General features: G+C 36.4%; 2 protein-coding genes across 2 annotated transcripts; both read right to left on the bottom strand.

Moving 5' to 3' along the window:
* Nucleotides 1-13961: 13961 nt before the first annotated feature.
* Nucleotides 13962-21816, bottom strand: LOC127526851 (spermatogenesis-associated protein 16-like). The gene is made up of 2 exons (XM_051923998.1): nucleotides 21736-21816; nucleotides 13962-15100 (listed from the first exon to the last, which is right to left on the bottom strand). Exons 1-2 carry the CDS (start codon nucleotides 21805-21807, stop codon nucleotides 14888-14890), a joined length of 285 nt encoding a protein of 94 aa, XP_051779958.1. The 5' UTR covers nucleotides 21808-21816; the 3' UTR covers nucleotides 13962-14887.
* Nucleotides 21817-38544: 16728 nt separating this feature from the next.
* LOC114645437 (spermatogenesis-associated protein 16-like) lies at nucleotides 38545-131288 on the bottom strand. Its single transcript, XM_028793292.2, has 8 exons — nucleotides 130725-131288; nucleotides 122467-122612; nucleotides 100114-100203; nucleotides 63075-63159; nucleotides 59157-59304; nucleotides 53562-53708; nucleotides 52559-52671; nucleotides 38545-38718 (listed from the first exon to the last, which is right to left on the bottom strand). Exons 1-8 carry the CDS (start codon nucleotides 131286-131288, stop codon nucleotides 38545-38547), a joined length of 1467 nt encoding a protein of 488 aa, XP_028649125.2.
* Between the last annotated feature and the right edge of the window lie 12891 nt (nucleotides 131289-144179).

The raw sequence follows: 144179 nt of genomic DNA, 5'->3' as shown, positions 1-144179 counted from the left end.
TTTTGTTCTTTTTTAATATGGTTAATTACTTGCTGTTATGTAAAATAGTTCTATTATGCATATGTAACAATTCCCATGAACATAAAAATTAGTTTGAACATCCGCATCCCCATACGCGAACAACAGAACCGCAAAGAGGCTAGCGCGTAGCACAGGCATGAGGGTTGACGAGCGAAACGAGCAGGGGGCAAAGCCCCCTACTTATTTAAAACATTACTGGTTTTGTGTGTCTGTCTGTCACATGATTAATCGTGAATCACTAAGACTAGAACTTTGGTCTTGGTCTTGGTCTTAATCAAAAGTTTGTAGTGCAATATGCGCCGGTGAAGCAAAAATGTGCCTACTGGCAACCTCTGCAAAATTATCTGGGTTCCTGTCTTTATGACGGAAAACTGCATAGAAAACTAAACAAGAAGGTGCCATGGCAGAAAGAAAAAGAAGAGCTGTGCCATCTGTTGAATGCGAAGCAACTTTCAGAAGCCGATTACATAATAGGAAGAAGAAGACGAAGAATGACAGCTCTGGCATCTGCTAATCGTCAGACAAGTGCAGCACAGCAACTTGCTGGGACTCATGAACTATAGTGGCTGGAACTTTGATCTTAGTAGGACCAGAGGTCAGCAGTTTTCCAGTTTATAATGAAATGGCTAAGTGAAATGGTGAGGGACAGCCAAGCCTGAAGGAACTTGCAGATAGCAGCTTGTAGCATGGAAAAACATGAAAAGAAACACATTGTTTTTGACTTTAAGTGATAAGATGCAGTACTGTATGTGTACCACTTAGTATTAAAAAAATTATGGTACTATTTTTTCATTGTCGAAAGATGTATAAATATTAAGTGCTGTATTTGCAGGCATTAATTAATAAAATGATTTAATCTGCACACACATTTTATGGCACCTGCTGTTTTCACTTCCAGTCACTTGAAATAAAGGCCTAAGACAGGAACTCGCCATGCAGGGGGCATGAAAACAAACCACTATGAGATGTCCTGCTGCACACCCCTGCATGTAGTCATAATTTAACGTGCCAAACATGCACTCCTTTGGGGTGTAAGTAAAGCCGCATGGCTACAAGCTGAAAGTCGAAACACATAGATAGTGGCTGGAGCAGAAATCAATAATGATAATATTAAATTTCATTTATATAGTAATTTTCCCATGCTCAAAGCCATTATGAATTAATGGCATTAATATTTGAATGATATCAGTGTTATCCCTACATGTTGAAAGTGTCATATTTTTGCATTCTATTTTAAAGTGATGAAATGTTTTAATGTTAAAAATATATATTTAGGGAAAACTCACCATCCATGTATTAATGGATTACAATGCAAAAAACCTTTAATAAATTGTCAATGCAATGCAAAAAATATAAAAAGTGTGATGAGATGTTCTGAACTTCACTTTATTGGTGTCTTGATAATTTTGTGCAACATACAAGGACAACACAGAATACAAAAGATAAATATAAGAAGATAAAACATAAAATATGATAAAATACATAAAATGGTGAAATAACGAAGAGATAATAGGATTAAAATGTCCAGGCAGACCAGTGTGCAGATATTCAGCACATAGATGCTGAGTAGGAGCTCAGACCTGACAAGTCAGATTAAGTGTTTAGGTGACGTGCCGTTTTAACTTTCACTGTACAAAAACGTTTGCTGGAGGGAAAATTTGGAACAGATGATGAATGAAGTAGATGATGCATATATTGCTCTGTGCATATTGTAGGATGCATCACTGCACTGTGTGTAATGAGCAGTTAGAGTGACTGCAAAACACATGTCGCTCTCGACGTACTTGCTAGCCTCATAGCTTGCATTAGTCTACAAAAAAATAAACTTCAGCTGGAAAACACACGGAGCATGAACAGCCTTCACTTAAGAATATTTTAGTGTTTTTGTCGATTACTGAACAGCTGTCATTGATGCTCTCTGAAATTTGTCTGACTCCTTTTCATGAAAGTTTACTGTTTGGTGGATAAACGGTTTAGAAAACAGACAGATCAGAGCCAAGGCTCCAAACCGCCAAGAGGACGGGGAAGTCCTTATTCTGACACCAGGCAATTAAGCACCAAACGCAGAGCTAATATTAAAGCACGTTAGCTATGGTGTGTCATGACTTATCACTTATCGTAGAAAGGAACAGTGAATATTTAAGAAAAGGAAATAATAAACCTGTACCCAAACTATTTAGCTTTAGATAGATAGATACATTGATGGACAGTACTTTATTTGTTCCAAGGAGGGAATTTAGCTTTTTGTAAAAAATATTATAACAGAAATAACAATAATGCCCCTCAAATATACACAAGAATTACAAAAAGAAGAAAACTTCTGACTAGCCTAGAGCAGCCACAGTGAGGCATTAAAAAGGCATATGGCTGTTGGTAGGAAGGAGCTGCAGCAGCAAATCTTGACACACTTCTGTTAAATAATCCATTCATGCTCAGTACCTACAGTGTTCTACAAACAATATTAACAGCGGCAGATGCACATATTGGGAAGGTACATACAGTGTGACTCAACCAGTTGCTAGCTGATATGGAAACAGGTAGCCAATATAAGAAGAAAACCCAAACTGAGCACATTTACAATGTCCATAATTCAGACCTGCAAGAGAAATAGTCACATATTTTGCATAATATATTTCAGCATGAATATAATATGATGCTATCAGCTCAGGCTTAAGCAAACAAATAAATAAAGTTTGTTTTGCCTTGATTTAACAATTTTCTTTGCTGATAATCTTTTTTATAATTTATCTAGCTACTCTTACCTGATCACAACTCACCAGACTGCTTCTGGTACTCCATTTGGTTGATTTCTGCAGCTATGGATCGGTCACAATGCTTGTCTGGAGCTCCCAGTACTGTGATTGGCTTTACAGACCTGACCCAGAACTGGAAGAAAGGGTTTGGATTAGACACTGATTGGGCTGAGTTTTATACAAGGCCATGTAAACAGCCTCTCCTGAGCTGTCTTATGGCCCATTTCTGCCCAACGTAAGCACTAAATTGTTTCATTCTAACACATCAATCAATATATAAATAGTAAGAAATTAAACATCAATTTGTCAGCAAAACCTGTTTCAAAATCATGTTATTAAAGACCATTTGAACCCTGTTTATATTCTGAAAATATTTTGAACTGTTTTCATGTAATGGCGATACCCTTCCATACTCTTCAATATTATCGTGTTTATATTATGCTAGGACAAACATAATTAATTTTTAGTGAACTGTTACACTATACAAGTGGAGGATGTGCAATCACTAATTTTTGATAAAGGAGAGCCCGATGAGAGTAAGCGTGTCCTTATCATATTTGATTTGATGGTATTTGTGTGGCACAGTAATTGAATTGTTAATAAATCGAAAAAGAAGAATGTCATCCATGTGTGTCTAAAGTAAACTGAAAGGCTTATCTCATGAATTCTTCACTCTTGCAGTCCTATAACCCAGCACCTCTTAAATTTTTGCATAAAGGATTATTGTGGTGGAAGTAATAATTTTTTGCAGTTTCTACATTTATGGTGGTGCTTGAGTGAGATCAAGGATGGTCTAGCAACTCAAGGAAGGTCTAGCAACTCGTGATTTAATATGAGGGGACAAGTACATATTCTTTATCTGGCTTGTTAACATTCTAGTCTTTTGTCTAATTTGTGCTGATTCAGTTACTTAAGCTGTTGCTTACCAGTGATCACTCAGATGAAAGAGATCCTGAAGTATTTGTTTCTGTTTCTCATTGTCATTTGCCCTTATTTCCATCTAATTAACGGAGAAATGTTTACAGAGTATCAATTTTCTGTCCCCATCTTTTCAGCCACGACATTGAAGTGGGCTGGAGCCTCATCAGGTACATGGCAGGAAACACCATTGGTGGGCTATTAGTCCATTGCAGAGAACACTCTTGGACACATCTTATTTGAAGTTATGAATCAAAGAAAACTGTCTAATTTTGGGTTGAGGAGAAAACCAGAGTGTCCCAAAAAAACACACGTTAACACTGGGGATTATGCCATTTTTTTATATAGAGTTACAGTACTGTGTTAGCCATTGAAACCAGAGTTTAAAACTGTGAAGTAGACAGCATAATACTCACCCTAAAAATAAGCAAATGTTGAAGAAGAGGCTTGTAAAAAGAATGTCCTATGTATTCAAAAAATAACTGTTTATAGAAGTAGATCACAAAATTCTGTGCCTTCGTGATTGTATAATGAGCAAAAAGTGTCCAACTAACTGAAATGTGTTCAATTAAAATCAAGAACAAGGCACTGAGAAAGGAGTTGAAAATGACAATTAGTAGTTTGATGGTCTTCTAGAGTTGAAACTGCAAGCCACTGTGCTGTGCTACAGGATTAATGTCTGACCCTGCAGAACAATGGATTACCAGTAATAATGACCATGTAATGGACCCTATAGAATCACTAAAATGTTGGTGGAAAATTTTAATTACTCGTGGCAATATTATATTTAGTTATTTTACTTACTTATTTACTTTTACTTTACATGTAACCCTGGAAACAGTCCCATTTCCCAGGCACTTGTGTATTGTTTATATGGCAATTGTTATTATTATTTGTTCAGTCATGGATAAATTATAAGTTGTACTTGTGAATATGTCACTATAGACTGCCATAAAGTTCAATAAATATCCAATCAGTCACTGTGGTCTATGCATTCAATATCTGTAACCATTTAACCTATTTATTCTTTTACATATATATATATATATATATATATATATATATATATATATATATATATATATATATATATATATATATATATATATATACATATACATAACATGTATATATAGGCGGCACGGTGGTGCAGTGGGTAGCGCTGCTGCCTTGCAGTAAGGAGACCTAGGTTCACTTCCCGGGTCCTCCCTGCGTGGAGTTTGCATGTTCTCCCCGTGTCTGCGTGGGTTTCCTCTGGGTGCTCCGGTTTCCTCCCACAGTCCAAAGACATGCAGGTTAGGTGCATTGGCGATTCTAAATTGTCCCTAGTGTGTGCTTGGTGTGTGGGTGTGTGTGTGTGTGTGCATGCCCTGTGGTGGGCTGGCACCCTGCCCGGGGTTTGTTCCCTACGTTGCACCCTGTGTTGGCTGAGATTGGCTCCAGCAGACGCCTGTGACCCTGTAGTTAGGATATAGCGGGTTGGATAATGGATGGATGGATATATATATATATATATATATATATATATATATATATAAATATATATATATATATATATATACTTCGCTTGTCCACCCCCCCCGGGTCGTGCTTCGTGCCAGCCAGTTTGTGGGCTGAACACACAACAAGGAGATGCGGACGGATCAGCTGCTGCCAAGCTGCATGTTCTACTTGTCACGCTGTGCGTCAATCACTTAAAAGTGTCCTATTGTCTCACTGCTTTGTCTTGTGGGTCATTAAAGTGTCTCTTGTGGGACGTTAATGTGTCTTCCGAAAAGATCACATCTCGACCCAAGTTTTTTTTATTATAATATATATATATGTATGTATTTGTATATGTATATATTTATGCATATATTTATGTATGTATATAAGTCATATGAAAACGTTTGGGAACCCCTCTCAGCCTGCATAATAATTTACTTTAAACCAAAAAGATAACAGTGGTATGTCTCATTTCCTAGGAACATCTGAGTACTGGGGTGTTTTCCGAACAAAGATTTTTAGTGAAGCAGTATTTAGTTTTATGAAATTAAATCAAATGTGAAAAACTGGCTGTGCAAAAATTTGGGTCCCCTTGTAATTTTGCTGATTTGAACGCATGTAACTGCTCAATACTGATTACTTGCAACACCAAATTAGTTGGATTAGCTCGTTAAGCCTTGAACTTCATAGTCAGGTGTGTCCAATCATGAGAAAAGGTATTTAAGGTGGTCAATTGCAAGTTATGCTTCCCTTTGACTCTCCTCTGAAGAGTGACAGCATGGAATCCTCAAAGCAACTCTCAAAAGATCTGAAAACAAAGATTGTTCAGTATCATGTGTGGGAGATGGCTGGCTGTTCATCCCGGCCAATACCCCCAGGCCGCTAGATGGAGCCCTCCCTGTAGCATGGAAGGGCCCCGAAGACCAGCAGGGAATTATGGACAATGGAGTTTTTATTCCCAACCCTGCTGGACACTGTGGGGCCCACCAGAGGACGCTGCAGGGAGGCTCAAGGACTTATACGTACCCTATAACCCAGAAGCACGTCATGATCATATGACCAGAAGGAACGACGTGTTTCTGGGTTGAAGAGAAGGACTTTTTATCTGACCCGGAAGTGATAAGAAATCACATGGACTGTAGGATGGGGAACACTTCCGGGTCAGGGAATATAAAAGGACTGTGGGAAAGCCCAGACGCTGAGCTGAGCTGGGAGGTAGGATGGTGAAGTGTCTGGGAGTGGAGGATTGTTATTGATTAGTGATTATTGTACTTGTATGTGTAGTGTGGAGTGGAGGGTGCTTTATGCACATTATTATTATAAAATAAATAATAATTATAGTTTTACCAGGTGTTTGGAGTGGTATCTGGGGGTTCAAGGGAGCTCTAGCACCCCCTACTGCTACACATGGTTTAGGGGAAGGCTACAAAAAGCTATCTCAGAGGTTTAAACTGTCAGTTTCAACTGTAAGGAATGCAATCAGGAAATGGAAGGCCACAGGCACAGTTGCTGTTAAACCCAAGTCTGGCAGGCCAAGAAAAATACAGGAGCGGCATATGCGCAGGATTGTGAGAATGGTTACAGACAACCCACAGATCACCTCCAAAGACCTGCAAAAACATCTTGCTGCAGATGGTGTGTCTGTACATCGTTCTACAATTCAGCGCAATTTGCACAAAGAACATCTGTATGGCAGGGTGATGAGAAAGAAGCCCTTTCTGCACTCACACTTATTGTATGCAAATGCTCATTTAGACAAGCCAGATTAATTTTCGAACAAAGTGCTTTGGACTGATGAGACAAAAATTGAGTTATTTGGTCATAACAAAAAGTGCTTTGCATGGCGGAAGAAGAACACTGCATTCCAAGAAAAACACCTGCTACCTACTGTCAAATTTGGTGGAGGTTTCATCATACTGTGGGGCTGTGTGGCTAGTTCAGGGACTGGGGCCCTTGTTAAAGTCGAGGGTCGGATGAATTCAACCCAATATCAACAAATCCTTCAGGATAATGTTCAACACAGTCACAAAGTTGAAGTTACACAGGGGTTGGATATTCCATCAAGACAATAACCCAAAACACAGTTCGAAATCTACAAAGGCATTCATGCAGAGGGAGAAGTACAATGTTCTGGAATGGCCATCATAGTCCCCTGACTTGAATATCATCGAAAATCTATGGGATGATTTGAAGCAGGCTGTCCATGCTCGGCAGCTGTCAAATTGAACTGGAGAGATTTTGTATGGAAGAATGGTCAGAAATACCTCCATCCAGAATCCAGACACTCCTCAAAGGCTATAGGAGGCATCTAGAGGCTGTTATATTTGCAAAAGGAGGCTCAACTACGTATTGATGTAATATCTCTGTTGGGGTGCCCAAATTTATGCACCTGTCTAATTTTGTTATGATGCATATTGCATATTTACTGTTAATGCAATAAAATTAATGTCTCTGCTGAAATACTACTGTTTCCATAAGGCATGTCATATATTAAAAGGAAGTTGCTACTTTGAAAGCTCAGCCAATGATAAACAAAAATCCAAAGAATTAAGAGGGGTTCCCAAACTTTTTCATATGACTGTATATGTATGTATATATATATATATATATATATATATATATATATATATATATATATATATATATATATATATATATAGTATATGTATATACTAGCGGGCTTTGCCCCCTGCTCGCTTCGCTAACCAACCCTTTTCCCCCCCTGCCAGCAGCTGCTTCTCCGAAACCCCTATTAAATGGTGATACAATGGGAAACTAATACATTTTTTAACTTCTCTTTGCTCAGGCAGCTGCTGGTGTGCTGCTGCTGCCCTCATGCTTGATCTGCAATTCGCTCGCCTACCCCTCCCTCCCTGCCAGTGGTAGGCACCGTTGTGAAGAGGGGGGTTGAGCGCACCCCAAGGAGACGCGGCCGCTCCTGCGAAACCCCTCTGAAATGGTGATATATTGGGAAACAAAAAACAGGTGTTTTTTTCACCTCCTCTTTGCTCGAGGAGCTGTTGGCTTGCTGCTGCTGCGTGCCGCATGATCTGCATTTCGTTAGCTTCGAATGTTTAAAAGCCTGTATAGCACCAGAATATTCAATCTCGTTTAGCTATATTTTCAGATTGTTTGCGCTAATGCGATCTTTACTCTTATTTTTTGAGACTTTTGAATGTTCCTACTTCCGTTATCTCTAACCTGCTCTGCATGTGTATCACGGGACTTGCATCTGGAGGTTGTAAGTATGACGTGACTTGTCTGTGTTGTGAGAAGTCAAAGTCTTTTTTTTATAATAGAGAGATGTATGTATACATGTATATATATATATGTGATATATATATATATATATATGTGTGTGTATATATATATATATATATATATATATATATATATATATATATATATATACACACATATATATATATACATATATATATATATACACACACATATATATATGTGTGTGTGTGTATATATATTGTGGCGGACCTGGCCGGGATGCCCCTTCAATGAGTATTGAGGGGGAGCAGCCCTGGACGGTGCAGTGCCTCCCCCTGGACGCTGGATGGCCGCTCCCCTGGGTTGGAGCGGTGCCTCAGTCTCTCGCAGGGGTTCATGGGAGATGGAGTTCTCCACAGCCCTGTTGGGGTCTGGGGTGCCCGCCAGGGGTCGCGGTATGGGTCCCTGAGCCCAGCTGGACTAATCTTCAGCCCCACCCGGGAGTGCAACCGGAAACAGGTGATCAAGCACCTAGAGCACTTCTGGGTGGGCTATAAAAGGTGCCAGCAACCACAACTCAATGGCCAGAGTCGGGTGGAAGGAAGACAAAGCTGTGGAGGAGTGGTGGTGGAAGAGAAAGAGAGAGAGAGGAGTGTTTTGGTGGTGCTTACGTACTGTACTTGGTTTTGTGTTGTGGTTGGAGGGATTACGGGGAAGACGTGCCCTCCAGCTGAAGAAAAATAAAAGTTTTTGTTTTTATATGCGCCTCTCGGCCCAGTCAGTGTCGGGTCGGGTGCAATATAGCGACTTTCTTACTATATATATATATATATATGTGTGTGAATATATATATATGTATATATCGCCCACCCCCAGGGTTTGGTTTACCGGATAAACAATTTAAAGAGATTGTTCGTTATTTTCATGGGAATTGTTACATATGCATTATTTTCACTTTAACTTTAAAACTTTTCTGAAAACAATATTTGTCCTTTATTTCCTGCCCTGGGCTTGGTTAAATCTTTCTCGCTGGATGTATAATGCTGTTTGCGTTGTGAGGGGGTGGTTGGGAGGTTGAACACACGCTAAGGAGATGTGGTCGGATCAACTGCTGTTTTGCTGCTGCTGCTGGCGAGCTGCGTGTTCTGCTTGTTGCGTTGCGCATCGATCATTTAAAAGCCTGTACAGCAGCTGTCCTTCTGTCTCACTGCCTTGTCTTGCAGGACGTCAAATTGTCTCCCAAGAAGATCACATCTTGTCTCCCTGCCAAGATTTTTTTTATAATAGAGAGATGTATACAGTATGTATATAATATATATTTCTCTATTAAAAAAGAAAATTTTGAGATGAGACTATTGCCAAGAGATGTTTTCAAGTTCCACCCTCCTCTCAACTATTTACAGTTAATGGCCATGGTCCTCTCACCTCTCATTCGTGTGATGGCTTTTTGTCAGATACAGTTCCTGCGCTCAGCTCATAAATTTTTTACTTTATTCTCACTTTAAGTTCCCAATAAAAGAACTTATTATGTCCAAATCTTGTTGAAGAATTTCATCCCGAAGGGTTATCAACAGAAGAAATGAGTAAACGTGCAATCCTAGCACCGAGAAACGAAGTCAAACGAATTAATGTGAAAATTGTCAATCAGTTACATGGCAAATTTGTTAAATGCGTATCAATAGACTATTCTGAAACAATTGGTGGTGATGGTGCGGAAGATATCACATAGAATACCTACCGGCTGAATTAGTGTTGAAAGAAGGATATATTGTAATGTTATTGCATAATTTATGTCTGAGTGATGAGCTATGCAGTAGGACAAGATTAGTTGTATTCAAAATTGGTCGACAATTCTGACATGTAAAAATATAATAGGCGACAAGAAAGGTAATGTAGTGTATCTTCCACGGATAACATTAGACACCAAAGGAGATCTTGATATGCCATTCATTTTAAAACGTTTACAGTTTCCCATTAGAATAGCTTTTGCTATGACAATTAACAATTCACAGGGACAAACATTTGAAAAACTCAGTTTATTTATTAGAGAGAAAGAAACAATATTCACTCACAGGCAGTTATACGTTGTGTTGTCACGATGTAAGTCCAAACAGAGAATCAAAATTCAATGTAATATTGACAAAAAGTAAATTAAATAGTTTTTACTGAAGTTTTACAGTAAACGTATAAGTTTAAAAAGTACTTGCGTGTTAATTTCAAAGCCAAACAGAATGAAAATGTATAATGCAACGAATATCTTTAACTCTTTCAGGGCTGATGTCGACTTTTGTCAAAAGGAGGAGTTGATGATGGTAATCAACTGTAAACTGTGACAAAACCAACCGTTATGTTTTAGTTGGACTCTCGTTGCTAGAAGGAAAGTTAGCTTCATTGGTTTGACCGAGATTTTGTGCGCTCGTGTGAGCAGCAAGGCGCAAACAAGAGCAAAAATGTCACTGACATAATGGCGAGAGATCAAAACGAATGTGTAAAGCAAAACACTCTGTGGACGAAGTTTTGCCTATTATCTCTGAACTGGACTATGACTTGTCGGACTCCAATTTTGATACAAGTGATCGAAAACAAATGTGAGGTTACAGCTTCAGCTGACTGGTCCCCAGCTAATCATGGTGATGAACAGGTTCATGTAGCTGACCCGCCTATGGCAATGTTCGCCAGGAGGACTGCCACTTAACAATGATAAGAGGTAGAAACCAGATTGTAAAGCACAGTGACCATGACCAGTGCTGCCACTGCCCCAGCCAAGCGAAGACAGCCTGGTGGCAAGCCTGCCGCACATTCTTGGCAAACTGTCAGCCACAGCATGCAGCAACAGACGTTTTATGATTATGATGATTTATATTATGTGAAACCATTGCTTTTCTGAAACTATGTTTTTTGGAAAAAATATTCAGCCCTCAAAGAGTTAATGTAACATGAAACATAATTTTCTTTCAACTTATTATGTTTTACTATTTTTACTACGGTTAATTACTTGCTGTAATGTAAAATAGTTCTGTTATGCATATGTAACAATTCCCATGAAAATAATCTGTTTAAAGTGTACAGCCATGTGAGCGGCAAATCCGCGAAATGGCTATCGCGCAGCGCTCGGCCGGGGGTTGGTGAGCAAAGCAAGCAGGGTTAGAGCCCTCTAGTGTGTGTGTGTGTGTGTGTGTGTGTGTGTGTGTATATATATATACACATACACACACACAAACATATATACATATATATAAGAGAGAGAGAGAGAGATCAATCTATTTCTTGCAAAGCATACATCATCATTTATTTGGAACTTCAAAACACCTCTGATACAGTCTCACACTGAAGATTTATTCTGAAACTAGAAGCTGCAAGAATCAGAGGTATCCTACAGGTCTGGATCTCAAGTTGTTTAACCGGCAGGAGACAAAGAGTACAGATAAGAGGAGAATGTTCCATGTGAAGCGAGGTCATCATTGGTGTTCCCCATGGATCTGTCCTTGCACCATTACTTTTTCTGATTTACATTAATGACACACATTTCAGTATAGCTAGTAAAACTGTAAAATTTGCAGTGGACACTAAAATTGGAAGAATGGCGGACACTGAGGAGGCAGCAATTGAGTGAACACTTGAAAAATGCAGCTTAGTGTAGAAAAGTGTGAACTGCTACATGAGAGTAGAAGGAATGTCAATTATAAATGCAAGATGGGAGGCACTGCTTTAAAGAAAAAGACCTCTGAAAAGGATTAAGAGGTTTATATTGACACATTTTTATCACATGAGCAATGTACAGAAGTGATTAAAACAGCAAATAAAATGTTGTTATATTGCAAAAACAGTTGAATGTAAATTAAGGGACGCTATGCTTATAGACTGCATAATGCACTAGTAAAACCATTTTTGGAATTCTGGTCACCATGCTACAAAAAACATATAGTAGCACTTGAAGCTGTGTAAAGGACAACAACCAGGTACATTCCAGTACTTAAGGACATGTCCTACTCTGACAGAGAATTAGACCTGTTTAATATTGAGCACAGGAAACTACATGGGCACCTAATCCAAGTCTTCAAATTTCTCAAGGGCAAGTAGATACAAACAAAATTCTATCAACTTACGCATAACAGTGAATGACATACTCAAGGACACCAGTACACAATAATTAGGACTGAATCTAGGAAGCACTTCTTTACTTAAAAAGTAATGGGAATCTTGAACAAGATACTGAGACATGTAGTTGAAGCAGAAACCTTGACAACCTTTAACAAATGTTTGCATACTGAGACAGCTTAGCTATTAGCTACACAACAAGCTTGATGGAGTGAATCGTCTCCTCTTGTTTGTCAAATTTCTGAAGATCTTGTGCTCTTTTATTTATGATGAAGTTACATTACTTTTCATATTTAACTATAAATTCTTGTTTTTTATTTTTATTATTATGGCATATTAGTTTGTGAGGAAAGTATTTCTTGGACTTTGCTCTGTTACATTCTTACAAAATTGTTTATTGCCAGAGATTTCTTACAAAATGAAACTAAGCTCCTAATTAAACACTTTTTTTTTAAAGAAAAAGTTTAAAAAACTGTTAAAGAATTTAGAATGCTATGACTTCTGGCACACCACAGTAACTGACCAGCTCAACCCTGTGACATTTGAATTGCCGCCTTTCATAACTTTACACTTCCAAACTTCTGCAGGCCCCCAACAACATCTGGAGCGGGAGCAGCTAAGCTAACTGCTGTGTTAATCTCTGTTGAATTTAATTGTTGGCCTGGTTGTGTATTATATGGTAAATGATTGTTTAATAGCAGTATAATATTATTATTTCTGTCATTGTTTTTTGTTGTTATGTTGTCACCGTTGTGGTGGTACCGTAAATTGAAAGTCCTTTCCACTGTGCATTTTCTGGCAATGAACCTGCTCTACAGCTCTGCAGAGTGTGCTGAACACAGTACAGCAGATCACGGGCACACAGCTCCCTGCGATCCATGACATCCACACTACATGCTGTCTCAGGAAAGTGAACTGTATCAGGCGGGACCCCAGCCACCCTGCACTGTCACTTTTCACCCCCCTCCCATCTGGGAAGCGACTAAAGTCCATTCGGACGCGCACCTCCAGTTTCAGGAACAGTTTCTACCCAACTGCAATCAGACTCATGAACAATCAGTAACCTTGTGTCACCTTCACTGCTACCTGCACATGTACTTCTATCACTGTCTTTATTTATTCCTAGGATTCTGGTTTTATTAATTTACTTATTTATATTCATTTATTTATTGTGTGTGGGTTTTTTTTGTCTATGTTCACTGTCTGCAGGGGCACATGCAAGCAAGCATTTCATTGTACATAGAACTTGTACTTGTACACATGACAATAAAGAATTGAATTGAATTGTGACATTCTAGGAGATAACGCTCCCTACTAGACACAGTCGTATTCACTGTTTTATTACTATTTTCTTCACTCTGTTAAAATTAACAAATTAATACGCATGTATATTGAAATTGTCAATATTGTGATTAATTCAATTTCAAATTTAAATTCAGTTTTTTTATTGTCTCAGGAGGAAATGTGGATGTTTGCAGAGAAACCAAGACATCACATTAAAAACACATCAGACATCAAGTCAAACATCAAATATTTTTCTTTAACATTATCACACTTTTCCTAAAGCTTAGTGAGAAGATCCCATTTTTTCAGTCCAGGGACCCTTTTTTTTTTTTGCTACGGTTGCCCACTGGGCTTCCAGAGACCAGCCCACCCATCACTACACTTCAATTAGCTCTGGTCAGGCAGAGAAGGTGCACAAAGCAGTAACTTCATTGCAGTCTTTGGTGCCTTCCATTGCTTTGATTTGTTTCACTCCATTCTGACTGAGATGAGCAGGAAAAGGAAGCCAGCGATTGGTGATATCTCATCTTCTTCCATCAATACAGGCCATGTCAAAAAAGAAGCACTGCCCAGCAAGCAGATGGATGGTGTTATGAGAATGCTGCTGACACTTTTTAGAAATGGAAGTGGGGGATCATAATTCAAGCAAACAATTTTTTCCTGCAAGTTTGTGAGACATTTCCTTGTTTCACTTTAACCTTTATCGGCAATTCTGCTGACTAATGAGTATAAAATGTTTTGATAAGGAAGACAAGATTAATTTGACAAAGTCTGATCTGAAGGGGATGTTTTGTTCGCTTTATTGAGAGCCGAGGAAGGCCTTGTAACACTGTCAACAAAAGTAATTCGAAATTTGACTGCAACAGCATCGGTAGTTCAGAAATGCCAGTTAATCCCCTAAATGATGAATGTTTGAATATTTCTTTATATCTTTCTTCACTTCTTATCTGGGGCAAGGAGTAGGAGACCGTATCTCAGAGTAAACAGGAAAGAAATCTAAATAAAAATGAAGCCAAGTTCCTAAAGTCCATTTATTTCTGCCAGCTAAGACTAATGATGTGCACGGACTTCTTGCTAAAGATGAGCCTTTGTGAGGGGACGCCTCATTAATTTGAAGACAGTCCTTTGTTGTCCTGACTGTCAGGCTGCAAGTGTATTAATGTCCTCTCTGCCGTCTTTGACACTTCTGCTGGTGTTGCCTGGTAGCTCAGAGTCAGAGGCCTGTTGTCTTTTGCTTTCTGCTGCTGCTCTTTAGACCTTTTGTTTTTTTGGGTGAAATCCTCTTCTATTTGGTAAATGAAGTCCTCAATTAATCCAACCTGGAAACAGAAAAACATACAGTAAGAAAAAAAAAAATTATTTAAAATATTTTCCACTTTGACACACACATTTCTTTTTTTTTTTAAAGTGGAACATCTGGACTCCACTGTCCTCTTGATAAGAAAAAAGAAACTTTCAATATTAAAACTTCCCTTTGGGACTTAATTACTTTTTACGTTTAGGAATATGCAGAAGCTCTTTCATTCATTTTTGAGGACCCGTGGCTAGAGGGAATTTATTGTAACAATATTCATAAATGGCAGAGAAAAACAGTGGCTTTAAAAGGAATGCATGATTAAGAAATTAATCTAAGGCAAGGTTTTCGGTTATGAAAGCATGCAGGAAGAGAACAAAGGACAGGCGTGTGCATGCAAGATGCTTGCAGAGAGAATAATGAGTATTCTACTTTCCCATGGCAAGAACTATTTTTCTATTAAATCAAAATGTACTTCTGAATAAATGTGTTTCCTTGTGAAATATCATGCACTGGGGGATTAATGTTCAGTGTAAAAATAAGCTGCATAGGAAGCGATTCCCGTATGACTTTCCATCTCTGCTTTCTGTATGATCTCTGCTTTCCCATTTTTAAATCTGTTTAAATGTTAGATATACAATATATAATGATTTAATCACCTAATGTTTAGTTTAGCATTCAAAGCTCATATGTACAAGCATTTGTGCCCACTACAAAGTTTTGAACTACATTTTGAAAGTCATGCTATTTTTATTTAATTGTCATCAGAAGTGGAGCCCTGAGCCCACAGACTGTGCTGCATTTCAACGGGAGAAGCTTGTTAGACATATCTGATTCTACTAAGGCATTTGGAAAGGTGGGCCTTACAGTGAATAAAAGCCTGAGCTGCTTATAGACTGGGTAGCAGAAAATCGTGGGCAAATGAGGGATCAAAAACCAGTCACTCTTCTATTGGCAATATATGGGGCTAGCGTCACAATATAGACAAGCAAGAAAAGTGATAAAATCTGTACAGTGGCAAGATTCTGAAAAAGATGTCTATGCCAGTACCTGGATACACACTTCATTTATATTCAAGCCTTCTTTTTCTGTGTCATGATCAAAGAGAGCTAGAGCCTGTTCTAATTTAAATGGGGGGCCGCCTGTCCTAAGCTGGAAGGCACTGCATGATGCAAACAAATTACAGTAAATCTGAATATAACTCCACATGAAAACCACATAAACAGGTTGTGACTGGTCTGGGGTGCTGAACTCTTCATTCCTACCACGTCAACTGTAATGGCCAGTGACAAATCCACCTTGAACCATCAGTGTGGACTGTCCATAACTGAAGACCAAGTAAGGAGACAACTGAGGAAGCTGCACACAGGAAAAGCTATGGGATCAGATTCAGTCAGTCCTTGAGTTCTTAAGGCTGGTGCTGACCAACTTTGTGGTGTCCTCTGTCACCTATTCAGTCTGTCCTGAAGGCTTCAGAAACTGCCACTGCCATGGAAAACATCCTGCATTGTTCCTGTTCCAAAGAAGGCAGGTAACTCTTCACCTAATGACTACAGACCAGTGGCACTTACATCTCACATCACAAACACCTTTGAGAGACTGTTCCTGGATTGTATGAGTCCTCTTGTGGTAGACTATCTGGACCCACTGCAGTTTGCACATAGGGCAAAGATTGGAGTGGAGGATGCAATTATATGTCTGCTTTATAAGGCTGATTCTCACCTGGATAAAACTGGCAGCACTGTGAGGATTATGATTTTTGATTTCTCCAGCACCTACCATCTAGCCATCCCTGTTAAGGGGTAAACTCAGAGACTTAGAGGTTGATGAGCCTGTGGAGTCCTGGATAATGGACTATCTGTCAGGCATACTGTAGTTTGTGAGACTCAAGGTCTGTGTTTCTGATATGGATGTGAACAGCACTGTGGCACCAAAAGGAACAGTCCTGTCTCCTTTTCTCTTTACTTTATACACCTCAGACTATAAACATAACATCAGGTTATGTCACTTGCAGAAATTCTCAAGATGATTCTGCACTTGTGGAGTGTATTGATAAAGGGGGATGAGAGAGACTACAGGGGTCTGGTGGAAAAGTTTATTTCTTGATGCAAAGAGAATTGTCTGCATCTTAACATCAGCCAAACCAAGGAACTGGTTATTGACTTTTGACACACCAAAGAGCCTTTATATTCGGTCACTTTTCAAGGACTCCTACAAGTACTTGGGGGTCTACATTAATAACAGGTTGGACTAATCTCAGAATACAGAGGAACTATATAAGATAGGACAGAGCAGGATCTTTTTCATTAGGAGATTATGTTCCTTTAACGTGGGAAGTGATATCTTTCACATCTTCTATAACTCTGTGATGGCCAGGGTGATTTTCTATGCTGTGGTGTATTGAACTGGTAACATCACTTCAAGAGAGGCCCACCAAATCAACAAGCTAATTAAAAGGGCAGGCTCAGTTATAGGATGGACTCTGGGAATTAAAACAAAACTCATTGCTATTATGAACAATGCTGCACATCCTCTCTCTGACACACTAACACTGAGTACTTTCAAGTACTTTTTAATTTTCCTGCTTTACAGTGATTAGTGTGTGTTCAAACCAAAGTGTGCGTGTGTATATTTATTTACTTTGCCTATTTATGTATTTATTTATTTAAAGAGCTTCTGTAAATAGCTACATTTCCTCCTAGGCACTAATAAAGATCTGTCTATCTATCTACAGTTAGGTCTATAGGTATTTGGACAGTGACACAGTTTTCATAATTTTGGTTCTGCATGCCACCACAATAGATTTGAAATAAAGCAATCATTATGTAACTGAAATGTAGTCTTTCAGGTTTAATTTAAGGGGCTTACCAAAAATATTGTATGAGCAGTTTATGACATTTTCATACACAGTCCCCCTATTTTCAGGGGCTCCAAAGTATTTGGACATTTGACTGATAAGATGTTTCATAGACAGGTGGAAGCAGGTCCCTCATTATTTCATTAACCACTAAGCAGGTAAATGGGTTGGAATTGATTCCAAGTGTGGAATTTACATTTGGAAGCGGTTACTGTGAACTCTCAACATGAGGTCCAAAAAGCTGTCCATGCAGGTAAAAACAGTTCATCATTAGGCTTAGAAAACAAAACAAACCAACCAGAGAGAGAGCAGAAACACTTCGAATAGTCAAATCAACCATTTGGTACATTCTTTAAGAGAAGGAACACACTGGTGAGCTCAGCAACTCCAGAAGGCCTGGAAAACCACAGAAGACAACTGTGCTGGATGACTGCAGAATTCTGTCCTTGGTAAAGAAACCCCTTCACAACATTTAGCCAATCCAAGAACACTATCCAGGAGGTAGACCTATCATTGCCAAAGTCTACAATCAAGTGAAAACTTTATGAAAGTAAAGATAGAGGGCTTACCACAAGGTACAAACCACTGATAAACTTCAAGCAAAGGAAGGACAAATTAGATTTTGACAGAAAACATTTTTTTAAAGCCTGTCCAGTTCTGGAACAATTTTCTTTGGACAAAGGAAATCAAGATCAATATATACCAGAATGGTGGAAAGAGAAGAGATTGGAGAAGGGAGGAAATGACTCATGATCCGAGAAATCATAATCATGAAAGATGATGGAGGCATCATGGATGACTGCAAATGGAATTCAGTCAGTAGTGTTTATTGATGTTATGACTGCTGGCAGAAGTAGTGGGACGAACTCTGAAGTGTACAGGGCTATACTGTCTGCGTAAATTCAGCAAAATGCTGAAAAACTGCTAGAATGACGTTCCACAGTACAGATGGACAATGAGTCAAAACATACTGTGAAAGCAAACCAAGTCCAATTGGACATGCAATTCACTTGGTGAAGATAAAATTGGTGGCAGTAAGTCCAAGCAGCAACTAAAGAAAGCTGCACTAAAGGCCAGGCAAAGTATCACATGATGGCCATGGGTCTCATACTTCAGGCAGTCATTGGATTTTCAACCAGATATTGAAAATGATCATTATATTTATGATTATGTTAGTCAATGTATGGAGGAATGATAAACAGAGAAGCACAACTCTAAGTGTGTTCTTTTGAAGATTTGTGGTAGAATTTTTACAATGACAATACCAGATATGGTATAGATATTTAAGATTTAGAGACACTTGCAGTTATCAGAGCTGTGGAAATTAATTAAAATTTCAAGATTTTTTGTTAGAGTATATCCATACTTACTGAAGAATTTGGATGTACCCATTAGAAAAGGAAAAAAGACTACTATTGGTTTATTACAAAGGTCTTAATTTTCTCATACTTAAAGCAAAATCATTGTAATTTGATAAACTAACTGAAGAATCATTTGGGGCCTTCTTTAATATGACAAGTCCATGTATAGGCAACAAAAAGTCATCCTTCTTTAGGAGAGGAGTGGGTAACCTCACCACACTTTCTAATACTCATCATGTATGACTTTTTGTTTGCCAGCATGGCGGAATTATCAATATCCATCTCTGGCATGGATTATGTTGTTGACTATGCCTTTCTGCTATTGAAGCTAGAACACCAGGCCTAATTAAAAAAGTGGTGTGAACAATTGATGAAAAGTAAAAAAAATAAAATAAAGTTCTAGTGCTGCACTCAAATTGATACTGTAAATCAGATCTGCCTGTTAAACGTTACTGTGTTCGTGTGAGCCCATTATACCAGAATCTCTGTCACTTCAATACTAATTTGTACCTGTTATTAATTACAATGTGCACCAAGCCAGATAAGTCCCTTAAATAAGTTCGAGTAGTGTGCACCTCTTGGCTGAGGGCATTTTATTTATGCCAGGGTGAAGGGGGGCTCCCCTATATGCTAAGAATCATAGGGACACTGCACCTTTAGCAAGATTACGGTGGTGTTCGTTCTTTACTTGAAGGGTGATCTGCTAGAGACAACTGGGACCCTGAAGTTTTTAAAGGGGCAGAATGTACAGAGGCAAGTCTGGGGGTCAGGCCCTTTTAATTTAGAATTCAGTGCCTCCAGTTTTGATAAAAATGCCCCCACAACTCAGCTATGACTTCTTTTTTGATTTACAACATCACATTTTTCCAAAGAGCTGGAAAACACAGAGCTGGGTTGAAGCAAATGGCAGCTTTCTTATGAGGTGGCAGTAACGGCCCGGAATTTTTGGAGTATTTAGATTAAAAAAGGTGTATGTTTTTGTGTTGGAACAAATTTAAACAGAATGTTGATGTCAGAGGTATGTTATCCACTCTCTGATATCATAAAGAAATCACTGGCACTGACTGCACTCAAACATGAAGTCTAGATGTTTTAGGTATAGCGAGAACTTATGCATTTTCAAGCTGTTTCAAATATTCTATACATATGGTACATATTGTAAAATTGAGGAAATGTAGCTTTTTGATTATATTTATATCCCAGAATATGAAATAGCATAAACTGACACATTATCAGCACAAACACAATATATTTTTAGAAAAGAGAGAAATCCTGTGGCATGGAAAAAGACGTGCTGTGTTAGATCATAATATGCAATTACGGTGTCACAACAAAAGATCTTACCACATAAGGAGCTTCTTATACTGTGTGCCTTTGTGCATGCAGTCAAGAGCCTATCCATCAGAACCTGGTCTACACTCAATGAAATTCTGCAGCAATTTATCAGACAAGTAAGAGAAGGCCTGTGGCATCATAAAGAAGAAGACGTCCCAGCCCAATTTTAACCCTGGATAAAAAAGTCTTAAGACTGTAACTGTATTGTGGTTTAATTTACTGTTTATTGTCATGTTTCATGGACAGCAGAATTAAACAGGTGGGATGATGTTCAGATTGAGTCGCCATACAGAACCTGTGATTGTCACTACGTGAACCTTAGCTGGAGTGTCTTCTTCACTTTATGAACACAGTATCTGAAGTGGATGGCAAAATGGGTACAACATTTGTCTCGCAGCTCCAAGGACGTTGACTTTTGGCTTGGTCATGTTCTAGTTGGAGTTTGAATGTTCACCCAATTGTTTCTGTAAAGTTTCCAAAGGTTTTCTGGATTTTGTTTTTATCCACAAGCCAAAAATACACTAGCTAGGTTAACTGAACCAGAGTCACTGTGTGTGTTTAAATTTCAGTGCACCCAGCTTTGGACTGGCATCCCAATTGGAGTTGCTCTTTACTTGTACCCAGTTTATGTAATATGTCATGAGCCTGCTAAGAAATAGATGGATACATTTGAATTGTATAGCAGAGTGGCACAATCACTAAAGGGTGTTAAATAAGGTCAGAGATTAGTTAGCCGTTAGGAAAGAGCAACAGCAGCATGAAACTAATGAAGAAAAATTCAGTTAATTCCCCACCAAAAAATAAAAGTGAACAATGCAATATTTCAGGTATTGAGCTTTGACAAGGCAACATTCATACTTATGAAAAGTGATGATTAGCATCCTTTGTAATTCGTACCAATCAATTTTCGTGATGGCAAGGCTTCTAATCATGTGAATTAAAATGGGATTACACTGTAGCCTAAATGAACACGGGCTGCATGACTTGACACTGAGTCATATTTTGATAACCATCTTTTTGACACTTTCTTGAAAAATATATATGCATACATTTTATGATAAAACCCCCCATCCTGTTATTGGGTGCATTTTTCTTTCCTAGCCTCACCTTTTGCATTTCATTCCACACACATTCTTTATCACTCAAGCTTCTTCCAAGGGTGTCTGTGATGTCTGCCATTAGCACATGCAGCTGTAGTAGGGAGATAAAAAATTATCAGCATTGGATTCATACACTGAAATGACTTCTCTAAATACACAGATTAAAACCTAATTAAAAAAGCATTTGTATGGTGATGATTTTATTACTCATTCTTTATAAAATACAGACTGTCGTCTTGTTATTTTCCCATTGTTTAAAAAGCCACGCATGTCTAAATAATAAAGATACATATATATCTATTTATTTTACAAACAAGTGATAAAATGAAAAGCTTGCCAGTCCGGAATTCAACATAATCACAAAAAAAGTATATTAATCCTTACTGTCGAACAAGAGTACTATTATCTCAGAATTACTTGTCTCCCAGAATCACTCCGATAGCAGGTTTGTTCCTTTAAATATTCTCTTCTGGTATGTGATATGGTCGCTTCCATCTGTAAGTGCAATCCAGAGCTGGCCAACTCAATAAATCAACAAGACAGCGGCTGATTATCACACCGAGCGGAGTAGTTTAAGACCTATCACAACAGACCTGCTTTGAGCTTCCTAAATCCACGGTGAAGTGTACATGAGTAGCTCTTCTTAACCCCTTCAGTGCTGGGGAAAACAGTACTCAATGGAGCGTCACTTTTTTTGTAAAAGGAAAGGGCATCATGTGACAAAATGATACTGCTTGGTGCATCTGCTATTATTTTGTGGTGGCTGGGCAGATAAACTGTATTTGGAAACACTTTGTGCACAAATCAGTGGTTCCACATAAATAGTACAAGAAGTCCAAAGGACCTGGCATATGGCATATCAAGAGCTTTACTAGCATTTGTTATTCCCTCATGAAAAAGTGAACTATTTAGGACAGTGGTCTCAAACTCCAGTCCTGGAGGGCCGCAGTGGCTGCAGGTTTCCATTCTAATCCTTTTCTTAATTAGTGTCCTGTTTTTGCTGCTAATTAACTTCTTTTGCATTCATTTTAATTGACGTGCTCTTGAAGACTCAGACCCCTAAATTGTTTCTTTTTCCTTAATTTAGCAGCCCATCAATAATGAGATACAAAATGAGCCAAAACATGACTAGCAAACCGTGTTCATCATAGAATATCTGAAAATAAAGAACGGTGAAGGTCTCAGGAATGTTGATCTACTCATGGCCCCAAAACATTTTACCAGTGCACTTAGAAAAATGAAAATCAACAACTTCAGAAATGTCTGCTATTGCACAATGAGAGCAGCAACAAGCCATGGCAACTGGTTGGAGTGAAATTGGTTGGAGTTTGACTTAGTTGGTCTTCTGTTGGCTCACTCACTTCACATTTCATTTCTGTTTGGGTGCCAGTTAAGGAAAGAAACAAAACAATTCAGAGGAACGATGAAGAAATTCAGGAGAAGAAATCTTAAAAAACAAATCAAACAAAATGAAAGAAAAAGGAGATAATTAGCTGCAAAAACAGGTCACTAATTAAGAAAAGGGTTAGAATAAAAACCTGCAGCCACTGCAGCCCTCCAGGACTGGAGTTTGAGACCATTGATTTAGGGGTTTAGGTCAGAATTAAAAACTAGTGCGGTCTGGGTAACAAACTGGTGGACAATTCATAATTTTTAGAAAGCAAAATGAATCACCCATTAAAGAAGTATCATTAAAGCACATTAAGTATGTGATATATAGTATCATGACTTATTATGTACTAAGGAAACAAACAATGAATGTTTGCAATAGGTCTACGAAACTGACAAAAATGGGAAACATGTCTCCAGAATGGTCAAGTTTAAATATTCTTAATAACTTCAGTTTTCTACTAATAAAATAAGCAGTAACAAATGCACATACTGGGAAGGCCAACCTCACACAAGTAGTCAATGGCAGGCATGGCATCTGTCAGAGTATAGCAAGATATACAATAAGGGGAACGGCTTACAAGTTTTGCACAGTTAATGAGCACACAAGACATAACAGCCACAGAAATGTTCATGCATGATTTATAATGAAGACTATAATGGGTATAATATGGTACAGTATATACAGTTAGGTACCATTGCCAACAATAAGAAAAAAACAAATAAAAGTCAAAAAAATTTAACAATAACAACAACAGCAACACAAAGATCACATAATAACAAGATGTTTCAGTCTAATCTGTAACCTAGAATAAATGGCAGATTGCACCATTCTGTTTTTCCCATTTTACTTATGGAGAGTTAGAAATTAGCTTGTTTTTTATCTTTTTTTGTATTCTCTCTTTGTTTGTCCATTACCTCATCGTAAATGATATTTACTTAACAGCCTTTAACTGAACAGGCATGCAGCCCAGGTTTTGGGTGGGTGAGCCAAACAGGGCTGGTGCATATGAAGCGGGTCTAAAGCTTCAGGGACTGTTACTGATTCTTCCTTTATAGGTGGCGGATACAGATTGTTTTGTTCTCCCTTGGTGGTTGACAGTGTAGACTAAGATGAAAAAATTTTTTTTTTGCCTTCCTGACACATCCCTGCCAAGGGGAAAAAATAAGAATGTCACAAGCTCAACTGATAAAAGAAACCAGGCATTTTCCAATGAAAATTTCCAGTAAAAAAGTAATCTCTGGAAGTGAAATGGGAAGAAGAACTCCAAAGTGTAAAATCTATAAGGTGCCATTCAACAAAATGATCTGAGCAATGAATCTCTCTACTCTTAATTGACAAATATGCTGCCTTGGTGGTTTTAGAAGGCTTGTTATTAGTCCTGGAATATTTTCTACAGAATATTGCTAGCGAAAGTTGAGGATAAGAAACTAGTCAGGCTTACCATTAAATGCAATCATGTTGAGTCAGGGGTGATTGGGGTCATTGTTGAAAACTGAAGTGATTTTTATATCAGACAACTTTCACAGTTCATGTTCATAATGGAGGTTTCCTATCTATTATGTATTTGGGATAAGAGTCTCTACTTTTTAACGAAATCTTATTTTTTATTGTTCTGTATTCAAACTAGTTATACTTTGAATACAAATGTGAGGAAGAATAGCAATTAAATGATGCAGTTTGTGCCCACCATGGACAGACTCAATAGCGAAGCCATTTCTTTCTCACCTGTCATGTATGGCTTATGTCATAGCCTAAAAAGTATCAGCAATAGGTGATAACTGAGGTTTATCTTGTGCTCAGGAGAAGCACTGTATTTTTCTTATTCAAACTGCAGTTTCTTGTTGAAAAAATTGCTAATGGGCAGCACAGTGGGATCATGGGTAGCACTGCTATCTAACAGATCCAGCATGCTGGGTTAGCTCCCACCCCTTGACCCCTTGATTTAAACAAGTTTGAGAATGATATGCCATATTGTTAGATCTACTCACTGCTTCACAACAGGGGTGTATATACGTGATGTCAGAGCTAAGAACTGGCCAACTGTGTCTGTACAACATTACTGAGGGAACAGACCCACGATAGTGCCACCAATTAAGTAACTTTAATGAAAGTGTTCAGAATGATTTCTTTTTAGGATATCAGTATTCCATCAAAAAAGATAGCATTGTCCTTTATGATTTGTTAGTCCAGGCATTATCTCATCGGGTGTACCTTTTCTGCTTAGAACCAAAAGCTTTAGGTAAATGATGTCCAAATTTTGCATTATGGACTTCAACTTATTCATTTGTTGAATTTGTGTTTACCATGGCACTGCTCTGATGGCCAGGAACATATCCCATCAGCATCAACATGCAAGTGAACAGCACCTTTTACACAATTTAGTAACAAACTGATGGGTGTAGAATATATGTGAACAAATCTGAGTAAAGAATCCCAAGAAAGTCACACTGCCAATTTCTCAGAAGAAGATGCAGTATAATTTCAAGGATGTCTCAGGCTATTTTATTTAAGTGAACCCATTGTTAAGTGATATATAAAATGTTTAGTTTCATAGTTTAATTGAAACTTGTTTCTTTTATATGGTTAAACATTATAACATACATAAAAATCATGCAGATTTTTAAATTCAAGTCAAGAAAGAAACCATTGAGACCATTTATCTAGGAAAAAAGTCCACTGCTGTGTACTTGACTGAACTTTTCATCCGCAAGTGAAGACAGCAGTCCACTTCTGAATAATGTTGAGATGTGGTAAAAATTGGGGGTGTTTTGGACAAGTTTCCTACAGTTTTCATACAGCTCAAATAATTTTGAATCTGTTGTATTTTTGCTGGAAGATATCAACATATGTCCTAGAAATTTCACATGGTGTAAGTCATTTACTTCAACCCTTAACTTTATTTTTCACATAATTTGGAAATATAAAGTTAATGCATAGCAGAGAGTCGCCAAGGCACACTGCAAAGTTCAACTAAATTTTGAACATTTAACAGGCACCTAAAACTGATGTTATTATTTGCCTTTGGTCTTATAATTCTTGTGGTGCTTTTCTTAATTGCACCCAGTTAATGGACATGGAGATACACAACTGGATGATTGCCATGTCCAAATGATAATGTTTTATTCATTTGCAAAATGGAAACTTCATCAACATGTTTAAACATATTAGTAGTTAGGATATAGGATTTGTTGCTGCTACTTAATGAGTTACCTCTAAAAATAAATGTCTATGTAAATAGTTTCAACTGATCTTGACCCAAATGGGTTACAAAACCATTACTTAAGATTTTGGGCATCTATTAATCCTGATCAAGCAAATAAAGAATGAGAGAAATTTAAGAAAACATAACACATCACTTATTGTAAATGAGAGAAAATGAAGCTAGCACATCACTGGAGTGATTGTCTAACAAAGATGAGTCCAAGAGACTGTCAGGGGTTTCAATACTAGATGCCAAAAATGCCTCAATTAGCTCCTCTACATCTAAAGTATCTCAGCTAGTTCCTTTCCAACTAAACATCAGCAACATTACCACTGAACTCTTAGATTTTTGATCTCCTTTGGTATTTGGTACACTTGATTTGCAATTGATCCCTGCAAACAATCATAGCAATGTCATTTTAGCTTTGTGCATTTGTAAATTCATTCCTTCATACCTAAAGCTTGTGATTGGTAAAGGATAAGGATAGAGATTGAGTGGTAAAAGAAAAACCTCATTCAAGGACATGGTTTCCACTTTACTAGTTCTACCTGGTACAATGTCGAACATCAATCCATAGCTACTCTACCCTCAACTGCTGAGAGTGAGCTATTCAATTTAACTCTGTTTAAGGTTCCAAATGCAAATTCCACACTTGGAATCAACTCCAGATCCAGATCTTCAGCCTGCTTAATAGTTAATGAAAGAATAAGGGACCTGTTCACGCCAGGCTATGGGACAGCTTGCCAATCATTTGTCCAAATACATTTGAGTCCCTGAAAATGGGGGGACCATGTATAAAATGGCTGTTCCTAAATGGCTCATAGGAATTAATTTTGTTAAACCTTTTGAATTAATGCTGAAAGCCTACACTTCAATCATGTAATTATTTCTTCATTTCAGATCCATTGAGTGGTAGTATATAGAGCCAAAATTATGAAAATTGTGTCACTGTCCAAATACTTATGGACCTAACTGTATATATGCTTCTCAGCCACACCTCTCATTCAATGAAGGGCAGCCTACTTTACCCTAACTGCGTTTTTTTTTAGTGGTCATAGTATTATCATCATGAAGAGGACTGACCATGTTTTTTGAGCACAGCCCTTTGTAACTAGTCTCATTACCTAAGCTACTTATGCTTTAAACAGGGGGGCCTTCCTAATGACACACCTGAAACTTTAACTGAGATGTGGCAAAAGCTCTTTTGGAAGGGGAGTCTCTTTAGATATACTGGGTGTTTTCAGTTAAACCTTTGGCCATCTGACTCAACTAACCACAATATTAATTGCCAGATCAACACATCATTCAATTACAGAAATCTTTTGGCCTTACACTGGATATCAGAGCCACAAGGTCCATTACTAACCTATTGTCAAAGGTTCACTAGTACCTGGCACATATTTCACTGTTTTATTTGAGCATGGTATCTACTACAGCCAAGTCATGGTGGTAGAGAAATCCAAATAGCAATGCACCACTCATATGTACAGTTAGGTCCATAAATATTTGCACAGAGCCATCTTTTTTCTAATTTTGGTTCTGTACATTACTACAATGAATTTTAAATGAAACAACTCAGATGCAGCTGAAGTGCAGACTTTCAGCTTTAATTCAGTGGGGTAAACAAAACGATTGCATAAAAATGTGAGGCAACTAAAGCGTTTTTTGAACACAATCCCTTCATTTCAGGGGCTCAAAAGTAATTGGACAATTGACTCAAAGGCTATTTCATGGGCAGGTGTGGGCAAGTCCGTTGCTATGTCATTATCAATTAAGCAGATAAAAGGCCTGGAGTTGATTTGAGGTGTGGTGCTTGCATGTGGAAGATTTTGCTGTGAACAGACAACATGCGGTCAAAGGAGCTCTCCTTGCAGGTGAAAGAAGCCATCCTTAAGCTGCAAAAACAGAAAAAACCCATCTGAGAAATTACTACAATATTATGAGTGGCAAAATCTACAGTTTGGTACATCCTGAGAAAGAAAGCAAGCACTGGTGAACTCAGCAACGCAAAAAGACCTGGACGTCCACGGAAGACAACAGTGGCGGATAATTGCAGAATCATTTCCATGGTGAAGAGAAATCCCTTCACAACAGCCAACCAAGTGAACAACACTCTCCAGGGGGTAGGCGTATCGATATCCAAGTTTACCATAAAGAGAAGACTGCATGAAAGTAAATACAGAGGGTGCACTGCAAGGTGCAAGCCACTCATAAGCCTCAAGAATAGAAAGGCTAGATTGGATTTTGCTAAAGAACATCTAAAACAGCTAGCACAGTTCTGGAAAAACATTATTTGGACAGGTGAAACCAAGATCAACCTCTACCAGAATGATGGCAAGAAAAAAGTATGGAGAAGGCATGGAACAGCTCATTATCCAAAGCATACCACATCATCTGTAAAACACGACGGAGGCAGTGTGATGGCTTGGGCGTGCATGGCTGCCAGTGGCACTGAGACACTAGTGTTTATTGATGATGTGACACAGGACAGAAGCAGCCGAATGAATTCTGAGGTGTTCAGAGACGTACTGTCTGCTCAAATCCAGCTAAATGCAGTCAAATTGATTGGGCGGCGTTTCATGATACAGATGGACAATGACCCAAAACATACAGCCAAAGCAACCCAGGAGTTTATTAAAACAAAGAAGTGGAAAATTCTTGAATGGCCAAGTCAGTCACCTGATCTTAACCCAATTGAGCATGCATTTCACTTGTTGAAGACTAAACTTCAGACAGAAAGGCCCACAAACAAACAGCAACTGAAAGCCGCTGCAGTAAAGGTCTGGCAGAGCATTAAAATGGAGGAAACCCAGCATCTGGTGATGTCCATGAGTTCAAGACTTCAGGCTGTCATTGCCAACAAAGGGTTTTCAACCAAGTATTAGAAATGAACATTTTATTTCCAGTTATTTCATTTGTCCAATTACTTTTGAGCCCCTGAAATGAAGGAATTGTGTTAAAAAAATGCTTTAGTTGCCTCACATTTTTATGCAATCGTTTTGTTCATCCCACTGAATTAAAGCTGAAAGTCTGCACTTCAACTGCATCGGAGTTGTTTCATTTAAAATTCATTGCGGTAATATACAGAACCAAAATTAGAAAAAAGTTGTCTCTGTCCAAATATTTATGGACCTAACTGTAGCTCTCAGATACAAATTAGGCAGAACTGTATTCTCTACTTTATGTCGACAAGCAAGAGTTCAGTCTTTAAGGGCTGTAACTTTCAGAACAACAAAAATATTCACAGTATTTACATAGAATATTTCCATACAAAAGTATATCTTAAAGTGCTTTATAAAAATAAAGGGAAAAATAGTATAAAAAATTAAAAACAGAATTAAAAGAATTCCTAATGGAGGTAAATGTAACTTAAATTAAAATTGAATTATTTTTTTGTAAATGTTCTTATTTTTAGTTAGAAAAGTGCCAATGAGCCTAAATAGACCCGTCACATACTACAATATCTACTGTAAATGAGAAGCTGTTTGATGATCTGAATGTACTCTTTTTCTGCTATGCCTGATTGTATTGCATCTATAATATTAAATATTTTTCTTCCAAATCCTTTATATTTTTTCAGTCCACTACTAAATTAATTCTGTAAATTCCCAGCAACCTCTTTCAAAAATGAACACTCTATATATCCCCTTGGGGATTAATAAAGTAAGTATCTATCTATCTATCTATCTATCTATCTATCTATCTATCTATCTATCTATCTATCTATCTATCTATCTATCTATCTATCTATCTATCTATCTATCTATCTATCTATCTATCTATCTATCTATCTATCTATCTATCGATCTAAGCTGTAGAAATGTTTGTGGAAAATATTTAAGACACTGCTGTCTTTAACATCATTTCAAGTGAAAACTGCAGCTCAGTGTAAGGAATCTTTTTTTGTAGAATATTTTTGTTATTTATATAGTGCATTTGAAATCTATGTGGTTAATGTTGAATGCTACAGTGACCCTTAGATTTAATAGCTTAAACAACTTTATGAACTGACCTGTAGTGCCTTTGTAAGTCTCTTAGCAATTAGTAAGCCGTTCTTCTGTTCACCACTAGTTTTGTCGCAATATCTCATAAATCATGTTGTATTGATCAAAGTTAATCTCCAAGCAGCCTAGTGCTAATTTATAGAAGAAAGGCAATTATAAAGTTTCATTACAATGTGTTCAAGTGTGCAGTCTTTGAAGATGTATGCATTCGTGAATAAATTAAAATGATCTTATATAATGTTAGTTTGTGTGTCTTAGCTGCTCAGATCAATTTATAGTTACTGGAAGCAGGAGACTAAACACACAAGACAGTGTAGGATGCAGATAACAAAGATACTGTATACGTGCACACACACACACGCACACACACGCACACACACACACACACTCAGCAAGTTTACAAACACCATGTGGTTTAGGGAGGTTAGGTAGAGTATTAAATGTTAAAAATGTTCTGTTTCACTTGGTTTGCCTAAGACAGCCATCGCAAACTTTACACTTAAGCCAGTGACTCTTCAGGCAAAAATGAAGTTGAGATGAAATTGAGAGAGAGATTTCTGCTACAATACAGTAGTAGTCAAAATAGAGTTTACATCTTCATCATTAATATTTATTGTAAAGACATTTCACGTGTAGCATCCTCAAAACTACTGATTTGCAATTCATTAATAATAACATGGAACTAAGTAACTCCTTTTTGCATCACTACAATTTTATCTTGCATTTTGTATCTGGTTTTGGGTCAAATTCTCAACCTGTCTTTTGTGATTTATTATTATACGCTGGATCTATGAACTGGACTGTAATCTTTTACAGTGAAATAAAGGTACAACTGAGGTAACATATGTCTTTTATTTTCCACAGTAGCTATATTCTTTAAATCCACCTGAGTGAGTAGACTGCACTAAATGAAATAAGATTCTCCTTGTTTATATGCACATAAACAAGTGATGAGGCTGGAACCTACTGTCAAACAATACATTCCATCCTATTACAGTGACATATAAACGTTTAGATATCCTGATTTCATAATCAAGACCTGGCTGACAAGCTTATCAGGTTTTGTTTTAAAAGGTTGTCTGATTCAAGGGTGTAGACCAATGGAATTGTTTTCTTTTGGTTTAATTCAAACTAGTAATGAGGCTATACCATGGTTTCTACCACTTACATTTTTTAAGAGGAATATGACATACTGAATTTTATTTCATGAATGTTACAACCAATCTCATCTTATGTTTATGGTTTTTGGATTACCTCATAGCCATACAATTCTGGAAATATAAAGTAAAATATAACTTAGTTATGATCAAGTTGATAAGGCATGTGAACCTCACCACTGTTGATTAATGTTACTCATCTGGGGGACTCGAAGCACTGTCACTTAATATGCCTCTTCTCCAGAATTAGAAATAATAATGTAGTTGCGCATTATTTAGAATGAAGATTACAGATACAGCATGGGGAACACTGTTACTTTGACTATAAATATTTTATAATTGTATAAATATATGGATTCTTAAAGTACATAACATTTTACTCGCCACTAAACTGTGGATAAAATTGCAGTGTTAAAAAACAAATCTCATAAAGTGAATAATATTTTACTTGCCACTAAACAGTGGATAAAATTGCAGTGTTAAAAAAAAATGAATCGTCACATCTTTCCAAATCAATTATAAATAACAAATTTTACAGAGGCGGCACGGTAGCGCATGTGGTAACGCTGCTGCCTTGCAGTTAGGATTCCCGGGTCCTCCCTGTGTGGAGTTTGCATGTTCTCCCCGTGTCTGCGTGGGTTTCCTCCGGTGCTCCGGTTTCCTCCCACAGTCCAAAGACATGCAGGTTAGGTGCATTGGCGATTCTAAATTGTCCCTAGTGTGTGCTCGGTGTGTGGGTGTGTGTGCCCTGCGGTGGGCTGGCGCCCTGCCTGGGGTTTGTTTCCTGCCTTGCGCCCTTGTGTTGGTTGGGATTGGCTCCAGCAGACCCCTGTCACCCTATAGTTAGGATATAGCGGGTTGGATAATGGATGGATGAAATTTTACTGAATGCATAAGCTGTGGTGCAACCAGTTGCCTTTACGACTTGTATATTTGACTAAATGGAGTCCACTTGTGGGTAATTATGTTTTTTATAGGACTTAAAAATAAACACACTTGTTTCTCTAAGGTTCTACACTCAGTCTTAACAAAAAGATCATTATAAAGAAAAGTGACTCTTTAAAGGAAATTAAGCTAAGATTGTTGGATAGCAACAATTGGAGCATAACAAAATGTCTAGGACAATAAAATGGATTAGTAGACAACAGTATGAAATATCTGCATTATAAAATTATCCTGTTGGAGTTGCAAAAAAAGAAGCAATAATAATATAATAAATAAGACAACATTTTGCGTTCCATTTAATTAAATTAATTGTTTGTGAAGTTAGCAATGCATACATTTTAAAGTAAAAAATATTAAAAGTTGATTAATACCAACTTATCTCAAAAAAAATCAATGCCACAGTTTTGCAAAACCTGTTGAGCTGAATCAGCCTAACCATTCTAAATAATTTGATTGTCAGTTAAATCGATTAAGTCATACCAACTTCAAATTTCAAGTTGTATTTATGTGTATGTGTGTGCGCAAATTTTACAGTTTTAAAAGTTACTTTTTGCAGATTGCTATAGAAAATTAAGAAAATACAATAATCATTTAATTTGAGAAGTACATTTTTAAAAGCAATATTGCATATTACAATATAGTATAAATATATAATTTAAAATAAATGATTTTATTCCTAATTTAGCAGGTCTAAAATGTGATCAGATTTTAAGGAAAAAGAAACACTTCAGTGGTTGCCAAAAATAGTTTTCTTGATAAAGTCATTTGTCAGTATATTGTTAGCAAGTAACTCATCAATACAGTATTTCTAAAACAAAACTCTGGTCAGTGTCCATTTTTAAACAGTATTTTGCCATAATATCCACTGTCGCTGTCAAGGTGGCAGGCAGTTGTATTAATTCTTGTTATTCTATTTATTAAAATTGTAGTAGTTGACATCAGTTCAACTGCAGAGGTTCAATGATTATTAAATGATCTGCTACCATGGCAAAAAAAACATGGTTTTCATGAATAATTGGAGTAATTTTGTTTTAAGTCTAGCATTTAGCCAAGACTATACATTGAAGTCTAACATATTATTCTATCAAAATGTTAATTCAACAAGTATTGTGCACTTCATTAGTTAATGATGTGCTTTTCAAGAGACAAAGCACAGATAACTTTGTAATAACAAAATTGGTGATTATATCATACAAGTATATGATATATATTACACTTCTACATTGCTGTGGTGAATGAAATAATCCATAGAACAACTTCTTAGGTACTGAATACATTTAGGTATCACGGGAAAATAAACCTGACATCATTATTTTTCCTTTAGTTTGGCCCAATTATTGTAGGAGACTCTCACATCAAGTAAAAGAAGCAACCTTGATTTTTTTGATCACCACGCTCTGTGTAATAATTGGCACAAGTGTAAAACCACCCATCTCCCTGAGAATACTATCCTCACCATGAAGTACAGTAGAGGCAGCACCATACTATGGGGATATTTCTGTATGGGAAGGCCTGAAAGAGTCTGTCTGCAAGACTCAGCAGATGATTCACACCTAGTAGTAATTTGAGCTATTAAATTTATACCACCAACACTACAGAAATGTTTCTAAAAACATGTCTATATTCAGGAATGATCCAGTCAGTAACTGCATCTCAAAAATTGAGAATATACAGATGAACTTTGCGATTCCTGGGTCCAGATATGCAAAGCTTATTCTTTCTTCTATACTATAAAATCTGTGGCCCCAAACTTCTTGACTCAATATTAGATATTTTCTATTTATCTTTATATATAATACGATACCGTGGCTGTTCGTTTGTCTGTCCAGGATTTTAAATCACCTGTAGCTCGTAAACTGTTTGACCTATTGACCTGAAATACATATACTATGTGATGTCTACTATCTGCTTTTGGGGTGATGATTGACCTCCAAGGTTATTTCTCTTTTTATTTTTATTTTATTTTATTGTAGAATCAACTCTCGGCAGCGGCCAGCAGCCGTGTGGCGCATGCGTACGGGCACTGTTCTCATCCCTACCACCTTCGCCGTCACTTCCCCTACCTCTTTATATCTTAAATCATTCTTGAGGCAGATTGAAGACTTAAGTGCCAGCTTAAGTGAAAAATTAAGGAAAATGTACTAAGTAATTGCAACACAAACACTGACTTAATCAGTTTTAATGCAAAAAGATGCAGACGAAAGAAGAGGAGAAGCGGGCCGCTAGGGTGGAGAAAAGAAGAGCTGCTCAGGAAGCAGCAAGTGCATCAACCTCTGAGCAAACGAATGCTAAACGTACAGAGAAAGAGGATGAAAACTAGGAATGCTCAAGTCAAGTTTATTCACTGCACATTTAGTGCAGTGTGCCGTTACTGGTTTACCATTTATGCAAAATCTTCAACTTCTATTATTTACTTGAACTAGAATCAGTTATGCTGTCAGTAGTCATTGTTGAACAACTATCACTTTTACAACATGTCAAATCTTTTTTTTTTTTGCTCCCGTCCATATTCAACTCTCCTGCTGTCACAAATAATATCCACTTTCAGTCGCTACCTGCAGTTTACTTGATATGTGTGAACTCTGTGATGAAGGTGTGTGTGAGACTAGTGGTGGAATAATGTAAAGGGGTTAAAGTGGACTGTATTGGCCAGTCTAGTGGTCTGAGAATTTCTTTAAAAAACAAAGAACAAATGTTTTTTCATGTATTTTGGTTAATTTTGGGGCTCCTGGAGCTCATGCAGCCTATCAGCCTGTGCAGAAACCTGGTCATGCAAAGAGGATACTTTGTGTCCCTTGGACAACACATATTGATGTGCTAGGGTACTATAGCTAGTATTTAACACTCTTGTACTATCAAAAATATTAGGTTGCAAGTAACACCTGGTGAAGTCACATATTTTACTGTATCTGTTAAGTGACCTAACTAAAATTTGATGGGCCCTAGTGCAAAAAAATAAATTAGGCCCTCTTCACATGAAATTAAATTAAATCCTATTATAAATGGCTACAGTCAGTGAGACACATCAAGCACTTGATCCGCAAAACGTCAACAGTCATAATTAAGCTTTATGGAGTTGTGGGAATAAGCATGGTAATAATAAAGCCTGGCGAAACAAGCTATATCACTGGGGACCCCCAGTCCCATGGACCCCAGAATAACGTCACCATTATACACAGTTACTTTCTCTCTCCTTCCTTCTAGCAAACAGTACAGGACTATTAGCATACAAGGCTGGCTTGTGTATCTGAAAGTAAACACTTAGAAATTCTACCATTGCCCTGTATCAAACTGTAATTTGGTTATGCTTTTAAATTCAATTTAGAGGTATATGCACATTTTGCAAAACTGAAACCCTAAATACACCAGTATTAAACCCCACTTAAGGTTGTATATGAACAGAATGACAACATAAAATGTTGTGCTAAGCAATGTGCTATTTGCTATGTCCTACATGTATATTCTTTAATAATGTACAGTTACTTAAACTAGAGGGACCTGCAGCCTTGAGAATGCATACTTGTAAAAGAACACTCATCAGTTTCACAAAGGAACAAAAGGTACATCACAGTGAAGCATAAAACGACTTATTAAAGTAAGCTTTTTTTTTACTTGATACATACAATTCTGACATTGGATACATCAGTGGTGCCCTACCACCATGTCTGCGACATGAATGAAATTGTCAGCAGTAATACCAAATGGGAAAACTGACCAGAGGTTAAACAGATTGTCAAACAGGAGCCATATAATTTTCTACACTTTGCTGTAAATCAATATAACTTTTAAAACTAAGCATATAAATTTAGAATCTCACTTTATATGATGGATAAGACAGATGCAACAGTTTAAAAAGTCCTCGCTTGCACAAGTTAGAGATTACCATCATAGCTTAAACTAATGATGAAAGAGGAGATTCAGTAAGCCACACAGCCCAATACTGACATGAAACATTACATTATTTTCACTTAGGCCCCAGTACAAAAAAAATATTTAAAGGCTAAAACACAAGCATTATGCATTACCATATGCCAAGCTGAATTGAAAGGATCAGTATTGTTGTTGCTGCTGTGAATCAGATTCCCACATGACTAGTGTTTCTAAAGGAGGCTGTATATATTAGCAACAAACAGTGCAAGGTGTGTAAAAAGTGACAAAAGAGAACATTTTACTGCTCTTTGGAAAAGGTCCAAGAGGTTTAAATATAAAAAGCTGTACATGTGCCTAAATAAAAAATGTGCACTAAAATAACAAGCAACAGGGATTACAAATATCTGACCTGTTGCCATTAAAACTGGTTGTTGACATGGACAATGTACCAGAAACAACCAACTTATAACCTGCAGCTTATACCATAATTAACTTACCTGTTTTCATTTTGACATTAAAGTGTCTTTTTCCACTGATCAGTATCAAAAAAAGCCAATTTAAATCCACTGTGATTCAATGTTGTATAGCAGTAAAATGTGAAAACATCCAAAGGGATGAATACTTTTTATAAGCTGTTCTGAAAGAACTGATCTTCTTACTGGTGCCTCCCACACCAATACCATCAATATTAGTAAAATTTAGGGGTGTGTGTGTATGAGGAAGCCAAGTGAGGCTGTCTTCATTCCAGTGGTAGAAGTGTTTGATGAGTTATAGGGAATAGCCAGGTTCCAATGTCACACATTTCCTGTGATTACAAGTATTGTTAAATGAGGAGCAGTGTGACATTCAGTAGCACATAATGGACTATCCCAGTGTCCCAAGTCCTCTGCACTTCAGACTTATTAAAACAATTTACTAACAAGCCAGTCCATGCCAAAACTACCTTGACAGTTTAATTATGTTCCAAAAATAGCTGCCTACCATGATAGCAACTTTCTACCATTAACATTTTCACATTTCATGACAACTGTGCCACAAGGATGCATTAAGACTAAGGAGTATCACTGGGAATGACCAGAAAGATTCAGACTTATTAATCATAGTTCAGTTGTTGAAAAGACAGGGTCAGATAACAGTAGTGATGTGCAACATGTCAGATTATGGAATACATTAGAAGACACAAATTAATTCAAATGGATTTGAACATATGGGGGTAATTGCACCTAGCTCTCTCTACAAAATCTCTTTTGTGGTGGAAACACACACTTGGCTTCTGAATGGGTTGTGCAGAATGTTCATGGAGCATTGGCCATTAGGCTGTGCTTGTCGTTAGTTGCAAAAACAGACAGACATGCTGAAATATACTATACACAATGGTCAGATGTTGCGAAATTCAACAATGAAAAATAATGACAGTAATAATTTCAAACGTACATAAAATGTATTAAGTCACTCTCTAATGATATCAAATAACAGCAGAAAATAAAGACAATTATGAAAGTAAGAAAATTAACTAAAATCCATCCATCCATCCATTTTCCAACCCGCTGAATCCGAACACAGGGTCACGGGGGTCTGCTGGAGCCAATCCCAGCCAACACAGGGCACAAGGCAGGAACCAATCCCGGGCAGGGTGCCAACCCACCGCAGAAATTAACTAAAATGAATCTGAATATTTTAAATGAGATTCTTACTAAAAACAACAAAGATAACCATAGTAATAGCTGAATAAAACACATTGCAGTCTGATAACTCTCGGTAGGTACTGGTGTTAGACAAAGTAGTATTTGTACATAAACAGAGTAAATTTAAAGTGAAAACATGGTCTACAGTCTTATGATTTACAGAGACAGAGGAAATCAAAGGCACATTGATGTTCAGACAGAGGGAGACAAATTCTCTTCTCATGCCAAGTACTGCAATAATGAGCAGAATACAAAGCTAAGTATGTTTGAGGTTAAATTGAAAGGTATCCACAATAATCTGAAGATTAAGAATCAGATCAGTAAGTTAAGCTGTGAGTAGCAATAAGACAATGCAACTGATGAAGAAATATTACGAGACAATCTAATAGCAGTCTATTCCTTCAGATTATCATTTTTTGAATACATCATGAACTCTTGTCAAGACTACAACAAATTTCATGTAAGTGGCCTTCTCATGGTCCAAAAATATTTTTCTGAAGGTACATTTATACATCTCTTTTGCAATACACCTTAAAAACAAAGAAGAGTGCAAACATCTTTTACTTCACCTGTTGAGCATCTTCCTGGCTGATGTCTTGTAGATAGGGAGTGCAAACAAGCTCACCTAGGACTTGATTGATCACTAGTGATTGCTCTTTTATGTCCTGAAGTTGTGAGAGATAGCTGGCATACTGAAGCTTCTCTATTATTCCAGACCCGGCACCAAATCCCACCTACATACTCACAAAAAACAAGAAACACTTTTAGTGAGCAAATGGATAACACAAATCAAAATTAAAGGAAAAAAAATTAACTAGGTGGCTTGTAAAAAAACATGCAGACGTGAACCTATTTCAGTTACATTTGTGAAATTAACAGTACACTTTCAATTAGCGTGATAAAATCAAAATGATTGAAGCAGAATTTGAAATAAGTGAGAAAAGACAAAAAAAACCCTTATAATTAAAATAAATTCAATGCATTGTATCTAGATATCATTTGTTTAATTGCCTTTGTCACCATGTGTTCATTTTTATACATACAAGTGACTTCATGCTGGGTTTATCTAACACATATTTATTTTGACACATATTTTTAGGAAGTAACTGGGCACTGCAAAAATTCTGAAGGGCTGGAAAATGGCAAATATCATCCCATTACATAAAAAGGGTGACAGTTTGGTGATGAACAATACCTTTTTCAGCATGATGGAGCACCGTGCCATAAGGCAAAAGTGATAACTAAGTGACTCGGGGAACAAAACATTGAAATTTTGAGTCCATGGCCAGGAAACTCCCCAGACCTTAATCCCATTGAGAACTTGTGGTCAATCCTCAAGAAGCAGGTAGACAAACAAAAACCCACTAATTCTGACAAACTCCAAGCACTGATTATGCAAGAATGGGCCGCCATCAGTCAGGATTTGGCCCAGAAGTTGATTGACAGCATGCCAGGGTGAATCACAGAGGTCTTGATAAAGAAGGGCCAACACTGCAAATATTGACTCTTTGCATACACTTAATGTAATTGTCAATAAAAGCCTTTGAATCTTATGAAATGCTTGTAATTTATACTTCAGTACACCATAGAAACATCTGACAAAAAGATCTAAAAACACTGAAGCAGCAAACGTTTTGAAAACCAATATTTGTGTCATTCTCAAAACCTTTGGCCATGACTGTACATTTGATTGGTACATAAACCTTCTGATCGAGTCCTTCAGCTTCCAAACCAGTAGACCCCACCACATCATAAAAAGAGAAATTTTGCTTATTGTATCATATAATGTCCATGGAAATCAGCTAAAAACATTTCTTTAGCAAAACACTTTACTGCAGTCTAATTTAATTACCAACATATATTTGCAAAAATGAATATTTTGATATGTGACATAGAATTATCTATCTATGACATAGTACATTTGAATAACTGTACATAAATTCTCACCAAAACAAAACCCGAAATTGCTCAATTTAGGAATATCTGCTGATAAAAATGAAACTTGTATTTGGAACGAGGAAATGCAAATGCTGCTACAACATTGACAGAATTATGAATTAAAACTAAAAATGGCTTGCTGTTGAGCTGATGGGTTTTGATCACATCAGAGAACTATTACTGGTTGGAAGACTGTGAAGACTTTCATTTAACTGCTCATTGGAGCGTCACAATTAATATTGCCACCAACAATCTCCTGAGGAATTTCAGAAGCAGGCTGGTCTTTTACAACATCAAGACAAATAAAAACAAAAAGAAAAATAGCTCGACAGTAAAACACTACTAAATAATTTTTCTAAGCACATGTTTGTTTCTCCTCAGTTGTTGTGGTTTGCCAGGTCTTCAAGTACTGTCAATTTTCAGTCTAAAAAATAATTTTTCAATTATTCTCGGTACATTGCAACATATTTTTATTTCTCCTCGAGCTCACTTGTGTAGTTTTTATAGCATATAGTCTCAGTGAAGTTTTATTAGACACAATGGCACATATCAAGTAGTCCTGAATTGACAATTATCATCCTCATAAGGAATTATGGTGCACAATGCCCCAGTAAAAGGATAGCTTATATCCTAGTAGGGATCAAGTGTGTTCTGTTTTAACATAAAATCCCAGAACAGCATGTGTACCATAAAAAAAATAAAGTCACATTTTGGCTACAGTCCAAGCCTATAATTTATTTCCAGAAAGCTCTTTTTATCCAAAGCAGAAGCAGTCTGTCATACCTTACTTAAATTCTGCTTTCACTGGTGCAGAGTCCTGCCTTGGACTAAATATCTTTGAACACACTGGCATCTTTTCTGATTTTGAATCATCATGAGAACTGCACTACAGATTTGCAAAGTTGTAAATTGTAACATCCTAGATTACCTTTCATTTTTGCTTGCCATGTTTCAGTCTATCAGACACTTGAACTATTTGGAAACTGATCTTCTCATTATCTTAAAAGCTTATTTTACAACACTCCTTTAATTTTGCAACTCATATGGTTTGTAATTTATTCCTGTCCTCAATTTGCATATTGCAGCAGAATCCCCTCCTTTTATTTCTCACTTACCTTTCCAATCAGCTGTTTCTGTATTTATATTATTACAGTATATAGCTTTCTCTTAAGTAAATTGATTACCATACTGCTATTGTTGTGAACATGTGCTAATCTAGTTCTGTAAACTATAATTTAATGTTTGCTTTTTAGAATATCTCCACTATTAATTTTATCTTTGGTTGAACTGCATCCTTATATGCCTGGTAAAGCAGCTAGTGGGGGGATTTTTTTGTAATGTTTATCTGTTATCTTCCCTTATGCAGAAGCCAAAAGCCAAGACAGCAGAAACAAAAGCACTGTTTTAATATTTAATATTTTCTATACTGCATTTATTGAACATTACTAACCTGAGACAATTTCTTTTTTTGTGTGTTAGAATAAAGAATATGAATCTGTTTAGCTGGGATTTTCTTTTTGCCACTGACAAATGCTAAATGATTCCTTTTATCAAAGTTGAAAATAAAATTCTATACAGCTACCTAAATTACTTGCACATGCAAAAAGAAACAGGAAATGAAAACTGAATAGCTTCTAATCAGTTGAATGAAGTCTATCCAAAGTTGTTAATGTAAGCTAATTACAAATAAAATTACACATGAATGCTACTGTAAAAAACATTCAAAGCAGAATGCAATGGAACAATCAAAGAAAATTAATGCTAAGGTTATTGAACTTCACCTATCAAGGAAAGAGTACTGAAACTACCCTAAATCTCACTAAACCAATATAAAGAAAATAGCCTCCTCCAAAAACTGCAATGATAGTGTAAGATCTACACAGATCAGGAAGGCTATCATGATGGCTGGTAATTACGGTAGATTTCTAAAATTCAGATTAGATAGATGAGGCTTTATTTCTAGTGAATAAATTAATTTTTAAATTGGCGTGTAAGTGACAAAGCTAATTTGTTAAGGCTATAGAGGTGGATCTAAATAAGAAGACTACAAAGTAGGAAGGGGGTGTGATGTAGGACAGACTGGCATTATCCATTTTGCCAGGCTGGAACACAAGTCAAGCCACCACCAGGTACTCTTCTTCTTCCCTGTTAGAGGTCGCCACAGCAGATCATCTTGTTCCATATCTTCCTGTCCTTTCTTAATGTTAGCTAAAAGAAACTCAAAGTCTCCATGATGGGTCCCCATTTCAGAATTCAGCCTCGTGCCTTATCTGGTAAGGTGATTGATCCTAGACAAAGTAACGAACCATCTGGACACCCAAGATAAAATATGGAGTCATAACTTTGAAGGACTGAACTTTTTCACCAATTGTCAGCCAAAAGGATAGGCTTATACAGTATGTACCAAACAAACCAATAGCAAGACCTCTATTCTTTACTTTAAAAACCCTTGTAAATCCAGATCTGCTATCTGCCTTAACAAGTTCAGTACACTCAACCTGGCTGTAACTTTGGCTGTCCAAAGGGCAACTGTGGTTGACTAAAAGGGTGGAAGGCTTGTCTGTATTGGAATTGGACAAGGGTGCCATTAATTAAAAGCTCCTAAGACAAAGAAAAAAAGTGTGTTGAAGATTCTTCCATGTCTGTGGAGAAAGCCTACCAGGAAAGTAATAAAACATTACTTACATAAGACCATAAGTACACCTACTTTGATTCTGAGAATGATTAATTGTAACTTAATAGATAAAAGGTAAAAGTCAGCTAATGTATTTTGATATTGATGTTTTTGTAACTGACAGGTTATAAGGTTTGTGAAGGTTAAGTTCAAGCTGTATAATACGTTTCTTCTAAAATCCAGAAAGAAAGTGCAGAACAGCCACTCGCACCCACACACATGCAGAAACTGCTGGGGGAAGGTTAACTAGTGCAGAGTAACAGTGTGTAAATGATCTCCATGGTGAAAGGAATAGAAGCTTCATAACTTGCTAAAGAACTTATCCATATTAACCACATGAATACAAAGATCAGAATTCATAAGTTATGTGCCTTTTTCTATAACACTGAAAAATAACATAGAAATGAGATAGAATTCATAAGTTATGTGTATATTTCTATTGGAGAGAAAAAGTTGACTTAGCTTTCATAATTTTATGTTGTTTGTTATTTTCTTTTGTCTATATATCTACTGCATATACACACTCACATATATCCATCTTCTATTATCATTTGTTATAAATAAATTGTATTAATTTGTTTATTTTAACTATTGTGTTTGAGTTATTTGTGAAAGTAAGTCTATCACCACACTTGGATCATAACAGAGAAACTGAAAGTGTTTAAAGTAGACTTACACTGATTTATGAACCTTGTTCATAAATTGTACAGATATTTCTGTCATCTTGGCTGAAAAGTGAACCAGAGATCCCTCACTCAACCTACATATATTTGGTGTCTTCTTAGTAGTTTTAATTAGGGCTCAGTAAGTTAACGTGTTATTATCACTTTAACACATTCATTAATTAATGCTGACAATTATTTTGAGTAGCGAAGAGAAAACAGCTTCTAAAATGGCATGTGGAGATACACCAAAGTGAATAGTCAAAGCAAAATAATCCGTGGATGACTTTTATCATATTATCGCTGAATCGGACTTTGATTTGTCGGACTTTGATTTTGATGCAAGTGATCTGGAGATGTAGATCGAAAATGACAGTGAGGTACCGGCATCAGCTGATTGGTCCCCAGCTGATCGTGGTGCTGAACACGTTCGTGTAGCTTATGCACCTATAGAAATGTTTGCCTGGGAGGACAGACACTTACGATGACAGAAAGTACAAACCATAATGTGTCTCACTGCAACTGCCACCCCCACTCACCTGTCTCACAAAGACAACCAGGCAGCCAACCCACCGTGCATTTCTGCTGGCCATCAAATCACGCACCCCTTGACCACCCAATACCCCCCCCCCTCCCCCCCCCACAGGGCAGCCACTGCTGCCGCAAACTGCAAACAGGCACTGACAGCAGGCACAACACGCAGCAACAGACTTTTTATGTTGATTTATGTGTGAAACCATTGCTTTGTGCGCTTTTCAGAAAACTGAGTTTTTTGGGAAAAATATTAGCCCTCAAAGTGTTGCTACTGAATATAGATTGTTGATGCTGTTCCCTGATAAAAGAAAATGTTTCTGCTGGTATCTGTTCAGATAAAAAAGAAAACAGATTTAGAAATGTTAACTTGCTGTTGCTTGGAAGGTGCCTGTTATAGCGTTGTGATTGTGGCTCTGAGGGTAACTTGTTTTTCTATAACAAATTAGATAAAACATTAATGACCTGGCAGCGGCAAATAGCTTTGGTTTTATATTTGATTTGATTACATTAATGTTCAAGTTGAGATTTACACGAAATGCTTAACTGCTGCTTTGTAAAGGGAATACTGCTGTTAAAAAGCACCTTATTTGTTTAAAGTGTTTGCATACCAAATACACGCAATGCACCACTTTTGAGTCCATTATTGAATTTTGCACATAACAATGTGAATGTTGTGATAATCATGCGATTAATCGCGATTAAAAATTTGAATTGCTGCCCAGCACTAGTTTTAGTTGATGACCAGCATTGCTGAAGGCGAGACATAACTTATTAAAACAGTGCTTAATACCTCTTTCCTACAGTGACACTGATCTAATCAAGGAAAGTGGTTTAAATAAACTGGTGAAGTACTGTAATATGACAGATGAAGGACAGAGCCAGACTGCTAAAACAATGCACCTTACTTAAGGGTGGAGATCTCCAAAAGAGTCAAGCTGCGTATTACACAGTTACTATAAACAGCAAATCAATAGGGGTTGTTTGGAATGCTATTATATTATTACTAGCTGGTGATGGGTGTAATAGAATAAGATGCAGAGGACAGAAAGATATGGAAAAAGATGATCCGCTGTGGCAACCCCTAACAGGAGCAGCCGAAAGAAGAAGAATGTTATGGTTTGCTGGTTAATTCAGGGTTTGTTGACTGTTTCTTTTTATTTTTTTAGTATTCTATTTCGTATTTTGTCATTTTTTCTTTAAATTCAGAGACAAGGGAATGGTGATGTTTGCGGGGCTTCCTAATTATGTAAGTGTGCAGCTATTATGGCAGTGACCTATAACCTTACTTAAAGCATAGGAGGTCATTATTAAATGATTATTAAACGAAGCTTTATGTCTGGGTCCTCTTCTTTTTAGGATCATCAAAGAATTTATTGCTAGTAAAGTGTTTACTTTTGAGACGTCTTTCTTTATCCTGGTAGGGTTTGAATGAAGCCGATCTTGGAGTTCCTGTTTTATTTCGAGTTGTTTGAGTTTGCTCTTACCCTATATTTGGTTGTTCCTTATTTTTGTAACTTGAGTAATTTCTTTTTAGCCTCTGTTGGTTGTGTATTGCTTCAGAAAATGTAGTTAAACTTAAGTTTCAAATGTTTTTCAGCCTTTAAGCAGTAAAAAGCCATAACAGCTTCATGCACCGAGCTGGTGCCTTAATTAAAGATGCCACAATAATGAGTTTTGTAATTTTATATAGCTGTCATTCATTGAATTTTGAAGACAAAGCATCTGCCTTAATTTGTTAGTCAAATTAAAATAAGATTATAAAATTACATTTAGTAAAACAAATCAAAGCTCACTTGACCACTCTGGTATTTATATATTTACTGACTGCAGACAAATGTCCACAAAAATCTACAAATTGATGTGTGTACTTTCTGACATTCCTTTAAGGTTAACAATCTGTTCCACAACATGATTTTTTTTTTCATTTCGACACATTCTAGATGAAAACATAATAGGAACACAATGTTTTATATGGACCTGGATGAATGGTTGGATTATAAATTAACAGGGTACAGCCCCTACGTCTGCATCAGAAGAATCAAAAGTAGAGTCAACTAGGGATTCAGAAACGAAATGCAGGATACCTTTATGGGCATGTGTTGAAAATGAGTAGCAGTGAGGTGATAAAACAGCTACCTAACTGGCCTGCACAGATATTGGTAGTGCCATTATTACAGCCAGGTGTTTCACTAACCATCCTTGTAGTCAAAACCACCATCTGCCTTATTCTTCTTCCATCTTGGTTTTTACAATGAACCTTTCAAAGGACCCTTTAGGTGTCTGTCCTGAGTTTCTATAGTAAACCGGGAGATATAAGGAAAAGGCAAAACAAAAGAAAATAAAAATAAACAAAGCCACTGAAACCCACACTATAGGCAAAAATCAAGGTCAATAAACAGGCAATAAATTGAAAACCAGACAAGAAAAGTAATCACATGTGAAGTCAAAATATAAAGTAAGGTTTTATCCATAGTTCAGATAAGTCTCAGTACAAAAGGCTGACTTATTATCCCGCCTGCTGATTAGTTCAAGATCAAGGCCATGGAGACCACACCCCTAGAAACTCGGGACATGACCCTGACAACTGTACACAAAATGGCTTCCAAAACAAGAAAAGGCTATACAATTTCAAATATCAACCTAAACCATGACATAACCCCTTGCCAAAGACAAGTCTTCTGGATGTGTCCATCCAGTTTCCAGGGAAATGATTATGAAACCAAGCTAGAGGGCAAGAGGCATGAAGGACATTAAACTTGACCGAGGAAAAATCCTCCAGACCATACCCCTTCCAATGCACTAGATATTCCACTGTTGAATCTCATTTTCTAGAATCCACAATATATTGTACATCATACTCCTCAGTAACATCTATAGAAATAGCTGATGGTGGTGAATCAGAGTGTAATATGGACTGTCATATACTGGTCTTAATCTAGAAATATGAGCAGTGGCTATTAAAATACGCTGGCAGACATAAACTATAAGATTCTGGACCCACCCAGTGTATAATCACATATGGGCCAATAAACTTAGGGGCTAATTTTCAAGACAATACTTTAACCTGAATATCTCTGGTTGCAAGCCACACTCTTTGTCCTACTTTCAAAATCTGTGACTTTTTGCACTTCTTGTCTTGTTAGCCTTGCTTTCCTTAGATTCCTGCGAACAACATCCCATTTGGTATGAAGGGTATCAAAATAAACCTTAACACATGGAACGGTACATGGAGAGGACAGTGATTCAAACAACCAGAGACTGTATCCATACTGGCATTCAAACCAAGACATCTTTAAAGATGACCGAAGCAGGGCATTTCTTGAAAATTCTTCTATGGGCAACATATCAGCCCAACCTTGTTTAGGATTTACTGTACAACATAAATATTTTTTCTAGGTCTTGGTTTATTCTTTCGGTTTGCCCATTGGTTTCCGGATGATATCCAGATATTAAATGTATCCTGCACCTAAATCTTTCACAAAATGCTTTCCAAAACATTGAAATAAACCGTGGACCCCTGTCTGACACAACAGAAGATCAGAATCCACAAAGGCACAGAACGCGTTGTAAAAAGACATCTGCCAGTAATTTGGATGATGGTAGCCCCTTTAGAGGAACAAAGTGAGCGCTTTTAGAAAATCTAACTAATATAACCAGAATAGTGGTATAGCCCTTAGAGGGAGGCAGATCTGTGACAAACTCAAGGGAAATGTGGTCCCAGGGACATGATGGCACAGGAAGAGCCTGCACCAAATCCAGTGGAAGTCCAGTGGTTTTCTTAGATTGACAACAAAGTTTCTAAAGCAGTTACATATTCTTTTACAGGGTCATGTATACAAGAAAAGGCACATTTCTATTTTTTCTGTCTAGGTGATACATTAATTTGCAAAACTGACAAATCTCTGGACTTGCTTAACACTGTCAAGTGATTTCTAATTCAGGATGGCGTTTGATCTTAGTATTATCCATAGCTTAACCGGTCCATGAAATTTCATACAAATTCTCTTTCTGGTGAAACTCACAAATCTTTATTTTAATGAATAGGATATTTTCGTGAATTTTCACGAAGGCAATGCTTCACACTCGCAGTTAAATCCTTAGAAAAAAATCAAAATATCGTCTATGCATACTAATACACACTTCCCAAATAAATTTATAAAAATATTATTAACAAAGGACTGGAAAACGGCCAAAGCGTTAACTAATCCATATTCCATTATTCTGTATTCGTAATGTCTAGTCGAAGCATTAGAGACAGTTTTCCATTTGTCCCCCTCTCAAATTCGAATAAGATTATATACACTTCTTAAATCCAATTTCGAAAAAACTGTGGAGCCAGTAACTTGATTCAGAATTGAGGATATAAGTGGTAAAGGTTAATTTCTTTTGAGGGTAATTCTATTTAGCTCTCTACAATTGATGCAAGGTCAAAGACCCTCGTCTTTTTCTCAACAAAAAAAAAAACAGCCCCTATCGGACTACTGGATGGGCTAATAAAACCATTTTGCAAGTTTTCTATGATATATTATTTCATAGCCTCCTGTTCAGGTCATGGCAAGGCATAAACTTTCCCTTTAGGCAATGAAGGCCCTGCCATTAAGTCAATAGTGCAATCACAGTCCTGGTGTGGCGTTAACACTAGGGCTTGTTGCTTCTTAAGCACATTAGCATATTCAGAATATTCAGAGGGCAGGACTGATATTGTATTACAAATGAATACCTTAGGTACTGTTCTTAAACAATTCTTAACATAGTACGAGCTCCATTGTATGATATCTTTGGACTCCCAGTTAAGAACAGGATTGTGCTTGTGTAACCAGGGGTATCGTAGGATTATTTGAGGCAAAGGAACTGAAAAACAAAATAGGACAATGTTTCTTTGTGAAAAATTCCAATCTTGTCTGAGAGCAAGGATGTAACATAATTTAAACACCCACAGCCAATGGGCTGACCATCCACTGAAAGGACTTGAGGTTTACACTGAAGATGTACAGGAGTAATATGTGCTGTAAATACTCAAATCATGGAGGAGCTAATAAAATTTCCAACTGTCCCTGAATCAATCAGAGCATCTATGACAGTATTATTAACCACACAAGGAATTACAAAAAGTCTTTTGTACTGGGTTTGACTACATGTTCCCACCCTACCAACCCCAGCATAGAGTTTTTCCTTTAATCAGGGCTGAAACTCACTAATGCCCATTGCTGTTTTGGCCAATTCTATATGCTCTGGAGCTGTCTTGGACTCACTTAGCCTAAAGGTTTGCCCTTTGTCCCATTTTCGTTTTAAATTTCTTAATGATAGATGTGTGCACACGTTTTGGGCTACCTGTTTTTAATATTATGGCTGGCTAACTCATCCATTATTTCAGAGCCTAATCCTCATCTAAACACCAGAATTAATGCCATGTCATTCCAATAAGCCTCTGTAGCTGTCTCAAACTCAACTATATATTTATTTTTGGGTTTTGAACCCTGACTACAAGCTAATAATGGATAGGTATATCGAACATTTTCTGCAATTCCTGAATAAACAAAGATGATGAAAAGCAGCACTGGATGTTAATGTTGTACATTACGGAAACCCACAGAGTTTTTTTTTTTTAATGTGGAAATATTATAAACAATATGTGTGTCTGATCATCTGGATACGTTCTACATTGGACTTCAAAAACCATTCAACAGCTACTTAGGAAATTCTGACACTCAAGAGGGTCTCCCGAAAAATGAATTGGATGCGGAATATGCTGGCTGCAACTTGGAGTAGGAGCCAGATTTGCCCAGGTATTAACCGTGAGCGTTAACTGATTCACTGTCCCTGCCAGGTGTTCCACAGAAGCCCGAACTCCTCCTACTTGTTCCTTTAGAATTTTTATTTCCTCCTGCATATCATTCATGTCTCTGAAAATATGGCGCATCTTGAGATCACTCTTTTGGATACAATCTTTTCTACTGACTCTGTAAACAAAACGGATAACCTAGTTTCTAGAGTAAACAGGAAGATATGAGACAAAAGCAAAAGAAAAAAAAGAAAAAGAAACAAAGTGACCGAAACCCAGATAAGAGGCAAAAATCAAGGTCGATAAGCAAGCAACAAGTTGAAAACCAGGCAAGACAAGAAATCACATGAAAGTCAGAATATAAAGTAAGGTTTTATCCCATTTGGTGATTAGTTTAAGGTAACAGACTAAGCCCCCTAGAAACGCAGGACGTAATCCTGACAAAAGTATATAAAATGGCTTCCAAAACAAGAAAAGGCTTTAAAATCTCAAATATCAACCTAAATCATGACAGTGTCACATTTGCATCCTCCCTCTTCTGCTTCTGTAGTAATTTCTCCATAACTCTGCTTGTGTTCACCAATTTTCGACTGGCTAACTTTTTATCCCAGCTGATTCAATTACACTGGATGTTACTTTGCAGTAGATACCATAGTAAGTGCAGGATGGAAATCCCTCTAGTTCTGAATAATTCATCTGCTCCCCCCACTAATTTTTGATTCCAGTGTGAGTAAATATTTAAGTTTTGTATGTCACTTTATTAAAATACTCAAAACATGTACTGTGTATATTTATATTTTTGTGTGTACATAAAAGGGGACTATGGATCGCAGGGGCCAATTAAAAGTTACCTCTAATGCCAATAGCATCTATGCTCAAAGTCAATCTTTGCTGTGGAAATGCATGAAATGCTTTTTGAAAATCTAAGTAAACCATTTTGCATTCTTTCCTTTTGTGTCCTTTGATTTGATGCATGTGTAAATCATATTAAGTGTTTAATATAAGTCTATCAGAAAATTTTCAATAAACAACAGATATCAAGTGTTCAATGAAAAAAGAAAAGCTGTGTGTGAGAACAATTGTGAGAAGATTTACAAACAGAGGCTTCATAGAATAGCAGCAAAAAAAGTGTTGGAAAATCCATGGGTATGTGTAAGAATGGAAAAAGAAAATGCAAACAAAGATCATAGGGCCTCATATGACAAAAACTGACCATTTATCAATTAACACTACCCTCTCTTCTGAGCACATTCCTCTCATGAAGCGTAAAACATAGAATTGACTCTGTTTCTCACAGCCTAAAAACTTGTGAGTACAGAATTATACAGCAAAATTCTGGTTTATAACCTGTTATAGACATTGAAGAGTTGTCTTTCAGTAGGGCAAAGGTCCTAAATATACAGCTGAGGCCAGACAGTGTTGCCCAATTAAAGCAAGTTTACCAACAGTCCTCAGCCATTTAGATGTAGCCTTAACTATTCTGCAAAGAGGAATGGGCCAAAATTCTACTACAAGGGTATAAAGCAAGTAGATTTATATAGTAAAATGTTTGTTGGCTGTGCTGACCATGAGATACTGAGTCATGGGAAGGATAGGGAGTTATAAGATTAGGATAGAGATGCTTAATGAATTAATTGCTTTCTGTTTTGTAATTAATTTTCAAGGATCTATAGAATTTGGATTTACTTGGATCGTTATGGAAAACTCCATAATATTGATGTTAATAAAAATTCAATTAACTATATTTTCTAAGATGAGAAAGTGAAAATGTCCAAGGGAGGTGAATACCTCTTCTAAGCATTGTACACTGTGTAACCAAAGTTCATCTTCTGATTCTGACAGTATTTTTTTTGTTGTTTAAACCTGGGTACCTGCTCTTTCCTTCTTTTTAAAATTCACCTAGCATCATCTCAGTGACCCTATTGATACCTTTAATGTTTGGTACAAATAAGCAACTTCACATCCTTACCTTGTGTTTTTTGTAACCACCTGCACTCACTTTTTATATTTTCTGCCACCTGAGATGTGATGCAAAGCTGAGCTCTGCTGAGATATTGATTCATACTTTCACCACTGCATGTGTTGATTACTACTGTTCTCTTTGTTGGCTTCCTGGATGCTTCACTGAACAGGCCAGAGCTAATACAAAATACTAGTGGCAGAATTCTTGCAAGCACAACAGTATCTCTCCATTTCTCAAATCGCTGCATTAGTTATTGGGTAAACCACAGCACTGTTGAACATATCCTTTATGTTTTGAAAAATATTAAGCAAAAAAACATTTCAATATTTTACAGAACCGCTGCTCCTGCATTATACATAAGTACAGTATAAGCTGCTGGTTGCTTCATCCTAGTATTCCTGGGAGGTGACTGGAGATGAGGGTTGGAGATGACATTTGGGGAGGGAGAGATTTTAGTTAAATCCAAAATAATTAGGCTTTTTTTATTACCCTAACTTATAAGGCACACAATTCCGGACAGGTGTTAAGCTAATGGAGAGAAGACCCCAAGCTTACTGCCACAAGAAAACCAGACTCCACTACAAGACACAGTTCCTCTTCACATACTGTGAGTGTTAGTTCCAGTAGACATGAATGCTAGAGTATGAATGCTAGAATCTAGAGTAGTTTGAATGGAGTGATGCTGTAGGGAAACTTAGTTATGCACTCATGGAGGCCTAGTAAAGAGAAGGTGACCCTGCATTTAGGGCTACAGGGACTTAGACGGTCATGTGCAGGTGTGTTACTAGGCAGAGTGTGTGCTTAATATGATCCATCCTCTATAAAATACCCAGAATCACAGATGACGCAAAGGTGAACGTGAAATGCAGTAAGATAGAACTAGTTTGACATTGAAGATGAAAAACTACTTTTTAATTATTGAGGAATCATATTTAGTACACAAGAATGGCTTACCTATTAGCTAAAGTGCTCTTTTACTAAAGAAAACTTTCTAATCATTTGAGAAGATTCAGATACTCACAGTTAACTTGGTGCACTTAATGAAATCTAGTACAGGAAGAATCTTCTTTCTCAAAGTTTCCATTGCGTTTTCTGCTTCCTTCAATGTTATTGGACTAAATGGGGATCCTTTACCTAAAAAAATACAAAATCACTTGTTATAATCTTGTAATTTAATTGACTTCAAGGGCAGACCAAGAAACATTGGGTTTGGGAGTGGGGATACCATAACACTTCTGGATGAGAATTACAAATGGTGCAACAGGAACAAATTCACAGAATGACATGGGACCAGTGAACAGGTCCCCTCCTCTAGAGATGTGGCTGGGAACAAGGTCTAGCTTGGTATTTACTTGAATGAGTTGCCGAGGGAGAAAATGTGGGTATCTACCTGCCACATGGGCCATTGGCAGATAGGGTCTACATGGAAGACAGCTTTGTAGTTGGTTCCCTCCTCACTGGTTCACAAGTGGAAACAGAAAGTAAGGTATATTTAGCTGTATATGATTAGCCTAAGATGGCATTGTAAAACTACTTGCTGTTGCTATTTTAGTTTTATCAGATGATGAAGAGTGAGTTGCAGGATGAAGAAAAACTGAATCTATGGACATTTTTGAAATGGTTATAATTGATAATTTTAGTTTATTAAAATACATTGTGAGGGTGACTTGTTAGGCAATAAAGGAGCAGATGTCTGTCTTTGCCGAACCACAACTAATCAGCAATCACCAGTGGTGGAGCCTATAATGAGTGACATTTATTTTGAGATCCTCACAGGACAGCTATAGTTGTGTTGCCAGTGCTTTTAAATGGACCACCCCAATCTGATGTAGTGGTCTGCGGGTGTTGATTTGTGTTTATGTTGCCTCGAAATGTGCCTCGATCATACATGACTGTAAGAAAAGAATTACATTCATAGTACAGTTCAGCCACCTGAATCATTATTCAAAAAGGCAGTAAGATAGCACAAGCCTTAAACTAATAATTACATAAAGCAAAATGTTTCATGATATATTACCATATACCTGCAAAAGTTGGACATTTCCTGGTTAAGAGCTTTTCTAGGAAGCACCCATCTTCATACTTTTTAAATCCAATTATAATGGCATATTGCTGTGAGAAAGCCTTTTCCCACTTTGTGGTCTGTGGCAAAAAATGACCAACGTCAGGATCTATATGATTATAAAAACAAAGTCCATCAATCAATTTTAACCTAATATGGCACTGATAGATTGAAACAGTCTCTCAGAGAGGTTTATGGAAAAATGTGCAATATTAAAAATAAAATGCAATTGAGCAGTTAATAAGAAGTACTTTAGTGAGTAGAGAGCAGCAGAGAAGTAAAGGGATTGTGTGTGGCAACAGGCAATGCAAACCGAAAAAAACATAGCAACGAAGGTTACGGATAAAGATTCAGTTTTATAGGATGGAAGATAAGTTGAGAGCCATCAGTTTTGTAGAAGAGTGAACATAACAGAATTCTAGAAAATAACTTTCATATTCATTTTGATGTTGTGGTATACTGTAATATTATTTTCAAGAAAACAGAAAAGCATATGTGTCCTGAGTAAGAGGCGTATTAAGTATGATAATTTAGGGTGCAAGTGCATGTTTTTAAATCTGAAAGGCATAAGTGGGTTCCTGACGGTGAGAAGGGCAAAAAATTATTGTTTTTTTTTACTGCAGATTTAAAGTTTGATGCTATTTAGAGTATGATTATGAAGTGCATTATTCACAAGCATAATCATATTCTACCATGCTGTTGATTTGAGAAAGTACGTCAAACCAGCATCACATTTGTTATACTTATGGTGGCTTGCTTATGCACTTCTGTGGTTCATTAGATTATCTGAATTTTGAGACAAAAGGTTTTTCAAGCACACAAAAAGTTAAAATAATATATCCATTCACCCATTTTTATCCAATTCCCTCTTAACTAATTTAGGCTTGCTGGTAGCTATTGTTTACCATGACAAAATCGTGGTGTAAAGAAAGATTGTACTGAAAATGGGCAGCATTACTGGATCAAATCAGAGTAGTCAAAGCATGTCGGTACACTATAGCAGCAAACTGCAGAACTCAAAAAATAATATGCAAACTCCAAACTAAGTGCATCCTGGACCATATTTGGATTTGCCCATGCTGTTCATGGTACAATGCAATCTGTTTTGTTTTTGTAATATTTTATAAAGGATGTTAAATTAGGCGGCACAGTGGCGCAGTGGGTAGCGCTGCTGCCTCGCAGTTGGGAGATCTGGGGACCTGGGTTCGCTTCCCGGGTCCGCCCTGCGTGGAGTTTGCATGTTCTCCCCGTGTCTGCGTGGGTTTCCTCCGGGCGCTCCGGTTTCCTCCCACAGTCCAAAGACATGCAGGTTAGGTGGATTGGCGATTCTAAATTGGCCCTAGTGTGTGCTTGGTGTGTGGGTGTGTTTGTGTGTGTCCTGCGGTGGGTTGGCGCCCTGCCCAGGATTGGTTCCCTGCCTTGTGCCCTGTGTTGGCTGGGATTGGCTCCAGCAGACCCCCGTGACCCTGTGTTCGGATTCAGCGGGTTGGAAAATGGATGGATGGATGTTAAATTATTTTTATATTAGTAATTCCTTATCAACAATTAGATACAAATTGTGATGTATGCTAAATGGGATTTGGGAAGCAAGACTTTATTGAACTGTTTCTTTTCCTACTTTGAACTTAGTCACGTAGAGATGTAATTTAGGAGTCTTGATACCTTCCTGCAGATAAAAAAGATTTGCTAATATAAGAAAACTATCTTGATACCTTCTGCAGATAAAAAAGATTTGCTAATATAAGAAAACTATCAATAGCTGTTCTGAGCTCTCACTCTCAGTGGAATGTCCTCTCCGTGTTTTACAGTTGGCTCAACGTAATAGAAAGATAGCATGGGTTATATCTACATATATTCAGATACCATCCCTGAGTTAAACTAACAAAAATACACTTCTCCCCAACTGCTAAAACAGAATTATTTTCAAGTGTTAGAATTTTTGCTAGACATTTGCATGCTATTTTGCTGTATTTAATGATAGAATTCAATTAGACTGAAACATCAAGCTTCCTTTGTGAGGTTGCTTCAGGGGTTAAGAAAAAGAAATATTCAATTTGTAGAAGACAATGGATTTTCTATAAAGATTAATAAAAAAAAGAAAAAAAAAACTGGTTAAGTCATGCGTGAACAGTATTTGTGACCCCTGCTGACTTTGGACATATGCAGCCAATACATGTAGAAAAGCTGAAATTGGAAGCATGTCAGTGCTCTATTGCACAGTTCTTCTAGGAAGCATGAGAACTCAGTAATTTATGACTAGTCATTCTAAATTGTCTTTCATCTCACTGAGAAAAAAACACTTAACTGTTTCAAGACTTGTCACAGCAGAACTGGCACAAAAGCCTTACAGTAGATATTTTTATAGATTGTGAGAGAATGAGAGTTTAACAGAGTACAAATGGTGCAGCTGGAAGTATGTACTTTAAAACAGGGCCTACTCTGGTTCCTGGAAAGAGTCTTCAGCGTGCATAAACTGCCAACAGAAGATGGTGTGCTTTGTGTCTCTAAAGAGTATCTTGGAATAAGGGAGCTTTTAGAGCTGAACACAAGGCTGAGATGGTTGGCATCCTAGGGTCCCCATTTGAAAAAGGTACACCCTGTATGTTTTTATTTAATAATCATTTATTTTTGTGCTCTTTTTCTCTGGGCACACAGAGGTACCCCATCACAATGTGCAAAGTATTTTACTAATATTTGTAACACCAAAGACTTTGCCCTTTTTCCCTCAAATTTGATTGAGTTTATTTAAACATGTAGTGCTTTAACTACCTCAACATTTTGTTATTAGTTTTTGCAGGAACAGCTTGGAATACACATTAGAATTAGAATGATGTGAACTGTGTACAATACATGCACTGTGTGCCTCATGTGTATTAGATTGGTCAGTGTTCAGCAGTACCATATTGAGAGCAGCAGGTGAGGCAAAAATGGCCATGATGAATGATAAGTGTCGAACTGCCAGAGCAATAATCTGATTATCAACAGGCAGTGGAATATGCCTTAGGAGAGACTATGCCCATGCCAGCTGCTTATTCAACAACTTATTGATGGCTGCATTACTTCTAAATGGCCAAGAAACTGGCTGCTGGAGCAGAGAGTATTTAATAGAGAATCTCTTAAATTGCAGCCACTGTCAAATTACAACTTAACAAGGCAAAAGTGTTAAAGGTACAAACTCCCAATGTATCATTTAAATTTACGGGCATACACTGAGCGGTAGGTCTATAAAATAGTAGCTCTTTTTATTGTACTTTGGATGTTTCAAATCCAAACTACTTTAAGGTAAAAGAAGAAACACATTTTCCCAAAACGTATTAAGTAAAATCCTACTGAGTTTGCAGATATTACAAGTAGTATTTCAAAAGGTTTTATTTTGATTTTATTCCCATGTTAAAACCTTATACAACAAATGAATTATTTAAAAAATCCAAAACAGTAGGTTCATACATTGCTTTTCTACAATAATACAGTATTATACATCATGAGAGAATTTTAAATTGACAAAACAAAATGAAACTTCAAAATATTTCAACCCAAGTAAAATTATTTTCTATAATAAATGAGTGAATATCTAAAACATGAGCACGGTCTTTGGCAACATTATTTCAGCTTTGACAAAGCTGCACAGTGGTTAGCCCTACTGTCTCACAGCTTCATAGTTGCAGGGTTATAACACCCACCAGCCCACTGTGCAGAATTCACATGTACCCCACACATTCCAAAGACGTGCATGTTTTGTTGCTAGTGTATCTGTGAGTGTGCCTTGCGACAGACATTTGCCTCATCCAGCACTGAATCCTGATCTTGACACTGCCAGGATGTCCCTGGAACCTTCTATGGACAGGTTTATCAGATGAATAAAAGTTTCATTTTAAATTAAAATGCAAATAGTGCTAATTTTCTAGAAACTAAATGCTTGACTACATAATGGCTTTTAGAATTCTGGGCTTTGCTGACTGCATCATCCCCTGGATTTACTTGCTCAGAGATAAAAGATCTCTGAATGAAAACATTAACTATCTACAACAATAATTAAAAATAGGAAGGAAGACATTGTCACAGAACTGTACTATAGAAAAAAAGGCAAAAACGTTTGATTAAAGAAATTTCTTAATTAAAGATGCTGCCTTAGAAAATGCCATGGTGTTATACAGCGTGTGTAGAATCATCTAATGTAGGGCGGGCGGGAGAGCAGAACGTTAAATGTTTTGACGTGTTAATTGGCTAAATTATAGATGATTTCTATCACATGAAGAGATTAACCACTCGCCACTCAGATCAGGTTGTTTAATTTAAGTTCAATTCCTTTTAAATACTTTTTACAGTAAAATACTGGATAAAGTGTACTTGAATTGAACAAAGAAACATATCCATTCACAAACTTTAAATTCAATATGCATTGAGTTATGTTTTATGGCTTCTAATGGTGATTATGTAAGTAAATGTTAATTTGTAAGAACAGCAATCATTTCAGTCCTGAAAAATACTAGAAAATGTAATCAGGATCAAGATAGTGAAAGTTGCGCAACAGTTATCTATCCACCTTTTTTATTCACATTTTTTGGTTAAAGCGATGTAGAGACCACCTACCATTCCTGACAATATAAGGTGCTAGACAACAGCCAGCCATGGAGAAAGTATTAGTCTATTATGCAAAACATTTCTACACTTGCTCATAACTAGAAAATATAAAGCTGGACAATATAAAGCAGCCAACCAATCTGTCCTGTAAATATCAGTCATGAGTAAGCTGGAGCACTCAGGGAAAACCCATAGGCAGAAGGTACAAAATCCACACAAACTGTGATTAGATATAGAAATCAAACCAGAGTCTCTGCGGATGTGTGGCCTAAACTGTTCATCAGCTTTATAACTTTGTAATAAATAGCTACTACATATATTGTTCCATCAGGAAGAAAGGTATAAAACTTAAAGAAGGATCGAGGAGGTTGAGCTTACACCTACAGTTTCATAAGGGAATCTAACATTTTTGTCCATTCAGCTGCCATTTGGTACATTTGAAGTGCAAAGAGTTGTGTCTAGAGTTTTCTCTTTGTGTTGCTCTGACTGATTATTTCAGATTTTAAGGGCAGAGTGAAGGAAACATCTAGATCATGAAAGGTGGTGTAGGAATTTACCACATGAGGAAAAGGCTACGGAGGCATGCTCATATTACACATCACCTATCAACAGTACAAAGAGACTTAACCAGAGTTGGTATGCAACTTACTTACAAAAGATGTTATGTTTCTGGTGTCTGTTATTTTGTTATATCTCTATGGTATGTTGTATTACAGCCTTACTTGAATGTTGTTATTAGGTGCTAGCAGAGATCACCTTTTTACTGCTATAGGAACACACATCAACTCAATGCCAACAGAGTTTAAAACTTGGGTTTACAGAATTGTTTCACTGAACAAGTACATTAACCTGCTAAAATGACATTCAATTTGTGGTTCTAAATATGAAGATTTCCTTTTTATTAACACAAAATCCTATTTTACAGTAAATTCAGTACTTACCTTCAAACAGAAAAATATGTTTCATATAAGCATACCTGTAAACATGTAGGAGGTATAAAAAGGATGTTGCTGTGAAAAAATCTCCTTGACTCTTTCAATCCTGTCCTTTGAGAGTTTTACAGTACATGGTGTGTACATGACAGAAAATGTTTCTGTTCTACTAATGGCTTCTTCCAGCATAGCCTTGCAATTAAAAAGAGCAGAGAATAATTCATCAAAAGATGGTTTTATTGTAAGACCCCAAATCCAATTATTCTTTTATGAAATCGGCTCAAAGATATTATTTCAGATCTTTAGTGCAATATTTCTGGCATGTCTTCTTGAAAAACACAAGCCACCATCAGTAATATATCATAAAAATAGAAATGACCCTGCAATTGCACAATGATGTACACACGGGAGACATACAATGAGATGACCGGATATTTTTTTTTAATTAATTGATTTGTTTTAACTTATAAGCAAACATTTACTAGCTGTAAGTATTCAATAACCCATTTTGGATAAAATATTTTGTGTTCAACACCCTGAATTTTAAGCCCCAGGGTTCTCAAGAATATTCAAGAGAAAAAATTAAAATATGAATTTTTTCTCATATCATTTCAATTATTACTTGCTGCAGGTAATATGTAGCAAAGCCACTATGTCTAGTCTGCTATAAAATGTCATTGTGTTGTACCCTGGCTTTGCAATGTTAGCAAGAAAACTTATTCAGTGTGTTCTTCATTGTTCAATGATCTTCCTATATCCAGATTTTTTTTTCTTTTTGTATACACCAAACAATATACAGTACATACAGCTTGCAAGAGTGTTAAATTCTTATTTCTAAATAAGAGCATTCATTTCTTATTTCTAAACACACAGCACCAAAGACCCAAAATAATAGGTTGCCAAGCATTGGGGTAGACGGTAGGATATTAGGGACTGTCAAAATTCGACTTGTTACTATTTTAGAAGAATTAAATGGATAGGACTGGCAAGTTTTGTTGGGTAATTGCCTGTTCTCGTCCAGATTGTTCTAATGATCATTTCTAAAAAGTACACACACACAAGTATAAAAATGTATAAATTGTACACATCTCTAAATTTGAAATTTACAGCATTTAGGAAATAAACTTTTATGAAAATAAATACTGTGGATAAATTCCTGTGATATGATAAAACAGATACATTTCTGCACAAAATACACCCTTTAAATTTGTTTGAAATTCAGGATTAGCTAAACAACAATTACAAATAACGAGATTCATTGCAGCCATGAAACAGCCACTGTCCTAAATTGGCTGCAGTTGGAACCATTGTGATCCATGCCTGAGCGATAGGGCATTAAGCCCATTAGGAATCCCTGTAGGAGACAGTGGTAAGTCTTATTTTCCATGAGAGATAATAAACCATTAGTGAAACAGGAAAACACAATATATCAAGACTCAAAAGTAAGTAAGGTGAAATGCAGCTTCACTGCTCAATTCTAATAAGGTCTTTTTAGCTGATGTAAAAGTAATCTACTGATCACTCCTAGTTATTTGGAGTTCCATTTAAAATAACCACCATGGATGGACCTTTTTTGACTCTAACTTTCGGAGGTTCATAAATTGCATAATTTAGGAATGGCCAAATATGAAAGGAACTGCAGGACTAAGTTGAGAAATGAGGGTGCTGAAAAAAAGACCATCTTGCTATTTAATTGGTGTAGGTGGTGGGGACAAAAATTTCCTGGAATGGTTCAACAAACCAAAACCCTGCTAGCCAGTTAGTCCAAGTTTCAGATGATTTGCTTATCTCTTCTTATAGTTACTATGATGTATATTGTTTATTTCCATAATTCAAATTACTCTATATATTAGGAAAATGAAAAAATAAATGCAAAGCTATATTCATACTTTGTATTGAATTCTGCATAAGAGTTAATACTATCTATTCTAGTACTTAGGGTATGTATGGTGGTCACAAAAAAATGGTACCCTATATTAAAATGTGTGGTGTATTACAGCAGCATGAAAAGTGTTGGACCACTTCTTATTTGTTTTCGTTAGGTCTGCGCAATGAGAATTATCTTCTTTTGTACCCCGACTTTGCATTAGCATAATTAAGACTTACTTGTTCAGAATTTTCTGTTTGATGTTTGATGACCTCCCTACATGAAAAAGGTTAATAAAATGTCATACTATGTGAATATTCTGCCCTTGCAGAATAAAATCGACACCTCTGACTATGACAAATATACATCATGTATACTCATACTACCTAAGAGATTGATTCTAACATGACCTTTTACTCATTTTAGACATAAATATGTCAAAGAGCAACCTAACGTGATATATTACTATTTATGCAGGGAAGAATACTGGATGCATTGAATATCATTAGTGATGGACAGTCTAAACCAGATATGTCCTTTAGTTTACTACTTAATATTACTGAGAAAATAATTGCTAAGGAAAAACCACAACAGTCCAAATGAGGACAATGATGACCTCTAACCGTGTGTCTGAGCAGATCTATATACGTTTACCCCATCTTTACTGTGTAATAATGTTGAAATAAGTCAAAGAATATCTACATCTTTTAAAGATTTTATAGAACATTTTTTATTGGCAAATCAAAAACTAATTAAGTTATCAAAAGTTCCCACATAGTGCACAAAACTACTACAGTATATCAGATAGATACATACTGTATTTGAAGCAGCAATCAAATCTGATGATCGCTCCATAATACTGTTGGTCATCTACTAAGTGTAACAGCAAAAACGAAAATAAACAAATAAATTTAGATTCTATTCAGATGGTATGCCAGAAATTAGAAATCATATATTATCACCTTTGTAAGTGAAGGAGCCATTTAGTTTATGATTAATTTGTAGTTAAAGAGTTTCTTTTGTCATAAGTGATAAATACAGTTCACTGACATGGTAATTTGCCTGATTAATGATTGTAAATTGACAAGGCAACAGTTAATTATTACCAGCCTAAATATGTGAAGGCAGCACAGTGGCATTATGGTTAGAGCTGCTGCCTCACGGATCTAGTGTCCTGGGTTTGCATTCCCACACTTCGCCTATGCCTTCATGGAGTACTCCACTCGTCCCTGTGTGGTGTGTGTGTTTATTCTATGAGTATTCTGGTTTCCTCTCACATTCACAAAGAGATGCTTGCCAAATTGAGTAGGGAATATAAAATAACATTCTGTGGGAGTGTGCATGAATAAGCCTTGCAATGGACTTGGTGCCTGTCCAACTCTGCACTGGTGCTGCCAGGATAGGCTGCAGCCCTTCATGACCCTGACATGGTTTAATTTGGTTTGACAATGGTATGTAATTTTGCGACATGTGTTGTCTTTAACATGGAAAAGGATAAACCATTTAGAAGTGGAGGAACAATAAATTACACATAACAAATGGATAGCCCATTAAAATTGTATGAACTCTATTCATAATCTTATTAATCTTATTAAAATCAACACATATCTGGACTCTTTTTTTGAGAGTTTGTTTCATCCTCTGAGCCAAACTGAGCTGGTAGCACATGAGAAGCCAGTTGAAACATGCTATATTCAGGAAATGTCTAGTAGGGATGTCAGACTGCCTGGGATCTAGCCTAACTTAAGAATGTCTCGAGAATTGAATTTAAATTTTTGCAATATTAAACAACAATCATTAAAACATATATGAAAATATTTCAGGAATATTCTTTAGGAGAAAAGCAATCTGAAAAAAATCAACACAACAGCAGTTAAAAAAAAAAAAAAAGAAAAGAAAAGGGTTGACTGCTATGACACTTGTGATAATGTAAAATTTCAGCCAGTTCATTATAAATAGTTTACTGCTATGCAGTGCTCCCACTGATTGATATGCCAGGAGCAACCTCAGTCGGCAGTCTGTTAAGCAATAATCCTTCATTTGAGTTCTGATTGTGAGACAAGCCCCTCCTCGCTCGTGCATCATCAATTCTCACCTGCCAATACACTTTGATGAGCTTGCTTATATGCTGTTCGCTGCCTCCGGTCAGCCAGTACATGTAGTCAGCAATCATGGCACTCCTAATGACAGAGACAGAAAATGCAGACAGTGTAAGGCAGCCCTCCATCAAAATGCAATATCTTTCCGCAAGGATACACTGAAGGGAACACACTAATTCAACACAGAAAAACTTTACTCTCATTATAGCTTTTTGGCAAACCCCCCTCCACACATAGCGACTGAAAGATAAGGTGCTGAGAAATATGAAAGCCGAACTTAACCATTATCTTGAAAAATGTATACATTATTGTGAAAAAATCCTGAAATTATGTTCTTTTCAGGGTCTTTTCCTTTCCTTCTTGTACAATAAATGATTCGGCACAGTGTCCCAGAACAAGATGATTCTCAATCCCCACAATCTGCTCCATGTAACCAAACACATTTTTTAGTGTTTAAAGAAACATTAGGTTGTCATAAGAAATTATTGTTTTTGTCATTGTCTTGTTAAACAGTACATGGGAGAAAAGGCATCAGGAAACATTTGTCATAGTGGCAGCCATAGGAAAACAGGGACAGAATATTTATTATTATAATATAATAGTTTGAAAAAAATGGAATGATATTACATTTTTTAAATGATACTCAGTGTTGGCAAATATACACAATACCCTTAGGCAGCATACTGAAAAGGTCTTTGAGCAAGGATTTGAAACATAATACAGAAAAAAAAAATGCGATGCCTTGTGTAAGCATCTCATCGCATTTTTATGAAGCTGGTAGCCTGTTGATTTTAAAATGCAACTCCCATTCCTCCCAGCCTTACCTGATAAATGAAGCCGTTTCTTCAACTCTACAGAGCTGGCTCATACAAATTAGAGAACTAAGTCTGTATACACAGCTAATACGTTTCTAAGTGCATCAATCGCTAGCAAGGAGATTTATTTTTTGTTATCCTGTATTCAGGGTAATGAACATACACCTTAATCTCTCCTGAGCTATATGAAGAGGTGGGAAAGAGCTACTTTCAGGACAAGGAGGATGATTGCACCTTTTAGTAAAAGTGCTTCTTTTGAGGTACGCATATCAGAGGTTTAGAAAGCAAATTGGCAGTTTCTAAGAAAACTGCAAAAGGAAAAGTGGAATTTTCAATTCCCTGCAGCAAATGATAAGCTCTAGGTATAGTCAAGCTTCTCCTAATGTACCCCAAATAAATCCATATTCATTGTTCTCCTTTAATGTTACACCAATCCATGCAAAGCATTCCTATGATGTTCTCACATAGACAGTGCTGTTCACATAGCTGTTTACAAATTTATATTTAAAAGAAATTCCAGCACTGCAACTTTTGTGTAAACCTGGCCTTACTTCATTCTATTTTACAAACGTTGCGATTCAGTGAAATGAAATTAACACTGTAAAATGGTGATTAAATGTTGCAGTTGCCAAAAGTAGAAGCTATGCCAGGAAAATTAATGACAAAGCCAGATCTCTCAAAATATACAGTAATTATTGTGAATGACAGGAAGAGACTCTTTTGTCTTGTGCAATAGCCAACCTTTCCTTCTTCCATCACTTACCTATACAATATGTCAGTATACCTCTCTTAGAATATATTTAGATACTACAGAGCTTCTCTGTATCTACATGCTAATTGTTGCAGACATTATACAGCTCTTTACTGAGCATATAAATTAAGAACTCTACTGCCAATGGAGAATGCCATCAAGACAAATAATCAGATAATATGACAAGAAAAATTCAAGAATGTCAAATTAGACTTAACAGCAAAACCAGGGGGTACTGCATCATTTTTGTCCGAAACTCTAATATACACACAGCGTGTCCCCTGACATTGACACCAGCTTGCACAGAAGAATGCTTCCGACGTTAGGATGCCAATAATTGGGCTCAGGATAGATACGAAATCAATGAAATATAGGAATGTAAACTGTAGAAAGGTTTGAATGATTTGCATCAGGAGATGAAAGATAAGAAAGAACTCTTAACTAAATGCCTTGTGGTAAAGCTGAAAAAACACTTGGAAGAAATGGAACATAATGTAGAGAATACAACAAGCAAACCTGAGTTCCACTTGAGGATTTGAGCATTTTCCCAATCCACATTGAACAAATGGTGACAGCTGCCAATAGAAGAATAACTGACAAGTTTGTAGTGTGTGAAATGAGATTAAAAAAACAAAACTATCAGAATGATGGGACTAATATAAACTCTAGAATCTGGTAATCTAGTATAAATTGCAGAATTTATTTCTAAAATCTTAGGTGATGGCGCAGGATTGATAAATGTTTATAGCTTTCTTCAATGAGGACTAAAATTAAGTTCAGGAATAAAGAGAAATGAACTGAGTTAAGGACTACATAAAATGCATTCATTTCGGAAAATTGCTTTGCTGCTGTTTTATTTTGTTTCTGTATGTGTGTAACATCTGGCATTTTGTGACAGTTGTCTGTACAATGCATTTCAAATACGACTTTCAACTGCTGATATGATGGTTTTACAGGTATTTCTTTAAAAAACCCGCAGAGCCCCCTCAAACCCAACCAAAGTAGTCCACTCCTGACTTGTTTTAAAGTGCCACGTCTGAGTGTGAAGTAACACAAGCATATCCTGCTAGCCTCTATTTTTTTATGTATTTCAAAAGCACCAATTCTGAATATATAGTAATATGGGCGCTATATTCTATCTACAGTATGATGTTAGAACTGTAGATATGAGGTCTTTTAGGAGAACACTCCACAGTCAACTCCAGGAAAAAAAGTCTGCGTGATGAAACAAGCAGGATATCAGATTTATGAACTTTTGATAATTGGCTAGTGTATTGCTTCAAGAGTCAAGAAGTAAGATACTGTATATAAAGTCTGAAGATGAGCTAACTAGAATTGCCTTAATTTACTGCCAAGATTTCAAGTAACAGTAAGATACAGTAAGTGTCACCTGGAATCCACCTGGAATTCAATACATATTGAATGTGTTGCTGATCTTTGTCTGCTTTATAACTACAGTAATGGTATGGATTGCCACATTCTATTTGATTTTTTTGGCAACTAGGGGGCGTTGCCTGCCTGTGCTATGTACCAGCAACTTCACGTCTCTGCTGCTCGCGTATGTGGATTTCACTTTCACCAAACAACAAAACTTTTAATTCTCGCAGATAGGCCTCTTCATTAGGAAGAAACACTACTTTTCCCTGATGGCAACACGAATTAGATGATCTACAAGTCTCCGACTTAAAGTTTAAAGCCAAACAATATCTACAGATTTCTGTCATATCACCTATGTCCATATATTCGATCTCTTTTTGCTTTTACCTTTTCGTCAATATTGCATTGAATTTTGATTCCGTGTTTGGAATTACATCATGACAATGCAACGTATAACTGCCCGTGAGTGAATATTGTTTCTTTCTCTCTACACGAACCTGTGTCTGACAATAGTATTCACACAAATGAGAAATGATTGAACCGTGTGCGTGATTGTAAATGTTTTAGATGTGGGCAGGACTTTTCCAAATCTCTTTGCATAAGGTCTTGTCTCGCGGGTCTTGAAATTTTCTCTTGCGGGATTTCACTTTCACCAAACAACAAATCTTTTAATTCTCGCAGATACGCCTCTTCATTGGGAAGAAACACTACTTTTCTGATGTAGTCTCTGACTTAAAGTTTAAATCCGAACAATATTTTCGATCTCATTTTGCTGTTCCGTTATTTCACCAAGTAATAATTTGTGTTTGCGCTAATGCAATCTTTACTATCATTTTTTTTGAGACTTTCGAATTTTTGTACTTCCATTATCTCTAACCTGCTCTGCATGTGTATCGCGCCAACGTTTTTGAATTCTTTACGATGTTTTACTTTGTTATCTACTCTTTGTCTTTTATTTCCGGCCCCAGGCTCTTGGCACAAAGTCTCGTCTTGCGGGAGGTGACAGGTTCTCTCTGAGAAAGTCACGTCTCGTCTCTCTTCCCAAGATTTTTTTTATTATAATAGAGAGATATGTATAAAATGATATTTAGTAATTAAAACTTATTTAGCCTGTTTTCCTGTTTAATACAGAAACTATAGTGACAGCCATACCTGGGTGAAGTCTGATAATAGTTCCACGGTGCAAGTGCATTGAAACTATAAAATATATTCCTAAAGGACAGTAAGTGTACAAACAGATAAACTGTAGTAGTAACAGAAGTATATAACTGTGCATCTACAGGAAAAGAATTAGTGGATTTCACATAAAGGATTCATTTATGTCTGAAGGTGTGTCCCCAAAAGCATTTCCCATGATAAAACACCTTCCCAGAAAATCACACTCACAATGCCTTACAGTTTGATTAGACAAACTCAAAAGATAAAAAAATGCTACTTCACATCCAAAACAAGAACAATATTATATTTGAAGACAGCCAAATCCAGATATTTTTTTTATTTCTCTACTACAATCATGGGAAAAAAGGTTTGTATTTTACAATATCAGCCATCATGTGCAAAAGAAGGTATCAGATCAATCTTTTGTTCAGAATTGAGGTTCAGAGTAATTGTCCCACTCCCATATCTTCATTTCTCCAAAGAGTTATTGAGTTATTTTCTATAATTACAAATACGACTTTGGCTTCTAACATTTGTTGTTTTCAAACAGTAGCTAAATAACAAATTACTTCATAAATTACGAATTATTATGCATCTTTATGGCTGCTAATTTTTTTATTTAGTTTTTAATATTGTTAAGGTGATTGTTAACCTTACCCCACTATTACTGCTGCACAATTATGAAGATTTATAATTGTTGATATCGCATGTTAACTTTAAGCTCACCCCCAGTCAGGGGTGGGTATTATATGTGTTTGAAATTAATTTCATAACCAGAAGATTCAAAACACAACAAAATAATGCTAAATATTCAGGGTGCATCCACAATCTCGGATGAGGTAATAATGTTACACAAAATGAGTTCTGTGACATGCCCCTATAAAATGACTCTCCCATCATGGCAATGGGACCAGAAAATGCTGGCACATAAGATGATGCTGATAAGATGAACAAAATGGTGTTGCAGGAAAATATCATTAATAAAGTGTTGAAACACAACATACATGAAACCAAAGGATTCCTTGGTAACCAAAACACCACACACAATGTTGAAAGAAAATTGGGAGACTAAGAAACAAGCAGAAAAAAATTAAATTCTGAGTCCAATCATGACCAAAAGACCTTGATAAAGCCCCATGGCACTCTGAAATTCAAGCTGCAATAAACCCATTGCAAAACAGGAAAACTGCAGGCCCAGAGAGATATTTAGAATTGTAAAGTTTCCATCTCACTTATCATTATCATTAGCAATGTTTAATGAAGCTACATAAATTAAAATTCTACAAAAATAATTTAACCAAACACCAATTACTGTCTACATTACATAAGCCAATTTCACTTCTGAGTAATGATATTAAGATCCTGGTGAAAATTTCAGACAGAAAAAATGCTTGCCTCTCTAGTATCACAAGATCAAAACAGATTTATTAAAGACAAATTCTTAGTATTCAGTCTTTGCCATTATAAAATATTCTCCTACAGAAATTCAATTCCTAGAAGTCTTACTATTTGGGATACAGAAAAACCCTTGATATAATTGAATGGGAATACCTATTTTCAGTATTGCCTGAATTTGTGCCTTGCCCCTACATATGTGCATGGAATAAACTGCATTATACTAGTTCAGAAGCCTGCATAAATAATATTAGATTATTTCAAATTAGAAAGTGGAAACAAACAAGGGGTGCATTATAACCAGCTCTCTTTGAGACTGTTATAGAACTCCTTCTTTGCTGTGCATCTCTAACAGCAGTCAGAAACAAAACAGATCATATGGGAAGGGCTTGAACAGAAAACATAATAATTTTGCTGATGTGATTATGCTTTATACCTCAGCCCCATTCTCATCTTTACCATTACTAATACATTTTCAAGGAGAATTTCATAAGATCTCCAAATTCAAATGACAAAACATTTTTTGACATGAATTCTCTTGCATGGCAGACCAACGTTCGTAGTATAAATATCTGTAAATAATTATTACAGAAACTGTAAAGATACATTTAAACACAATTTCAGCATTATGATGGAAAACAAACAGACAAGATATTTATTAGATGGTACTGCTTTCATTTCGTTGGGTCAATCAATATTGTCAAACTGAACATCCCTCCAAGCTCCTAAATGTCTTTTAAAGCATTCTCATTAGACATGTATAAATGAAAGACCTGCGTGTGTGTGTGTGCATGTGTGTATATATGGAGCAGTCCACTCTGCTCACACTCAACCACAGCCACTAGATAGCGCATACATGCACTTTTTAATTTTTTTGGCACTTGCATGTACCTCAGTTCTCTCTATGAAAAACGTGTGTGTTCATGCACAGTCACAATTGGTGTGAATTCTACAGTAGATGTATAATCTTATAGAAGTGTGACTAGCACTTGTTGAGATGCCACATGCATGCACCTCACTTCTCATTCAACCCAAGCAGACAAACTCCGCTTTGTGGTACATGCACGTTGTATGTTCACACAGCGAGCTACCATACGTTTGCCTGGGACAGGTTCCAGCATTTTTCAGTCAATTTGTGCCACAGCAGCACTCGACTACACATCCATCTCAGGTAAGATAATGACTTGTCCCGGCCCACTTAACTGATACCTCTGAAAGTTCACCAATATTGTAAAACTGCTAGGGAGTCAAGACCACACACAGCTAGTATATATATATATATAGCAAATCCTTCTTTAGGAAGGTAGACTGAACTGTAACATAATTTGGAATTTAAAAATAGCCAAGCATAATAAAGATGATTCTACAGAGATCTAAAACTGAAGACAGTATGGCAATACTTACCATTTTGTTTTACTATTGAGGTACAAATATTTGGGCTGTAAAATATTAAATATTTAGGTCCACTTAAGTACACCCTTGTGTGGTTAGCCACAGAGAGAAAATCTTGCTCATACTCTTCTTTGTATGATTTGTTCTGTGCTCCAGTCAATACTAATCAATGTCAATTCACCAGCAATTAAGTGGTTCACCATTTACTGAAAGATACAGAACCAATGTAGGATACATTTTAAAGAAGAAAACCTCTCATCTGTTGCTCCTGTACATTATACTCACCTATGTTAACCTTCTTTAACCTATTCAGTATTTAACCTATGGAAGTCATTAGAGATTGCAAAATCTCTATATTGATTTTTTATTTGCATATTTTGAAGTATTATGCTCCAAATTTAACCTTCCAATAACACACTTTTTTCTTCTACATACAAATTACAAACTTCCTCAAAGGCAACCTACTTAGCTTCCCTCACCTTTCACCTACATCTAATCCTTGTAGTGATACTGGTTAGGTAAACAGCATCTCCAAAGTATATAAAAAATTTCAAGGAACATACCCCTTGGTGAATGATGGGAAAAGGATTTATCAATTAAAATTTCAGCCATTTGCTAAATACTTTTTGGTTCAGTATGTACAGATTACACCATCATTTGGCTAAAAGTGTCCATCATTCACAAAATTTTCATCAAAATTTGACTAAAATGTATGCAGGGCAAGAGCCAATCTCTGAGCACTGGCATCTTTGCATTGAGGGGCAGATGGGTAAATGGTCCCTCAAACCCCCAGCAAATGGTGATACTGTGCATTAAGTAACTGGCAAGCTCACATCAGTAAATAACTTATTATTAAAATAATTATAACAAACTCAACATCATCACAATCAGTTTTGTCCAGTATTCCATGATAAGCTAAATGCATTTCTTATCCAAAGAACAGAACTTTTTGGAGTTTGTTTCTATTGGAGCAGGCCCTTAGACCTTGCAGAATACTAAGCATACCTTGTGTGTGTACACGTGCAGCCTGAACCTTTTAGGTCCACCTTGTGGCTTGAATGCTAGAGCACATTTATGTGATACATTGATTCATTTTTTGCAAGGCAATTTAAGTTTGTATGATTGCTATTTTGGAGTAGTCACCATACAATTTATCACTTTGGCCTTTGAAGATAATTGGAGATTTATGAATATTCATTTGAGTTTTGATGTTGAGTATTTGATATTAATGTTGAAATTCATGTTTTAATACTCTTATTTGGTGGTTGTGCCTTTTGATAAGATAATATAATATGATCTTCAATTTACATGATTTTTTTTTGTCTATGGCTTTTTCTGATCTACATTTTATAATCACTGGTGTTTGGTAGCCTAACACATCGGCTATCTGATCTGGTTTTCCACAGCTCCTTCCATGCAGCTCCAATGATTTGTTTTTTGCCATGGCCACTGTCTGAACATTTATACCACTGGCTCTGTCTTGCACTGCTGCACTCATGTTCCACAACTCTGTGAGGAGATTCAAATCAGGATCCATACTGTACCCAGGACAATGGGTTCAAGCAAAGGAGCAGATCTTGTAAGTACCGCTCTTCAAGTGTTTGATTCGCTCTCTCTCTGTCTCACTCACTCACACACCCTTTGCACGGCTTCTCAGAATGTCTTTGCTGTTTCTGACTGTGTCTCTCTCCCTGGTCCATGTAGCCTCATCATAATTTTCATTATAAAAGTGGCATTTAATGTGAGTGTTTTCATCAAGTGCCTACTGTACATTGCTAGGTCAGTTGTTTTGAGAATTACTTACACTTGGGCCATTTTGGGCAAACATTATATTCTTAAGATAGCTTAAGAGCACTCCTAATGCCTTAACAGCAACACTTGGAGTAATGCCAAATATGATAAATGTTTGCTACGGAAAATCGGTTGTAGTATACTATGCCACACAAAGACTTATTTTACGTAACTGGAAGAATCTCAAGCCACCTCCCTGGGAAAAGGTTGCTTTATACTGTGTCAAATTAGAAAAAATATAATTCTTATTACAAGGAGCAGTTTACAGTTTTTTCAGAATTTGGCAAAAAACCTATTAATTTAATCCTCAAGTTAGCATGCAGAACCTGTGTTGGCCCTGTAAATTTCATTTGTTGTTTTTCCCTGTATAAAGAACCAATTTAGAAGAAGCTTATTTGTTGTATATCTCTCTTAGTCAGGAGGGGATTATGTTCTGAATTTCATGGACTGGCTTCAGGACATTTTATTATACTTTCAGTGTGGGTTACGTTTTGTTATTATGTTCTGTTTCTTAAAAAAACAAGACACCAACTTTGTTTTGCTTCTTCTCTATTTCTAAATGAATAATCCAGGTGTAGCTAAACTTGGCACCGTTTCTCGTATCATTAATAGTATGGTTCTAAAACAAATGGAAACCGGTCATTCAGCCCATTGAACCTTACTTCAGTTTACTAATTATTTTCAAAAATTATGAAGCCAAAATACAACACTCTCTGAAATCCTACTTCATATAAACTCCTGGGTAACTGGTTGCATGCATTTTCAAAATGCATGTACTGTATTTTTAAAATTTTGTATAAATAAATATTTAATTGTCGTTATCATTTTAAAGACCTCATTAAATAGAACATTTTCACCATGAGTACACACATTTGTCAGCAAATTATTTGGCAAGTCTTTTCATATCATCACACTGTAAGTATGCACATGTGTCTGGTTTATTATTATGCTACTTTCATTAAATTTTATCTCCACTAAGAAGTTTAAGTATATAACAACACAACTTGCTATTTTACTAGAGCGGTGTTTCCCAACCTTTTTTTTCTGTGGTGGCACATGTTTTACTAAAACATTTTAACTAAATATATCCCAAGGCACGCCACTATTCTACTAACCACAAAAAAACATTATATCTTATACACGCCCTCACGTGTCTGAAAGGGCAGGAGAAGCTGGTAAAAAAGCAGCTCTGAGATCAGCGTTCACAGACACGGCACTTAGTGAGCACTTTGGGTGCATCCTCAGATGCTTTTTCCCTTTGCCTGCCCCTCCCTCCCTCACAGGCAATTCGTATGCATGCCCACTGTCCACCGGCCCTCTGTGACTTGCTGGTGACCACCCACCTAGACTGTAGCAGGTAGGACACATGTCCAAATTGCTCTAAGTGCTGTGTCTGCAACATAGCGATCATGAAGCTGCCTTTAGATCATCTTCTCCAGGTAGTCCTGTCCTCCACAGGCAGATCTCGATCACCGGAGAAGCTTGTTCCTCTCTAGTTTAGACCCATGTGTGCTACACTATTATGTCCATGGCACACTTGGGAAGTTCTCATGGTGCACCACCATGCTGTGGTACACTGCTTGAAAAGCACTGTACTACAGCATAAGGTAGGCTATTAAAATTATACAAACTGCGTTGTTTAGTCGATGCTTTTTCTGACAATTTAATTGGCAATTAAATTTTTTTAAGTTAGTCAACAGACCAAATGTATGATTTTTTTTTCCTCATGGATGTAGTGAGGAGTCAAGTAAAATGACACCTTTTATTGGCTAACTAAAAACGATTACAATATGCAAGCTTTCGAAGCAACAAGAAAGCATTGTTTACAGTTTATCTTATTACACCATTCTTAGACTTGTGAAAATTTTCTGCTTGTATACTTAGTTCTGTTTTCATAAACATTTTAAATAGTTTTTTCATATACTGCTGTGTACCTGTTGATGACATTTAAAGCTGGTAGCAGCAATGTTAGAATGGTATCAAAAATTGATTGGTATTTACCAGTTTGAATGCACAATGTTGGAATTTTTCATTCACACCTCATTTCTTATTTACAAAATGAATCTCAAGGAAAACAGAATGCTAAATAATAAAAAGTGACAATTGCAGACTAAATATTACTTAAAACTAATTTAATCATAAAGATTTCTACAACTTTATTCCTTTTAGAAGCCTGAAAAATAGTTTAGATCCATTATTAATAAAAGTGCATTTTAAAGTGAAATGTAAATGCTCATACTTAGCTCCCTGTTTAGACATTGCTTTTTGGCTTTTATTTTTGCCCATTTTCTTTTTTTTTTTTAATTGGATATAGACACAAGCCATTTTGAAAGTGAACATGATTTTAAATATGTTTATTTAAATTTACTGTAGCAAAGTCAAAAAACAGCAGTCTGTATACAGTAACACTTCAGTACATCTCTGGTTTGAAATGAGAGTTTGGCTTGTACAATTTGATTTTTTGCGGCTGCATTTTATTCTTGTGGAATTCTTTCAGAGAAAATGCTAATTGCGATATGAATGGAAGGCCCAGCTAGTTGGAAATAATTCTATTTTTTTCTGCACCATAAATATCACTCCTCACACCTTCCTCAAAAACTAAACTTAAAAGTAATTTCTGGAACAACTTCAAGTTTTCTTAATAATGAAAAATCCAAACAGCAGAATTCATTTTAGTGTGGATAAAAGATTTGATAGAGCATTAATTTCGGCATATCCATTTTTAATAATAATAATACATTTTATTTATTTGTAGGCGCCTTTCTAAACACTCAAGGACACTGAACAATAGACAAAACACAGATTATAAACAATAAGTAAAATAGAAAAGTTAAAATCAGACAGAGCAATTGTAATCAAAGAGAAAAAGCAGTCTTAAACAAATGAGTTTTAAGTTTAGATTTGAAAAGTGAAAATGATTCAGTATTTCTAAGCTTTGGTGGTATTCATAAATTTAATGGTAAATTCATGATCAAAAACACTGCAGATAAGTAAGGAGACCTGGGTTTGCTTCCCATGTCTTCCCTGCGTCTCTTCGTGTCTGCGTGGGTTTCCTCCGGGTGCTCTGGTTTCCTCCCATAGTCCAAAGACATGCAGGTTAAGTGCATTGGCGATCCTAAATTGTCCCTAGTGTGTACTTGGTGTATGGATGTGTGTGTGTGTGTGTGTGCCCTGCGGTTGGCTGGCGCCCCGCCTGGGGTTTGTTCCTGCCTTGCGCCCTGTGCTGGCTGGGATTGGCTCCAGCAGACCCCGTGATCCTGTGTTAGGATATAGCGGGTTGGAGAATGACTGACTGACTGATACTACAGACGATGTGTTTTCATATAAAATGCCACAACTGAAATTTATTATGTACACTTTGTTTTTTGGTTACAGCTGCATAGACTCCAAGTTGCTTGCAGTTTTCTATGTGTTTGTTTTAGTGCTTTTGCTTAAATTCGGAGTCCAATCAAAATGGACTTAATATTAGTTGCCAAGTTGGATTTTACAGCTTATATTAAGCAATTATTAAGCAATGTATAGTATTTCTTCGCAGCATGTTGCATGTTTTACTTGTTATCTTTGTGACCTCATTACCCAGTCCATCCGTATCTGTGACTATCGATATTCTGGGTTTATGGTGGTCATGCCAGTTGCGGGCAACTTGAGGATCACCCACACAGTCCTCAATAGTGCTGGAATAGTTCCAGTCTCACATAATTTAAGATTGTGTTAAGAGAGATTGAAAATAAATGGGTGGATATTTTCTAAATCCATGGTTTTGATTTGCTCTTGTCCATCAGTATAGATTATTTCAGCAAACTAAAACAAATTAACCTTATCAGACAGATGCATAATCGACCATCATAGTATTATTAAAATAAATGTGTTATTATATACTCATTTATAAAGAAAAAAAAATATGTGAACAGTTTTCAGTAAAAAAAGGATCAAAACTAGACACAAAGTTTCTATTTTTATATCAAAATTTAATAACTGTAACTCAGTATTAGATATACACTAGTAGAAATACCCACATGTAAAAAAAGTGCTGCATTTCTGTTAAGAATTGGGAATAAAAAAACAGAAAATGTTATCATTAAGAACGTGTATTAGTGTTGGCACAAGAAGGTGACCTTGCCCTTCTTCCTGGAAGAATAACACTTGACAGGGATGGTAAAAGAAATAGATGGCAATTGGGTCTGTTGCTGTCATTCACTTATACCCTTTCTTGCTGTTTTGTATTGCTTTGTCTTCTCATAATTATAAAATTTTAATCACAACAAACACACTTCAAAAATTTTTCATAAACTATATATATTTTTTAATTTATTTCAGCTTGTCCATTCGACAGACATAAAATATAAATAATGTTTATTTTCCATTCTGGAGCAAACAACACACTTGTGAGTGAGAAAAGCATTGATTCATTCAGGTATTCTCCTTATATTTACAGTTTGGTCCGGTGCTTGATTATGTCCATTACAAAGCTGAATTTCACTGCAAATTGCAGACTTTTAAACTTAAATGAAGTGTCAGTTGATATAATACATATCCAAGGAAAGAAATACATTGTCCTGGCTGTTCTAGTCTCCTCAGATCATGAGAATTTTTAATTAATCGAATTTTACATTTTGGGGACATTTAATATGTAAATTTTTTGATGAATGGAAATGTTATAGAAGTACTGAAACATATAAACAGTCAAACACTGTTAGGCAGAGAGCAGTGTCTTCATCAATTGTCTTAGCATCAATAAATTTGCAGTTTTTGAAACCCTGAAAATTTAGTGTACTTCACTTTGTCAGTGATAGAGGAGACTGACATTATGATAAATTCATATGAGGTATTTTCATTAAATAAGATGTCATAGCATGAAGTAAAGCAATATGAGATGAAAAAAATGTTTTATTTCATAATAATTTATTAAAAAATATTTTCATGTTCAGATTCAGAACTTCATGAAATACGCAACCAAAATCAAATCTTTCCATACTTCAAAATCTCAACTTGTCATGTCATATAAGCAGCTTTGAATGTCATTAAGCTGTCACTCTATTAATTCATCATAAACATACTTAAATCCAACTAAAAGCACATACTATGTAAATAAATATATATCTCAGTCAATATTTATTTTAGCAACCAAAATATACAGTATGAACCAATTTTGTACTATGTAATTTCAAAACTTTTTAGAAAAGAATGTTTTAGTGAATATATGGTACTTGCAAATGTCACTAATCTGTTTCAGGTACTCTTGGAAAAACCTAAGAATGAAATGGAAAATTGTGATAATAAAGATAATCAAGCATTAAAAACATTTTCAAGTGTTTAAATAAAATGAGGTAACTTTCCCCATTTTGTTTTCTAAATCACTACTCTTGTTCATTATACTTTCCCGCACAGAAAAATCCTTCTGCACTGATTTAGCAGTACAGACACTATTGTTGGGGATCTCATTTCAACTGCAACTCTACCACCAGCCTGTTTAGAGTGGATGGATTGCCACAGTTTTTGCAGGTCATTGCACTGCCTGCACTATGCATCCTGATACATAGTAGATACTGTACGTCCTGGTAACTGCTTTAGGGCTTCGTTTTTCCCTTTTTTAAATACTATATACATTTTTGCATTATTTTAGCTCTGCACTATTCGTGCTCATGAGCTCAAGAAAGCATCATCCCTCTCATGCCTTCATGCATGTATTCTTTTTCTATTTCGGAAATGAAAAACATTATTCAAATTCAATATCTGCAATGCAGTATCTGATTAGAAAAGTGAGTATCAGGCTACCACTTAAATTACTACGCTTCAATGATTGTCTATAATTTCACAACATAATACAATTATGGCTGAAAAATTATGTATGCATGAGTCAATATTTGAATGAAATGAATTTGCAAGCCTTAATGTGCATCATACAAGGAATGGTAACCAAAAAGAGGCAATTTTTCACTTAACAGAACAGAACCAAACATAATTTTAATGCCATTTAAAATCCTGTCACGACACTGGTGCAACACACATTCACAGTGCTATAAAAAGAACTTATCAATAATGTAAATTGATCACTTAATCCCTTTTCTCAGAGCCTCCAGTAAAGGAGTAATAAAAGTCAATAACTCTATTACATGAAAGCTCCATATTGAGTGACAAAATGGTAAGGAGGTGATGTCTGAGAGTCTCTGAAAATGGTTAAGAATGTCAAAAACATTTCCCATTCAGCTATTGCTGCTGATGTTTCTACCATTCCCTTAAAAAAATAAATCACTTTTATGTCAGACGTGGTACTCAATATGACAAAGTTAAATTCAATGTGCAATAAGGGAGTTCAGTCAATTTTAAATTCTTGTTATTTCTGTTATTCGTGCCACATGGGGGTGCAGAACAGTAAGATATACTGTATGTTGAATGAAGTTCTGGAGAAACTTGAGGCTTGAGAACCAGTTCTAAACAAGGTAGCTTGTATCAAGATAATAACTGAAGACCAGCAGTGGGTTCAGATTGCGATTGTGAACTTAAAAATTTCACTAGGAGGGATAGGTGTAGATGTTTCTTAGAATGTAACACTTATTAACCACAATAAAAAAAAATGGACAATAGAGACTTAGAGGATATTTCTAGGGGACAGAATCTGATTAGAACAGAAATACAGTAACTTACCTAGTTATGGGTTGTGTTCTTTACCAAATACAGTAATGTTTTGTGTTGTAAAACACTTTGCAGAGTGTTTACTATATGGTAGATATTGGGATAGATTTTGCTGGGAGTTTTCTATTGCTTGTTTACTTTTTTTTCCACTTTTTAATGCGCTGTTAACAGAATGTTTAGTTGGCTCTCTTAAGCATTCAGGTCCAGAATTGGAAATTTTTATCTTAATGTTACCTATCTAGTCCAAGATGTTGTGCACAGACCTGTATAATTCCCATGAAAGCAAATATAGTTCTTGTCCTTATTGTGGCAATATTTTCAATAATATAAAAATATATATTAAGTATCTAAATAGTAACAACTTGACAATGGGTTTCCACAAAGCACCCTAAGGTGGTGTTTACAAGGTAAGCGATAAAGTACCCTATGACACGAGTTGCATTAGTCCCCTGTAAAGTTTGCGAACATATACTTGTTATAGATATTACTGTATGTTGGGATGGGTGGAGTATGAGAAAATAGTGATTTGACAGCGGAACACTGGGATGTGTCCATTTAAGGCAACATGAGACTGTTCTGTCAGTAATTAATTTTGAATGATATTAGCCCATAAATTCAGAGAGTGTTAAGCTATATAAAGTAAGAAGGACATGGTAAAATTACGTTCCTCAGTCAACAGTAATAAGTAGGACATCTATCCAACAGAGGCAGCCAGAGTTGAATGCTTTATTGTTTCACAGCAGAGGGATAAAGCTACATTTGCCTATTTTAATTTGTCAATAATGTCAACACAGTAATGAAAGTTTTTTTTTTGCATGCCACCTCACATATATATTTAGGTAAGTAATCATATAAGACAATAATAAAGGTTATTGACCTTCATATAATAAAAAAGTACAAGGCATATCAAGAGGTGGTGTTTAAAACATCATCAGGAAAAGCTACCTTTTCATATGGTCTGGCAGAAGACAGAATAGTAAAGTGTATCGCAGTAAATGTAGCACTTGATTGTGTTGATTGCCTTCCTCATGCAGTTTACTTTGAAAATGTTCTGAATTTGTCAAGGTTCTGTTTCTGGACTGTCTTCATCACCAGCTGTGATGTCTTATTATTATAATTTGTGCAACAATTAATTTTAATGCTTGATTCAAGAATATATATTAGCTATGACTAAATCTGTATAGCAGATTCAGATTGTCTAGTTCAATCAGTTGAAGGGACTTTAAGTTAGCTTGAGTAGAACAAAGGTTTAAATTAAATTTATCAGCTTCTTGAATCAAAGTATACAGCAAAGCTCACTTTTACTTCAAATACAGTGAATAAACAGGGGACATTTTTTAAAAATCCAGATCTGTGAGAACCATTTGCATAGTTGTTACTTTCACAGCTTCTGTTCAGTTAGGAAGAAATCACAATTACCAATTCGTGGCAGATGGCATGAAAAGAAATTAGAGGTGGGAGTGGAGAAAGGGAAACCATACCTGGGTGATATGAAGTTCTTGTAACTGTAAACAAGACTCATCATCACCTCCCAAACTGAGGTAACGCTCAGAAGGGGATTTACCAGTCTACTGGGAACCTTTTTCAAACTGCTACTCTCACTTCGAGCTAAGGAAAAGACATTTTAATTGGTGCTAAACTACAGTTATCAATGCAATATTGACACTGGTAATCCAGAAATATAATAAATGCTGCAATGCAAATGTGCATTTATTGCAGTTTCCTTTAGATGAATTGGCCATCCATCTTTCTTGAATTACAAGTGTCTGTCAATAGTGTGCAGCTGTGAAAAAGCCACTCAGTAATTAATCTTCAGGGCTTTCCAAGAACTACTGCGTTTACAGAATTTTCCGGCACAGATTTTGTCCAGCGTTTCTCTATTTATTAACAAGTAAAAGTTCTAATTGTGAATTAAGTGTGGAGAGTTTTCGGAAAAAGCAGTACTGGCATATCTTAGCCCCGTGGAATAATTCATAACCGTGTCTGCATCTGTGTCTGGTTTGCATCTTTTCCCCATGTCACAGTTGACTGGGTTTCCTCCCACATCCCATAAATGTATACATTAGGTTTATTAGGGAGATTTATTGTGACATTTATTGTCTACATGAGAACACCCTGCAATGGACTGCTGTCCCATTCAGCATTGCTCTCTGCCTTGTACAGTACACAGTGCTGCTGGGATTATTTATATATATGTCCAGTATGCAAATCCACCATGTTGAATCCATCTTTACAAAATTTGGCAGAGATTCCCTACTGCAGAGTATGCTTCATTTTAAAATGCAGCCGGTGCCCCAGCCTGTGCAGTGCTGAGTAACGCTGAATGTTTCTCCAGTATGCAAGTCCCCACTATCGAACCCATCTCCTCCAATTTTTTCACAGATTCTTCATTTGTAAAGGGGAATAACATAGGCTATGTTTTGCTCTGGGCAGCGCCAGTTGGAGCCCCTACCCCAGGTCGCATTGCCTACTCCTACTAGTGCAAACATAAATACCAAGTACATATACTGTAGATGAAGGAATCACAATAACTACATCAGTGTACTTCTTCTTAAGATAAAGGTAACTACAGGTAAATTCCATTCTAAATGTTTTTCAACATAGAATTAACTTTCACCACTTTTACATGTCTAAAAAAAAGAAAAATATATCATTGTCTATATAAAGAATCCTCCTTCTTGGTGCTATCTTGCTCTGAAGCAAATATATGCTGGATCAACAAATATATAAATGAGAAAACAAATAAAAAGGGTTAAAACAAGAAGAAACACTTTAACATAACGCAAGGAACACCATGCAGTGCCCACCAAGCAAAATGAAGCTACACTGATGGCAGATTCCCTTGACTTTCTTCTTCCGCTAAGTTCACAATATACAGTACCTTACCTTCCACTTATTCTCTAAACAGTGCTAGAATGCAATGTAATGCAGTGATTATGCTGCTCCTAATGCACACAGTTTGTTATAAGAAAAACTCTGGGGCATTAACTGTACAAACTAGGACTACCAGACCCTAATGCCAGTACAGTCAGATTAATAATTAAGTCTACCATTATTTCCGAAAAAGTGCTCCTCTTTGGTTGCTCCCCCCCCAGTGTAATGTGCAATGTGTGGCCAGGTCCTTATATGCATAGTTTGTTTATTGCATTATTTTAAATGTTGTTATTTTTTCAGGTTAATATTTAAAGTAGTGGGTAAGAAATAAAAAAAAATAGATTAAAGGATGCTTTAAATTGACGCTCCTGTAACTAAATTAAGCAAACTGCAACGTTGGTGTAACATAAATCCCTAATTTTGTCAGACCCTATTTATCTACATTGCATATTTCATATGAAGCACAATGCAAATTAAAAGAAATGGTATTACAACTGCACTTACATATTTTAGTATCATTGTTATGCTGATGATTAAAGTCATAGTCCCTTTCTTTCCTTCTGTCAGGACAGAAGAAAGCAAACGTTATGCACATGCTAAAGTAGCCCTGTGTGTGTACACTTGTATAGGAAGCCATTTGCAGACTAGTTAAAGATGCACACTATGTGTTTGACCAATTCAATATTAAAGCAGTTTGGCCTATTTCTACAAAAGTTTTGGAGGACTACAAATGTGATGAGCAAAATTCAGTACTCATGATTCAGTATAGGCTGATGCACGAAAATTGTGGTCATGCTAATGTTTTTGTCTACTTCAACATTAATTCCATCAACTGTCAGCAATACATTATATGTCATACATGTGTATTTATTTAGTGCCAAAAAATTCATTCAAAGACAAGTAACTCAACACTGTTTGTGAAGGAACATGATGTATTTATGTTTTTGCAATTACCAGTCCCTCAACTAGAGGCTAAATTTGCTTTTATCAGGATGCAGTGGCTTGTTTTGTTGCTTGTAAACTCAATGTTTAAACTGAAATTAACCAAGAGTAATAACCATATATACTCGCGTATAAGTTGGGTCTTGAAACCCAAAAAATTGATCATAAAATCAGATTCCGATTTATAAGCCTGTTCAAAAATACGACACTTACATTTTTTTTTTTACATCTTATTGCTTTCTCTAATCTCGCACCAGTTTCTCAGACACATCGAATTTTGTTGTAGCAGCGCAGTTACCTATTTCTTTCGATACTTCAACGTCTTTTAATTTAAAACCAGCTTCATATTTTCTTCTCATTAAACGCTCCATCGTAGATAAGGGATGCTCTCACAATAAAGGTGTATGAGGGTGTGAGATACAAAAAACACAAAACAATGCAAACGTCGCTTTAGAATAGTTTGGGTATTACCATGTGGTCACGTAGCCACAATACATAGAAATAAAAAAGGCAGTTTGATACGTGGTTACTCTCTCAGTTGGACGTTAGCATATCATAATCTCTGGGACCAATAGTGTGAGTTTTCTGCATTTGACTTATATGACTGACACTATAATATACTGGAACTTATACAGTAAAATCAAGCTTCACCTTATATGTGAGAGAACTTAAACGCGTGTATATATGGTAATGCAACAAAGGGTGTTGTTCATGCAACTGTGTTTAATTACTAGCATTCATAATTTCTTTTTTTTTCCCAACTTGCAGTATTTGCAGTGAAATTGCTTAGCTGAGCCTAATAACAATTGGCTTCTTTGTAAGGCTCATAGTATGCTGCAGGCTCATTTTATGAATGTCCTTATTTTATATCATTCAGACCAGTAGAGTAACAAGAGTGTCACAAAAGGCAGAATACAATTGTGTAAACTAAAACTCTTATATAGATTTTAGGATTATCAATTGTCTCTTAAGAAATTCAGAAAAATCCGTGTGTATTCAAATTAACTCAAATTAATTACGTTCAATGTAACATTAATGCTGCTTTTCCACTAGTAACCGAAAACTAGGCAGAGTCAGGATGAGCCAGGTTTATTCTTGGTTTCAATTGTGTTAATTGTAGAGGTTTTTGAAACAAACCAAGAATTTGTGTGTGAACTCTGTGTTGGGTTGTTAATACCTCAACAATGGCATGGTGACACGAGGATCAATGGTAGTTTCAACATCTGTTTTGTTGTGCTAATGACAAGTCTGTGCTCAAAGCTTTACTTCTTTGTGCATCACTACTTAAACATTCACTTTCTTTGTTTGATTGGTTTTGTTTTACTTTTGGTTATGTAGTTGTAAAATTAAGTAACAAAGGTATTTGTTAACAGACTTATTGACCTTGTACAATGTGACTTACTAACTTTGATCTATAACAAAGAAGTGCATTCAGAGAAGTTTTAAAGAAGCCGTCTAAAACAGGAAATCTTCTTCTTCTTTCGGCTGCTCCCATTAGGGGTTGCCACAGCGGATCATCTTCTTTCGTATCTTTCTGTCCTCTGCATCTTGCTCTGTTACACCCATCACCTACATGTCCTCTCTCACCACATCCATAAAACTTCGCTTAGGCCTTCCTCTTTTCCTCTTCCCTGGTAGCTCTATCCTTAGCATCCTTCTCCCAATATACCCAGTATCTCTCCTCTGCACATGTCCAAACCAACGTAATCTCGCTTCTCTGACTTTGTCTCCCAACCGTCTGACTTGAGCTGACCCTCAAATGTACTCATTTCTAATCCTGTTCATCCTCATCACACCCAGTGCAAATCTTAGCATCTTTAACTCTGCTACCTCCAGCTCTGTCTCCTGCTTTCTGGTCAGTGCCACCGTCTCCAACCCATATAACATAGCTGGTCTCACACCTGTCCTGTAGACCTTCCCTTTCACTCTTACTGATACCCGTCTGTCACAAATGACTCCTGACACTCTTCTCCACCCATTCCACCCTGCCTGCACTCTCTTTTTCACCTCTCTTCCACAATCCCCATTACTCTGTACAATTGATCCCAAGTTTTTAAACTCATCCACCTTTGCCAACTCTACTCCCCTCATCCTCACCATTCCACTGATCTCCCTCTCATTTACACACATGTATTCTGTCTTGTTCCTACTGACCTTCATTCCTCTCCTCTCTAAAGCATATCTCCACCTCTCCAGGGTCTCCTCAACCTGCTCCCTACTATCGCTACAGATCACAATGTCATCAGCAAACATCATAGTCCACGGGGACTCTTGTCTAATCTCGTCTGTCAACCTGTCCATCACCATTGCAAATAAGAAAGGGCTCAGAGCTGATCCCTGATGTAATCCCACCTCCACGTTGAATGCATCCGTCACTCCTACCGCAGATCTTACCACTGTCACACTTCCCTCGTATATATCCTGTACAACTCTTACATACTTCTCTGCCACTCCCGACTTCCTCATACAATACCACAGCTCCTCTCGGGGCACCCTGTCATATGATTTCTCCTGGTCCACAAAGACGCAATGCAACTCCTTCTGGCCTTCTCTAAACTTCTCCATCAACATCCTCAGAGCAAACATTGCATCTGTGGTGCTCTTTCTTGGCATGAAACCATACTGCTGCTCACTAATCATCACCTCACTTCTTAACCTAGCTTCCACTACTCTTTCCCATAACTTCATGCTGTGGCTCATCAGTTTTATTCCACTGTAGTTACTGCAGTCCTGCACATCCCCCTTATTCTTAAATATCGGCACCAGTACACTTCTTCTCCACTCCTCAGGCATCCTCTCACTTTCCAAGATTCCATTAAACAGTCTGGTTAAAAACTCCACTGCCATCTCTCCTAAACACCTCCATGCTTCCATAGGTATGTCATCTGGACCATCAGCCTTTCCATTTTTCATCCTCTTTATAGCTGTCCTTACTTCCTCCTTGCTAATCCATTGCACTTCCTGATTCACTATCTCCACATCATCCAACTTCTTCTCTCTCTCATTCTCTTCATTCATCAGCCTCTCAAAGTACTCCTTCCATCTGCTCAACACACTCTCCTCGCTTGTGAGTACGTTTCCATCTTTATCCTTTATTACCCTAACCTGCTGCACATCTTTCCCAACTCGGTCCCTCTGTCTAGCCAATCGGTACAGGTCCTTTTCTCCCTTCTTAGTGTCCAGCCTCTCATACAACTCATCATACGACTTTTCCTTAGCTTTCGCCACCTCTCTCTTCACCTTGCGCCTTATCTCCTTGTACTCTTGTCTACTTTCTGCATCTCTCTGACTATCCCACTTCCTCTTCTTCTGTATACTCTCCTGTATTTCCTCATTCCACCACCAGGTTTCCTTTTCCTCCTTCCTCTTTCCAGATATCATGCCAAGCACCCTTCTTGCTGTCACCCTTACTACATCTGCTGTAGTTTCCCAGACGTCTGGTAACTCTTCACTGCCACCTAGTGCCTGTCTCACGTCCTCCCTAACTTCAATCTTGCAGTCTTCCTTTTTCAACTTCCACCATTTTTAATCCTTGGCTCTGCCCTCAATCTCTTCCTCTTCTTGATCTCCAACGTCATCCTACAGACCACCATCCTATGCTGCTTAACTACACTTTCCCCTGCCACCACTTTGCAGTCTTCAATCTCCTTCAGATCAACTCTTCTGCATAGGATGTAATCTACCTGTGTGCATCTTCCTCCACTCTTGTACATTACCCTATGTTCCTCCCTCTTCTTAAAATACATATTCACCACAGCCATGTCCATCCTTTTGGCAAAATCCACTATCCTCTGACCTTCTTCATTCCTCTCCTTGACACCATACCTACCCATCACCTCCTCGTCTCCACTGTTCCCTTCACCAACATGCCCATTGAAATCCGCTTCAATCACCACTTTCTGTCCCTTGGGTACACTGTTCATCACTTCATCCAACTCGCTCCAAAAATCTTCTTTCTCACCCATTGCACACCCAACTTGCGGTGCATATGCACTAACAAAATTCATCATCACACCTCCAATTTCCAGCTTCATCATTACTCTGTTAATAAAGTACATTAATTACATTAATAAAGTATCTATCTATCTACTCTGCCTGACACTCTTTTCACCTCCAAAACACTCTTGACATACTGTTCCTTCAGAATAACTCCTACCCCATTTCTCCTCCCATCCACACCATGATAGAACAATTTGAATCCACCTCCAATCCACCTGGCCTTCCATTTAGTCTCTTACACGTACAATATATCAACCTTCCTTCTCTCCATCATATCTGCTAACTCTCTCCCCTTACTAGTCATACTGCCAACATTCAAAGTTCCTACCCTCAGTTCCACTTCCCTCCTCTCCTCCTGCCTCCGGACACGTCTCCCCCCTCTTCTTCTCCTTCTTCTTCGGCCAACAGTAGCTCAATTTCCGCCAGCACCCTGTTGGCTAACAGTAGGGGTGGTGGTCGTTGTTAATCCAGGGCTCGACCGATCCGGTATGGAAATTTGTATTGTTGTCTCTATATTGATTTGGCAAAGTTTTACACCGGATGCCCTTCCTGACGTAACCCTCCCCATTTATCCAGGCTTGGGACCGAAGAAACACACTGGTTTGTGCATCCCCTGTGGCTGGGTTCATCTAAAATAATGTAAGCATTATTTATGTAATTTATTATTTATTTATGTAAACAGCAAAAAAGCTTTTTGTCATCTCTAACTAGTTTGTAAATACTCGAATATGTATGATATACATCTAATATGATTATTGTATAAAAATTGTCTCCTTTCAACTCACAAAGAAAACCAGCTCCTGCTGTGTCCTTCCAAAGACAAGCTGAGCAACCATAAGCTAGTCATAAGACAAGTCATGCTCACACTACTTTGTTCACCTTTGAAAAAATTGCAAATTATTAAGATCTCACAGTTTATTTTTGTGGAAAAAGCAAGTGATAATCAGACAGGATCAGTTTAGAACCATATGGTGGCCAGTTGATTCTGACACTTCAACAAATGTTTGGATTTTATCTCAAGAATCAGACTTGAAGTTATGGGAAGCACAACAAGCACTCTGGTAAAGATCAGGGTCTCAGAGTAAAGGACTGCATGCAAGCATTAAGTTCAGGAAGAAAAGCAGTGTTGATGAATGAATCATTCTAGTTATGTACTAACTGGTGCTTTACACTATGTGTTATACTACTAGGAGGTTGTGTACATTTACAGAGACTTTACTGAAATAGGGGAGATGCACTCTGTGCTTAGCTACCCGATCTGTGCAGAAGTAAAAGCTAAACAAGCTGGTAGTACCACCATTCACTTATTACTGAAATCTACAGAAAGAACATGACAGGTCAAATTGTTTCCAACCCTATTAACTCTGCTTTGCTATGGCCTTACATATTTCAGACATATTTCACAGTCCCACTCCTACAGTAAATAAAAGATCTCAAAATCTGTAACTATGCTGTCAAGTTTTTGTTTTTCCTTCTAAACGATTCTGACTTACTCACTGTATGTATTCATTTTTGAAGGATAATTATTCACCTTTGCCATTTTCAAGGATTTCCTACATTTTAGAAACAGTCCTTTGAACTTCACCTGAAAGAACTGTCTGCATTTACCAATTGTTTAAAATGATCACCTGCCTTGGTTTGATCTTTCTTTTCATTGCTTGAGTTAGTGGTGAATTAAAAGGATTGCTTTGGCTGTCAGAAAACCCAGCTCAATTTTTTGTTCTTTTCTTAAAAATCCTAATTTATTTTTACAATGCAGATTCAAAGCTTTGGCCATTTACAAACACAGCTGTTTCCTTAATGAGCTATAATGCAGATTGCCACCAATTGACAGTTATAGAAGATCGGAAACACTAAAAGGTTGAGAAATCCGCTATTGAATAAATAAAGAATCAGTTCAATTTAGAATGCAAATGACAGAGAAAATGAATCCTTGTTTCCAGCTTAATGAAGACACATTCAGTGATAAAAAAACAAGTGTTTTAACCCTCAATGGTGCACGACTGTAAAAGTCATCTGTTTGTCATAAAAAAAACAGAAAGAAAGAAAGATCAGGGTGGAGAAATTCTAAATGAATATGGCAGTCTGCTGGGCTACTAGCTTTGCAAACCTGGCAGTCAAGATACACTTTCTGGTAGCCCAGCTTTATATGCAGCATGGAAGGTTACCTGCAAGTTTTTACAGCAGTGCTTATTTGTAAAGTTTTGTTGTGTATGAGTACATAGCACTCTTCTACCACAATAAAAATACCATCAGCATCTAGGAAGGGAAGATTTTAGCAAATAGATGATCTTTAAAGGATAACTAGGGTACTCCACCCCCTGCTCGCTTAGCTCGCCCAGCACCGGGTTTGGTTTACTGGATATACAATTTAAAGAGATTGTTATTTTCATGGGAATTGTTACATTGGCATTATTTTCACTTTTACTTTAAAACTTTTGTAAAAACAATACTTGTCCTTTATTTCCAGCTCCGGGTGTGGAGATGCCGTCGGATTATCTGCTGTCTTTCTACTGCTGCTGCATGTCTCACTTTGCGGCGATCATTTCAAAGCCTGTACAGCAGCTGTCCTTTTGGACTTCACATCTCTGCTGCTCGCATTGTGAAAGGGGGGGTTAGGGTCTGAACGCACACTAAGGAGAAGCGGTCGGGTCATTTGCTGGCTTCCTGTTGCTGCTGCTGCTGCTGGCAAGCTGCATGTTCTGCTTGTTGCTTGTCATTGTTTTTTTAATAATAGAGAGATGTCAGATTGATGTGTGGTCTTTTACAATTAAATTCTCAAATTTTGTTTTCAGACCTAGTTTTCTGTTAAAAAGCATCATTAGTTTGATCTTCAGGGCTATTCTGAGGTGCAATATGTCCTTCATAGTGTCATACACCTTTAGATGACCACAGACAGTGGATCTATATACTGTATATAGCTACATTAAAATGTGTCACACTTGGACCATTAAGAGAGTCCTCACATTTGTAAAGGTAATTTTAGGCCTGAAAAAGCATGCTCACACGCAGCAGGAACCCAGTGCACATACTGGTTAATGGTGGTGACATTCTTATTTTTTATGAGATTCCTTCCTGTGACTGCATCAGACAAGATCTGTTTGTAATGGAGCATATAGCCTTCTAATTTTGAAAGGTTAATATCCATTTCCGCAAGGCTAAATAATTCAGAATTTGTGCCAGCATCCTTGTTGGAACTTTCAAGCCATCACATGAGATCAACAAGTTGCTGAATATTTTAGGTAATTTTCTCAGTGGTAACAACTGTCAATTCAAGAGTTACCTGATGTATCAGTGTTCATTTTTGTTTCAAAGTTGTACATTTCATTAAATGACTCAGCACTTGTTAGATATTACAGGCTGACTAGTACAATAAACAATCTAATATTACTGTGCTTTCTCACAATTTCAATACTGATTTTAGTTTTGCCTGAAAACAAAGGACTGCACTTATATGTGGTTTCTGAATACATTCTCTGACTTGGTTGTGATGTTGTTTCTTCCCTGTAGTCATCGCTACTTTATGAAATATCCTCTGTATTTAATCTGCTAAAAAAGGTCTTCAAGTATTTGAAAAGTTAATTTCTATTTATTTTTGTCACAACGCTACTTGTAATTATGATTACTTTCACTTGTGTGGTGAGTGTGGCAATGCACTGTGTTTGTCAGCGAATGCTCCCAACCTTCTCCTCCTCCTCACTTTTAACTGGTATTTAAGCAGCAATGGAACAGTGCTCCGTGTCCTCTCCTCTTTATTTTTTTAAATCCAAAACAAACTATGGTCAATTATTACCTTATTTATACTGTAGTAAATGATGACCGGATATAATTAACTTTTGGCATTCTTGCCTTCATTGTCCCAGGTGCTTTACAGCTAACTCTATTGTTTTTTCTTGCTTTATAGACTTGATGCATAATTTCACTATATTGCTCTCTAGTGTGTTTGTGTGTGTGCTGATCCATTAAGCAAAAGCATCTGGACTACCAATTTGTTCACCCCTGAAGACCATCAGACACACGTGCTGTTTAAGCTAAATTTGACACATCTAATTAAGGATCAATATGGAGGCGGCTAACTAAGAAAACGCTACACATGTTAGGTGTAAAAATGCTGATATTTGTTTATAAAGATAATCTGATGTAAGGCATTACTTTAATTTTATTGATTTCTTATGTAAATTTAACTTGAAATTCTTATTTTTTAAAAAATCTATTCTGTTTCAAAGAACATCTTTAATATTTGATACCAAATATTTATATAATTTGTGTTTTGCATTGATATTAGTATTACTAGTGTGGCATGGTAGTGCAGGGGGACTGGTGCCATCATAGCTTTGGTTCAAATCTCTCCCATGTCAGAGTGTGCAGTTGTCATATACAGTAATCTTTTTTTTTAACAATTTTTATGGAAAACCATAAAGTTTGGAAAGCTTGTTTGTTGACTTTAAATTTGTTTAGTATTGGTGTGTGGGTGAGTGCTCTGTGATGGGCTGGTGCCCTGTCCAAAGTTGATTCCTATCTTGTTCCTGTTGTTGCTCTGGACCTCTGGAAAGTGGATGGATGGTTCTTTTTTTCCCCAAAAACCCTGTTTGTTATACTTGCTTTTATAGTTCATTAAGTAAATTAGATAGCTAACTGAATGAATGCTGGTTGTCAAAGGAGGCTTATAGTCAACAGGAGATGGACCAGGACTGGTCCATATTTCAGGTAAGCTGTGTGGGACTGCATTGGCTTGAGTAGAGTCTAGCTTTGAGGTTTGTGGGCAAGCAGTCATTAAAGAACAGTGTATCCCAGAAATGTACAGACCACTCTAGAATTATCGTGTTGGTACTAAGGTAACTGGAAGATTTTAACTTGCTGGAAGGAGCCTGGGAGTTTTTCCCAAAATCTTAATTTGGCAGTAATGAGGTTCTGTAAATTATACATGTGATTCTTCTGCAGGAGGTCAGGTAAAATGTGTACTACCAAGCATACCTAGCCATTTAAATGTGCATTGGGGCCCAGTGATTCAAGGAGAGATGGAGGTGTCAGTGGAGGTTCTGGAAGGGGGAATCCACAGGACTTTCAAGGTGTGTTTCTAACTCTGGAAGTAGTTCCAGGAATTTCTCCAGAATTGCTTATAAAGTAGCCTCAGCCACATTAGTCAGACAAGCTTAGATTTGGTGATGTGAGTTGGGCAAGTATTCATTCTGGCAGATTGGTAGTGTGGCTAGGTAGAGTTTAAAACATAAGGATATGTGTGTCTGGTGCTTGAGCCAAAGTATTTTTTCACAGTTTTGTTTAGAATTCCATGTATATATGGCATTTAGATGTTAGCATAAAATTACTTATATTTTCCACAATTATTGAGACAATATTCAAATGCTGATCTTATTATCCTATCTAGATAATAAAAAAGAGGGCATTGGCCTTCAGAATACTTGTCTATAATCTAAATTAACCGGGGTTAAAGTTTATCACTCTGTCCTTTAGATACATATTTCAAATCTGATTGGCCAATTTAATGACAATACCCTAATAACATAAACATGTCTTAGTTAAGCAATTAAACAAACTAAATTAATCTTTTGTGGCCCTGTTAACATTTTACACATGAAATTGCACCACACACTCTTAAATATTTAATGCTCAGTTGCACCTTTAGATTGCTGACTATATTTCCATAAAATATATTTTCATGGTTTGTTATTTTTTAAATACTTGATGTTTGTCTTCATTTTTTAATTACAGCATCATAACCCAGAGCTAATGGTTACATTAGATTAGCTGTTATAATTGGATTTCTCGAGTTCTGGAAGCAGCAATATTTCCCAGTCTTTTTTCCTTATTGAAGAAATACTAATAATGTTCTAAAAGATGGTTATGTAGGGTTAGTGCTTATGACTGTTACATCCAAGAACCTGGGTTTAACTCCTGGCTGGTCACTTTCATAAGTGGAGTTCACATTTTGTTTTCTCACCTCCCTGAAGAAAACAAAAAGCCACTGACATCTCAAAAACATGCAAGTTACAAGAAGTTAAGACAGATTTCTAAATTAGCCTTATACGATTAAGTATGGATTTGTTTTTGATCTGTGATGGGCAGCTGTTATTTCCATTGTTAACTCCTGGTTCATACCCAATGCTGTTGAGCTATGCCCTGACTCACCATGATCCTAAAATAGGAAAAACAGGCTACAGAAGGAAGATTGGATGGATAGTTTTATCTTGCCTTGGACTAGCTCATTTGATACCTATCAGCCTTAAAAGTAAATGTATGTCTTAATCTGTAATCTGTACATATAGCATTTATTTGAAATCCGTAACTAACTTAAAATTCTATCTATAATAAAATAAACAGTAAATTAATAACCCTTACAACTTATATCTGCATACATAAACACACGCAATAATGGCTAAACATACAACCAGCACAGTATAATGTCCTAAAAGCATACAGTGCCTACAGAAAATATTCAGACCCCATCACTTTTTTTACACAATTTCTTATGTTGCATTTTTCCCTCACCAAGAAACACTCAATATCCCAGAATGACAAAAAAAATGCAAGATTAAAAAAAAATTGAAATACTAATCTGAAATATCACACTGATATCTGCATTCAGACCCTTTGCTATGACACGTGAAATCGGTGACTGGCCACCCTCCTCCTGGGCAGTGTACAATATCATAACACAAGCTACATTTCACTACTGTATCAATGTAAAATGAGGGGTTCCGGCATTGTGTCATCATTTATTGAACCTGAAGTTTCCTAGTAAGTTCTGTTTTCTAATAAAATTGAATGACACTGCATTTAAAATATTGGAGTACACAGTAAGCAGTTATTGTAGGCAAACCTATGAGCACAACACACAGAAATAATTCCCTGTCTATGAGTTCTCAGGAATAAACATGTTTTTAATGCTAAGAAAAAAAGTTTTTGCCTTTTTATATTTGTTATTAATGTCCATTCATGAAAGATCAAAAACTGGTAAGTGAAGTTGTGACACAACTGACCTAAATTTACCAGTAAAAAGTTGGAAACTACTTTTTGATGATAAACCCAGAGGTTCTATTAGCAATGCGTTTCAAATAATGCCTTAAAAGATATCTGGCTCTTGCTGCACTGATTCCATTACATTACAATTCCTCCAAGTCATATTTTTCTTGCAATTAATATGCTGTGAACCATTAAAAAAAGAACTGGATTAGTCATTTGTTACAATTGTCATGTTCTAAGACGTACAGTGTGAAAAATGAATTTAGCTCAAAGTCTGACTTCCTAAAAAAAAAAAAGAAAAAGGTTTGCATTATGGATATGTACAATCATACATTGGTTAAATAAAAATGGTTTCATAATCTATTACTGTAAATAAAATTGTTAACGGTTCCATTTTTATCAGTGTGTTATGGGTATAGCCCAAAAATTGGATAAACTTAGCATTACCCAGGTAAAGCTCGCAATATCCAAAAGACCTGGACAAAGCTGGAATAAAATAGGAGTTTCTAATTTTACCCAGGTAATCTTAGGTTTAGCTTCACCCAGAGGGTTGTGGGTAGGTCACACTTTACCCAGATAAAGCCGATTTTAACAAAATGTTATTTCCAATTCCAGCTTTACCCAGGTCTTTTAGATAACCTAGGAGACATAAGGAAAATCACGCATTAGCACTCTCATTATTTTAAAAAAGGCAGATGGTAATTTCAGTGGGTTTGTGACATTTTGATAAATTGAGCTTAAGAATTTTTGCTGTCTGTCTTCAACAATTGTTTCAAAAATCAGAATCTTGCATAATTTTTCTTGTAAAGTGCTGTTGCTCTTAATAATTTGTCAGGCTGCAATAACCTATAATTGAAGTTAAATGAAAATACAATGGCAAGATAACTCTCTTTTTTATGACTGAGACCTTTTTTATACAATCAGAGGCCCACTTGCTATGATGCATCAAGCATTGTTAAATATTCTTTGTCAAAAAAGTGATTACAATTTAGAACAAGTTGCATTTGGTGATTCAACTACTTAGGAAAATATACAGAGGAATACATTTCTTGTCTCTATTAGAATTAGAAAACTGAAATTGAAAGACACCTACACTGCAAATGCTAAGCACAGATAAAATGTCACTAATTTATCCTAGCTCCACAGTAAGGCATGTTCCATTGAAATGAGATTCACAAAATATTTAGGGGATCCACAACTACAGTATAACCTTTAAGGAAGAGTTACAATTAAAATTTGCAATAGAATAATATTCTAGTACTGTACTAAACAATTTTCATGGAGTGCTAATTAGAGCATCAAGAGGAATGTTTTATTTTCTGTTGGTTCTTTCTATATATTGGCCATATTGAAATTATGCAGAGACATCTTCATTTTTGGCTTCTATTGACATCCTAAATACAGAGCAATGAATATCTGTGTTTGGATAGCTTAAAAACAAGTTAGAACATAAAAACAATTTTGATGAGGAAAGACCATTCAGTAGCTTGTAAATCTCTATTTACCTAACTCACTCTTTAGCTTGCTTTATTTGTGTAGTTATTTCTACATATGCAACAGTATATGGTTTTAATGTTTTTTGTCCAACATAATTCCTCATCTCATGTTATCTTCAGTTTAATAGTAGAAATGAAATATGAAGCTTTTCTATACGTAACATTGATTTGCCAATCATAATTGTTTCACTTCCATCCTGAAAACTTTTTTAGAAATTATTAAAAAGATCTTTATGAGGATGAACCTCAAATTAAATCAGAAATTTCTACTGGGGCAAGAGAAAGAGGGGGCAGGGAATCCAACTTCTCACTGCTATCTCTCTTACTATGGTTTCTGAAAATTAAAGACCTCCTGTCTTACTCATTGGATTTTCCAGTTTTCAACTCCAAACACTACAGTCGCTGATGAGAAACAGTATCAACTAATTTTCATAGTGTATAACATACGCGAGGATGTTATTTGGAATGTGGCTACAAGTACAGTATAGGACTCCAGTACAGATAAATCTTGGTATAAAATGATCATTGAAATAGCAATGTGGCTTTATTATGTTTATAAAATTGTAAAGTTGTTTTTCCTTCTGCTGTCTTTTACAACTGAATCAAGTGGACTGAAATACAAATAAATATGCGGTGGACTTGTTCGATGAAAATAGCAAGCAGTCTGAGCAAGTTAGATTTTATTGTTAAAGATGTACTGTAAAATGTATAACAAATCCTGAAAATGTAATACAAAAAATTATATATTTGAAGTATTTGAACTTCTGTCTAAAAAAGCAAGCTAATCTCTACTCATCTCTATGTACGCCAGAGGAGACAATTGTTCCACTTTTACAGTTGAATTAAGTCATACATGGGAAATGGCTGTAGGAGTGATTTGCTCCCATCACGACAAGACACAGGCACAGGGCCAAGCAACATAATCAGTTCTACAAATACTCATTGCACACAGTAGCTACATCTTCTTACACCTCATCACCATTTTTGCTCTGTACAGGGTGCAGCACTGTATACTGCAACTGAAGTTTGGGAACTTCAATAAATGAATGAGTGTTGTGAGGGAAAAGGGGCATGTGGTGGCATCCCTGCTGGGGTTTATGGTTCCTTACCTGGCATGAAGGCCAAAATAGTGTGTGATCAAGTGGAGAGTCAGGCTGTTCCCAGCCTTAATCAGGAAGTTGGCAGGAGATGCAAATGTATAAGTGAGTAGACTGGCTTCCCTGCCAGGATGGTTCAAGGTTCCTGACCTGGCCAGGAAGCCAGTATAATGCACAGAAGACAACCTGCCTGGACTATGGGTTCCACGACACACTAGATGGCAGCATCCCTCAACTATAGTATTTGTATGGACACCCACAGGACATGCTGTGAACTGTAGTCCCATGGGGCATCCCTGTTGGGTTCCGTGGGTGCTGCCAGGGGTTGCTGCAGGGATTAGTGATCCCTACTTTGAGGGGCTTCCATTTGAACAAGAAGTGCCAGCTATGGGCAATGTCCTGGCACCAGAAATACTCCTGTGTCTTATATAAAAGGAGCCACTCTGCTTCACCCACACAAATCGGAATCGGGTGGTAGAGGACCAACCTTGTCGGTGAGGAGCTGAGGAAAAGAGAGAAAAATTGACTTGATAAGAAGCTTGTTTTGAAGGTATCTTTTAAAATGATAGCATTTATTTGAACAGGGTCTTGTCACAGGTTCTTGACAGGTTTTTGTCTGGGGTGCTACAGACAAAACTACTACTGCCTACACAAGTCACAATGTCTTGGAAAAACAATGTATTATAAACCTGGATTACTTTATTCATTTTTTTTGGTCAAGGATGTGATTTTAGAAGTTGCTTTATATGATGTCATAAAATGGCATTTAAGCTGACATTAGACTTTGCCCAAGATTGTGGACAAACAAAACAAAAACTTTTGGTGGACTGTGTTTAACGATTTCCCTAACTTTTTTAGGTTTGTAAGATTTTGACTTTTGGTTACATATGGGGTTTGGTTACACAAATTGGTTCTTTTTCTGGTTTTGACCAAGACTTTTCTTCTGCTTTATAATTTCATCTCTTTATCTCTTTTGGCCATATAGCCTGCTAATTTCCAACTTATGGTGGAACACAACCCTAATGTTGTTACATCACCAACAGAGATCCAATGATCTGAGATTGCCCAAACTCCCCCACACTTGCTTTCTTCAAAGCATTGTTTTTCATGTTTAGGGGCATATGAGTATAACTTGTTGTCTTTCTCACTTGAAGGTTAGGTTGGCCCCTTGAGTGCTTTCACACTTAAGAAAAATTGGCCCAGGGCTGATCTAAACTCCAAGTAAGAAAGATTAAATGCTACAGAACCTTTCAATAATTCCAGAGGTCTCACATCATTTCCTCAGATATTTTGTTTGATCCATTAGGTGATTTCTTTTTTCTGGAATGCATGCAACATAGCCACTTCAGAATGCAGAATTTCCCAGGTTTACAGTAATATTTTAGCAGTTTATTGAAAACCTATGTGACAATTGGGACTGTAGCACATGGCATGAACAACAGAGTCTAGATGAAGCCTTTAAATCTATTGGCCATGAATCACAGTTAAATGCTGGGAAGTCCTCCAAAAAACTGTTATAGACCAAAAGGCTAGCAAACCACCTTTGAATTCACTGACAAGGCTTTGTAATGGTCAACCAATGTTTCAGAAGACTAATATCCTAGGTTTCAACAATTCATTTAGCAAGATGCACTTAGTAGGCTCAAGATTAATCTCAAGGTCGTCTGCTGTATCCAACCTTTCCACTCAAATGAATACTTCAGAATGGCAATAAATGACGGTATTGAACTGTTGAGACAATTTATCACTGAAACAGAAAAGACACACTAGTATTACAAATTGGCCTGAGAGAATACTTCCTAAGTGCTGTCTGTAATCATATATCTGTATACTCTCCAACATCACTGGCTACATCAGGCTTCGACCTGGCACAGCATTGTATAAGCAGAGATGCAGGTCTCTCATGATTAAGAGTGAATAACACACCAAGACCCAAGATGACAGCTGCTATTATAATTCAAGTGTATTATGTTGTAAATAAATAGTCCAATACATTTTAGATTTAACATAACATCTGGGAACTATAATGAAGACTAATAAATGGTGAAAAGACAAGCCCATAAACAAGGGAACAGGCAGTTTACTATACATAAAGGAATTATTATGAAAATCTAGGCCTGTGCTTCCTTTCATTTCAGCAAACTCTGAGAGACAGAGAATACAACTAAGGAAAGACTGGGAAGCACAAAACGATGAGACAGTGTCTTTTCTCAGGAGATCTGTGTTACTTTCACCCAGCATTTACTGTCAACCTAGGTTAGTTAATGAGGATCTGTCTAATATAGTAAGCACATTGAAAAGGTCAAAGGTCTGTTTTGTAGGTCAAAGAACATGCCATGTGGAGAAAAACAAAGAAAGCCTTTTGATGAAGCACATTCACCTCTGAGAATATGAAAAGAATCCCCTACAGACTGTGAGAATAGCATATTTACAATGTATAGATAGACTGTTGTTTTTAGATTGGTGGTGTGTCAACATTATTTTATGACTGGGATGCCTGTCATTTGGTGCAAGGTAACTTTTAAGAGTTCTAAAGCTGAAGGTGGAAATGCACAACCTAACTTTAGGTTTGATTTCTTTCTGATCTGCAAACTTCCATACAATGAAATACTGGAAATTAGCAGATGTCCACAGAACTACACCTGCATAGTTAGCCACAGAAAGAAAATCTTACTCAAAATCTTGGGCTTTGTGCTTTGTTCTAGTTAACACTAATTATCATCAAATTACCAACAACCCAGTAGTTCACCATTTGCTTTAAGATAAAAAACCAATGTAGAGTATATTTTAAGGTGGAGAAGTACATTACATTGAACTTCAAAGAAACAATTGATTGAGACTATATTGAAAAGTAGCCTAGAGTGTATTCTTTAAAATAAATGTTTCAGCATTTAATAACAAACATAACATGTAGATATACTGTATATGTTTAGACCACATTTGTATGGTTCTGTACCTTCTATTGTATACTAGGTACAAAGAAGAACACATACTATATAAACTGTAAAGTAGCTAATAAGAAACATTTATTACATTTGTTGAAATCAAAATTAGTCTGAAACCCATCTATTCAAAGATCCCACCATTTGCTGTACTTGCCCTGTCTCAGGACCTACTAGCCGAGGGTGAGCAGCAGATGTCCTACTGTTCTGGATCTCTTTCAGAAACAAGGTACAAACAAACGTATACCCGAGCAATTGAACCTGTCAATTAACTTGACTGAAAATCGATGGACCCTGGAAAGAAGCCAATTGCGCCCCACCCCCCAAAAAAGATATCATGAAGCAAAATAGTATCCACTACTTTTATATGTGTCTGCTCATCACTTTTTAGAATTATCAGTTGTACAGGGCCAAATTAAATAATTAAAAATTATTTTAAATAAAAGCAGTATTTTACAAAATAAATAAGACTTGGAAGACAGTGAGAGCTAATCTCTTTGTAGTTTTTGATGTATGCCCCTTTATTCTGAAATTAAATTGATGTGGTAGAGAAAAGATGATTAAAATGTTTTAAAAAGTTTGAAGCTTGTGTTACTTTGATAAAAGAAATGTCACTTTAGACTGTATGTTAGAATTTTAGAACTTGTCAGGCTCTTAGGGGGAGATAACAGTTGGAGATACGAGACCCATTTTTAAGATGAGGAATAATAATAAACAGAATACTGGTGGTGATGTCTCCCTGTCTCATTGAGGAAACACTCCTAAAACATTAAAACTGCTTACTACTTTAATTATTTTATGTTATTTTTCCTCTTCCTAAATTAATTAATCAGTGCTTACCATATGTAAGGTGAGACTCCAACAAACCTGTGGTCCCTTTTGCCTCAAGCACTTCTCAGTCATTCAGTTTACTGGTCTTTGTGTCCCTTTACAAAGAGACTTGTGGCACTTCTACCAAAGTGTTGTGTATCCCTTTGTCTATGATTTTTATGAAATTATATTATTCCCATATTTATTACTACACCACCACCTTGGAATTTCTGTTGAAGCTTTGACATTTAACCTAAGTGGGTTAGCAAGGGTTAAATGAATACTTTTTTGATAATTTTTTGTGCAGGGAAGACTTGTGAAACTGAAAGACTAACAGAAACAGATACATGCACATCTGTTAAACTGAACAAGTCCATTTTATTTTTTGTGACTCATGTTATCAACAATAAAAATTACAAAGCCTTCACGCTGGAGATGTTAAAAAATAACATTGCATAATAAAAATGTAATATATAATCAAATACATTTTCATTATAGTCACTAAAATGGCTCTACACACCTACAAATTACCAAATATTTGCCTTAACACACCATCACTAATGCAATAAAGGCTTCCCCTACCGTGCAGCTTCAGAGAAGCGATCAAGCTGTTTAAACACAACTGCTTGGCGAAGATGATTCTGGAAATTGACTGGATTTAGATGTATGCTCCTGAAACAAATATAAAGAGCACTCATTATTATTTGAAATAGAGCAGTGCTGCATATCTTTTTTTTCTTTAAATATACCTGACAAAATCAGCTACCCATAAACATTATTCATTCTTTTTTCAATCCAACAATCTATAACGGAAACATCTTCTGTTCAGGGACCGAGGAGCAGGACCAAATCTCAGCAGCATTGGCTGTAAGGCAGAAAACAACTCTGTTCATTGCTGGGGTGCACTTAAATGCACATCCAGATTTCCCTATTTGAGGCTAATATAGGTGTGTTATTCATCCTTTCACAAACATCTTTGAGATGTGAGAGGAAAACTGGATAACAGAGACAGTGACCCAGCCAACATTCTAGGTGTGTACACTTGCACTTGCGCAAACACACACACATATACAAGCTCAATAATACAGGGTCAGTTTTGATTCACACAATTAATTAAATTGCCATACCTCTGGACTGCATGAAAAAAAAAAAAACTGGGATACCTGGAGAATACCAAGTGTATACATTTGAAAAATGCAAAAGCCCAGACCAGGTCCTGACACTGTGCAGAATATTTTACCCCAACTATAATTAAAACAATAGAAAAATTAAATATTTTAAGGCTTTATGTCGAGTAAAAGTTGTAACTTTCCTATCAAATGCCATAACCAGATAATCCCACTGCTTAAGGCATAATACAAGGGATGTTTAAAAAGTTTTAAGTCTATTTATTAAGAATTTCAAATATATAGTCACCTTTGTTTGCGATGCAATTTTCCCAGCATCGTACCAACTTTTTAATGACCAATTACTACTCCTCCCACCTTCACCGTTTCCAACAAAAATACGAAAGTGAGGAAACTTTTTGAACATCCCACGTATTAAGTGCCCATCAGTTTCTAAATTGTTTTCAAGGTCATCCTTCTTCTTTTCAAAACAACAGTGCAACAGCTGCCATCACCTCTCTTTTTCCAAACACCTCACATCAACCATCTTGAGCAATTCATGTCTTTCCTGTGAGTTTGTTATATTCATTCTTATTTGGCTATACTATGAATTTACTGCTTTCTGTTTGTTTTTTTTAGGGTATTGTGGTGGCATATTAGTTCAAAATGCCACCTCACTAGTCTAAGGACTTGAGTTCATATCTAACACATCCAAGCCCAAATGTGAACACTCTCACATGTGTTATTCTACAGTATAAGTACTCTGTTTTTTTCCAATATTATGAATACATGTATTATGTAAATTCACCCTTGTGGGAGAGCGTGTGCCTTCTTATGGTTTAGTTGGCAGTCTGGGATGCATGAAGGTCACTACTTTTCTTGTGAAAAATAATTACTATTGCTATTTGCAAATCAGGGCATTATTAATTAGACATTGTCTAGATCCTGCCTTGAGTCAGATACAGCAGATATAGACTCCCGATCCCGACAATTAAAGCAGGCTCAGTAAATGGAGAGATGTTTATGTTCTCTATTTATAAGAGAGTTAATTAGTTTACAAAATTTATTTGTAAAAATATTTGCATTTAAAATTAGTTTACAAAGTTATTTTAAAGTGAACTGCATAAAACAGAGTTATAATGCTATACTGCAGATTGAGTGTGTTTGCCAAAAACATTTACAAAGTTATTTTAAAGCGAACTGCATAAAACAGAGCAATAATGCTATACTGCAGATTGAGTGTGTTTGCCAAAAACATAACTTTAATCAAAGTAGTTTTTATTGTCAAGTCCTAGATACTTTGTACTGAGAAACTAAACAGCTGGATTGATTTACTGATGATACCCTGTAGGCAGGAAATACAGTTTTTCTCAAGTCAGTCTTACCCTGCAGTCTTTCTTACAGTCATTTTTAATGAGGCTGCTGTGAATTACACCGGGAGCATGAAGTGTCCAGAGTATGCAGCCTGTGTCTCTCATTTAAAAACACAAGGCACTGTGAAATACATACTTTCTAAAGGGAAAGTAGGAATGGATGTTAATTTATTCTTGGAGCTGCAGGATTGTAGCAGCCTGACCAGCACTGTGCTTTTAAAGGCTATAAAAGAAGTACAGATTGTTATAAGGCCCTTTGTCCACTTTTCAATGAAATTGGTATAATGTGTGCACTGACTTCAAAGACAAACATTCTTGCATCACTAAGGATGTTGACACACAGCATGTTTCTCTATCAAGATGAATGCATTTCTACTTGCTTTACATTATGACAAGCCAAAAATAATTTTGTCTGCACAATTACAAGTTTAATTGACCTTGTAATTCTAACGTGACATGTTAGTGAGTCAGAAAACCATTAGGCCAGAAGGAAAGAAAACAAAAAAAAAAGAAAAAAAAAAGCAAAACAAAGAACATTTCCTATACTTGGAGTATACAGCAAATCTGAAGATGATGGGAGGAGGTCAAAGGGGAGGTCCACCTAATTTTGGTATATTATGTTATATTGGTACATTAACAAAATGCTTAAACTCTATTGACAGTTGCTATTTCTAAATGCATTATTAGTCAGTCCTTATTTCCTCAAAGAATTTGATGATCATTCCTTGGACTTGTAAGGTGTTAGCAGCTCATTAAAATTATAAAACAAGGAATGAAAGGGAAAATATAACTGAAAACAAAATGAGTAAACAAAACACTACAGCAGAAAGTTACAGCTAGTATATTGGTACATCTTACAAACAAAGGCAAAAATATTAGCCAGAAGTCATAATCAGAATTAATATGCAAAGATTAGTTTCTCTGAATAGAATAAAGTTTTAAAAATTCACAAAGAATTCAACCAGTATATCTGCCCTTTTGGAGACAGGGACTAGTGCACACACTGCCTCCTGTTTGTTGTCAAATGGTACCAACAACATACCTTTTGCCAGTAAATAACAAGCTAAACAGCAGATGCTTGATCAGAAAAAACATAGAAAATATGGTGTCCAATAATGATGAAAATAGTAATAAAGATATGTTTTAATCACAATGTCAAAATGTATAGAAATATAAAAAATTTGATAAACATCTCCAAAATTCTATACGCCATACACTCATTGTAAATCAGGAAAGCAGCAGGCCCTGATGACTATACAAATACAGAAAATAAAATTTTACCATAAACATTATGCGAGACATCTATTATTAAATGTCAATTAAAAAAAAAACCACATAGGCCAATCTCAATTCAGAACAATGCGTTACGAAGTGCTTCCCTCTGTAATACTGCAAGATAAAAGCGGATTTATTCAAGACAGATACTTAGTAATTTAATTGTTGCCACTTGTTTAAGGTAATATATTCTTCTACAGAAGTCTTAATAAGTATCTTTAGATGCAGATAAAGCTTTTGATAGAAACGAATGGGATGATCTACTCTACGTTTTGCACAATTTTGGGTTTCAACCTAGAATATCCACAGGGATTACCTGGGTATATTTGTGAAAAATGTTAAGAAAAAAAATATGAATGTGTTTTTTAAAATGCTGACCATCATCCACACTAACTCTGATATTCAATTTCTAGGTCTAGGATTAGATTCCATAATTGCTGTAACTCATTGCTGGGTTGGAGCCATGAATGTAACTTCATTGTATTGACTGGTTTAGCTTAGTTTTACAAATAGATGTTTAAGTAGATGGCTTATATAATTGATTCCATGGACCACAGAAAGCATCTATTGTGGAAACAGCACTAGTGGTGGTATTCAATAATGTCATATGATGACTCAGCATTGATTTAAAATTGTCTCATAAACTGTCTAATAAAATGGACTTGAATAAATGTCTACCATAACTCCATCCTCAGTTGTTTTCTTTCAACCATACTCTGAACAGCAACTCGGAATGCAATAAAACCATTGCAGGTGTATGATAGCATTGGCTTTTAAAAAATGTTAAGGTTTTGCTTTGATAAAAAAATCGTGTCACTGTCATGTGTACAATGATGTGACAAGTGCTGGCTGTAGCAGCCATGAAGCCATCTTATTGTCTGGTCTTTGATTTATGTTGTTTATCGCTTATAAAATGTGATGCAAAGAAGTAATTTGAGTTTTTATTCCTTTTCCTTCTCCCTGCGGGGCACAGATGTTTTGGTAAACATGATGCATCTCAGAATCACTCATATTTGACCAGAGTTTTTATAGTAACTTGCAACAGACAGTAAGAAAAACAAATGAAAATGATTGGGAGATATGTTGGTCAATTAATGAGCAAAAGATTAAAACCAGAATCAGAAAGTACTTTCACCAAATTCACCAAAAATTTGAGGCCAAATAATATAATCATAGATATGATAAAATACAAAAAAAAGTAACAGATAGTAACAAAAACTGTGTTTTAGAAAATTGAACTTGAGTAACAAAAACTGTGTTTTAGAAAATTGAACTTGGCTAAGCACAACCCATGATGAGGCAAAATAACGTACACTTTTATACAAAAGCTGTAACCCTGTGAGACAATAAAATTATTATCCAAATTAATTGAGAGGAAAATACTGTATCTGTATTCTTAGATGAGATCCTGTTTTAGCTAGTACAAAATCTTGTGCATATTGATAACAGTGTCCTCCTATCAACCCCAGTAATCTCCTTGGTTATCTCCCACCATTACAACCCCTCTCCCTTATACTCCATATAGCCTATATTTTAAATTAAACCAAGGGTAAGGCACATACAAAATTTAATGAAAAATCAATTCAGTCATTTTTGTGTGATTTACAAACAGATTACAATCTTATACAGAAGATAAAAACATGTAATCTGACAAGGATTTCATTTATAAGTAGTGAATACTATTGAACCCCTAGCTATCCATCTCTAGGACCAGTGATAAAAGTGATTATAAGGGAAGTAGCTGATCAGAAGTTATCTCCTAATGCTGCTGAGATGGTATTTTATATCTCAGACCCATTCTTGTCTTTTCCATTAGTACTAAATTTGTAAGAAATGTAATTAATCAAAGCATGCAGATAGTTCAAACTCCTTGGAATAATTATTAAAACAAAACATAAAAACCTCCTTAAACACAATGTTGGTAATGTTAAACCAGATGTTAATAGATGATCTTCCTTTGATCACACTTTAGCTTGCAAAATCAATATTGTCAAACTAGATTTCCTCCCAAAACCCTGCATCTTTTTCAGCACATCTCCATATACTGCATATTAAAAAAATTCTTCTTTATGGATCTAGAATTTAAAATGGCCATTGTGAATCCCAGGGCATGTATAGCCGCCCCAACCAGACACAGACAGGCAGGACACAGATTCACCACACAACACACACGTTTATTCTTCTCCAGAATATATAAATAGAGTCAAGAATGATAGCACAGTCCTTCTGCCTCCAGTCGTCCACACAGGCTTTGTCCTTCTTCCTCCCGACTCTGGCCATTGAATACTGGTGGCTGGCCCCACTTCACAGGACACCTGGATTCCAACTCCAGGTGTCCAACAACCTTCTTCCGGCAGTACTTCTTGGTGTGGAGGAAGTGCTGCCATACAGGGCCCAGCAAACGACCAACCAGGTGCCCCCGTGACCATGCTGCAAGCCAAGGTGGCTACCCTCTATCGGTCCGGGGAAGATAATTAAAAAGCTCTATCCCCAGGTCATTCTATTGTCAGGGCTTCTCGGCTGGGTGAGGGCCCCAGTAAATCTTACTCAAAATCTTGTGCTTTGCTCTTTGTTCTAGTTAACACTAATTATCATGAAATTAAAAACAACCCAGTAGTTCACCATTTGCTTTAAGATATAAAACCAATGTAGAGCATATTTTAAGGTGGAGAAGCCCTTATCTATGTCCTCATACATGATAATCAGCTTTCTGTAACCATTGCAGAATTCAGTCTACTACAGAGACTGTGACATTTAGAGACCTCTATTTTGATAATACAGTTGCTTCTTTTAAACTATTATGTTCCAAATGTAATGTTCCAGCGACACAATTTTTTTATCTACATACAAATTAGAAACTTCTTCAAAATCAACCATCCAATTTCTCTTATTGTTCATCTATATACTATATATATATACAGTATACAGTATTATCCATGAAATTACACTGCCTCATTTAGATGCAGCATTTTCAGAGAATGCATGGAGATCAATGTGCAGGTTCATTTAATTTTGGAAGGTTGCTGCTCACTGCTTTTCTTGTGAAAAATAATTGTGGTTGTTATTTGTAAAATGCAGCATTATTAATTAGACCTCTACTCATAGATTCTGGCTAAATTTAAATAATTTATATACCTATAAGCTTAAAGCAAGGTGTTTAGCTTTTGTGCCTCACAATTTCAAGTTTCTGGGTTTGAATCCTGCATCCAGTCACCGTAGGAGTGAAATTTGTATGTTCTTCCTATGCCTACATGGGTTTTCCACTCACATGCCAAAGATGTGTATGTTAGACTAACTGATCATTTAAAACTTCCCTGGGGTAAAAGAGTGTGGCTGTATGTATGAATGCCAAGCAATGGACTGACACCTCCCACAGTATTGATTTCAGCATTGTGCTGTGAGAGCTCCCTGAACTAAATTATCTAAGTTCAACATGGATGGATGCATTTTTTGTCTGTTTTAACAGACTATAATTATTCCTGCAAAAAAATATAATAAATAAACAAACAAAACCCAACCTAACAGAGAAAGTAAATATTGAAAGAAAGAAATACAGATAATATAATAATAATTAATTATTATTATTATTATTTAACAGCTTAAAAGCTATTTAAAATTGGATGCTACTTATATCAATTTTTACAAGTGCCAAACATGTATGTACATGACCTTTTTGCTGGTAGTACCAATAATGTGCCTTCTTAAAATATAATTCTAAAATTAGTATTTAAAAAGGTAACTCATAAGAACTCTAAATCTTATTTGATTTTTCTTTTTTACTAAGAAAATGAATGAATCACCAGAGACTTTATTTCAGAGTCTGAATAAAAAAAATTCTTAATAATCATGCATCTTCTGGGGCAAAGCAACTCTTCTGAATATTTTTGTAGTTAATAACACAATATTCTTTACAGAATTTAAAGCTTATAATAAATATGCATGGTTGAACTGAATTCTTTCAAAAGGCATCCTTTAGTATTTTTATCTGAAGGTTGAATTGCACTTGTAAAAGTTTAGCAATTTAGGACACACCAAATTTTAATGACAGAATTTGTTTTCTAAATTTCAAAATAAAATAATCTCTTCTTTAAGGCTATCTATGAATGACTTACGTATATCTCAGAATTTAATATTTCAATGCACTATATGCCTAAATAAAATAAAGAGACTAAGGCCCCATTCACATTTACACTTCTCATGGGATATACAGCACTTTATCCACTCATGATTTGACCAAAAGTCCACTTGGACACAAATGATATCAAGAAAGGAATGTAGGTAAGGATGTTGAGTCAACAATGATCTAATGATCTAATTGACAGATAATGGACTTTATGGGTCAGGATTTGTTACAAATTAGTGTCCACTTTTACTTTTGTGTTTTTAATTTCACATAACATTTGGCTGTAACTTCAGGGGCATTATAATCATAAATATTTTTCCATGATGGCTTATTATGTAGGATGTTTGGAAAAGACACAACACCCTCATACTGCACATATACAGGTATCTTATTTTACTAATATAGCACATCTTAAAAAGATAAAAGAGCAAATAAAACAATTCCAATTTAACTGCATAAAATACCAAACAGACCTTAACAGCATGATTTTACAGTATAGCACACTATAGATTTTTGACTATCGTGGTCCAGATATTGAGAAAGGCACCATAACTGATTATCCAGTACCTTTCATACCATCCTTTTATAAATATTTGACTTTCAGAGAGGAAAAAGAAAGTTTTTAGTTTTTTCTTCTTTTAACCAGGGTCCTGAAATATAATGTGCAACAATACTTTACAGTATATTATATGTATTAAGAACTCTAAGTACAAAAACTAATATACAGTATATTATATGTATTAAGAACTCTAAGTACAAAAACTAATATAATAATGCCCTTTTGCTTTCTAGGTATTATCTGCTTTTAGGCTTAATAGCAAAATCTTTATTTTGGATTCTATGCTTTGCAGTGACTTCTTTTCTCATAGTTATAACTTTCTCTCTAGAGACAGAATCAGAAGTCCAGAGAGGTGATTTTGTCCAAATAAATTTCTAAATTTGGACTTAACCAAATTGCTCTTGGAAAAACCGATCAACAGTTGCTGTTGGTACAGACAGTGTGGCATTAATTTTAACAATTAAGAGAGTGCTGGGAGCACTAAATTAGCATCAGACCTATCATTGTTTGGGCACTTTTCTTTGGGCAGACAAACACAGATTTAAATGCTCAAATGGTACTGCCAAAATAAGATATGCTCTTTTTCTCACGGAACCATACAAGCAGGCACATGCACACATGGAGATGCATTCTCACAGAGGCCAACGTTAGTAAGCGGAAAATGCTATTGTTATTAACAGGATTCATTCCAAGTTCATTTAAAATTGCTACAGATGATGCTATACTGTCATCAAATGCAACAATTAGATCTGCCTCACTATAAAATTAATTTATATAAATACCTACCAACAATAAACAGTAAAAGTTACAAATTGCTTTTTCTCGCTCAATCACAGTGTCCTCAATTGTTCTCTTTCTACCATCTTCTGAACAAAACAGACTCGGCATACATTATAGAAAAAAAATCTTCTTTAGTTTTCGTCGTGGTTTGGCTGTTGTGCCTTTTTCCCTATTTCCTCAGTATCTGTCTTCTCATCATGCATCCAAACGATATATTGCAAAAAGCACACTGCTAAATCTTTGCATTGCAAGCTCACAATGTTTGATTTGTAGATACAATGGCACTAGCTTTTTAAAAAATATGAGGCTTTGCTTTGATAAAAATATAGTGTCAGTGTCTGCTTTGAGGTTTATTATCTTGTGCACACAGTACTATGACATTGACTAAAAAGTACTTGTCCAGCACCTAAATCTCACTTCAAAGGTTATGTAAAATACTGTATAACATCACAAAATATTGCAAAAGCACTGATAACCTGCATCATCTTGGGGTTGAGTCACCAATAAATGACCTGGCATTCTATCTTGCAACTGATCAGCTTCAGAGCCAGCTGCAGAGGAGCTTATAAAACCTGCCAAAGTCATGTAAGAATTGCATATTGCGTGACAACAGTGTGTATTGTTCTTAAGGAAACCAAGCTATGTAAAGCATGGGAAACCGTGGGCAGTCAGTGCCAACAAGCATCGCAGTAGTGCAGTGCTACAATATAATAAGGAGTAATGAACAAAAAAGCCAAGTTTCCCTTCGCATGCATTTTGGTGAGACTTACACTTCAATTGTTTCAGTTTATACAGGAGTTTATAATGACTTTGTAGGGAGTGGAAAGAGAGAAACATTGTTATTGAAGTGTTTAACAATGCCATACAACCACTTTTGAATCTGTCAATTTCCCAGAAAAGGTTCCAGATAAAAATAAACGGTAAAACAGTGTTTTATGGAAATGCAATATGGCTAAAGACAACCCATGATGAAACAAAAAGTCATACTGTTAGATAAAAGCTTTAATCCAGCAAATCAATAAAACTATTATACAAAGAATTTGAGAAAAAAATTGCTTGTGGTCTTCCGATTCAAAAATTGTTTACGGCATGCTAATCAGGAAGTGGAGTCCCAATGTTGGCACTGCTATAGGCTTGCAGATGAGATGAAAATATAGGAAGGGAAAATGTTCTTATATATATTAAACAAAATTCTTAATGGTTCAATGTCATGAATTTAACTGGCTGCTTAATGTCATAGTTTTTTGATTCTCTTTGCAAAGCAAAACAATTACATTTTGCTCAGACTCATCACTAATATTAGACTAAAAGAAGCCTTTTCCTGGGCCTAGGTGACGTCAAAGTTCCACTGTCTATGCCCTGTGCTCATCCCTGGTGTGGAGTATATTGTAGGTATCCTTTATACATTTAAAATCACCTATTTACACTTCTCAATTGCCTTCCCAAAAAGAAGTTTCACTATGATACTAACCTTTCAGAATGTTGCTGCTTGGCTTTGCTATGGTACAGTATATATCAAACAATGCAATCCTGAACTGTAACACCTCAGCTACTGACACCACTTGACTACTTGACAACTGCTGAGTTTAATTCAAGATCTCGCCAGTCAGGTACAAACTTTGAATTCAAACCCACTTAATCAGTACCCATATAGTCTTCTCATCCTACACAAATTGGCCATTTTACCATATGTGAGCCACCCCAAAACTATGTTTTCTAATGTATTATGAAAGACAGACTACTTTATACAGTATAAGAATGAATCAATGAGTCTTTTTAAGTTGGTCAGTGGTCATTATCTCCTGTTATTAAAAACTGTAAGTAGTAATTGATTTATTTTATACTGTAATGTTGAAAATAAAATGGATGGTTTTAGGGTGTATTGTTATATTTTCTGAAATTCATCCTTTGATACATTGACTTTAAAATTGGCTCTTTTTGTGAAGAAGAGGTCCAACAAATTATTCTTTTTATTATGATTAACCTGTCAATAAATCCACTTTATTTTTATCTTTCATTATCAAATGGGTTCAATCACATTGTCATTCTGTCTGTCTTTTGGTTTCCTTAACCAATAATTCATTCCGTATATGTTGACATTTAATTTCAGTATCTGACAGTGTCTGTAAAAAGCAATACTGTGTTTATCTCTTATCATTTTCCCCTTAGGGTTTCTTGAAGAAGAAAACAGTACTACGATAATGTTGAAAAACACAAAGAGAAAGTTGAAACAATTATGAAATATATTAATGCTCTTATATTTTTGTGATTTGTAAGTGTGCTTCAGGGAAACAATGAATAAACTAACAGAATGGTCCCTTGATACTATATGTTACATGCCAAGGCTGGCCCAAGTTGAAATTTAAGCAAAAGCAATTTAAGTAGTATCATATAACAAGAACGACGCTGGAGAATGGATTATGATTTTTTAATAGGAATAGGTCACTGCTTTGATCTTCAGCTTGTAATTCTTTTTGGGAAGTGTGTAGACATTGCTATTAATGTAAAAAGATGTAGTTTTTCAAATTGAAATACAGCATATGTGGTTCAATGGGAGGTGAAATTCTTATCTAGTTCTTATACTGTCACTGTTTTTATCCTAGGACTCTAATAAAGCCACATGTTTTTGCTGCGGTGTTATCTTGAATGCTCAGGCAAAAATACATGCTGTCATGCCTAGTAGACTCTCAAGCTCCATTGGCTATCAGGACAGGCAAAGTGTACAAAATAGTAGTATACAGAATATGCTTAAACATAAAGAGCTGCAAGACATAAGGAGCTACATCTCCTTAAATAGTGTAATCCATTGGGAACTTGCATTAGCTGTGGGGAGCTTCAACAAACAATTTGAGTTTTGTTGATGTGACTAATCTGGCAAAAGGAGAAAGCGGTTCAGCCAGCTTATTTGAATAACACTTTCTTTCAAGTCAGGATGCAGGTGCTCTTCTACAGGACACTAAAATCTTACTAAAGTGTACGTTAGAGCCAGTCTGGCAAGTGAAATATACCTTAAAAGCAGGACTGTTCATTTGTTAAAGAACTGTGTCTGGAAGATTGATTTCATTGCTTTTAGCTGAACCCTTCAGTGTAGCCTTGGTACCTTAGAAGTGTGGTGTAATAGGTTGCCCACAGTAAGGGGGTATTGGTAGTGGAGTCAAGGACTCATTAACAGTGAGCATGGCTGCCTGTTATTTGAAAGAGTAAGGAGATGAGAGGAAGATAAGTAAACTTGAATACTCCCCAACCTGTTAAAGAAAATAGTGCATCTGTTTGTTATTTTGTTTCTTCAGAAGGAGCTTTCAAGTCTTGTTTACTGTCTTCAATGTAATTTACTGTCTCTCTTTCCATTCCCCGTATATTTATAGCCATTTTTTATTCAAGGAAAAGATGTTTTTATGACTTTGTTAGAGCCGCTGTTCACTCTGGTACAAGATGACCACAGCAACTACTGGTATGTGAGGCAAGTTAACTCATAAAATGAATAAACCCCATATGCATTTTTTTACTTATAACAGTTACAATCTGTGCTAAATAAAATCTTATTTTGAGACATTTCTACATTTATTTGCACAGTACTCAGAAACAAAAGAAGAAAGGCAGAGATAAATGGAGAATGAAACAATGCCAGGAAGTAGCACCTGGTCAATAGATTGAATGTTAAATGAAAGGAAACAGAAACTATTTTAATCATTAATGAATTACATTTTTGATAACTGTGTTCATTTGCTCTTCTCCTAATAATGTGAATTTCCCATTGGGATTAATAAAGTATCTATCTATCTATCTATCTATCTATCTATCTATCTATCTATCTATCTATCTATCTATCTATCTATCTATCTATCTATCTATCTATCTATCTATCTATCTATCTATCTATCTATCTAATAAAAGAGACAGGAAAATAGAGAAGACAAAACAATCAGACCATGTAAATGATTATTTAAAAAAAAGTATTCAATAATCTTAAATGCAATATAAACAAGAAACATTATTGGCCAGATTCAGTATAAAACATTTAAATCAGTGTTAATGTACTGAACAAGTAGGAGGCTTTCAAGAGTAGTGTGTAATGTTTCAGAGTCACAGGTAATTTGTTGAATTATTCAGTTGTAATTGACTAGACTGGTTCGGGCGCCACAAATGTAAATTATGTGACAGTGTCTAGAAAATAAATGCACTATATTTTAAATTGTTTTATTTCACAAAGTGATTTTAAAAATGTTGCTTGACTTTAAAATGACTTCCAAAGAAAACAGCCTAGCATAGTATAGGGATTAATAAAGTATCTATCTATCTATCTATTGTGTGCTGCACAAGCCGCTACTTGATGTATAATTAAGATGGCTGTCATAGTTTTGTAATACAGTACCTATATAGGATATTATCATTGAAAACAGTAAATTTACTAATAACAAATAAACTCTTCTAGATTTGCATTTTTGTTGAAAATCTTTTATTTATAGCTTTTTATTTTTATTATTTATTTTATAATATGCAATATCGATAAATATAGTGATGCTTTGCCTAGAAGGGGGCTGGGTGGTCTCGAGGCCTCAGAACCCCTGCAGATTTTTTTTTTCTCCAGTCTTCTGTAGGTTTTTTTTTTTTTGTCTTTTTATGTCTTCCTGGCCATTGGAACTTACTTTTATTCTTTGCAACTTAGTATTGCCTAATCTTATTTTTAGATTTTTCTTTTTTCTTTCTTCATCTTGTAAAGCACTTTGATTTACATAATTTGTATGAAGGCGTGCTATATAAATAAATGTTGTTGTTGTTGTATAGAAGTGTAGGGCTAGAAAGGGTGTACTGCAAACCAAAAACTGGTGGCTGGTTAAAAAAGTAATATATTTGACCATTTTTTCAAGGAAAATATTTTGTGAAAATCTTTGATAAGGCAGTAGACAGAAGTGCCTATCTGTTCTGAAGAAAGAGCCAGTAGCAGTGTATTTTTATTGATATGGCATGAAACCTATATGCATGTGATAAGTAACTGATAGAAGGGAAACTGAAAATGATAGTTGTACACTGTGATATATGACACTACATTTAATAATAAAGAATTAAATGTTTTTTTCAGGACAAATGAACAAAAAATGATTAAACAATAGAGAGATTGATATAATCAATTATAAATACAAAACTATTTTTTCACATATTGACATTCAGACCCTTGCCTACATGCTTTGAATTTAATGATGTATTAAAATATTGTGAGAGCACTTATGCTACGCTTTATCCAAATGGAAAACCAGTTTTTTCCTAAACTCATTTTGCCCCGCTGGCTTGCCTGGCATGCTGTGTTGCTTCTTTAAGGGCATATTCAGGTTTACTCACTAGTATGGTGTCATTCAGTCTAACTGAAAGTAACAAGTGGTACAGATGGATCTGACAAGCTATTTAAATCACTAAACCAAACTAAACTTAATTTTTTGTAAGGGCATAATATGGTAAATGAATATGTATAGAATAGTGGTGGCTTGTTTTAGGCACAAACAAAATTACTGAAATATTGAATTCATTGGGTTGACATGGTTGCTCTGTGGCTAGTTTTACTCCCTCGGAGTCCTGGGTGCAATTCACTGTATGTGCACAGTTTGCTCTGCCTAAACTCGTTTTCTAGGTGTGTACCTAATGCTGCTAGCATTAGCTTCAGCAACAGCAATGCTGAATTTGATTGAGGTGATTCAATTATGGATGGATGGATGGATGGATGGATGGATGGATGGATATATTTTACTTACTGAATGGTTGGATTAATAATGAAATTTGGTGAAAGACCACAACCATCCTACATTAACAGACAATGACAGAGGCTCTCAAACACCTTTCTGAGTGTTTTAAATATGACAACATATGAAGAAATGTTAAAATCTGTAAGAGATTTGTGAAAGAATAATTGGAACGTTTCTGTTTCATGTTTTAAGATCTGCATATTGAAGATTTTCTAGAGCACACAATTCCATCTAAGATGCTATCTATTAATCCTTGTGTTTGAATTTGTGCCTTTTCAGCACAATTGCTGCCAATTTCAATTATGCAGGATGGTGGTATAATGTGTTGCTCTTACCTTGTAAGACACATCTTGGGGTAAGCAGTGTTATTTTTTTGCCTGTGCTGCTATTTCCATTTACAGTTGTGATTTTCAGAAGGGATCTGCCAGTTTAGTGCTATTAAAAGAAGGTAGGCCTATCTTACTTTATGGTGGCTCGACTGCATAGCAATTAGCAGCACCACTGCTTCACAGATGGAAAGACCAAGGTTTGAATCTCACTCTGGTCAGTGTCTATATGGAGTTTGCACATTCTAGATTGATTTTTCTACAGTTTCCCTATCCATCCCCAAAGGCAGGAAAAAAGGTTAATTGCTCATGTTAGTGACAAATAGTTTTTTATGTTATAAATATCTCTTAAGTGACTCAGTGACACTAACATCTTCTTAGCAATCCTCAGGTGCCTTTTATAAAATCTAGTTCAAACCATGCAGGCATGAAACTGTTGAAATTATTGTATAGGCTGCATTATCTAAGGTTTTCCATTATGACAGAGGGCTTACCTCTTTCAGTAGGGCTAACCAAAATAAACAACCTTTATTTACATAGCACCTGTCATTAGTGAACACCATTCCAAATCAGTATAGGTACATAGCACAACTATTTATACAATTGTACAATTGGAACAGAGTTAGGTTAACTGACCTACTCATGGTCACACAGAGGGTCAAAAATGGAAATTTAATCTGCAACTGTTCTTTAGCCACTATAGCACACTGCCTATTGGGCTGTGAAATCTCTAAAAACCTCCTTTACCTTCAGCTCAGGACGTTAAGGTTGTAATTGTTGGGTGCAAAAGTGCATCTGGTATGGCCATTGTCCCCAGAGCACTTATTAGATCTAGGCTAGGTCTTATCGTTCCACAGGACGACCAACAGCCACTGTAGATCGACATTTAACACATTGTACATAACCCAATCCTATCAGTATTGTTGCATAGGATATGTTATAGTGCTTAGTTACAGCACACAATGAATACTTGTTAACCCTCTGTCTCTTTTTTATTCCAGATACAATGGATGAAAAAGGAATACTAGGAACGTTCTGACTATCATCATCCCAGGAGAACCGTATTATTGCCTCTGTTGTGTGGATCATGTAGACACTCTAACGAGATTGATCAAACACTATAAGATCAAACATCATCAGGGAAGGAATTTTAGGTGTGTCCTTAATATTGTCAAATATCACGTTCAGTTGCCTTGTTAAAAAGCATGGAATTCCTTGAGAATTGGCCATAACATTTTAATTTCAACCGATTCTAGTGACGAGATAAACAGGGAGTATTCATCATCTTCAATGTTGGAATCAGTAACACCATAGTCTATGTTTTCGGTGTAAGCAGTGTCGCTTTCGAGGTGACGGTGCCTCGTATGCTGGCCCAGGCCTCTGCTGTTGGTGAATTTATCACCACATATTTGGCACGTGAAAAGTTTGACCTTGTGTGGTTTTCTGTTTATTTTACACTTGGCCTGATGACAGACAATGGCATGATGTTGGCAAGTAGTTTTAGTGCAGTTCTTGCATTTAAAGGTAATTTTCTTGTGATGATGTTTGATCTTATAGTGTTTGATCAATCTTGTTAGGGTGTCTACATGATCCCCATAACAGAGGCAATAATACGGTACTCCTGGGATGATGATAGTCAGAACGTTCCCAGTATTCCTTCCTCTTTCATCCATTGTATCTGGAATAAGAAAGAGACAGAGGGTTAACAAGTATTCACTGTGTGCTGTAACTAAGCACTATAACATATCCTATGCAACAATACTTATAGGATTGGGTTATGTACGATGTGTTAAATGTCGACCTACTGTAGGTCGTCCGGTGGAAAGGTAAGACCTAGCCTAGATCTAATAAGTGCTCTGAGGACAATATCCATACCAGATGTACTTTATCTCTGTAAAGCAAATTCCTAGATGTGTGGTTTATAGGTTGTTTAGAGGGTCCCTGTAATAAACAGCACTAGTTCTTGTATTTGTGGGCAGGGCTACAGGAGGGTGGCTATATAGGGCTCAGTTCTCAATTTCTCATGGAACTAAATGTAAGCTGAATGAGCCACCTCTTTTGTTTACTTACAGTCTTTGTGATTATGAGTGATGAAAGGTTTGTAAACCCAGCCACAGGGGATGCACAAACCAGTGTGTTTCTTTGTGCCAGCCCCAAGCCCGGATAAATGGGGAGGGTTACGTCAGGAAGGGCATTCGGTGTAAAATTTTGCCAAATCAATATGCGGACAACAATACAAATTTCTATACTGGATCGGTCGAGCCCCGGCTTAACAACGACCGCCACCAGTACTGTTAACCAACAGGGTGCTGGCAGAAATTGGGCTACAGTTGGCCGAAGAAGAAGAAGGAGAAGATGAGGTTTAGAACTATGCATTATTCATTTTTATAACCATTTTGTACCTCTTTGTTCATTTTTGATCTGTTATTTTAATTGTTGCTTTCTGTTATTATTGTTTTGTTATTTTCATTTATCATGGGCAGTGCCATTGTGTGCTTTTTATAACTGGTGATGACTCCTGTTGCCACTCATTACTTGCGAGATCAAACTGTACTTAAGATCATATTTTACCTGTCCTCATGGTAAGTGTGGTATAAATTTAAATATGAAAACTAATATGTATGTGCATTAGCTAGAAATAAACCTTTTTTAGGGAGTCTTTTTTTGTGTGTGCCTGTTTTTTTGTAATATTCTTAATTAGCACATATGGTTGGGTTTTGACTAGAGATGGAGTCACTTCTCTATTCATAAGGCATATGCTGACTAACTTTGTGGTGACTTCTGTCACCTGTTCAGTCTGTCCCTAAGGTTTCAGAAAGTGCTATCCTGCATTTTTGTTGTTTCAAAGAAGGCAGGCCTAATCACTTCACCATCACATAATGACTACAGACCAGTGGCACTAATGTCTGATAACTGAAGACCTTTGAGAGACTAGTCCTGGACTATATGAATCTTCTTGTGGTAGACTACCTGGACCTACTGCAGTTTGCCTATTGGACATTATTCTCACAATATCATCCAGTGATCCTTAATTAGGGGTAAACTGAGATATATAAGGATAAGCCTGTGGGGTCCTGGATAATGGACGGGCAGACCACAGTTTGTGAGACTCAAGGACTGTGTTTCTGGTATGGATGTGAGCAATAATGGAGCACCACAACGAACACTCCTGTTGCCTTTTCTCTTCACTCTGTACACCTTAGACTATAAATATAATACCAGTTCATCTCACTTTATATTAGATTAGATTAGATTCCACTAATGGGGTGTATTGCTAAAGGGGATGGAATAGAGTACAGGAGTCAGGTGGAGAAGTTTGTTTCTTGGTGCAAGGAGAATGGTCTGCAACTTAACATCGGCAAAACCAAGAAACTGTTTATTTTCTTTTGCCACACCTAAGAGCCTCTATGTCTGGTCACTATTCAAGGAGTGGATGTACAGGTGGTCCACTTCTACAAGAACATGGGAGTCCATATCAATGACAGGTTGGACTGGTCTCTGAACACAGAGTAACACTGTAAGTAAGGGCAGAGCTGGGTCTATGGAAGGGCTATTCAATTACAAATTTAGTTGGGCCAGATTTTTAAACCAAGAAATTTAGCTGGGCCAGACATTTCAGACACTGTTAAGCAGCAGATAATGACCAATTTTAAACCAACACAAATGAATATATTGAAAAACAAGTAATGTTTATTCATTGTTTCCCTTTTAAATTTGGTCACATTTGACAGAGACACATCACAAACTGCATTAAAAAACAATAAAAGAGCTATAATTGTATAGAATCTGAAGTAGTAGCAATAGTTTTTTATACTTTTGAAATAAAAATAAACATTTTGGTCATATCTGACCTAGGTACATCTCAAAGTGCAGTGCATAAAAACAAAAAAGTGCATAGTATTAGCAATAACATTTGTTTCCCTTTTGAAATAAAATAAAAATTTTGGTCACATATGCCGCAGGCACATCACAAAGTGCGTTTACCAGAATAAAAATGAAATATCAATGATATCAGTGCACAAACCCATAACAAGTGATAAAAGTAACTAACACACATCAATACAACATCTACACTAAGGGAACATAGGTTCATTTTAAATCACTGCATGTGTAATTATCTTTGACTTTTTTGTAAACAAAAGGGTGGTGGTACGCTTATGTTGTGTTTGGATCAATTTTGAGGTACTGTGAGGGTATATAGAGGCCAGGAGTCCTAGCACTACATGTTTTGTTTATTTGGTGAAAAACATAACATTTAAAATTTGAAACAGACAAAACTTCAAGCATAATAATAATAATTCTTCGCATTTATATAGTGCTTTACTCACTACTCAAAGCACTTTGCAAACTCCAGACAGGGAGGAACCCAGGATGCAACCCCATTAACTACTTACTGCAAGGCAGCGGCACTGCCATTGCGCCACCTGTGTAGATGTATCGTACTGTAAAACTTTGCACTTGATAGTTTCAAATAACAAACACACAGTTTCCGAAATCATAGAATATCAACCACTGGTTAATAACAAGCTCTACATTCTAGAAAAAAGTTTTTATGTAGTCCAGTAAGGCAATCAGTGCTTAATTTGATTGAGGTTTAAAGGAAATTCCAAACTTTTTGCAAGTTTTCATCAAATGCAGTTTTACTTATTCATTCTTTGCTTTGAGTGTCAATGGCTGATCATTGTCCTCATAAGAGCCATGAATCTGCAGGATCAAAGTGTGTGAGTGGAGGGCCAATCAATCATATGACGAGAAGTGCGGAGACAGTGCTCGTCAGTAAGGAGGCACTCATTGTAGTAACAATTAGATTCATTTGCAAAACCCACGTTCACACTAACTTGATGAAACTGGAATACAACTAAGACTCAGTGGACAATAGATTATAGAATTATTTAATATGTAGTCGATGCACAACCAGGTGTTCTATCTATCTATCTATCTATCTATCTATCTATCTATCTATCTATCTATCTATCTATCTATCTATCTATCTATCTATCTATCTATCTATCTATCTATCTATCTATCTATCTATCTATCTATCTATCTATCTATCTATCTATCTATCTATGAGCAAACCACTCTGTATCGGCTTTCCCCAAAGTTTGGCGAAATGAAGAAATCTGAGGTGGAAGGATAAACTGAACTAGTTTAAAGAGAATTATAAAGGACAGAAACATCTGTCATCTATGCTAAACCAATTATTGTGGTCAAAAAAGTAACCTCAGGTAGTAGTGCTAATCACAGTGTCTCCCTGAGAAGAAATTACTGTATAGTCTAATTCCATGATACTCTGAGTTCTTTATCACTCTCTGCATCTGCTGAGCTTCTGTCACTATGACTAACTAACACCCACAGGGTCTGTGATGCAAGAGATCTAAGGCTGTCCATGTCACTACCCAATATGTGCTACATAGCAAGGAGCATAATAAAGTTTTATCCAGCAGTGAAGACACAATGTATAATGAATTTATGCAGAATGATGTAGTTTCATAATATTCTAATTATGATCAGGTAATGAACCTCTCAAATGAATATACTACAAGTTTCCTTTTTTATTTTTAAAAAATGCAGGTGAGGGACAAACCCGGCTTGAGTAGTTATCAAGTATTGACATAACTCTTGTGTTTATATGTTATAAACTATGTGTAGGGCACCACTATAAAGTGCAAGGTGGAGTACAGTCACAGCACACATGGGTCAAAGTGCATGTTGTGGTGCAAATTAGCCAGGAAGCGTAGATCAGCCAGTGGCATCACCATCCAGCAGCCTGACCTCAGAATGCATCATGGTGTACTGAGAAAAAAACATTTGCCGAAGCCATCAACACAGTGAACGTATAGGGAAAAATTCAGTGAACCCAGCAAATTCACTGTGAAAAACATTTTGGCAAAATTCACCAATCAATACTAGTTTTGAAAATCTGTTTTGTTTTGACCTTATTTTTTTGACCCCTTGTTATTTTGACATCTGTTTTCATGTCCTGGTCCAGGGCTGCTTGTTAGTGTCTGAGTTGAATGAATACAAGAATCATGCATCACTTGGTAGTATATTGGGCTTGTGGTAATGTATCTGTTGGCATAGTCCAGACTTCTTCTAGCAGAGACACTAGGATATCTTTGTTAGGGATGACTCCTTTATAGTTATTATTTGGAAGGTAGTAAACATCTGAAAAGAGACTTTTGTATGATGCTATACTATTGCCTATGGCTAATTTGATACTTAGTTTCCCTCATTGTGAGTTCTGTGATCTCTGTGTAACTGTCATTCAACAGTTGCACATTGTCACCTAAACTTTCTTGTTGCAGTTATGAAAGCTGCTCTTTCCTTCAAATGTTATTTTCCTTCAAATGTTATATTGAAGCAATCAGGAAGGTAACAACTAATTTTATTTAAAATATCACTAACACAGTAATTCCTACTGGAGTGGATCTATCAAAATGTTTTTTAATTGCAAACTATATTTTCACCTTAAAACATCACCTTTTAAGAGCCTCTTGCACTAGCCAAGCAGGGCTAATTAGCCTTAAGAAGAGATGCAGATACCCTGAATATAGCAAAGGATAACTTAGCACAGATATCCAAAGATTAATGGTTCATTGACATCTTATGAGAGAGAGAAGGAAGTACAAACTAGAAAATTTGATGTTCTAACTGTTTAACTATCAGAAAATGTATATGATTTGAGGTTCATCCCATTGCTAATAAAATTTAGGCAGCATAATAATGCAGTATTCAGCAATGTTGGTTAGACAGCTGACCTAGTCACCTTGTCTATTAATGTTGCTCATACCTTATATATCTGCTACAGGTTTTTAGTGTGTACTTTGATTTTCTTACAAATGAAAAGATATGCATTATCCATTGGTTAATCTAAGTACCTCATAAATAATTAAGTTTGAATGTATGCATGAGTGATGGACTTGTGTCACTTTCACGGTTGATTCATGCCTTTAATCAAACACTACTATGATCATATTATGCGTGCAAAAGAAAACTTTAAGGCCTATCCATTTATGTTGCAGTCAATTGGCATTAGTTACAATTAGCATATTTTCCTGGAGACCTTAATTATTTCTATATATACTACTATTTAAATAGTCTTTTTTGGATGGTCAATTTAAAGTACATAAGAGACCAATAATGATCTCCATTTTAAGAAGTACAAAACAAAAAAAATTGTAAAGCTGCAAGCAAACTGAGAAAATCTGTGCATAATTATACTCTCACTTCTCCATCAGTTCGGCAAGCTGTACAGATTTGATTTGTATGGCAAAATGTACTATTTTATGTGTAATATTTATCCAATTTCTTAAACTGTGTAATCTAGTATAAGGAGATCAGGAAACAGAGTGGACCCCTACAGCATAGGGGGCAAGAGGGGAGTCATTCCGAAAATGGATGGGTGGATAAAAAAGAGCAGTAACATCTTCAGTTATGTTCAGTTAAATTATGATCATATTAAGAGTATTCTACAAATACAACTGAAAAAAAAACACCTGCATATCAAAAGAGAGTCATTTAGAAAAATAATTTTCCCCTGAATAATCTCTTTATTGTTGTATCTCCACACTATTATTGATTACTAATTTTAATAAATTTTAAAAAATTGTGGACTTATTAATTTGAAAAAAAATATTAGGTCTAGATTTCCTGACCTGTGGGAGTGATCAAGTGCCAAATCAGGCCTTTTCATTTGCAGGTAGGAGGCAACAAGTTTTGATTCAATGAAGCTGGAAACCTTTGAAACATCTTCATAATCTGCATCAAAAGGTGTTTTCATCACAACTCCTCTTGTACAAAGCTGCATACAAAGAAAAATTTCATATTTTAGAAATGGGAAATCAGATAAGCATTTCTGTAGAATTCTAAAAAGCTACATGCAATCACGTTCTAAGATTTTTCTAAGGGAATATTCTTGTATATTCACATCAGTCAACTTAAAATAATTATTGTTTCAAATATTGGATTTTTGCCAGTGATTAATTGCAAACTGTCTACTAAACAATGTAACTTTAAATAATAACTGTACACCTCTGGCTAATACTCTTCCTCATTTACAATAATTATGCACCCATCCCTATTGATCCTTACAGCATCATCCCATTACTATAATACAATACTCTTTTAATTAGACAATGATTAATGGTACTATGGTTCAGTGGCATCAACATATTCAATACTTACATGAAAAAATACGCCATGCCAATTCACCTGAACCAATTTACCACGAGGCAGCAACAAAGTTTGCATATCGACTCTGAATGTTTGAGGGAGCAAGAGAAAGGATAATAATTATAATTCCAGAAAGCTGAATAATTGGGAAAGCTTTTAATGTGATGTTAACCAAAGAGTTTTTAAACAACTTTCAAGTGGTGCTTCAAACTTCCAGATGCTAAAACTAAGAAAATGGATATTGACCAATCCATGTAAATTGTTTGTTCTTTTGTATAGGTGCATGCGTTAAATAATGACAGTGAATTGTATGTTGGCTTCCTATAATAAAAATCCAGGGGATATTGTATGTGTGGTGTTCTCATTATTGACTTGCCATTTACTTTCAGTGCATTTCTGATAAAGAACTGAAATGGCTAGTAGTTGCTTGATTTTATTTCTTTTTCTGGCTGTTTTTTTTTGTGATGGCTTGATTGCACCATAATTGGAAATTTAAGATTTGATTAAATTGCATATACCGTATAGATTTTTGTTTATTTTCTCATTCTTACATTGGACTCATCTATTATTTACTTCATTCTAGTTTAATATACACTTGATGAGTGGATACATCTGCAGTTGCTTAAAATCAATAACATGTTTATTTCCACTTGTTAAGCTATAAAAGCATATCGGAATTGAACACTTTTTGAAAAACGGCATGAAAAAGGTGCATAAAAACAGTTGGAATTTTATACACATTTGTATAAAATATAAATTAATGTAAGTTGGAAAATAATTGTATTTCAGCAAAGTATATATACATCTTGCATTATAATGTGAGAGGGTTAAATCAGCTCATTACGTTTTTCATCCATTTTTATAGATTCTTTTTTATCTTTTACCTTTTGTTTTCCATTTTTCAGCTTTTATTCTTCCTTCATCAGTTTAACTCCTGAAAGATTCATACTTAAATGAATCTGTTCTTAACAATGTCAAACCCAATTCAAGGTGATCATGGCCCCAACCCTTATCTGGAAGCACTGTGTGCAAGATGGCGAACTACTCTTGACAGTATAGTAGTCGAATCACACACAAGGATACTCAAAAGAGATCAATGTGGAATCTCCAATTAATGTTACACAATCATTTTTAAGGATGTGGTGGAAAAGTCTTGAGTATACGCCACAGAGAGCTTGAGCAAATTCTAAATAGACAATGATCAGGCATAACATTTAAACCCCCGATGCAGTGTTCAGCAATGCATTCTTCATTATGTTTCTGCAAGACATTTAGTTCAGTATCCATACTAGTAAAAATGCTGATAATCTACAATGAGGCACTACAACGGCATTGCGTCTTATATACACATACATGGCATGTTTATTTGGTGTTTGATGCTATAGGACTCCAGAATAAATGTGAAAAGCCAAAAAATGTTAACCAGGCTTCGATTTCATACTCCATCTCTCTAGCAGATTTTCCATAATAGATATCAAGTTTGCAATATTTGAAGTAAATGGTCATTTTCCTCTGAAAGTCTAGATACACAACACTGGACCTAAGGTGAGTACCTCCTTTTTACTAGCGAATACTTATTTTGTCACAAGCACTACCGTTATCATTTGAATCCAAATATTACATGGAAGATCTCTCAAAGATTCACAATTAAAATCAAAGTTCCTGTCAAACAATAGTCCATTAAATCTTGCTTCACTTGAAAAATCACATTCCATATTTTACTATGAAATACCACATGACCTAAAGCATTCCTGTATACCGATTCTGAAAATTTTAATATTACATCCGGGTTAAAAATGTCCAAAAAAACCCCAAAACAATTGGGTCACACACATACACAATCTGGATAGAAACTTTTATTCTTGTACACCACAGCTGGTAATGACACCTATCAATATTTATTATTGAGATATTAAGAATTCTAACAAAGTGGATATCTAACCAACATTCAATTAGTTCATTTACTTGTAACACTGAACCTAAAATCTGATTTTGGCACACAACGCTAGAGAAGCTAATGTTACAGTGTTAAAGAAGGTTAAACACCTTTCCATAATTCTTCCAGTATAGGTTTACCCATAGCAAGCTTTACTTCTGTGGTGCTGTAACCCTTTTAGTACTGTCATTTTGATTCCTGGTGTGGTACCTGATAAATGTTGTTCTGATATTACTTTATTTATTCTGTTTTTGGTCCACAATTTTGGTTCAGTGACCAGCACTCAGAAAACAGTTTTTGAGTCTCTTACAGGGTGTGGATACTTGTGTTAGTGGGCAACTGCTGTGATTCACTTTCTCTTTCTGAAAACGAATATTTTTCAAAGGGTTTCTTCATAGATCACATGGAAAGAAATTATAATACTGGATTAATTTAAACATAACCCCACCAGTTGGATTGATTCCCACACATAGGACAGTGCACCCAAAATGTCAGACTTTTCTGAAATGTTTGAGGAATTGTTAGGATTAAGTGTTACAAGTCTTGCAATTAAGTTTTCAGGTTCAAGATTTTTCCGGTTTGTATCTGGAACCTACTAATTTTTAAAAATGTTTTAAAAAATCTAATAAGAAGAACCTTTTACATTATGTTTGTTACTGTATATTCTCAATATATACTGATGACTAAATTAACACTGGAAAACTGAAATTGTTATAAAACACTCAGACATAACTGCCAAGCATTAAACCAGTGACTTTGTCATGCTCTAGATGGAAGAAATACTGTGGTGCTGCAGCTTTGCAAGTATCACTATTGCTGGGAACTAAATTGATAATTGCAAAATCATATCCATGTTACTCTTTTACATTGAGATAATTTAAAACATGTTAATATCTCCAAAGGAATGCTGAAGTACTTCAATAAAAATAGATAAGGACAGAAATGTATGATGGGAAGCTTGAAAAGAAATATATTTGAAATATCAAATAACTGAATGAAATACCCCCATATGGATACAAAATATTTTCAATGGGTTTCTTTATATTTAGAACTGGGTTGCAATCTGATTGGTGCTACTGCCTCGCAGCTTGGGAGTCCAAGGTTTAAATTCTGACATGTCACTGTCTATGTGAAGTTTTCATATTCTGTCCATGTCCAAATGGGGATTTCTCTGAGATGTCCAGTTTTACTCCCAAATCTCAAAAAAACATATGATGAGTCTACATTGGGACTTTGTGGATGTGTGCATGAGCCTACTTGAATGTGCCATGTGATGAACAGAAATCCTATCCGGGTTTAGTTTCTGCCTTTGCCCAGAACATAGAATTTGATTAAGTGGGCTTGAAAAATGTATAGATGGGTTTGAAAAATGGATTGATTGATATTTAGAACGCAGAAGTACTACTTGCTAGCCAGACGTTTTACCAAGTTTTAGAGAAAAAAAATAGCTATTAAAAGAAAGTGTTTCTAATTTTAAAAATATTTTACTCTTTCTTCCTTAATTTTTCATCTTCTTTAATTATTTGCTTGAGATGTCACTGCATGCTGCCATTTGGAACAATAGATAGCCTACTAGCATGCACACAACAGCATCATGGGGTTTTGTAATTTGGTCATGGAGGCTGCCTTTAAAAGTGAGAGCAAAGTGTTCACAAAGCATTTCCTCTTGGTTTATTATAAGAGAAACTAGTTTAAGCAAGATATTTCCTGACCAATTTCTTCTGGGGATTTTTTGGTTTTGACATTGTTTTGTCCTATTGATTTAAAAAACCCATCTAGTTTTGACTGTTCTTTGGTAATTCAACTATAGTCCTTTCCATATCTACCCTGGTCCTGTGTACACTCTAACTTTGTCCTTAAGAACGTTCTCTGCCATTCATGATATCCAAACAGCCACAATAGACAGCTTATGTAAATAAGGAGACAGAAGAGCCCTAGATATGCCAATGTGTCTGTCAGTGGTCAGTAGATGCATTACTAATTTTGAGGGATCCAACAGTCTGTATTTTATAATTTCTTTTGTGGTAGTTTGTTTCCCAAAAAATATGAGGAAGCATCTGGAGAGCAAGAGTGTGATAAACATATCTCTAAAAAACAGATTATGTTGAGGAACTTGGCAGACAGAGACAAGCTATTCTCACTGAGCAGCAGAATGTTCTTGTGATTTGGCAGAGTGATTGCTGTGGGAAGACTCAGCTAGGTGTGTACTGCATATTCCATGAGCGTGAATATTTCAGATTGTACACATCATATGATAAAACTTTTTCACATCTCTGACATTTTTGCTCTAAAAGCATGCAGTCCAGATAATGTGAAGTAGCACTTAACACTTGATAAATGCACGGCCATCTTTACTCAGCAGACTTGCTCTTTAAAGCAAACAGGTAAAGTATAATGAGTAATGAATGCTACAGTGAGGCAAATGGCAATGATAAAATTACCACAAAGTAATATAGAAGGATATGTTCACAAAAGTCAATGTTATGCTTGGTTACTTCAAAACTTGGCATTCATGGCAAAATAGGAATAAATCTAACATGCCACAAGTAGTGTGAAAAATAAGCCATACGTCAAGTATACAGAATAAAATGTTTTGTGTTCCAAAGGTAAAAAAATAGAGGATCTTCTCTATCAAAAATTAGTGGTCCTGAAATGGAGTGTGTCAAGCAATCTGCAATGTGGTGTTCATCACAGTGGTGTTTAAATCACTTCGTTATGGACTTGCTTATGTCTTTATTTACAGTTTTATGCCAATCAGACTTCCTCTCTGACCACCATACTCCTGTGTTACTGCCACAGAGAATAGCTTTAAAACAATCACCACAGAGTGCTAAGTCCAATTTTTTTGTGGACAATAACGTAGTTTACTTCTACTCCACTCCCTTCCTGCTGTGCTTCTATTCCTGTGTAGAGCTTTAAAATGCAAATAAAGCAAACTGCGATTTTGATGTTAGTATTTTTACATCACTATATGTACTAAAATTTGTCATGTTGAATTTATGATAAAAGGTTATTTTTACATCTCTATATGTACTAAAACTTGTCAATTGTAATGTTGAATTTATGATAAAAGGTTTTCTAAATATGGTCTGCCAGGTGTTTGACTATTGTTAAGTGGTCCTTATTCTCAAACACCTTAAGATCCACTAATCTAAATGCAAAATACACTTGAATATTGTGCAGATCCACCACAGCACATCATCTTGCCAATGCTATATCCACTGTCTAAAATGATGGAGCATTATTTTTATTATAGTGCAACTAAGAAACTGACAGACCAAGCAAGGAGTCTGAGCAGTGTTCAGGAACTTTGCCAGGCTCCATAAAATGCAATGAAGTCACAAGGGACTGCAAACTGAACCAGTGCTGGCTGGTGGTCTTTCAAACGGGGGAAACACATTTTAGGCCTACATCATAAAATAAGTCAGTTATTGCATCATGTTATTTAAATGTAAATTCTGCCCTCCTTTCTTTTTGTAGAAAATGGTCTGTGACCCTGTCATACCAACTGGGAGTCTTTTCCAGACAGTTGACCTGTTTCCTCTCAATGGCCAGCAAAGCAAGGTTAAATGGTTTTGGCCCATTCTGTTGCAGCTCTACGACTTGACTCATTTTAAGCAGGAGAAGGTCCTCTCTATACCTACTAATGTAGCTCCAATTGTTGTCATTAAAGACAATAGGTTATATATAGTTGAGGCATTTCACTATCTAACTCCATGTCTAACTCCAAGAAATCACAGAGCTTACCCCAGACTGGCTAGTCAAAAATGACCTAGATTGAAATAAAACAAATGAACCTTACTAAACTGTAACAAGAAGCAAACTCAATGTTTTTATTTACAGTAGGATGTGTACAAATGAAAATAATGGGCTATATTACTAGCAAATAACAGAACAGGAGCAGCAGCTTCACTTGCCAAAAAATCCACATGGGACTGAACTTGAAATGCTCCAATGCAAAACGTGGTCAATAAAAACAAGGTCCAGCAACCTTGACAGTTCCTCCAATCATCATGCAGCAGCCTAGTGTTCTGACCAGCCCACTGCCTCTATTTACTCACAGAGATGCTGAGCTTCCCTGTAAATGACATTTTGAACCATTTGTCCAATAAACGTCTAGCTATGCTGCACTGAAAAAAACATATTCTGAAGTACCACTGAAGTCCAGTGAAGCTGCACTTCATTAGGTTTTAATGGATCGTGCTGCCATGGGAATGTATGAGAAAAAAAGTCATGTTAGATGACCTGAAAGAAATTATTGCTGATCCTGAATGAAGTAACCATGAAGTTGAACACTTTCTAGCATGCTCTTGGTGATAGCAATATCAAAACAATAGTATATATTTGACACATTTTTTTGAGACATTCTAGAGGAGGCACAGCTTTCCTTGTCTTGGAGAAGTCGCCTCTGAACTGAAATAATTTTGAGTGGATTATAATGGTGCAATTGTCTTTTAAGTATCCTTGATACATAAGCAAATGACTACAACTTATGCTGGACTGATTATTGTGGACAATAATGTGACCGAAGCTGTGAAGCAGCAGTGCTAATCACAACGCCACCTTGTCTCAAATAACAAATGATGCAGACAGAACGATAACCAAAGGCCAAAATATAAGAAATGTCCACAAACTAGCAATAACGTACAAAAAAAAAAAAAAAATGCTCATTTTCTGGGCACTGATTGTCTCCTATGCAGTAATCCTTCAAAGTTTGTTTACAGTTGTTATTGTAATGGGTAATTGCACATGCATTCGGTCAGGTGAAAGATAGAGTGCAATAGAGTGCCAAAGCCAACCAAGGGCTGTAGAACCTAGGGATGATGTTGATGGTGAACAAACAGTCAAAACATGACATGTGGTATTTACAATACTAAAAGAAGACATTTTTAGGATGGTAAATATAATCAACACCAGTAATGGCGCACTACACGATAATGTGCAGTGAATATACTTGACTTGAGCATTCATAGTTTTCACTCTTTCTCTGTACGTTTAGCCTTTGTTTGCTCAGAGGTTGATGCGCTTGCTGCTTCCTGAGCAGTTCTTCTTTTCTCCACCCTAGCAGCACACTTCTTCTCTTCTTCCGTCTGCATCTTTTCACGTTAAAACTGATTAATCAGTGTTTGTGTTGCAATTACTTAATATGTATTCTTTCAGTTTTTCACTTAAGCTGGCACTTAAGTCTTCAATCTGCCTCAAGAATGATGTAAGATATGAAGGGGTAGGGGAAGTGACACCAAAGGTGGGAGGGATGAGAATGCCGCATGTACGCATGCACTGCATGGCCGCTCTGTTGGCCCACTGCCGAGAGTTGATTCTATGATAAACTAAAAATAAAAAGAGGAATAACCTTGAAGGTCAATCATCAGTAGATGTCACATAGTATATGTGTACCAAATTTCAGGTCAATAATTCAAATGGTTTGCGAGCTACAGGTGATTTAAAATCCTGGACAGACAAAAAAACAACCACGGTAATGTATTATTTAAGAAGATTTTCCCAGAGGTCTCCAATTTTCTTTCAATATCCTTAAGATGGTGACAGGTTAAATAACCTTGAGTGAACAAATATGAATATACAGTATGTGTAATGGAGGATGTCCAGGGTTGTTTTCCACTTTTCACCCAGTCCTCGTAGGAGCCTCCCATACTGCTGAGCTTGATTGACAGGTAAAAAGACAGATTGATGCAGTTATTTTTGTAAAGATATGCAAAGATACAATCTATGACACAAGCAGCCAAGCCTGGCTTTCAAATACAATACCATTAGATTATTGTAATGGTCATTTCCTTTAAATGTTACCTGTAGTGCTGCTTTGAATCCATTTGCTGCAGCTGAATAATTCTTTTGCGTGTAATTGAAGTTGGCATCTTTTAAAGTTACTTCAAGTTGTTGATCAATTTGAGGCAGAATGTTAAGATTAGGGCTATATGAAGAGCCTGCTGGACCACTGATGTGAAAGATTAACTGTGAAACTGAAGAGGCTCTGGATTTTGTGAGTTCAAGTATGATATCTTGATCAGTGCCATATACTAAAATTGATTCCACATCCTCCACATATTTTACAGAAATTCGTGGTGGAGTCTGCAGATAGTCAGATTTCCTGCTTTCTTTTGCAGGAGGCGCTTCACCTTCACAGTCCAGCAACCTGTCAGCAGCTTTTCTTTTGGGTCTAGCACTTCCGATCTGTCTTCTCCTTCTTCTAGTGCCTGCAGTATGATCCTCCTTATGGATTCGGTCGTGAACTATGGAAAACTTTCCTTGACCAGGGGTTGATATATTTTTCATTGTGCTACACCTCATGGATTTTCGTGTGCCTCTTGACCTGTTGAGATGGAAATTATCTCCATTTTGCCTTGTATCCATGACTCCAATCTAAGTTAAATAAACAAAAAAAAACCAGAATTTAGCACGGTGTGACAGAGAAAAAAGTCTGTGACACATTGATACACAATACAATGAAAGAACTGAAATTACTGATTAATAGAAATACTGCATCATTCATAAAATCCCTTTGCTGCTTAAGTCAATTTACAATTGTTCTTACGATGCATAGTATTTTAAAGTAGTATGTATCCTTCATTGAATGTTATTGGATTCCTGTATTTTACATTATCCCTAATGGACCAATAGACTAAAAACAAAACTCTCCATTTAATCCACATATTATGATGTTTGGACTTCTAAGAAGATAAGCTGGCAATACATGTAATTCAGTCCCCTCATAGAAAAAACATGCTCTATACAATATGGAAATTTAGGATAAATAAATTAGTGATGCCAATTGATTTTAAGAAATCTTATTTCTTGGAGTAAACCTCTGTGTATACATGTGAAAAGCACATGCAAAATTCGCACAGAATGCATCTTAGTGCAGACTGCTGCACTAAGAGGGCCAAGTGACTACATAAGAGCGTTGAGTGGCCATAATGAGGGCTAAATTAGAACTCCTTTCTTGTAAGGAGCAGTCATTATTTTTCAAGATTATATACAACAAAAGCAGTAACTAATGAATAAAAACAAAAGTAAATTGTGTAGGGAAAATAAACAAATGAAAAGTACAGTTATGAATACACAGTATAAGACAACAATTGGACTTTAACAAAGAATTTTTTCAATGTGCACTTACAATCTACATATTTTTCTTATCCGGTTATTTTGAAGACTGTACTCAAAGAACAGAACGTAACTTTTGCCTCTTCAGCCTCAATTCTTCTTTATAATTTCTGAATGTATTTTAAATTAAAATCCAATCAGTTTCTTCATACCTGTTATCAATATACAAGAATGAATTACATATTAGTATTTACTATATGCAGCTTTAAAACAATCAGGGAAAAATATTGTTTTAATTCTCCAGACACATATTATTCTTAAAGATTTTCATTTATTTGGATTAAATGCAAAATTCATTAACATGTATTCCAATCTTTAATATCAATTTGTAGCCCTCAAACATATCCAACTGCTGTCAGCTCATTTGTTTCACTTTAACACACCAGAGATGTAGTGCCCAGAGCAGTTTAGAGCTTTTTTTGTTTCATTTTGAAACTATGCACAGATTACAAATGATTTACTTATCTCAAAGCACTTCAAGAAAAGCAATGCTTCCTTCCTTTTAGAGTTTCGACATGCATTATTTTAACTGAAAAAGGACAGGTTTTATGAGGACTAAGCTTGAAAGTAAAGAGTGTAAGTGCCTTTCAAATGAGACCACCGTAAAAGAAAGGAGTGATTTGTAAGACTGACTCCTAAACTGGTATAATGGCAGTGTGGCCTAGTGGCTAAGGCAATGAAGGTTCCTGACTGATTTGCTCACTTTGACTGGAGCTAATCATATAATGGTCATGTCAAATTGCACAAGTTTTCCATGGATTTTTAGTTGCAGACTTCAGTAACATAATCTTAGAAAGTTAGTGACCTCAGCCATGTAGCCTGACATACCTAGTGACTTAGTCAATCCAGGTTTGAATTTGTCTCAAGTTCTAGGGATAAGCTATTTGTGCATGAGAGCTGATTATGAATGAGTACCCACTTGGAATTACAATATATATAAATGCACCAATAATAATAAGCAATAAATAAGCAATGCTGGGTGTTTTGGACCTTGTATACAGAAGAGAATCTCATCTGTTTGATGTCTTGTGGTTTATGTACCATGACAGAATGGTAAAAAGAAGAAAAGGTCCAAACTGCAAATCCTTCTTAGATCACCAGCTCTTTCAGGAAGAACCTTTTCGGCTGTCAGAAAAAAGGGTGAGCTTGCAGTTCTTCAGAAACATGAAACTGAAGTGGAAAGTCGTCATGCAGTTGCATAATTTGACATGCCCAGTTATTACTAGTGAAGCAAACTGAGATGTGACAAGATCGCAATTATGGTCATCAGGGCTGACATACCCTCTAGACCAGGGGTTTTCAAACTTGGACCTGGGGCCCCACTGTGGCATCAGGTTTTTGTTCCAGCCAGATTCATAATTAGTGACAACAGCTGATAACACTGATCTCATTTAATTAGGTGGTATTTTTTTTCTCTTCTCTTCTCTTATTTTACATTCAGAAAAGCACAGCACCATGATTTTTTACATTTATAAGACATTCTGAAATATTTCTGCTTTTGCTATAGATTTAAATGCTTAACTCTCTTTTGCTGATTTTATTATATTTTGCCGTTTCTTTGTGCAGTTTACACCCTTCATTGTATCTTAATAATTACAAATAAAAAACGAGAAGAGCAGATACCCAGGCAAACAACACTGAATAATGAAAGGCTACAACTACTTTGGCATCAGACCCACTAATTAGAAAATAATGGATTAATTAAACAATTGGAACACCTGGAAAAGCAGAATGAAAATCAACATGAAAATATTGTTAAAAAGAAAAAATACACATTCCCACATTACTGCTTAGTGCATTTCAATATGTACTGTATATTTATATTATATTTATTATTATTATTTTTTATAATAATTATTGATTAATAATAATTATTATTATTATTTATTAATTATTATTATTATATTATATATATATATATATACATATATATATATATATTCCAAAACTTAGTTTTCTATTTTCTATATTGTTCCGAAAACACAGTATCTGGTAAATAACTTAATTAGCCCAGGAGTCCAATTGAAAACAGAAGTTGGTTGGAACAAAAATCCGCAGCCACAGTGGGTCCCCAGGACCAAGTCTGAAAACCATGGCTCTGGATAATGAAGAATAGCCCTTATAGAAACTGTGTTAAGTAAGCCTAGGTTTGGTTTACAGTATATATTCAAAATGGCAAACTGTGCCAAAGAATGAGTTATCATCACTGGTGAATTAAGCTAAAATACATAAATACACAAATGATAGTAGCAGCAATTTAGCAGCAATATTTCTGATGTCGAATACAACAAACTTGTATGAAGCTTATTTTGCTGCAGAAAATGCACAGACAATTATTGTCTTTATTTTTACAAATAGGATAAACTAACTTCCTAAAGAACACATTTTCTTACATGCCATCCATATTAGCTTGCATTACATATTGTGAATCTAGTAGCTACCCACCAAATTTGCCTAATGTATAAACACACATCACATCATAATATGTTAAAAAAAAAATAGACCACCTGGCTCCAAAACCCTGTCTTTGCAAATTTTGAACTGTACATTTTGTCATTACAATTCAAGTGTGAAGAAGACCACAATTCAGGAAAAACCTGCATGAGTCCAATTCCATTGTAGTATTAATACAAGCTGTGACACTCTGCCTGCTGTTTCACAGATAATGCAAAGAGCTGTGTGACATAGGGATTAACAGCACCTGAGTGTGAACTTGAACATATGTTGGATGACCTCCCATCACCAAGTCATTGTGTAATCATCATAAAGAAGTTTAATCTATCAGAGATCAGAATGAAAAATAAAATCAAACACTGTAAAATCATGTGTTACTTGTAGGTAATGAGTCTGGAGCCAGTTTCACAAGAAGGGGCCAGAGTTGACTCGAAAGCTTGCATATTGTAATCTTTTTTTAGTTAGCCAATAAAAGGTGTAATTTTACTTGACTTCTCACTACACTAATTCCAGATATAGTGAAAGTACCTACAATTTCTCATATTGATTGACATGGGCAAATTAGTGATTGTACAATACATGTGGATACACAAATTAAACACGCAAATTTTGCATAAAGTTTGGAATTTTGTTGCAGTATTTTGTGTAGTTTCCTTTTCATTTTATTAAATATTGACAATCAAAAATGTTTTTCCTAACTTAACGATTTATTTATTTATTTATTTATGATGTGTTGTAAATACATTCTTCAAAAATATCGTCTTTGAAGCTTCTGTCTTTATCTGTTTACTCAAGATAGTCAATCTATCTGCAGAAAATGTTGAGAAATTTTAGAAAAATGGAACAATTCCACCTGGTTTGGAGTGTTAAATAAATTTAAAAGTTGAAGCGAATGTAAAAATAAAAATGAAATTAAATAGTTTGGGCTCAAACACTACTGTATCTGAAATACAATGTAACATGAATCTGTGATGGCCACTTTCTTTACAGTTTTTACTGTAGGTGTGATGCGTATAACGTGATAGCCATGTCTGTATTTTTGCCGATCTGTCTGCATTAAACAGCTCAGTCCCCATGGACTGATTTTGTTGAAATTTGCCACATTTCTTTTTCAAAGAAATTTGTTGTGACAGTTCAGTTTCCACTGAAAAAACACTGATCATATCGTGTTGTACAAAGTTTTGAAATTTCAAAATCTCCCATTGAAAAGCATTGGAAAATCTGCAAAGTTGTCAATCTTAAAACAGAGAAACATTCTGTGTGACTTCATGTATTAATTAGTTTACTGATTCATTTTTACATTGAGAGTGGTTCCACTAACTTACATATTTTGTATATTTTCCTGTCTTACTCATCTATCAACCACTCCGATCCCAAATACAACGAAAAGTGCACACATGCAAGCAGCTCATAAAGCAGTACCTTCTCCCACAGCTTTATATAAGTATTTATTATTTACAAATTATAAAAGTAATTACAAAAAAACAGGGGATGCACAAACCAGTGTGTTTCTTCGTGCCAGTCCCAAGCTCGGATAAATGGGTAGGGTTAAGTCAGGAAGGGCATCCGGAGTAAAATTTTGCCAAATCAATATGCGGACAACAATACAAATTTCCATACCAGATCGGTTGAGCCCCGGGTTAACAACGACCGCCACCAGTACTTTTAGCCAACAGGGTGCTGGCGGAAATTGGGCTACTGTTGGCCGAAGAAGAAGAAGGAGAAGAAGAAGAAGGGGGAGACGTGTCCGGAGGCAGGAGGAGAGGAGGAAAGTAAAGAGAGTGGAACTTAGGGTAGGAACTTTGAATGTTGGCAGTATGACTGGTAAGGGGAGAGAGTTACCAGATATGATGGAGAGAAGGAAGGTTGATATATTGTGCATGCAAGAGACTAAATGGAAGGGGAGTAAGGCCAGGTGGATTGGAGGTGGATTCAAATTGTTCTATCATGGTGTGGAAGGGAGGAGAAATGGGGTAGGAGTTATTCTGAAGGAACAGTATGTCAAGAGTGTTTTAGAGGAGAAAAGAGTGTCAGGCAGAGTAACGATTATGAAGCTGGAAATTGGAGGTGTGATGATGAATGTTGTTAGTGCATATGCACCGCAAGTTGGGTGTGCAATGGGTGAGAAAGATGATTTTTGGTGTGAGTTGGATGAAGTGATGAACAGTGTACCCAAGGGACAGAAAGTGGTGATTGGAGTGGATTTCAATGGGCATGTTGGTGGAGACGAGGAGGTGATGGGTAGGTATGGTGTCAAGGAGAGAAATGAAGAAGGTCAGAGGATAGTGGATTTTGCCAAAAGGATGGACATGGCTGTGGTGAATATGTATTTTAAGAAGAGCGAGGAAGATACACACAGGTAGATTACATCCTATACAGAAGAGGTGATCTGAAGGAGATTGAAGACTGCAAAGTGGTGGCAGGGGAAAGTTTAGTTAAGCAGCATAGGATGGTGGTCTGTAGGATAACGTTGGAGATCAAGATGAGGCAGAGAGTGAGGGCAGAGCCAAGGATCAAATGGTGGAAGTTGAAAAAGGAAGACTGCAAGGTTTAGTTTAGGCAGGAGGTGAGACAGGCATTGGGTGGCAGTGAAGAGTTACCAGACAGCTGGGAAACTACAGCAGATGTAGTAAGGTTGACAGCAAGAAGGGTGCTTGGTGTGACATCTGGAAAGAGGAAGGAGGAAAAGGAAACCTGGTGTTGGAATGAGGAAATATAGGAGAGTAAGTGGGATAGTCAGAGAGAGGCAGAAAGTAGACAAAAGTACAAGGAGATAAGGCACAAGGTGAAGAGAGAGGTGGTGAAGGCTAAAGAAAAAGCGTATGATGAGTTGTATGAGAGGTTGGACACTACGGAGGGAAAAAAGGACCTGTACCAATTGGCTAGACAGAGGGACTGAGCTGGGAAAGATGTGCAGCAGGTTAGGGTGATAAAGGATAAAGATGGAAACATACTCACAAGCGAGGAGATTGTGTTGAGCAGATGGAAAGAGTACTTAGAGAGGCTGAGGAATGCAGAAAACGAGAGAGAAGAGGTTGGATGATGTGGAGATAGTGAATCAGGAAGTGCAATGGATTAGCAAGGAGGAAGTAAGGACAGCTATGAAGGGGATGAAAAATGGAAAGGCCGTTGGTCCAGATGACATACCTGTGGAAGCATGGAGGTGTTTAGGAGAGATGGCAGTGGAGTTTTTAACCAGATAGTTTACTGGAATCTTGGAAAGTGAGAGGATGCCTAAGGATTGGAGAAGAAGTGCACTGGTGTCGATATACTCTTTAATAAAATCCCTGTGTGAGTCCATGTGTCCGTGTGTGTGTGTGTCTTCTGCTGAAGTGCGCATGCGCGGGGCACTCTTTAATAAAGGACATCATTGCTGGGGAGAGTGCTGATTGGGTACTCGCGGCCGCGCAGATAAGATCCGTTGCTGGGGAGACGCCACACATACAATAATCAGCTGCACGCCAGCACAGATTAAAATACTTGCTGGCGAACTGCACAGTACTTGCTGGAGAGACGCCACAGCCACGATTATCAGTTGCACGCCACACATTACATCAGTTCCTGGGGAGACTCTGCTGATTGCCCACTGTTGTGACAGAGAATTAAACGCATATTACGGACAAGGCGGAAGTATAGGGAAGGGCGAAATGAGTGGCAGAGTCTCCGGCCTCTAGCAGATGCTTCAAAGGCTGCCTGACACGTCACACAAGACAGAGAGGGCGGGACCTATAAAATATTGCGCGGCCGATCCAATCGGATTTCGGTAAATGAGGTAACACCTAAAACATAAGGCACGAAAAATCCAATCGGGTACTTAGACACGGAGACCAGCTTCCCCAAAGAGGTGGGATTAGTGTTTGTTGTTCTGCAAGTGTTCACTCTGAGGATGTCAGATTTGCGATTAAGAAACTTGGCCTGGTAAAGTGTAAAGTGTCAGTCGTTGAAGGGGTTTTCCTAAATATACTAATTTTCATGATATTACAATAGGATGACTTTTAAAAGTAGATTTATTTTCGCGCACATAAAATCTGTTGCTGGGGAGACGCAACACATACAATAATCAGCTGCACACCAGCACAGATTAAAATACTTGCTGGGGAACTGCACAGTACTTGCTGAAGAGACGCCACAGCAAGCTAAAATAAAGAGAGGCAGGATAGGAGATCTTCAAACAGACACAACACATCAATCAACAGCCACAGAGGAGAGGATAAATGTAATATTAATTATACTTACTGTATTGTCATATATGTTTCTATTCTATTTTTATTATTATTTTACTTTAGGCTTCTTTCAAAAATATTTTTGACAAAAAAAATTAAGACAAGAAACAGAATGAGGTCAAGGTCCCTTGCCATTTAATATAGACTGTTCCTACTAATGTTTATGCACTACTGTTCTAGTGCCTGTTATTGTAATGGGTTTAATGTCTAGTTTAAGAATAAGGGGGATGTGCAGGGCTGCAGTAACTACAGGGGAATAAAATTGATTAGCCACAGCATGAAGTTATGGGAAAGAGCAGTGGAAGCTAGGTTAAGAAGTGAGGTGATGATTAGTGAGCAGCAGTATGGTTTCATGCCAAGAAAGAGCACCACAGATGCGATGTTTGCGCTGAGGGTGTTGATGGAGAAGTTTAGAGAAGGCCAGAAGGAGTTGCATTGCGTCTTTGTGGACCTGGAGAAAGCATATGACAGGGTGCCTCGAGAGGAGCTGTGGTATTGTATGAGGAAGTCAGGAGTGGCAGAGAAGTAAGTAACAGTTGTACAGGATATGTACGAGGGAAGTGTGACAGTGGTGAGGTCTGCGGTAGGAGTGACGGATGCATTCAAGGTGGAGGTGGCATTACATCAGGGATCGGCTCTGAACCCTTTCTTATTTGCAATGGTGATGAACAGGTTGACAGACGAGATTAGACAAGAGTCCCCGTGGACTATGATGTTTGCTGATGACATTATGATCTGTAGCAATAGTAGGGAGCAGGTTGAGGAGACCCTGGAGAGGTGGAGATATGCTCTAGAGAGGAGAGGAATGAAGGTCAGTAGGAACAAGACAGAATACATGTGTGTAAATTAGAGGGAGGTCAGTGGAATGGCGAGGATGATGGGAGTAGAGTTGGCAAAGGTGGATGAGTTTAAATACTTGGGATCAACTGTACAGAGTAATGGGGATTGTGGAAGAGAGGTGAAAAAGAGGGTATCCTTCAATAAGGACGTGCACAAAAAGGCGAGCTTCAAAAGGGCGACCTCAATTAGGCGCAGCGAATAAAGGCAAACGCAACAAAATTATTACAGAAAATTTATTAGATAAAGGCAATGATTGAACATATAAAAAGGCTAAAGCAAGAATATTAAAACATCCAACTAATTAATGCTTGAACTTCTAACGAACTATTTCTGGAACAAATTTGTGAAGAAAATTTATTAGATAAAGGCAATGATTGAACGTATAAAAAGGCGAAAACAAGAATATTAAAACATCCAACTAAATTATCTACTAACGCCTTTATTCGCCGCGCTCAATTGAGGTCACCCTTTTGAAGCTCACCTTTTTCTGCTCGCCCTTATTGAATAGAGCCGAAAAAGAGAGTGCAGGCAGGGTGGAATGGGTGGAGAAGAGTGTCAGGAGTAATTTGTGACAGATGGGTATCAGCAAGAGTGAAAGGGAAGGTCTACAGGACGGCAGAGGGTAAGCTCAAGTTGGACGGTTGGGAGACAAAGTCAGAGAGGCGAGATTACATTGGTTTGGACATGTGCAGAGGAGAGATGCTGGGTATATTGGGAGAAGGATGCTAAGGATAGAGCTGCCAGGGAAGAGGAAAAGACGAAGGCCTAAGTGAAGGTTTATGGATATGGTGAGAGAGGACATGCAGGTGATGGGTGTAACAGAGCAAGATGCAGAGGACAGAAAGATATGGAAGAAGATGATCCGCTGTGGCAAACCCTAACGGGAGCAGCTGAAAGAAGAAGAAGAAGGTTAACCTGCAGCTAAACAGTTTTTGAAGTAATAAATTACAGAGCAAATGTGCAGTTCCGGGGTGGCACGGTGGCGCAATGGTAGCTCCCCGGTCCTCCCTGCATGGAATTTGCATGTTCTTCCCGTGTCTGTGTGGGTTTCTTCCGGGTACTCCGGTTTCCTCCCACAGTCCAAAGATATGCAGGTTAGGTGTATTGGCAATTCTAAATTGTCCCTAGTGTGTGCTTGGTGTGTGGGCGTGTGTGTATGTGTGTGTGTGCCCTGTGGTGGGCTGGCGCCCTGTCTGGGGTTTGCTTCCTGCCTTGTGCCCCGTGTTGCTGGGATTGGCTCCAGCAGACCCCCGTGACCCTGTAGTTAGGATATAATGGGTTGGATAATGGATGGATGGATGGATGTGCAGTTCCCCTAAGTAACATAATCATAGGCCCACTCATGCAACAAGAACCGCGCTGTGGTATAGTTTCTATGGTGCATGGAAAAGTTGATTGTGCCACAAATAGCAAAGACACGGCAGGATTGTGCTACACCGAAAGAGTTATTTAGTGGTATAACTTGTAGCAGACTGAGTGTGCGTTACAGTTTATCCACACCTGAAGAGCTGCTTTTGCCTCTATGTATCTTTAGACTAGAATTAAAACTTTTAAGATTAGTGTTCCCTTTGGTATTCCCGTTATACAATCAATCAGTTCCCTTCTAAATTCTTAGTTATTTATATAATTTTAATGAATTACTGGGCTTTAACTAATATTAATAGCCTGATTTAGAATGCATTTCAGGTGCTTTTCTCCTTTCATATAATAATGATAACAGTGATTTTATGTAAGAGCTTGCCATTTTGTATTATTATTTGTATTTTAATATTCCTTTGGTGATTACTAGTGTAAAAAAATTGAGCTAGCACAAGCCTATTTACACTACATGATATTGTAAAGTACTCTTAAAAGGTACAGTATATATTTAATGTAGTCTACTAAAATATGTAAATACATTCTGTTATCACTGTTACTTTTGAATATGACTCATTGTTACAAATATTTAATAAACAAAAATGTGATCACTGACTCTTGGAAGAAGTAACTAAAATAAATGTGAAATGCTCCAACTTACATTTGTTCTGTGTCTGTGTGGGTCTTTCTCTGAGCACTCTGCTTTTCCTTTTGACTGACAGTTTTAAAGTGGCTCAGTGAAGATCTGCAGATGAGTGGGCCCTGCAAAGGCCTAGCAACCAATAAATAAAGTGATCACTGGCAAGTACCTTGTGTCCATTGTGGCCAGGATATGCACTCATGAACTTGAACTGGGGTTGAAAATATTATGTATGTTATGTTACAGGTGGCGATTCTAAATTGTCCCTAGTCTGTGCTTGGTGTGTGGGTGTGTGTGCGTGCCTTGTGGTGGGCTGGCACCCTGCCCGGGATTTGTTTCCTGCCTTGCGCCCTGTGTTGGCTGGGATTGGCTCCAGCAGACCCCTGTGACCCTGTAGTTAGGATATAGTGGGTTGGATAATGGATGGATGGATGTTACAGGTACATTGAGAATATTGCATATATTAAGTTACAATAATACTAATCTCTGAAGATTAATAAATATATACACAAAAATGTATAGATTTCTCTTTTGTTATGAGAAAAAAATCTACCTTTAATTGATTTTTTAAAATATTGAAATCATTGTTTGCCTACTTTATAAACATTTTGGGATGCCAGGGGTGGCACTAAACTAATTTACAAAAACAGTAATATTATTGCAAAATGAGCAATCAGTATCACGAAACGTAGTGAGGAATTTGGAATTTTAGGAAATCTTCTACAATCCTATGGATCGGTTTTCAAGGAAAGCACATAATCCTCTTTGGTCATTGAGATTTCTAAATCATACGATGTATGAGTTTTTTAAGCAAAAAAAAAATTGACTGCTTCTAAAAATCAAGCATTATAAATAAAACAGCATTATAGTGTATCTGTGGTATAACGGAAGATCTAATGAAACATAACAAGATCGGATTTTGCCTTGTAGCATTTTTTTACACTCTTTAACATAAATGAGCATGTCATTATTTATATTTGACGCATTTCATTATTTATATTTGACTATCAAAAATGCCTTTTAATTAGTTATATATTCTTAAAAGTGCATGAATGATCTAAGATGGAGGAACTGTAACCCCATTATAACCCCATATGTACAAACAGTAAATCTTAGGGAATATTTTCAGGTATTTTAAAATAATGTGTTCTGGCTCCGTAATCATTGCAGGACTATCAGAGACACTGAGACAAGGCATCAGCTTTAGCACTTTTCTCTACTGGCCAGTAGGATACAATGAAATTAAATCAGCTATAGTTTTCAAATATGTAAGATTTTTATTATCAGTATAAATCAATAAGTCTAATTATGTTCAGTTTAACCAATGTCTCAGTCCTTCTCATGCTAATTTACTGGCTTAATTTTCATTGTCACCAATACTGTGATTTGTTCAGCTGAATTTAGTTTCTTAGAAAATAGGGACATGAATGATTTAACACTATGTTAAGGAACTGTCAAATTCTAAAGCTTAGAACCACCCATCAATGTATATAAATATTAAAACATTTCTTTCGAAGTATTAAACGCTAATTTAGCATTATTCTGCTACATCCCTGTAAATGTGGTAGTGTCATGCTGCTGCAAACTATAGGTGTCAGGATTTAAAATAATGGAAATATTTTGCATGAAGATGAGGCATGTTTGGGGACAGGCAGAAAGTCAGTAGAGGAGCAGCACGCAAAATCCAATCATCAAAGCTAAATATGCAAATAATTAATTCACAGTCAAAAAGTCAAAACACTAACTGGTATTCTTTACCCCTCACTAAATTAAGGACTTAGAAAGTTTGCAAAAATAATTTTTGAGTGAAAACAGAGAATCTACCGTGATTGCATGTTAAACTGTGACATCATACTGTATGTGGTTACCAATAATCACATGACCACAACAGTAGAAAATATCACTGTACCCATTATAACATAATGACAGCATCAAAACAACACTAAAATGTAACAACTCTGGGGGAAAAAACTTTAATAACAAAATGAATTCACTAGAATTAACCAAAAGGCATTCATATGGATTATAACAGGTAGTCATTGCATTATTCATTATGGCAATTTTGTTTAATACTCTGTAATCAATACACAGTGTTAATGAACTGTGCTTCTTGTCTACATAAAAGAACCCTGTTTCAATAAAGCTATCTGATGGTCTAATATGCCCATTTGTCAAAGTTCCCTTGATATAATTTTCAATTGTTTAATTTCCTAGACCTAATAATGTATATAATCTTCTCTTGGGTAACATGTACCAGGTTAAAGGTGAATAGCGCAATCAAAGTGCCAGTGAAGTGGCAGTTCTATTGATTTTTGTTTGTTGAAAACATCAGCAAAATGAAAATACTCTTCTGAAATGGTAGTGACAGTATAGCAATGCAAGTCATGAGAAGGCTTTTTGATTCTGGCAATGCATTCTAAAAAAAAAGGCTTTTATTTCTTGACCCTAACTCATCAGTTTCCCATCAATCATAGGATAGTGCTGCATAATGCATAGATAACCCAAACTGAACTGGCTTTGGAAGACCTTGCTTGTTTCTCTAAATGGCCAGAACTCCCATGATAAAAAATAATCCACCACTTAAGCATTTCCTACTGTCATCAAGGCTCAATAATGCCGCCGGAATTT

Source organism: Erpetoichthys calabaricus, chromosome 2, assembly GCF_900747795.2.
Source record: "Erpetoichthys calabaricus chromosome 2, fErpCal1.3, whole genome shotgun sequence".
In the NCBI taxonomy this organism is placed as follows: Eukaryota; Metazoa; Chordata; class Cladistia; order Polypteriformes; family Polypteridae; genus Erpetoichthys; species Erpetoichthys calabaricus.
The sequence above is the reverse complement of the archived record's forward strand: the minus strand, read 5'-3'. Positions and strand labels throughout refer to the sequence as shown.

What these genes read in the sequence shown, in the direction of transcription:
- LOC127526851 (XM_051923998.1), bottom strand. Translation starts at nt 21,807, where the DNA reads ATGGCAGACATCACAGACACCCTTGGAAGAAGCTTGAGTGATAAAGAA. An exon ending in TGTGGAATGAAATGCAAAAG is followed by an intron (nt 15,101 to 21,735) that starts GTGAGGCTAGGA and finishes TTCTGTTTCCAG; the next exon opens with GTTGGATTAATTGAGGACTT.
- LOC114645437 (XM_028793292.2), bottom strand. Translation starts at nt 131,288, where the DNA reads ATGGATACAAGGCAAAATGGAGATAATTTCCATCTCAACAGGTCAAGA. An exon ending in CGCTTCTCTGAAGCTGCACG is followed by an intron (nt 63,160 to 100,113) that starts GTAGGGGAAGCC and finishes CTCTGTCATTAG; the next exon opens with GAGTGCCATGATTGCTGACT. An exon ending in TTAAGTGCACCAAGTTAACT is followed by an intron (nt 38,719 to 52,558) that starts GTGAGTATCTGA and finishes GTGAGTATGTAG; the next exon opens with GTGGGATTTGGTGCCGGGTC.